General features: G+C 37.2%; 1 protein-coding gene and 1 pseudogene across 7 annotated transcripts; one reads left to right on the forward strand and one right to left on the reverse strand.

Moving 5' to 3' along the window:
• Positions 1-624: 624 nt before the first annotated feature.
• Positions 625-742, reverse strand: LOC125084115 (uncharacterized; annotated as a pseudogene).
• A 51067-nt stretch (positions 743-51809) lies between these two features.
• Positions 51810-109700, forward strand: SMC2 (structural maintenance of chromosomes 2). Of its 7 annotated transcripts, none has more exons than XM_047700240.1 (25): positions 51810-51833; positions 52836-53061; positions 53686-53835; positions 56283-56405; positions 57432-57470; positions 60604-60714; positions 60882-60926; positions 61414-61647; positions 61852-62001; positions 64029-64262; positions 65828-65987; positions 70565-70682; positions 71786-71924; positions 72288-72407; positions 74304-74508; positions 82526-82661; positions 85044-85168; positions 88831-89024; positions 90033-90176; positions 93527-93721; positions 95964-96164; positions 98389-98505; positions 101529-101689; positions 105736-105883; positions 106920-109700. In XM_047700240.1, exons 2-25 carry the CDS (start codon positions 52894-52896, stop codon positions 107076-107078), a joined length of 3576 nt encoding a protein of 1191 aa, XP_047556196.1. In that variant the 5' UTR covers positions 51810-51833; positions 52836-52893; the 3' UTR covers positions 107079-109700. The 7 variants fall into 7 exon arrangements, with proteins under 7 accessions (XP_047556196.1, XP_047556195.1, XP_047556193.1 ...); XM_047700239.1 differs by lacking the exon at positions 51810-51833 and adding an exon at positions 51844-52025; XM_047700237.1 differs by lacking the exon at positions 51810-51833 and adding an exon at positions 51844-52008.
• The last annotated feature ends 34479 nt before the right edge of the window (positions 109701-144179 follow it).

A 144179-nucleotide genomic window follows, 5' to 3' on the forward strand; every position in this document is an offset into this window, starting at 1 on the left:
AGTAAGATGTGGAAATAGACTCTCAGTTGTAGGACTCTTGTTCCAGAGATTGGGAAGAAGATGGCACCATTTAAAGGAAAAGAAAAAAAGAACTACTGAGCATAACAAATTTATGGTTAATCCAGGATTATTTGACTACATCAGGACTTTTCAATACATTGGCCCTACCATTTTTTTTCATTATTCGTTCCCCCAATCCATGTCCTCACTTCGTTTTTTGGGGGTTTTTTAAAGATTTTATTCATTTATTTGAAAATGAGAGAGCAGGAGAGAGTTCGAAAAGGTCAAAGGGAGAAGCAGACTCCCTGTGGAGCTGGGAGCCCAATGCGGGACTAGATCCTATTACTCCAGGACCATGACCTGAGCCAATGGCAGTTGCTTAACCAACTGAGCCACCCAGGCGTCCCATCACTTTGTTTTTACCCAACTCAGACTCCATGCCTAGCATTAAAGTAAGCCTCTTACATATCCCCACATTCCCCCCTCACCGACCAAAGAACTTACATGGTAAAATTCCTTCTCCTAGTACTCACAACCTTCTACCAACTTCTTCTCTGTATTGGAGAAGTTAAATGTATTGAGAGAAAAAGCATAATCATGCTTATTTGTCATGCTATTTGTTAAAGCCTAAGCACCCGGTATTCCCAGGTAGTCTCCCATCCAAGTACTAACCAGGCCAGATCCTGCTTAGTTTCCTAGATCAGACAAGATTGGGTACATTCAAGGTGGTATGGCCATAGACTCATCTGTCAAATCACAAACTCATAGCAGCTTTTTACCATTGCTGGACAGCGCTACAGTATATCCCTAATTTATGTACTTCCCTACTCTCCCATTTCACATTTTTCCCTCCTCTCTGCTCAAAATTCCAAAGCCCTTTTGCCTTCCCATTTTTAGGTGATGCCCTTACTTCTCACTTCATTGATAACCAACATGTATGGCAAAAACTGCATAGAGTCGAGTTAGCCTGGAAAATTTCATGGCAAGTTTCACATTAGAGACTGACAAATCCTCTCTTAGGAAGTCTAATATGTTTTGGCCCCAGTTTTTCTCCCGTATTGAAACTTTCCTTAGATTAGTATCAGCTATGGTATATAGACTGCATTCATAGTCCATATTTTCCCAGTGTCTTTAGACATTATAATCCTACTTTCTACACCTAGGCGCTCACGCTGTGAGAGCTGTATGAGAAGTGATGTCAGCTGGGAAAGGAACATATTCACGTCTCCCACCTCACTCTCACTCTGGGGCATAGGTGGTCATAGAATGAAATGGAAGGAAAATGTTTATATAGCTTTATATTCCTATAGCTTTTTAATCTCTCATTTTTTGGAGAGTGGAAGCTGATGAGTGTGAAATGTTAATTCACATTATATTCACAGGTGTATGATGTGACCCTGCTGGAAAGTAGGATGCATTTTCTGCTTCTTGTTAACTATAGTCATCTATTTAAAATGCTTAGCACAGTGCCTGGCATATAGTAATCAATAAGTGTAAGCAAGTAGTAATAGTAGCTTTTTTATTTTGTTTTGTTTTTAAAGATTCTATTTATTTATTTGACAAAGAGAGACCACAAGTAGACAAAGCAGCAGGCAGTGAGAAAGAGGGAAGCAGGCTCCCCACTGAGCAGAGACCCCCCCCCCTTGCAGGGTTCGATCCCAGGACCCTGAGATCATGACCAGAGCTGAAGGCAGAGGCTCCAAACTACTACTGAGCCACCCCGGTGCCCCAGTGGTAGTAGTTTTAATATTCAAGAGTCTAGTGGGGCACCTGGGTGGCTTAGTCTGTTAAGCATCTGCCTTCAGCTCAGGTCATAATCCCAGGGTCCTGGGATTGAGTCCCACATTGGGCTCCTTGCTCAGTGGGGAGTGCTGCTTCTCCCTCTGCCTATAGCTCCCTCTGCTTGTGCTCTCTTTCTCTCTCTCAAATAAATAAATAAAATCTTTTTTTTTAAAGAGTCTAAAGAATCTATTTTACAGCTAAATGGAGAGGACATATGAATAGAAAGATAAATGGTAGCACAAGAGAAATACTAAGTAACTATTGTAGGTGCGTTAGAGCAGAGAGAAATCACCATCAGATAAATCCTCAATGATTAGATTTACCATGGTATGTACAAAAATGCATGAGATTGTAACAAGAAGAAAACTAGCAGCTGTGAACCAACAGTTCATATCAGATGCAGGACAACACTGGAGATCATTTCCAGACCATTTCCAGAAAAAAAAGAGCCACATAATCAAAGTTTGCACACATATGCTTTATGGGTTTCAAGAAATGTTTGCCTTCGTTATCTGTCTCATTTAATCCTCGTGGAACGTAGTCGATGGAAGGGAAGGTATTCCTATCCTCATTTTACTAATGAAGAAACTATCCCTTGGAGCTCTGTGACTTGCCTCGCCGCCCTCTACTCAGTGGCAGAGCCAGCGCAACAGCTGCACTGGGTTCTCTGACCCTAAATCCAGCACCTTCTCTATCATATTCCTCCTGTTCTGCCTGCAATGATAATTCAAAGAAAAGAGCATGTGCTCTGGTAAGTGCCAGGTTTAATATATTGCTGAAAGTACTTCAGGGTATTGACAAAGTCCATTTAAAAAGAAAAAGAAAAACTTTAAAAGTTGTGCAACCATCAATACTGTTATTCCATTAACTAGACATGCTGGTATCATCTTAATTTAAATATTTGTAAGCAGAAAAGAGATGCTCATTTTTATTCACAATGCCTTTCCTATCCCATCTGGCAGAAGCAATTTCCTTTTGTGTGTCTTTAAACTGTGTTATAAAGAAATTAATTTTACCCTGAGGGCTTTCACTATGAATCTCACAACTTTCATTCTGGTTATTTCTCAGTTTCATCATCAGTAACAAATTTTTCTTGTGGAGGGAATTGTGCCTGTCATTTTTTTCTAGTTTAGCCCATCTAGTTTTTCATTAGGTGTTGCCACTAACAAATGCCTTTGTTTTCTTTCCAAAGTTGTTGGCTGCTATTATAATTATTTTATCAGAAAAACACAATTTATATTGATATATATTTATTAATTGGAAAATTACCTTTCAAATTAGTTTATGATGATAGTGATTATGTTTACTATCACTTAGACAAGTGGTAAATAAAAGAGTCAATTCAAATAAAGTATGTGATTAATAATTAAAAATACAAATGTGTGTCTTATAAATGTTTCCCTGTACTTCCTGCCAAGTTTGTTCCAATGATTTCAGTAGGTGACTAGAAAAATCCACTGATGAATAACCTTAGCTTCCTAAAGGTCAGTGGCCTTTGGGAGATGAAAGACAAAAGATAGAAAAATGCTATTACTTTTTTAAAAATACTTACTTTATTTGAGAGAGAGAGAGCACAGTGGAGAGGGGAGAGAGTCCTAAGCAGACTCCCTACTGAGCATGAAGCCTGATATGGGAGCTGATCTCATGACCCTGAGATCACGACCTGAGCTAAAACCATGAGTCAGATGTTTAACCAACTGCACTATCCAAACACCACCAAAAAATGCTATTACTTTCTTAAATTCTTTCTTGATTCACCTCTCTAAGTTGGACTTGGCTTTGTCATCAGGGCCATAAAGATAGACATGGCATAACCCCTGGCATCAAAGAGGTCTAAAAATATCACAATATCAACAGCTATCAATTACCCAACATTTTCTACATGATCAGCAGAAGTCCAGGTTTTTTCGCAAGGTACCTAAATATTTATCCTTTAAATCTCATATTAACCTTGGAAGGAAAACACACTGTAAGGAATGTGAAATTCACAGAATTTACTTCCTAAAGGCTATCGACCTAGACAATAGCAGGAGGATTCAGGCTATGAACTTCAGTCTCTTCTCTGTCTCTGTCTCTGTCTCTTTCTTGAACTACCATGAAGTAAGAGCCATAGTAGTGGTAGAACCACCAGGCTATGAAAAGTTTCTGCCTTACTTTTCTGGGCCCCTGCTCCTCAGAAAGACCTAACCCTAAATGTTAGTCAAAGAAAACCCCATACACATTAAGCTCACCATTTTTCCAACGTGTGGTCATTAGAATATCCTGGAGGCAATGTCTCTGTCCACAGCACCCCTCTCCACCAATTACTAGGCATTTCTGAGGCTTTTGGTTAGAGCTTCCAGATGTCATCATGTTCTCTAATCCTAGAGCCATGATCACTCAAACTCCCACTGAGGTTATCATATCCCATCCTAACTAGATAAACAGATATTTCTGAGCCTGAAATGTGTGTCAGTAAATGAACTAGGAGATAGAGACAAATGAAAGATTAACACAGGATGTCTGCCCTCAGAAATTCTAAGGGAGGACCCACTATGAGTTCATTTTGATGAGGATGAACAGCACAGTCAAAATTTATTTAGATATAAGTAGCAAAAAAAATTTTTTTTTCTTACTGGAAATGTCCAAAGACTAAACATGCTCAGATATATAAGAATGTTCTTCCTTGGGAGCACCTGGCTGGCTCAGTCAGTAGAGCATGAGACTATCGATCTCAGGGTTGTGAGTTCAAGCCCTATGTTGGGTGTAGAGATTACGTAAAGTCTTAAAAAAGAAAAAAAGAATGTTCTGCCTTGGTTGGCAATGGTGGGGGAAGGATCTAAATAAAGAATGTTTAAACATTTAAAACAGTTCCTAAAAATATTTATCAAAAATCAAATTTAAGAGGTATTAAAAGTATAGACTGAGGTGGACAGATTAGATATACAGCCTAGTTTACTACTTCTCTTAGACACAGTTTCCTCATCTGAAAAAATGTTGGTAATGACATCTATGTTTTTTGGTTTTATATATGATTCTAGGTTGAGGTCAGGTGTGTCAGTGCTTAGCACAGAATCTAACACTTATTATTGAAAGAGTATGTGCACCTATAACAGAGAATTAGTATTTAAATATTCAGGACACATGTAATTTACCCAGAGATTCTGGCTTATGTAGAATATAGGATATCAGACTGTTTTGACAATTTTAAATGAGTATATCCAATATTTATGTGTAAGGATGGGAGGAGAACATTAGAAATGCTAGCTCGTGTAATCCTATGACTGATGAAATATCAGATAATACTGCTTTTTTTTTTTTTAATCATAGGGTTGTTATGAATGCTTTAAGCTGGGAGACTTCACATACTCAATGTAAGCCTGTACTTACGCATCCTAGACCAGCATGTTCTTACACGCTGACATGAGTGGCTCATAGTTACTATGCATTACTGTAATGTGGGTTTCTCACAGCAAGCACTGTGACTTCTGTCCTTGAATCTTTAGTGCCTGACATGTAGCAGGTGCTTAATAAGTGCCGTTGAAGGGAAACGAATAACTTCTAACCATTTAAACGTTATAAATTTCATTTTTTATGATAGGTACATATAAGACATAATTTTGGTTTCTAATCACAACATAATAGAATTATTGAGAAAATCACACAACTGGGGAAATTGATGTAATTTGTGTCACTTCAAATTCATGAACACCGTGATCACCAGCCTTTAATAGATATTCACTTATGCCATGCAATGTTACTCTGTTTCTCCAAGAAGCTTATTTTTCTATTCTTGACTCAGATCATTACTTTTTATTACTCTGCACACCACCCCACACCATTTTATTATGCTGACCTTGTCTTATAATTCACAGATAAAACAGAAGCCATGGAATGGGAGGAACCCCCTCTTCCTGTCACTAAATCAGCAAACCCACGTGACCTGCTCTTGCTTTTGCAACCTTTCAGATGTAATGGAGACGCTTCCCACACCAGCTGAGATCATTCCTTCCCTCCGTGTCCCTTTGCCACTCACCTTTCAAGGGTTTTGCTTCCTGATTATTCCCACTGTCTGCTGCATCACCAGTCTCTCCTTCGGTGATAAATTATTCCTGCTGGTATTTAAGATTGCCCACCATCACACATATTTAAACAATATTTCCTTATGTCCTCTTTACCTGTTTCCCATTTTTCCACTCCATTTCACAGCCAAACTTCTTACAAGAGTTGTCAACACAAAGTCTTTACACGTCTTCTCTCAGATGTTCACTCTTCAATTCCCTACTGTTTAGCTTCCGCCCCCACCATTTCTCTAAAATTATTTTTGTCACGGTCTCCAGTGACCCTTACGCTTTCCACTCTCACTGGACCTCCAACCATGAACCGACTATCCGCTCACAAATTGGTCTTCTTTCTTAGAATCTGCGATACTACTTTGCTCTAACTTTTCCACTCCTTCTGCATATTCCTCAGTCTCCTTGATCGTCCTCCACTCTACGACCTTCTTTTCTCTCTACTCTCTTTCACTGGGTGATCTCACTCATTCCTATGACTTTAAATATCATATATGTGCAAACTCCCCAGGTCCAAACCTTTCTTCTCACCTCCAACCCCTTGAAGCTAAATCCATGTAACATATAAACAATAAAATACATGTTTTTCCTTTTAAGATTTGTATTTTTCCCTCTAGTTTTCCTATTTCAGTAGATGTCATGACAACCTATACAAGCACCCAAGCCATAAATCTAAACATCATGTTTAATGCCACCTTTTTGGTTATCTTTTATATTCTGTCTATCAACAAATAATTTATATACTTGAAAATGTATCCCTTCCTTTCCTTCTTTCTTACTACCATCTGACACCATGTCACCATCATCTTACTTCCACCCAAGCAACAGTAACACTTCTGCTATGGGGACATTACACTTTCCTATTTTTCCCATTATTCCCAATACATTCTTTATACATTGGACAGTCATTTTTGTAAAAACCCAATCAGATTATGAGACTCCTCTGCTTAGAACCCTTCTACATAATTCCACATTATTTATAATTAATATAAATTGCTTTTGGTAGCCTACAAGGAACACCAGAATCTTGTTTCCATCTCCAGCTCACCTCTGGCCATTTCCTGCCTTACCCCCATACTTGATGTACATAGGCCTTCTCTCAGTTCATGAAACTATGGAGGTCATTCCTGCTATAGGGCCTTTCTCTCCCTGACATATTCTCCTTCTTGTTCTTTATGTTGTTAAGTGCTTCACATCCTTAATACTGCTTCCTCAGAAGGAAACTTTAATCTAATCCATCAGCAAATCTTTTTGATTCCATCTTCAAAATATATTCTGAATCTGACTACTCCTCACCATCTTCTCTGCAGTCTTCCTACTTTAAAACTCTGTAATTTCTTGTCAAAATTTTTGCAATAGCTTCCTAACCAGTATTCCTGCTTACCCCTTGCCTGACAACAATTTATTCTCTGCTCATTAGCATTAAAAATCTTAAGGCTTTCTGCCTCAGTGCAAAATTCAAAGGGATCACCAGGACCCATAAGGCCCTATGAACCTGGCCTCTGGCTGTCTGTGTGACCTTGTTATCTTCTGCTGCCTTCCTCATTCTCTAGGCTCCGACACACCGGTCCTACTGGTATGTTCAAGTTCTAAGAACCCTTCAATAAAAACCTTTACATCTGCTGTCCTCTCAGACTAGAATATTTATTGCCTGGATATCTGCAGGGCTCATTTCCTTCAGCTCTTTACTCAAATGTCACTTTGTCATTTTCTCTACTCAAATGTCACAAGAAAAGACTTGCATGATCACCCCCCAATACTTTTATTTTTCTTTTATAACCTGTGTCAAAATATGTCACAATACTACATTTATGTGCTTATCATGATTCCCTCCATTAGAATATAAGCTCCAAGACGTCAAAGATTTTATGTCTTGTTAATTGCTGATTCCGCAACTTTTAGAAATGTGCCTGGAACTTAGTAATTATTTACTAGGTAAATGATGAATTAAATTTTTTTCCCTACTTGTTTATTTTTGCAGAGCTATATATGCTTTGGCTCCATGAGAGCCCACCAAAAAAAAAAAAAAAATTCTATTTCTAATTGAGTTATCACAGAAGCTGTTGTGATAACCCTAACATATCTCCTTATACTTCCACCTAATTTTCCCAACAGAACTAAACTCAACATGTCGAAACCAAACTTAGCATTTTACTCATTGAAACAAGTCTTTCTGGCCTTACCATTTCCATTAGAACAATATATTCTCTCAGTAATGTGAATTTAAATATTTAAAGCCTTTCACCTTTTATTCTACTTCGTTACTGTTATTTCTTACATCAACAGATGCCAAATTTTAAATTATTACTTCTGTAAGGATTCTTTGCCTCTTTCTTTCCATTCCCTTTGCCACCACACTAGTTCAGACCTTTTTGTGTAAATTGTTTTAGTCATCTTCTAACCAGTCTCTTGGTCTTTATCTGTGAATGTCTTTTTTGTTTGTTTGTTTAATCACATTATTCACTAATAATCACTCTAAATTGTAGCTCTCACACTCAAATCTTTAAATGTCTAACAGTGACCATATAATTTATTGTCCAAACAGGAACACTTTCAAGAGTGAAATAATGTATTATTAATTATATTGGGACAGCAGGTGTGGACCAGAACTCAACAGGCACACCAGAGTATATGGTCACCATAACTTCCACAGGGACTGTTGCTTGCCTACTCAACAATCATGTTTTTCTTCTTCTTTTTAAGATATTTATTTATTTATTTATTTATCTAAGAGAGAGAGCAAAAGCAAGAGAGATCGCAGAGGGCGAGGGAAAAGCAGACTGGCCACTGAGCAGAGAGCCTGACATGGGACTTGACCCCAGCTCCCTGGTATCTTGACCTGAGCTGAAGGCAGCCACTTAACCAACTGAGATACCCAGCTGCCCCTTTTCTTCTTCTGGAAGAAAAAAAAATTTTTTTTTATGGTGTCCACTCCATCAACATGATTCAGTGATATAAATTGAATCATCTTAGCCAATGTGAACATCCCATTCTTTTTGTCAGTAATTGCTTTAGGAAGGAGCTTGTGATCTAATTTTAGCCTATGAAACATGAGAGATAGCTGCTTCAGGGAAAACAATTTCTGGGGGCACCTGGGTGGCTCAGTGGGTTAAGTGCCTTTGGCTCAGGTCATGATATCAGGGTCCTGGGATTGAGCCCCGCATCAGGCTCTTTGCTCATTGGGGAGCCTGCTTCTCTCTCTCTCTGCCTGTCTCTGTGCCTACTTGTGATCTCTCTCTGTCAAATGAATAAATAAAATCTTTTTTAAAAAAAAAGATTTCTGAAAGAAGTTTCTATACACATATAAAGACAGTTCTTATCCTTCTGCTGACTGATGTCTTGTCTGTGTTTGGTGCCTGGAACCACAGTGGGTAACATTGTCATGAGGTGGCTGATGGCAGACAAAGCTGATGTCCTAGCTTCAGCAGAGAGAAAGATGAAAAGAACTTGATTCTTGATTATGTCTTTGAGACATTGAATCAATCAAACCTGGGGTACCGTGTGTCCAGAAACAGGGTACTCTTCTGCTTATGTGAGATAATAAATTTTTCTTATTGTTTAAGTGAATTAAGGCAGAATTTTCAGTTACTTGTATTCTCATTTGATGGAAGTATCTCTCTCTCTTCCTCTCTCTCTCTTTTGTTTTCATGACCTTTCAAACCTTTTGGCCTCCCTCCCCTCTCCCACCCCTGCTTACTATAACCTATTTCAATACTCTTCACTTTTGAACCAAATGGAAAGACAAAAATCTCTTTTTGAAAATATTTTTTATTTCTCATGACCATGTCTTTCTATAGACTGCCCCACATTTCAGAAATACTCTCTGTTCCATTTCTGCATGCTAAAATCCTTAGGACCCATTTGTCTTAGATATTATCTCTTCTTGAAGGTTTCCTGATGTCTGAAATAGTCTTGTCCTTCTCTTTTGGATCTATGTTGCAGTGATTTCATATGTCTTTCATCACCCAAATTTGACACCATCCTATAGTCCTACATACCATTCTAAATCTTCCCCTTATACTTGATCTTCTCTGTAAACTTTCATAAAGCACCTGACAGGGATTTTGCATATGCAGGAAATAGTTCTTAAATTGAAATTCAAAAAATGTTTCACAATCTGTAGTTATTAGTGAGTTAAGTAATATTTTCTTATAATTTATAAGGTACCATTCTTAGAATAGTTGGGTCTCTGTCCTCAAATCACTATCTCAAAATATAGAATAGGAAAAAAAATGAGTATCTACCAATTAACACATTTTTTTTAATTGGCTAACCCTTGCTACAAATAATATAGTACTTCTTTTGCACACCCCTGCTCTAGGTAACTAGTTGACAAAAGTGACTATTTTATTGACAATAGATTTCCACAATATATGTCAGATACTTTATTTCTTTTTAAGATTTTATTTATTTATTTGACACAGAGAGAGAGACCACAAGCAGGAAGAGAGAGAGAAGGGGAAGCAAGCTCCCCGCTGAGCAGAGAGCCCGATGCAAGGGCTCGATCCCATGACCCTGAGATCATGACCTGAGCCAAAGATAGAGGCCCAACCCAATGAGCCACCCAGGCGCCCCGATGTCAGATACTTTAAAGAAAACGGAGCCTTGCCCTATATGACACCAACTTCTTTATTGAATTAAAAGGGATGGAGAAAAATATAGAAACATGTATCAGTTTATGGTTCTACATCTTACTCAGATGAAACGCCTCTAATCTAGCATGTTAATATTTTAAAGAGCCTTGAAATTCCACTATATCTATTTCAGTTCCTTCATTTGTTTGTTTGTTTGTTTACAATTAATGCATTATATTTAGCATTTCATATGCTTATGTCAGAAATCAGCTTTATGGAGAAAAATATAGAAACATGTATCAGTTTATGGTTCTACATCTTACTCAGATGAAACGCCTCTAATCTAGCATGTTAATATTTTAAAGAGCCTTGAAATTCCACTATATCTATTTCAGTTCCTTCATTTGTTTATTTGTTTGTTTACAATTAATGCATTATATTTAGCATTTCATATGCTTAGGTCAGAAATCAGCTTTACAAGACACCAATTCCTTTATTTTAAAATATTGAATTTAGCAAGAGAGATTGAAAGGCAGGGGGCAGGAAAGGACTCAAGTGAATGAGTGCCTAGTAGGTGCCAGGCCCTATGTGAGGACCTTTGTGTACATTTTCTTATTTTATCCTCAGAATAATCCCCAACCCCATGAGTTAGGTATTTTCACTTTCAATTCACTAATGAGAAATTGGAGGCACAAAATAGTGTCCACAAATCCAGTTGTTAAATGACAGAGCCAGGATTCGAACCCAGGTTAATTGGTTAACTAAACCCAGGTCAACTTCACCAAATATATAGGCAGCTTAATATTTTGGATTAAAAGTCAAAAGCTCTGTATAGCAATATTGAATTTTTAAGAATATAAGTTGAGGAACTCATAAGTTAGTAAAAGAGGCAAATGTTCATAAATAATATACTATAAAGAAAAATCCAGTAAAACCATAGGATTTCAACATTGAAGCGCTAAGGTGTCTGAATTTAGATTCCCCTGAAGGATTTGGGTTGGATATGTTATTTTTAAGGTGAGTACAGAAAGCACAAGTGAAAGAAGGCAAAGAGGGAGACAGGAGAGGGCAAAGCATCTGTAAATGGTGCATTAATAAACAGATACTATGAGCAACTGATGCTTAATCCCACTGGGAACGTCTGAGGAATTGTGTGGAACACACTTCAAAATTACTCTACTAGCAGATGCGGAGGCCGGAGTAGTCACCTCCCCACTCTCTTCCCTCCTTGTTTGAGGATTATCCCTGGGAGGGTGTCAAACTCCCCAATACTTCTGGGCTTCCTTACATTCTAAGCACTAACACTGGAAAATACCCTAAGGCAGAGAGAATCAGAGATGCAACCACTTGAGGCAGGAAACAGACTGCATAGATGCCCTCTGGAACAATACATCCATGTGTGGGAATGTAAAGGGGACAATGTTTAAGGAATACTGAGGGAATCAGGGAGACATCACAGAGGAGATGCCTTCTGAACAGGGCATTGAAGGATGGGTAGAAATTCACTCAGCTACATATGGTGAGGAAGAGAAGCAGGAAGTACAGTTCAGTCTGGGTCAATTTCAGTGGACTCTGACCACCCAGTTTAAAATTGCAACCCATCCTCCCACCATTCCTTACCAAAATCCTGACTGCCGCCCCGCCCCCACCGTTTCTACTTGTTTTCCACAGTAATTGTTAACACACTATAGAAATTACTCATTTGTTATATTTATTGTTTACTGTCTGTACTACTCACCTTCACTGGCATATAAATTCCAGGCAGGCAGGAATGTTTGTCTATATTGTTCACTAATGTATCCTAAGGGCTTAGAACAGTGCCTAGCACTTCAGAGTTATTTAATAAATATTTGTTGAATGAAAGAATGAACCTGATCATTCAACTTTTGAGCTCCTGGATGGCTATCTCTAACTTTAATGACAGTGGAGATTCTGAAAAGAGAAGGAAGCATCAGAAAAAAATTAATGTGTTAAGTGTGGGACCCACTTGAATCCAAGGTACCCATGAGACATCCCAATCATGTTTTCCTACCTTGAGAAAGGGCAAAGGACAGGAATCAAGGCTGACATACCACTCTGTGACTTTGCTGTTTAACTTGATATTCAGTATCATACATTTGGTACATTTTCAAGGACTTTTTCCTCAGGAAATTATCTATATTTATAGTATTAATATACTCTGGTAGGCACAATAATCTCACATTTTTCTGGCTTCATCTATCCTCAAGGGTCTCTAGGCTTCCATGCTAAAAAGTTATTTCTCTTATGGTTTTGCATTTACTTTTTTAAACTGAAAGCATCTGTCACAGAAGTTGATCCTATTTGGCAGCTCCTACTGGCACAGTAGTACCCTTTATATCACTACTAAACTCGGGATCCTGGCCTTCCCTGGGGGCTCACTCTTCTGTCCTAGTATGTCACAGGATTCTCCTCTGACTCTAGGTAGAACTATGAGATACAAGAGCTTTAGAAGTGGACACTGTGTTTTGATTGTGTGTCATGTGCAGTCTTGAAAGCAAGATTATCTTCCAGCTAGAACTGATAGATATGCTAGTTCTTGGTTGATCAGACAGACATACTAGAGGTTCAGCGATAGCCCATGTCCGTTTCTGGCATCAAGCTGATACCTGCCTCACCCCAGCAAAATGAAATTCACTTATATAGCTCACCATAATTTGGAAATTTTCTTAATTAAGTTGCTGTTTACCTTTGTGCTAATGATGAAGAAATGGTTTATTAAGCAAATTAATAGAGGAAAACCATTGAGAATGGAATGCTTAAAGTTTAGAACTAATTCGAAGAAGAAATTACTTTCAGGCAACCTCAAGTACTTTAGAAGCATCATTTACATGTAAATACCTGGAATAATAGGCTAATTACGATTGTTTTTATTTATTTGTTGTAACTATTTTCCTAAAGCATGCTCTTAAACTACATTTTCATATTCTATCCTCTGGTTTCCTTTAAAGTAAAACAAGTGTGTTTTCTTTAATATTCAATAATTTAAATTTGTCACTATTTATGCTTCCACCCAATTAATGAGGTTTGCCAACAGTAGATTCACCTGTGATGAAACCACATCATCAGATGAAAATGTCAAAAGCTCAATGGTAAATCTCAACACCAAGCAATTCCAGGTTTTATAGAGTTGTTTGAAAAGAAGGAAGAAGGAGCAAGTGGATTTTATTTAAGTCAACTGCTACAGGGCCCCCTTGTGGACTTCAGCCTGGCAGCAGGACCCAGAGCCACGGAAAGCTATCCTTTGATGGAAGCCTGTGCCTTTAGTCGGAGAAGGAGCAAACACGTAAAAAGTTACCACCTTTTGATGACCTTTTACAAGTGCCTTCTTGTCTGACCACTGATATTTCCATTGCCTATTTCACACCACAAATTCCAATATCTTTTATCTTAAAAATTACAAGTACTAAAAAGCATCTCTTGGAATATTGGGTGGCTGTGTTCCTCTCTTCAATTATGGTTCTGCCTCTACTGCAACCAGAAGTCCTCCCTATTTATCTACTTCACATGAAATTGTTTGAAAAAAGAATTTGAAAAACATGTCTTTAGTGTTTTTCCAAGTAATCTGTGATGCTTTTAGTTTTTGTGTTTAACTCTATGATATGACTGTATGTAACACTACCCTTTGGTATAGAGATTCAAGGAATGTGTTTTCCTATGAATAGTTTTTCACACCAATTTTTCTTTTCTCACAATTTTTTTTTTCTAAAAGGAAATTTACAAAGCAAAGACAGGTGGGAAACAGATATACTGAGGACAATTACTGACTGGGACAGTGGAGAAATTAGAGGAGTGTGAATGGGCCTGGCTTACACAGGGCTGATCAGTTGTGTCTGTGCCCAAATTAGCCCTAGTATCTACTAAACAACTGAACAAGGCAATTTAGTTATTTATGCTTGGCTCAAACTCTTCTCTGTTGTTAGACCTCTACACTGACCTGGAGACTTCCTGGTTCTGTTTCTTCAGGAACAGGATTTTCTTTTCTCTGCAGGGTGTGGAGGAAGCAGTAACTGCTCTTCATCTACATTTTCAAACCAGTTTCTCATTTTCATTTACCCCATCCCCTTTATCCCTCCTGACCTTTTTGGTAAGTGGTGCTTCTAATTCTTCAGGCATTTCCAGAATGCTATGGCGAAAATAATCATCTTGTTCTCATAGTATCTTTCTCTGTCAGCTCTTAGATTTGACATTTTTCCTTCTATTAAGTGAGATGCTGTTCCACATCCATTTCCATGATCATATGTTTTAGCTTAGAGTTACAGACATTATTTAGAATATGTGTTTAGGATATGTGTTTCTGTGTCTTACTCTCCTTGTTGCCTGTGGGTGATTTCCCACAAGGAAAGGGAATTGAAACTCAAGTTGAGCATTCTTTCTTAGACACACCTGAAGTTAAGTGAAACAGGAGTGAGGGGAATGGGATTCCAGGAAAAGGGAAGAATATAGTTTCCAAAGCTACTGTAAGGTGTATGTGTGGTAGGTAGAATACTGTCATCCCCATTTTATTTATTTATTTATTTATTTATAAATTTCTCAACTTATTTTTTTCTTTTAATTCCAGTTAACTAACATACAGTGTTATATTAATTTCAGGTGTACAATGTATAATTCAAAACTTCCATACATCACCCTGTGCTCATCACTAACAAGTGCACTCCCTAATTCCCATCCTCTATTTAACCCATCCTCCCCTCAATCATCAGTTTGTTCCCTATAATTAGAAGTCTGTTTCTTGCTATGTCTCTTCCCCTCTCTCTTTGATTATTTTCCCTTTGCTTGTCTGTTTGTTTATTTCTTAAATTCCACATATGAGTGAAATAATATAGTTATTTGTCTTTCTCTGACTGACTTACTCACTTAGCATTATATACTGTAGATCCATGTAGTTGCAAACAACAAGAGTTCATTCTTTTTTATGGCTGAATAATATTCCATTGTGTATATGTACCACATATTCTTTATCCATTCATTAATTGATGGGTACTTGAGCTGCTTCCATATCTTGGCTATTATAAATAATGCTGCTATAAACATAGGGGTGCATGTGTCTCTTTTAATTAGTGTTTTTGCATTCTTTGAGTAAACACCTGGTAGTGCAATTCCTGGATCATAAGGTAGTTCTCTTTTTAACTTTTTGAGGAACCTCCATATTGTTTTCCACAATGGCTGCACCAGTTTGCATTCCCACCAACAGTGCGATAGGGTTCCATTTTCTCCACATCCTTGCCAACACTTGCTATTTCTTGAGGTTTTTTTTATTTTAGCCATTCTGACGGGCATGAGGTAATATCTCATTGTAGTTTTGATTTGTATTTCCTGATGAGAAGTGGTGATGAGCATCTTCTCATGTGCCTGCTGACTGTCATTCCCATATCTTAATCCCCAAAATATGATACCTTACATAGCAAAAAGGACTTTGAAGATATGATTAAGTTAAGGATCTTCAGATGAGGAGATTATCCTAGGTTAGTTAGGTAGGTCTAATCTAATCAGGAGATGGTTAAAAGGTAAAGAAGGGAGAAGGAAGGGGAAGATCAGAGAAGATGACCAGAAGCAGAGATAATCAGGATTTGAAGAAAACATACTGCTGGCTTTGAAGATGGAGGAATGGGCCATAAACCTGGTCTCTAGAAGTTAGAAAAGTCAAAGAAATGGATTCACCCTTGAGCGTCTAGAAGAAATGTGCCCTGCTGACCCATTTTGAACTTCTGATCTTCAGAAATTGTAAGATGATAAATCTGTGTTATTTTAAGCCATTAAATATGTAGTAATTCTTCATGGCAGCACTGGAAAACCAACTATATATACTTACTTATCGAAAAAATATAAATATATAAATGTCAATTTATATACAATTTATATAAATATATATATAGTTTTCCCATATATATATCTATTTTTCCATATGGAAAAAGAAGGAGGAAAGGTGAGTATGCAGTGAGGCAGTGAAGTGTCTGGTATATCAAGCTAAGAAATTTAAATTTTATCCTGAATGACAGTAATGATCAAAGATTTGAAACAGAGACAGTAATGATCAGAGATTTGAAACAAAGAGATTTCACAATTAGCTTTGCACTTTAAGTTTTCCAGTAGAACAAAAATTGAGATTGAGGACAAATTGGAAGGGCCAAAACTAGAAGTAAGTTGATTTGGAGACTGTCTCCATAATCCAGTCAATAAATGCTGTGTTTATTAGCTAAAATAGTCAATGAAATGGAGAAAAGGCAGTAAGCTGAAGATATACTAAAGAAGTAGAACAACTTATTAAATACAGAATACTAAATAAAAAGCAAAATTCTAAGTGACTTGCAAATTCTGTGACTGGGAGGATTCTGTTATTTTTCTTGAACATAAAAAGTAGAAAAGAGAGTTTAGATTTGGCAAAGGTACAAGCTTGATTATAGATATTCTGTTTTTGAGGTGCCTTTAAGGTTTATGAGTGGAAAGATACTCAATAGCGGTTGGGTATATGAGAAATGGATTAGGTTTTTCAAAACACAAAGATAGAAAATAAATAATAAGCAGAAAGGAATTATAATGAAGACTAATTTAAAGAAGCTTCCCATTTCTTTTAACCTTATTTATATCCACGACTTTTTCTAACCTTATATACCAACAATTCTAAATTTATAGCTTTAGCTCTAGTCCTTATAATCTAATCTGAGATACCTACTTCACAGTTTTCCAGATAGCACTACCTTGACATTTAAAGGCCTATTAAATCTTGTATTTTATCTTCCCGGTTAAGAGAACTACCACTCCTTGGTTTCCAAGCCAGAAACCTCATGTCCTCTTCAACAACTCCTGTTCTGTCACTCATATCAGATCCATCACGAATTCCTGTCTGTTTTACTTCTCTATTATCTCTGGGACCTATTCCATCTACTCTGTCATCACTGCCATTACTTTATTCCTTTTATTCATTAATGCACCTTCTTTCCTCTAATCCTTCCACTGCACTAGCACAGAAGAGACATACTAATATCATTGCTTCAACATGGCTCCTAGCATCAGATTCCTGCAAAACCCCTTTAAGGTAGGAAAGAGACACCTTGCCTTCTCTCCTTTTATCAGGGTGCAAATTCCCTTGTAGGAGCCCTACCCTTCCAAGCCCTTTATTGGCCAGAACCAGGTCACATGTTCAATCCTTCGCCACTCACTAACATAGGGAAATGTTTAGCGCCGACCACTGATGCTTAAGTTTATGAACCAAGCATGTGACCTACCAAGTAAAATCGGGCTTCTTTAAAGGAGAAAAATGTGTATAGCTAAGGATCATGGTTTATAGACAACCAATATCTGTTGCACCCAGAAATCAAGAAACAGCAAGACAGTAGCTTTCTTCCAGATTTAAAAATAACTAAATGAAAGAAAAAGAAACACTTAAATACATTGGTTAAACAGTGACATGCATCTCTTTATTTTTAGGAAGGTTTTTTCAACACTCATTCTGAAAAGTTTTTTACACCACTGAAAAACATGTGTATTGAATTCTCAGTAATTATATGTATATATATTTATAGAGGTAGAGGGAAGGAACAAGATAGGAATACATGTTTTATGTTTAAACATGGGAAAGCACAGGTGCACACAAAGGGGTTGGATCTAAGCTCATCAGAATAGATACCACACAGTTCATCTCATGTCATTCATCCAAAGGTCATACAAATAATTATTTGATCTCCATACAGCTAGTACTCTTTTCTTACTCATTTTAGAAGCTTCGCCTAACACATTCTGATCTGTGCCTGTGAATAATGCTAACCTTTGCACCTGTAAGGGCAGCACAGCAATTGTAAAACAATGGTCAGTGGTGTCCAAATAAAGGATAGATGGGGCCAAATGAAGAGAAGAGACTCTCACAGCCTTTTAAAACTGCAGGTTTCAAAATGCATTGTCTGTATGACACATTCTGAATGTCAGTAGACTCTGTATTATGGTTTCTTTACTTGGCCCTAAGCTGGAGCCCAATTTCTGGGTAATATATTGTCTTGTTAATTATTTTACTTTCATGTAAAGCATTGATCATGTTAGATATCCGTGCACATATGTTGTAAATAACGATAAACAACTATTATGCCAAAAGGCTTAAGTTTCTTATAGCAAGTTAACCATACAATCAACCAAATGTCCATTACCTACAGTCATTTTTCTTCATGTACATTTCTCTTGGGTCTGTCTATTCCAGAATTCATGCTGATAATGAGCTTCTGAATACTGATTCTATATGACACAAGGTCATATTTGAAAGCTTTTTATCAAAATAACTGAAGATGTAATCTTAAATACATCCCATCAATACAGCTGTCTTTAATCTCTGGGGATAAATAGTGACAAATGAGGCTTAGTTTTTGACTTGTTTAGCTGCTGCTGAAACAGAGTGGCTGTTTTAATGGAGCTTTTTAGTGGATAATAGGCATGCCGTAAGCATTCTGAGGTATGATAATGAGCTCTATGTATGGATGCAGGACTATATTTTTCACTGTGTTTCTGCACAAGAAAGTATTTGCAATTTATAAAAGAATCAGAAGTCTATTTACATGGCCACTGGGATGTGTGCTAAATATCCTTATGCATTTAAATATCCCTATTTTCACACCCACTACAACCATTATTTAGTTTGCAGATTCATTAAACTGTATAATGTGTTCTATTAACTGCCAAAGAAATCATGTCAAATTAGGTGTGGATTTTTATTACTTAAAAAAACAGCACACAATAATGCAACATGCCTGAAATGTTTGAATGACAAAATGGGTATGAAGAGAAAAAACTTTGGATAAAAATCTTTCATCCTAGCCTTCAAATTAATGTGTTTAATGCTATTGGACTCCAATTATGGGAAAGTACTAGCTGTGATTTCAGGATTGGTTCAATGAAAACAAATCTAGATTCTCTAATTGCTGAACATATAAATGATTACAACCAGAATACAGGAGCCATGGAATCCTGGACATGGACAAAGAAGTAGGAACTCTTGCTCTTGCAGATATAAATATGGCTGGTATAAAAGAAAGAGTAAGCAGAGGTAAAAGTAAAAGCTATGGTTGAGTGCTCAGACAATAAAATATTGTAATTTCCTAATAAAGTTAACAATTGGTTTCCTGCAAATAAAATCATGTGAAAACACACACAAGAATGAAAAATTTTATAAGGCCTCATATTTCCCTTTATATGTACCCTATAAAGATGGGAGTATGGTTTTTGGAAACAGCATGGACTTTGGTGCAGACAACTCTAGATAGAACACTTCTAGCTATGTGGTTGTGAGCAAATTACATATCATCTTTATTCTGTTTTCTTCTTATTAAAATATAGCAGAGTGTGTACTTCTGACTCAATTGATCAGGTGACTTCTATTTATAGCCCTTGAAGTCAAGATATTCTGATGGGCCTTCTAAATACTAAAGAAATATGTATTGTATATATGTATGTATTTACATGCTTTTTAAAACATTACTGGATTATAAGAAATAAAAAATTTTTAATAGCCAGACCTAAATTTTTTAAATGGAAAGCCAAAAGGTTGATTGCCCCACTACACATTCCACTATCAGAGCTGCTATCAAATGACTATTCTTTTAGACCAGCTACAAAACATGAGCATATCTAACAATATGTGAAATATCCATAAAATATATAAAATGATAAGACATTTTGTGCAATTAAATGTGCAATTAATAGACTAAATAAGAAAATTTATATGATTATCTCAGTAGATGTAGAAAAAAGCATTTGCCGAACTTTAGCATTTAATGAAAAAGCTAGGAATAGAAAGGAATTCCTTTAACAGAATAAACAACATCAAAATATAAACCTATAGCTACCATCATACTTAATGGTGAGAGACTGAATGCTTTTCCTCTAAGATTGAGAAGGCAAGGATGTCCTCCCTTACTACCCCTAATCAACATGGAACTATAAGTACTAATAAGTAAAAAAAAAAAAAAAAAAAGAAATAGAAGTAATCGACTGGTAGACTGGATAGAAAAAGTGTATTCATAGAAGGCATATTTGTTTATTTAGAAAATTCCAAAGAATCTACAAAAGTATCTCCAATAACTGACTGAACTTACCAAGGTCATAGGATACTAAATCTATATGTAGAAGTCAATTATATTTCAAAATACCAGCAATGATGGGGCAGGTATAGGATAGATATTCCCATTCCAGAAGAAAAAAGGGGAAGAAAGAAAGGAATGATAGATTTCAAGTTAGTCCCAAACACAGCAAGGCAAACTCCATTCAACCTTAAGGCTCAAAAACAATCCTCTTTGGTTTGAAGATCTGCACTCCACAGACTCAGTGGCAGTAAGAATTTGGTTGGAAGACATCTGGCCTGGTAAGGTGGTCACCCAGATGATCTCTGAATATTCTTGGGGTCCTTCTCTTTTCTTGAAGGGCAGCACAAGTTCACAGCCAAACAGCTTTATATTCCAGACCTGTAGGGCCTAAGAAGTCCAGCAACTTTCTTTCATTTCATCCCACTTTCTCTATCCTCTTAAATTCAAGCCTGTCGTGTCTTCTGGTGTCATTGCATCCTATTCTTGACTTCTGTTGAGATGACTGATAAGATCGGTGGCTCATGCCCAAACTTAATCTCCTTACAAAAAAGAAAAACCTTTGGTGTTCTCATTTTTTGTGATATGGACAGGCTGAGAATTTTCCAAAGCTCCAAGTTCTGATTTCTTTTTGCTAAATAATTCCATCATCAGTTTATCTCTCTCCTGTCATATTTTAACGTAAGTAATCAGGAGAAGCCAAGCTGCTCCTTCAATATTTTGCTTAGAAATCTCAGCTAATGGGGCTCCTAGGTGACTCAGTGGGTTAAAGCCTTTGCCTTCAGTTCAGGTCATGATCTCAGGGTCTGGGATCAAGCCCCGCATCATATTGGGCTTTTGGTTCAGCGGGGAGCCTGCTTCCTCCTTTCTTTCTCTGCCTGCCTCTCTGCCTACTTGTTATCTGTCAAATAAATAAATAAAATCTTTAAAAAAAAGAAATCTCAGCTAAAAATCCATTCTTTTCTTTTAATGTGTCTTCTTTTTTTAAATTTATTAAATTTTTTCTACTTTTTTATAAACATATAATGTATTTTTATCCCCAGGGATACAGGTCTGTGAATCGCCAGGTTTACACACTTCACAGCACTCACCATAGCACATACCCTCCCCAATGTCCATAACCCCACCCCCCTCTCCCTCCCCCCCTCCCCCCAGCAACCCTCAGTTTGTTTTGTGAGATTAAGAGTCACTTATGGTTTGTCTCCCTCCTGATCTCATCTTGTTTCATTTATTCTTTTCCTACCCCCAGCACCCCCCATGTTGCATCTCCTCTCCCTCATATCAGGGAGATCATATGATAGTTGTCTTTCTCTGACTGACTTATAAAAATCCATTCTTATGGCTTGCAAGTTCTATCTTCCAGAAAACACTAGGACACAAACATAATTCAATCAAGTTTTTGCAACTTTATAATGGAGATTGCCTTTTCTCCATTACTGGACTATGTTCCTTATCTCTGAGACCTCATCAGAATGGCCTTTACCATCTGTATTTCTACCAGTATTCTGTACATGATTATTTTTTTTAAAGATTTTATTTATTTATTTGTCAGAGAGAGAGAGGGAGAGAGAGCAAGCACAGGCAGACAGAATGGCAGGCAAAGGCAGAGGGAGAAGCAGGCTCCCTGATGAGCAAGGAGCCCGATGTGGGACTCGATCCCAGGATGCTGGGATCATGACCTGAGCCGAAGGCAGCTGCTTAACCAACTGAGCCACCCAGGCGTCCCTCTGTACATGATTATTAATGTATTTTTTAAGATGGAAGGTTTCTCTATAGCTGTCCTCTTTCCATTCTGAGTCCTCAACAAAGTTGCCTTTAAAAATCCTTTTATAGCAATATTGGATTTTGCTAGCATTTACCTCAAAACTCTACTAGCCACTGCCAGTTATCCACCTCCAAAGCCACTTGCATACTTTTAGGTATTAGTTTCAGTGGAACCCCCCTTTTCAGTACCAATTTCCATCTTAGTTTTAGCTCCCAACATGGGGTATTTACTCCTATGACCTGATGCACACCTAATGACTTCCTAAAGGACCCACCTCTAAATCCCATCATATTGGTGATTAGGAAGTCAACATGAATTTTGACAGCACAAAAATATTCAATCCATAACACTGCCATAGTACTCTACCATAAAATGTATCAAACTGTACTATTATTGCCTGTTCACTTCTCTGCCTTACCTGTTGGACTGTGGAATTAGATCTTTGCCATTTTCATGGTTGTATTCCATGCATCTAACACAGTGACTGTAGGCCCCAAATAAATATTTATTGATTGACTGTGGAATTATTGTGTAAAAAAAAAAAAGAAATTTTTTTCTTTTTGTAATAGAGCGTTTTCAATATTTATTAATACCGCTCTAAGGGGTAGCATAGATAATTTTATTATTTTATATTTTTCCAGTGAATTCACAGTTCTTTTCATTAATTTATAGTTTGTTATAACTTATCCTAAGAGGCAGAGGAAAGAGAAATTACTATCAGCTTATAAATAAGATCATCGAAGCTCAAAGAGGTAATATCTCTTTCAGAAGTTAGTGCTAGCTTTCAGATCGAAATCTCCTAAAAACCAGCATTCAGCACACAAAAATGATTCTTTCAAATGTTCAATATTATGATGGTCTTTCTGTGATGTGGATAGAAAAAGAAGGAGTTCTGTCTTTCTTATAAAGAATTGTATAACAATGTGGAATATGAATGACGTAATTAGCTAAAACTCATACAGCTATTATTACTGGGGGAAAAAAGGGTTCTCATTTTTCCAAAACATAACACACAGACATTAAAAATACCATTTTCAAAAATTCATTGTTTTCTTCTCCCCAGTTCCAAGATGTAGTGAAATATTGAGGAACTGGTGAGTAATTGTTTTATCATTTATTCTAAACTCTATACAGTGGAGTCTACATAAATTCCAGGCTAGTATTCTTATAGCATTTATTTCAGGTTGATGTCAATTTATAGCTACAAGAACATTTAATTGAATCTATTGAAGAAAGGACTTGAAACATTTCTGGAAATAGGAAATTACACCAATATTAGTAAACTGCAAAGAATCAACCTGCAAGTGACTTCAAGATCCGACATACAAATAATTAGTTCCATATTATTAATTTCTAATTCTGTCTTCTGTTTGTAGCTCTAGAAACATTAGACCAATAATGAAAGAAAGAAAGAAAAAGAAAAATCTCTTACAATCCCACCTCACTAGCAAATCCTTTGTTTTCACATTTTGTGTTCTCTTGATCGGAGGAAAACAATTTTATATGTTTGGAAATATAATGTACACTTTTTCTTTTCACTTGACACTATGTCATAAACATTTTTATATGTTGCTGTTCTTCACAATAATACTTTTTAATGCTGGTTTCTAGTTTACAAATTGATATTTTATCATTTACTGAACCATTTCTCAGTTTTTAGACATTAAACTGCTTTCAAGTTCTCACTGTTATAAATAAGTTAGCAATGAGTACTTTTGCATATGATTTTTACTTTTTCCTTAAAATAATACAAAGTATCAACAATAGCAACAGCAGGTCAAAAAACTTGGCAATTTTCAAAGTTTTTGCTACTTTGTTTTCAAAAGATGACTACAATTTATACTCTCAGAAGTATGAACTAGTGCCCTAGTTTCAACACAAACTCACTTGCACATATTTGTTAATAGTTAGAAAAAGATACAGCATTGGATTTTACGTCTTTAATAGTCACACTAGTTTCGTTTCATATGGACTGTTGGTGTGTGGATTCATTATCCCCTTCTAGATTGCCTCTCCCTAATAGAACTCTTAAAACAATGGCAAGTTTATAAGAACAGTTGATAAACCCCTGAGGGGAAAATGATCCCACCCCTAACTAACCCCTTTCCAATTTGCTGGTTCATTCTTCAACTGTGTTTGAGAGAAATTCATTTTACACTTTATCCTTACCACAAAATCACTAACTCAATATTTTCTGGTGCTGGAACATGATATATTTCATTCTGCATTTCATCTTGTGGCGGGAGTAGGGAGTAAGATGAGTTTTTGCAGGTTCCATAATTGCAGAATAGCATAACTATTTCTATTTGACATACAATCTAAGAAATCATGGAAGTAGAATATGAAGAATCATTGCACTGGAAAACACCACTGAATTTATTCATGGTTGTATCCATCTTCAAGGTCACTAGTGAAACTTTGACTCTAAGGGGGTTTTTAAAAGTGTATTAGATGTTGATTTTGTAAAAATAGCTACTATTTACCAAATGCCTACTATGTGATGGACATTTCTATATACCTTATATCTAATTTTCCAAGCAATCCTATGAAATAGGTATTCATTGTCTCCATTCTGCAAGTTAGGAAACTAGGACTTGGAGATGTTAAGGATCTTGGCCATGTCCAGGCAGTAAATGCCCAAGCTGAATTTCATATCCAGTGTTGTCTCTCTAACATCTCTGACCTTTCAGTTATATCAAGTCGTTTAAAAGGGTAAATATATTTTCTTCTTGAAACACCAACTTTTTATTATAAATTACACTTTGACATTTGTATATTTTAATTTAAAACATGATGAAATTATAATCCAAGTAATCAAAACACTCAACCAATGACTACTTCTGCTTATGAACTAATAACAATTTCTTCCCATATAAATTTTCATCTGAATTAAAAAAAAAACTAGTATGAATAAAAACCACTCTTGGGGCCTTATCTCCTAATGCTCTTTTCTGCCAAATGTACTTTGTGGGTAACAGCCTCATTGACCATTCTTTGAACATGAATTTCACCTTCTTGCTTTTGTACCTTAGCTCGTTTTTCAACTACAAGCCTCCTCTCTAGCTATTAAGGGCACAATCCAAAGAAAATCTTCCTTATAATAGCTTTCTTAATCATGTCAATCAAAGTTACACCTATGTCTTTGGAATAGCTTTACTTCTTTGGTCTATACACTTTTTTTTTTTTTAAGGTGCCCCTGGTCTATACACTTCTACATTATTTATATCCCATGCAAGTATGGAAAGAACATGAGCTTTGAAATTATACAGGTGTGATTCAGTAGTCACCTCTAATCTAAATTATGTCACTTTTTTGAGATCAGTGTATCACTTAACTATTGCTTTGTAACAAATCAATCCAAAATTCAGTGGCATTAAATAAGCATTATTTAAACAATAAGCATTTCTGGGGTACCTGGGTGGCTCAGTCCATTAAGCATCTGCCTTGGAGTCAGGTCATAACCTCAGGGTTCTAGGATCAAGCCCAGCATTGGACTCCATGCTCTGTAGAGAGTCTGCTTCTCCTTCTTTCTCACTTTCCCCCACCTCCTGCCCCATGTTCTCTTTCTCTCTCTCCCAAATAAATGGATAAAATTTTTAGGAAAAAAATAAGCATTTCTGAAATTTTTAAGGAAATGAGAACTTTTAAGATTTACTCTTAGCGACTTTCAAATATACAATACAATATTATAAATTATAGTCTTGCTATTGGCTTAGAATCCTATTGCTCTTAAGTCTATGAGTAAGCTAGGTGGTTCTTCTAGGCTTAGCTGGGCTTCCTTACACATCTGCAATGAGACTTGTATCAAGGGTGCAGCTTTACTGATCTTGGCTGGGTTCCTTCTCGTGTTTGGTAGTTGAATGGCAGTAAGATGATGTAGGATAGCCTCAGTTAGTACAATCGGCTCTTAGGACAACTGGTTCTTTCCACATAATTTCTCATCCTCCAGTAAGCTAGCCTAAGCTAGAAAACCTCACATGGTAGTGAGAATGCTGAGAGAGAGCAAGTAGAAGATTTCTTAGAGACTGAGCTCAGAAATGACAGTCAATTCTGCTGCATTCTGTTGACCAAAAATTAGTTCAGATTCAAGTCATGGGAAATAGACTCTACTTGATGGGAGGAGCTGCCAAAACCAGCGTAATGGGAATATCTGCATTTCAGAGCTATTGCAAAATAAGATATGATTAAGAAGTACTTGACAGGGGCACTTGGGTGGCTCAGTGGGTTAAGCCTCTGCCTTCGGCTCAGGTCATGATCCCAGGGTCCTGGGATGGAGCCCCACATCAGCGTCCTGGGTTGGAGCCCCACATCAGGCTCCCTGCTCAGCGGGAAGCCTGTATCCCACTTTCTCTCTGCCTGCCTCTCTGCCTACTTGTGATCTCTGTCAAATAAATAAATAAAATCTTAAAAAAAAAAAGAAGTATTTGACAAATGCTTTGAATATATAAATTCAATACATGCTAAATTATGTGTTCCTTATACATCTTGGTCCCCCATATCCTGCACATGGTAAATCTTACAAGAAGTACCAAATGAGTGGATTATAGAAATGTATAATTTAGAAGACTTTCTGAAAATTTTAAAAAATATTTTAATAAAAATATGCAATTAAATAGACACATTATTGCCTCAAAATTATATTTAATTCCAGTTATGTAAAATATATAGCAAAATAAAAACTGATGCTAAAAGCCATGACAATTTAAACCATTTTTCTCCAAACTCTACTTTCCTAATTTATATTTTTATGTCATATAAAAAGTGGGAATTTTAAAAGGAGGTATTTGATCATTTTCAATATATAATTTGTGCAGGACCATTATTTTTGGCAATAGATTTTCTTTTATGGAAGAAAAATAGAGTATATAAATTCTGCATCGCATGCTGGGAGAAAATCAGTATGGCTACACACTTCTCATGCTTCAAGGATTTTTACTATAATAGAAATCTACAGGAACATAACACCTTCGAACTTCACTGCCTCAATGTGTCTTAGACAGACATGGTGAGGATGCATTCCTGTGAGTTTTACTTGCTGAAATAAAGCACACATAGGGTTTAGTAGCCAAACAAATGTGCTGACTTTACTTACGATTTTAGAAGCTACCTTTTCTTGCCAAAGAGCCTGGAAACAATAATCTGGAAAAAAACAGTATGTCAATTTTAGAAATGGATAAATTACAGAAAATTGAAATACCTGTGCTTATTTATGTGGTAAAACTCAGAGCCGGAATATGAGTCATACGAATGGATAAAATTTCTCTCATTCAATAAGAGGATAAAATCCTCTACAATAACAAAACCCATAATTTCCCTAATTTATCTCCTCTTATAGGTTCATATGTTTTTACAGAATCCAGAGGTGATAATTCAATATTTCTAACATTTGGTTGGCATCTTATCTTTTATACATGTCAAAGACAATTTTTATACCCATTAAAAAATACACAAACTTGAATATGCTGTATATAATGTTTAAGCTTTTCAAATTAGTGTTTCAAGACAAGTAGTTCAAAAAACTCAGGCAACAATACTGAATACCATAATAAAAACCATGTACTCAGCATCTAGTTTTATCACACTTTCACATTATTCCATATTTGCTTTTGTTACTGTTGGGGTTTCTCTAAAATCCTTGGTATGTCCACGACCTTTGCTTCTTCTCAGAGGTAGTCTCATTAATTTGATGTTTATCATTTATAGTTAGGTATTCTATTATTTCTACACTTGTATTTCTCTCTAAAAAAAACTTATAATTTTGCAGAATTTTAAACTTTACCTAAATAGCATGAATTATAGGTATTATTTTGCAAAGTACTTTGTTGTATTTAACATTATGTTTGTGACTCATCCATATTACTATATGTGTTGCTCTGGTTTGTTTATTTTGACTGCTTTATATTTGTATCATTCTATTTCATGACTAAATCACACAATTTGTTTTTTCTTCTGTTGATGGACGCTTTGTTTCTAATTCTTTCCCCTTTCAACCAATGCTGCCATAAAATCTTAAACATTTCTCTTTTTATACACATGGCAGAACTTCTCCTAGAAAAGAAGCTGCTGAATTGTAGGGAATATACACACCTTCAACATCACTAGATATTACCAATTAACAATTCATTCACTGTGGGTGAGAGTTCCCTTTATCCACAGTTGTTTGTTTGTTTGTTTGTTTAAACACCTAAAGTAAGTTACATGCTTTCTTGTTATCATGTAATGCACTGTGATCCCTTTTTCCTCTTTGACCTCAGGGTGTACTCAACTATGTAACTGTCAGACTCTTTCTTCATCAAGATCATAGATCATCATTACGCAGTAGAGAGGAACCATATCAGTTCCTCCACCATGGTTTGCAGCAAGGAAGAGGTTTCATTCTGTGGGAGGAAGAAATCAGGAATGTTGAGTAGGGGCACCTCTCTCCGCTCCCATATGGAGGGAATGTTTGGTTAAAGCCTGACTATCTCCAAGTGAGTCCTCTGCAAAGAAGCATACAAATCTCACAGAACAAGACTTCTGGTATTATGTAGCCTAGGCATCACTGAACATCCTTATCCTCCTACCTTCATATTCTCCTAGAAAGCCTTATATTGGAAATCTCATTTTGTTTTTTGGAATGAGGCATCTTTGGTATGTGTTGTGTTACTGTCCAAGAGTCAGCAAGGTTTGCCTTCTTCCCTCTATACCCCAGAAAGTGATAAACCTACTTTGCTTACTGCTCTGATTCTGATGTTCCATGTAGCATCAAGTGTGCCTGATAGTATATTAAGACATTAACTTCTTCAATTCCTAATTGCCTCATTTATGGCAGGAAGGCAATTGGGAATCAGAGGGAAAGTATTTTCGCAACACAGCCAGAAAGTAGCAAACCCTGAAATGTAACTTGGTCTTGCTTCTCAGAAAAGTGCTTTTCTACTGTACATTTCTTCCAAAATGATTCCCCTTGCTTTTGTTTTTCTCTGAGGTTTTTTTGTTTATTTGTTTGTTTGTTTGTTTTTGTTTTTGTATTTTCTAGAGAAAATTGTTTCATAATGTATTTCTAGAAATAATATTATATAAACATGAACTTTAGTCTCACCATTACATAGGTCCTCTGCATGCAATATTCTGTCATCTGTCAAGTCTTACAAGCCACAGAATTTCAGAGCAAGAAGGGATCCTCGAGAGCCTGGGTGGCTCACTGGGTTAAGCCTCTGCCTTTGGCTCAGGTCATGATCTCATGGTCCTGGGATCTACGGCATTGGGCTCTCCGCTCAGCAGGGAGCCTGCTCCCCCCTGCCCCCTCCTGCCTCTCTGCCTACTTGTGATCTCTCTCTGTCAAAAAAAATAAATAAAATTAAAAAAAAAAAAAGAAAATCAAATGTCTTTAAAAAAAAAAAAAAAAGAAGGGATCCTCAAAAAGTTCTCTCAACACTCTCAATTTCCAGATATGACAAAGATGAAAAATTAAATATAAAGAGGGTATTTGCCCAGTGTTGTCCTGCTAAGACCAGGCAAAGCCACAGTCATAGTAATTTTTCCTTATTGTAACAGTAAAGAATAAAACTAAACTACAAAATCCTACCAAATATAGGTAACAACTATTAAAATATCATTGTTTCTCCAATCAAAGTATCCATTAACAGGAGAATAGATAACTTGGGTATTTATTTAATATTACAATAATTACTGTAATCCACTTGGGTTTAATTTCAGTATAGGCACTTATTAGATGTGTGACCTTGAGCAAATTACTTAATCTCCCCGAGCCTCAGTTTCCCCATCTGTAAATACAGGGAAATAGTTTTGAGGATTAGATGTAATACATGAGAAAACTGAGTACAATATCGGCCAATTTTCAGTACTTGATAAAGCATAACTATTATTCTGAGTGAAAATATAGACTGTGTGCTTCATTATAATAGGAAAAATATTTTCATATTTCATGTGTATTCTATTTGGCTATATATGCATAGTTTCTACATAGGATACTCTATATTCTTTAAATGTGTGTGTTTCTCTCTCTCTCTCTCTTTTTTTTTTTTAAGAGTAGCCTCCATACCCAGTATGGGACCCAACATGGGACTTGAACTCATGACCCTGAGATCAGGAGTCGGAAGTTTACTGGCTGAGCCACCCAGGTGCCCCCTCTCTCCTTTTTTATAAAGGGATCTATCAGATCAATCAGAAATGTGAACTATGTTGACCATGATTGTATATTAGGAGTGGCATCCTACTGGGCCACACCCAAAAATTAATTATGTCCTGGAACAGACAAGCAGTTCAGTGGAAGCATTTGCATCATACACCCAACCGTCCCTTCCCCTGGAGCAGTTAGATTTATATGTGCATTACAGATCAGAAAAAAAGTGACAATGTCTAAAATATGACCTTAGCTTTATATTAAAAAATTGTATATTAAAATTAGAATATGTACCTAATACACAAACATATATTTAAATTAGGAGAAAATATGCCAGGATGTTATCATGTACTTTTCTGAATTCCCAGGATGAATTGTGGTACTTTTATAATAAGAAAATTCATAAAAGAAAAATGAAGGGATGTCTTCTCCCCTTTGTGAATTGTATATATCTGAAACCCAATACATTTTTTTTTGTTTTTTTTTTAATTAATTTTATTTTTTATAAACATATAATATATTTTTATCCCTAGGGGTACAGGTCTGTGAATCACCAGGTTTACACACTTCACAGCACTCACCATAGCACATACCTTCCCCAGTGTCCATAATCCCACCCCCTCCCAACCCCCCTCCCCCCATCAACCCTCAGTTTGTTTTGTGAGATTAAGAGTCACTTATGGTTTGTCTCCCTCCCAATTCCACCTTGTTTCATTTACTTTTCTCCTACCCCCTTAACCCCCCATGTTGCATCTCCTATCCCTCATATCAGGGAGATCATATGATAGTTGTCTTTCTCCGATTGACTTATTTCACTAAGCATGATACCCTCTAGTTCCATCCACGTCGTCGCAAATGGCAAGATTTCATTTCTTTTGATGGCTGCATAGTATTCCATTGTGTATATATACCACATCTTCTTTATCCATTCGTCTGTGGATGGACATCTAGGTTCTTTCCATAGTTTGGCTATTGTAGACATTGCTGCTATAAACATTCAGGTGCACGTGCCCCTTCGGATCACTACGTTTGTATCTTTAGGGTAAATACCCAGCAGTGCAATTGCTGGGTCATAGGGTAGTTCTATTTTCAACCTTTTGAGGAACCTCCATGCTGTTTTCCAGAGTGGTTGCACCAGCTTGCATTCCCACCAACAGTGTAGGAGGGTTCCCCTTTCTCCGCATCCTCGCCAGCATCTGTCATTTCCTGACTTGTTAATTTTAGCCATTCTGACTGGTGTGAGGTGATATCTCATTGTGGTTTTGATTTGTATTTCCCTGATGCCAAGTGATGTGGAGCACTTTTTCATGTGTCTGTTGGCCATCTGGATGTCTTCTTTGCAGAAATGTCTGTTCATGTCTTCTGCCCATTTCTTGATTGGATTATTTGTTCTTTGGGTGTTGAGTTTGCTAAGTTCTTTATAGATTTTGGACACTAGCCCTTTACCTGATATGTCATTTGCAAATATCTTCTCCCATTCTGTCAGTTGTCTTTTGGTTTTGTTAACTGTTTCCTTTGCTGTGCAAAAGCTTTTGATCTTGATAAAATCCCAAAAGTTCATTTTTGCCCTTGCTTCCCTTGCTTTTGGTGATGTTCCTAGGAAGATGTTGCTGCGGCTGAGGTCGAAGAGGTTGTTGCCTGTGTTCTCCACAAGGATTTTGAAGGATTCCTTTCTCACATTGAGATCCTTCATCCATTTTGAGTCTATTTTCGTGTGTGGTGTAAGGAAATGATCCAATTTCATTTTTCTGCATGTGGCTGTCCAATTTTCCCAACACCATTTATTGAAGAGGCTGTCTTTTTTCCATTGGACATTCTTTCCTGCTTTGTCGAAGATGAGTTGACCATAGAGTTGAGGGTCTATTTCTGGGCTCTCTATTCTGTTCCATTGATCTATGTGTCTGTTTTTGTGCCAGTACCATGCTGTCTTGATGATGACAGCTTTGTAATAGAGCTTGAAGTCCGGAATTGTGATGCCACCAACTTTGGCTTTCTTTTTCAATATTCCTTTGGCTATTCGAGGTCTTTTCTGGTTCCATATAAATTTTAGGATTATTTGTTCCATTTCTTTGAAAAAAATGGATGGTACTTTCATAGGAATTGCATTAAATGTGTAGATTGCTTTAGGTAGCATAGACATTTTCACAATATTTATTCTTCCAATCCAGGAGCATGGAACATTTTTCCATTTCTTTGTGTCTTCCTCAATTTCTTTCATGAGTACTTTATAGTTTTCTGTGTATAGATTCTTAGTCTCTTTGGTTAGGTTTATTCCTAGGTATCTTATAGTTTTGGGTGCAATTGTAAATGGGATGGACTCCTTAATTTCTCTTTCTTCTGTCTTGTTGTTGGTGTAGAGAAATGCAACTGATTTCTGTGCATTGATTTTATATCCTGACACTGTACTGAATTCCTGTACAAGTTCTAGCAGTTTTGGAGTGGAGTCTTTTGGGTTTTCCACATAGAGTATCATATCATCTGCGAAGAGTGATAGTTTGACTTCTTCTTTGCCGATTTGGATGCCTTTAATTTCCTTTTGTTGTCTGATTGCTGAGGCTAGGACTTCTAGTACTATGTTGAATAGCAGTGGTGATAACGGACATCCCTGCCGTGTTCCTGACCTTAGCGGAAAAGCTTTCAGTTTTTCTCCATTGAGAATGATATTTGCGGTGGGTTTTTCATAGATGGCTTGGATAATATTGAGGTATGTGCCGTCTATCCCTACACTTTGAAGAGTTTTGATCAGGAAGGGATGCTGTACTTTGTCAAATGCTTTTTCAGCATCTATGGAGAGTATCATATGGTTCTTGTTCTTTCTTTTATTAATGTGTTGTATCACATTGATTGATTTGCAGATGTTGAACCAGCCTTGCAGCCCTGGAATAAATCCCACTTGGTCGTGGTGAATAATCCTTTTAATGTACTGTTGAATCCTATTGGCTAGTATTTTGGCGAGAATTTTTGCATCTGTGTTCATCAAGGATATTGGTCTGTAGTTCTCTTTTTTGATGGGATCCTTGTCTGGTTTTGGGATCAAGGTGATGCTGGCCTCATAGAATGAGTTTGGAAGTTTTCCTTCTATTTCTATTTTTTGGAACAGTTTCAGGAGAATAGGAATTAGTTCTTCTTTAAATGTTTGGTAGAATTCCCCCGGGAAGCCATCTGGCCCTGGGCTTTTGTTTCTTTGGAGATTTTTGATGACTGTTTCAATCTCCTTACTGGTTATGGGTCTGTTCAGGCTTTCCATTTCTTCCTGGTTCAGTTGTGGTAGTTTATATGTCTCTAGGAATGCATCCATTTCTTCCAGATTGTCAAATTTGTTGGCGTAGAGTTGCTCATAGTATGTTCTTATAATTGTCTGTATTTCTTTGGTGTTCGTTGTGATCTCTCCTCTTTCATTCATGATTTTATTTATTTAGGTCCTCTCTCTTTTCTTTTTGATAAGTCTGGCCAGGGGTTTATCAATCTTATTAATTCTTTCAAAGAACCAGCTCCTAGTTTCGTTGATTTGTTCTATTGTTTTTTTGGTTTCTATTTCATTGATTTCTGCTCTGATCTTTATTATTTCTCTTCTCCTGCTGGGTTTAGGGTTTCTTTCTTGTTCTTTCTCCAGCTCCTTTAGGTGTAAGGTTAGGTTGTGTACCTGAGACCTTTCTTGTTTCTTGAGAAAGGCTTGTACCGCTATATATTTTCCTCTCAGGACTGCCTTTGTTGTGTCCCACAGATTTTGAACCGTTGTGTTTTCATTATCATTTGTTTCCATGAATTTTTTCAATTCTTCTTTAATTTCCTGGTTGACCCATTCATTCTTTAGAAGGATGCTGTTTAGTCTCCATGTATTTGGGTTCTTTCCAAATTTCCTCTTGTGATTGAGTTCTAGCTTCAGAGCATTGTGGTCTGAAAATATGCAGGGAATGATTCCAATCTTTTGATACCGGTTGAGACCTGATTTAGGACCAAGAATGTGATCTATTCTGGAGAATGTTCCATGTGCACTAGAGAAGAATGTGTATTCTGTTGCTTTGGGATGAAATGTTCTGAATATATCCGTGATGTCCATCTGGTCCAATGTGTCATTTAAGGTCTTTATTTCCTTGTTGATCTTTTGCTTGGGTGATCTGTCCATTTCAGTGAGGGGAGTGTTAAAGTCCCCTACTATTATTGTATTATTGTCAATATGTTTCTTTGATTTTGTTATTAATTGGTTTATATAGTTGGCTGCTCCCACGTTAGGGGCATAGATATTTAAAATTGTTAGATCTTCTTGTTGGATAGTTCCTTTGAGTATGATATAGTGTCCTTCCTCATCTCTTATTGTAGTCTTTGGCTTAAAATCTAATTGATCTGATATAAGGACTGCCACTCCTGCTTTCTTCTGATGTCCATTAGCATGGTAAATTCTTTTCCACCCCCTCACTTTAAATCTGGAGGTGTCTTCAGCTTTAAGATGAGTTTCTTGTAGGCAACATATAGATGGGTTTTGTTTTTTTATCCATTCTGATACCCTGTGTCTTTTGATTGGGGCATTTAGCCCATTAACATTCAGGGTAAGTATTGAGAGATATGAATTTAGTGCCATTGTATTGCCTGTAAGGTGACTGTTATTGTATATTGTCTCTGTTTCTTTCTGATCTACTACTTTGAGGGTCTCTCTTTGCTTAGAGGACCCCTTTCAATATTTCCTGTAGAGCTGGTTTGGTATTTGCAAATTCTTTCAGTTTTTGTTTGTCCTGGAAGCTTTTAATCTCTCCTTCTATTTTCAATGATAGCCTAGCTGGATATAGTATTCTTGGCTGCATGTTTTTCTCATTTAGTACTCTGAATATATCATGCCAGCTCTTTCTGGCCTGCCAGGTTTCTGTGGATAAGTCTGCTGCCAATCTAATATTTTTACCATTGTACGTTACAGACTTCTTTTCCCTGGCTGCTTTCAGGATCTTCTCTTTGTCACGAAGACTTGTCAATTTTACGATTAGGTGACGGGGTGTGGACCTATTCTTATTGATCTTGAGGGGGGTTCTCTGAACCTCCTGGATTTTGATGCTTGTTCCCTTTGCCATATTGGGGAAATTCTCTCCAATAATTCTCTCCAATATACCTTCTGCTCCCCTCTCTGTTTCCTCTTCTTCTGGAATCCCAATTATTCTAATGTTGTTTCGTCTTATGGTGTCTTTTAGTTCTCAAATTCTCCCCTCATGATCCAGTAGCTGTTTGTCCCTCTTTTGCTCAGCTTCTTTATTCTCTGTCATTTGGTCCTCTATATCGCTAATTCTTTTTCTGCCTCATTTATCCTAGCCGTCAGAGCCTCCATTTTTGTTTGCACCTCATTAATCGCTTTTTTTATTTCAACTTGGTTAGATTTTAGTTCTTTTATTTCTCCAGAAAGGGCTTTTATGTCTCCCGAAAGGGTTTCTCTAATATCTTCCATGCCTTTTTCGAGCCCGGCTAGAACCTTGAGAATCGTCATTCTGAACTCTGGATCTGACATATTGCCAATGTCTGTATTGATTAGGTCCCTAGCCTTTGGTACTGCCTCTTGTTCTTTTTTTTGTGGTGAATTTTTCCGCCTTGTCATTTTGTCCAGATAAGAGTATATGAAGGAGCAAGTAAAATACTAAAAGGGTGGCAACAACCCCAGGAAAATATGCTTTAGCCAAATCAGAAGAGATCCCAAATCGTGGTGGGGGGGAGAAAGGGGATAAAAAGAGGTTCAGAAAGAAAGAAAAAAAAATTAAAAAAAGAAAAGCAATAAAGAAAAAGTAAAAAAAGGAAATATATATATATATATATATTAGATAAACTAGTTTAAAAATGTTAAAAAAGAAAAGGGTAAAAGTTAAAAAAATTTAGCAGAAGAAGAAAAAAAAATTGAAAAAGAAAAGAAAAAAAAATTAATTTAACTGCAAGGCTAAAGAATCATGGGGAGAAAGCCATGTGTTCCGTGCTTTGCTTTCTTCTCCTCTGGAATTCCGCCGCTCTCCTTGGTATTGAAACTGCACTCCTTGGTAGGTGAACTTGGTCCTGGCTGGGTTTCTTGCTGATCTTCTGGGGGAGGGGCCTGTTGTAGTGATTCTCAAGCGTCTTTGCCCCAGGCGGAGTTGCACCGCCCTTACCCGGGCCGGGCTGAGTAATCCGCTCGGGTTTGCTTTGGGGGCTTTTGTTCCCTGAGCACTTTCCGTAGAGTTCTGGAGGGCGGGAATGAAGATGGCGGCCTCCCAGTCTCCGGCCCGGAGGAACCGAGAGCCCGGGGCCCCAGTCCTCAGGGCGCCCCCAGAGAACAACGCCCAATGACTCCCGCCACCCTGGCCTCCGGCCGCGCTCCAAGCTGACCGAGCCTGCGACCTGTTCAAGGTAACCCTGAGCTGAGAGTCACTCCTCGGCTCTGTCTCTGTAGCCGGCTTCCCCGTTCTAATACCTGTGAGCTCTGCGACACTCAGACACCCCCGATCCTTCTGTGACCCTGCGAGACCTGAGGCCACGCTGACCCCGCGTGGGCTTCACCCTGGTTAAGCCTCTGGTGCGATGTCCCTCAGCGGAACAGACTTTTAAAAGTCCCAATTTTGTGCTCCGTTGCTCCGCCGGGAGCCGGGAGCCGGCCCCTCCCCCCACGGTCTATCTTCCCGTCGCTTTGGATTCACTTCTCCGCCAGTCCTACCCTGCAGAAAGTGGTTGATTTTCTGTTTCTAGAATTGCTGTTCTTCTTCTCTTCGATCTCCCGTTGGATTTGTAGGTGTTTGTAATCTTTAGATAAGCTATCTAGCTGATCTCCCGCTACCTGAAGTAGTCTCAGCCTGCAACTTCTCTGCCATCTTGACTCCTCCCCCACATATCTGAAACCCAATACATTTTTTTAATTGAAGACAAATCTCCAGATGTCCAACTTAGATTGATTTAATACTTTATGTCATGAGTTAGGCTGCTTCTTCATGGTTTTACCTGTGCTCTTCCAGCTGCCTGTATCCCTTTTTCTCCTTTTGCCTCCAATACTCCATTATCACCCTAAAGAAGAAAACTTAACCACGTCTTTGGATACAACCTGTTTCTCCTCCTGAATTAAGATCTTACAAATAATTGGCCTCGCCTATCTTTGGCTTGAGCATTTATATATTTGTCATGAGTGCTCGCTTCGGCAGCACATATACTAAAAATATATATTTGTCATGAACCTGAAATAATTTTTTTGCGCCTTTCCAAAGATATGTCTGTACCTTGGGATTACAGACTAATTTATCTTTGTTTCCCCAGTATTTAACAGAATGGGTGCTTTGTGAATATTTGTTAAAGATTAGCAGGAAGGAGAAAGAGGGAGAAGGATGGAAGGAAAGACGAATTGTGTTAAATTGGAAACAGACTATTGTAATGGACAATAGGACTTCTGCCAAGAGAATTCTCTTTAAGAATGGCAGGAATTAGGGGTGCATGGGTGGCCGCCCAGGTGCCCCAATATCTATAAGGTTCTAAGTGTCTGCCTTCAGCTCAGGTCATGGCCTCAGGGTCCTGGGATTAAGCCCCGAATTGGGCCCCCTGCTAGGCGGGAGGCCTGCTTCTCCCTCTCCCACTCCCCCTGCTTGTGTTCCCTCTCTCACTGTGTCTCTCACTGTCAAATGAATAAATAAAATCTTTAAAAAAAAAAAAAGAATGGCAGGAATTAGTCTGAAAAGAAACTGGACCCTTTCAGTGTTAAGTTTTTATTTGTATCCATCCTAACCCAGCTATGATTGTGTCCAGGTCCAGGGAGAATAAAAGAGGCTGTGTATCAATTGAAAGGTCTGTTTCACAAGACTCAGGAATAATTTGGGACTCAAATATTTCTGCTGTGGAATACTTCTTTTTACAACTGAACATAACATACTTCACAAATGCAGTGGTATTAGCATAGCGACCGCAGTAATGCTGGCTTATGCCATCATAGGCCACTGGACATGGTGCCATTAAAGAAGGACAAAACAATTTCAGAGGGCACCACCTGGGAAGTCCCCATCATATTAGTGATCCTGGTAGTGACATCAGCAAATCTTGAGAGTGGCTGGTATTCTGTAAATAGTGGTGGTAGAGATGGCCTGATTCTAAGCCCACTAAGAGCAATCTCTGCTTAGGGTGGATGTATCTTCTTGGGGCAGCATCTCAGTAGAACAGTTGAGGCATATTTATCTAGTGCTTACTCTATGTAAATCATAGTCCCAAGTTGGTTTTTTTTTTTTTTTTAAGATTTTATTTATTTTTTTGAGAGAGAGAAAATGAGAGAGAGAGAGAGAGAACATGAGAGGGGGGTGGGTCAGAGGAAGAAGCAGACTCCCTGCTGAGCAGGGAGCCCAATGTGGGACACGATCCTTCCAGGATCATGACCTGAGGTGAAGGCAGTCGTTTAACCAACTGAACCACCCAGGCGCCCTTAGACCCAAGTTTTTGCAGGTGCTAGGCACACACTAGGGAATGGAACAAATGAATATTCTATTTTCATGAAGCTGAAATTGGAGGAGAAAAGAGAAAATAAGTAGATGAACAAGTAAATAATATAATTTTGGGTATTTATACCTGGAATGCAAAAGAAAGGAATCAAGGATGACTTCTGGGTTTTGAAGCATGGTTACGACATTTACTGAAATATAGAAGCATAGGGGTTTCCGTGGGCAAAATCAGGTGTTTGGTTTTGGACAAGTAAATTTTGAGATTCTGACTTAATAATAATGGAAATGTTGATTAAGCAGTTGGGTAAAGGAGTCTCTGGATCTTGATGGATAGCTTGGATCACAGCAATGACTTTCCACGGCAGCAAGCCAGGAATTAGGGATAGGAGCACTGGTAGGGCAGCCTGGAGCAGTAAATCAAGGCTGACAACCATTGGCCCCCTGGACAGATTTATAGTCCATATATCCCATCTAGAGGCATTCCCATACATATCCAAGGATGGTTACTCTGAAAGGAAAGGAGCTGGAATTGTTGGAGGAGTATGTGGGAGCTTGAAGCAAGCAAGATTTTATGTGATCTCATGGATACCCTCAAATTAGTAAGGTATGGCATGTTCTGGTAATAGATGTACATGCAAAGAGCTGTATAATTGCTAAAGTGTCCCAATGTGATTATATACTTTCACTGTATAGTTAATTCACAATTAACATTTATTAATGTCTACAGATTAGTAATGTTATATTAGTGGAGACAGTATGGTACAATAGGAGGGTACAGGATTTGGAGCCAAAGTGAGTAATTCTCCTTTAATGAAGAACTTGCTGCCTCAGCTGCTGGGAGTCCTGTTGGCAGATGGTCTTCAGCTGTCACCACCTTCAGGGATTGCTTCAGCCGCAGAGAACCAGGTTTGCCAAGTTCATACCCCTTCCTGGGGTGGCCCATGTCTAAAGTGGAAAGACTGTGGGCAGACCACAGAGAGAGCTAGGCTTTAGAAGCCCCATCCATTCTCATGTTTGAATGAGATGTTTGAATCTTCCCCGCCCAGGCATCAGACAATGAATGAACCTTTGAGGTAACCTCAGCCCCAGCCATCAGGTAAATTGCATGATCCCAAGTGAGGACTGACTAGCTGAGGCCCAGTCAGCCCTCAGATGAGCAAAATAAATGAGTGCCATTATTTTACACCACCATTTTAAGGTGGTTTGTTCACAGCTATAAGTAACTGCAATTGTAATTAAGTCATTTTATTTCTTTCAGCCTCAACTTCTCTATCTCTGATATGGGAATAATTTTATTAAAAGTTCCCAAACCTATCTCATGAGCATGTTGTGGAAATAACTTTAATAGTATATGTAAACTTGCTTTATAAGCTGTAAGAGGCATTAGAGTTGCGATTTATTATAATTATCACCATAAATCATCATTAACTTGGAAGAGAGTGTACAGAATACCAAAAAAGCATGGCTCCTGATTTCAAGGAGCAATGGTATTAGCTTTCAGTTCATTATAATTTATCCTAAGAGCATGAAGAGTTGTGGTGCTATATATGGAAAAATAATTTAAATGTAAATAGAAGGGTCGTAAATGGGAGGGGGAAATGAAAATCAAGAAGTGGGTTTATTTTATTTATTTTTTTAAAGATTTTATTTATTTATTTGACAGAGAGATCACAAGTAGACGGAGAGGCAGGCAGAGAGAGAGAGAGAGAGGGAAGCAGGCTTCTTGCTGAGCAGAGAGCCCGATGCGGCACTCAATCCCAGGACCCTGAGATCATGACCTGAGCCGAAGGCAGCAGCTTAACCCACTGAGCCACCCAGGCGCCCAAGAAGTGGGTTTAAAAACAATAGTATAACATTCACTTTTCCCTATCTGGCTCTTCTATATAACTCAAATCAGAAGAGTATTTTCTTTTCTTTCTTTTCTTTTTTTTTTTTTAAAAGATTTTATATATTTATTTGTCAGTGAGAGGAAGAGAACACAAGCAGGGGGAGTGGCAGACAGAGGGAGAGGGAGAAGTATGCTCTCCGTTTAACAGGGTACCTGATGTGGGACTTTATCCTAGAACCCTGGGGTCATGACCTGAGCCCAAGGCAGACGCTTAACTGGCTGAGCCACCCAGGCACCCGAGAAGAGTATTTTCAAGTATACTTGTAGAGGTTACAGTTTTGTCCTGTCCAGCCTCCAACATAAAACTTGGCACTTAACAATTTCCTCCTTTGCACTCACTTAACATTGCCTCTATCCTGTCTTTGTTCTCTTCTCCTGTATATTTCAAATGACTATGTCTTCAATTAGATACAAATGTATTTAAAGAAACATTCCAGAAATATTTCATAGTTATGCTCCAAGACTATCAATCAGAGCACTTTTTAAATAGAAGGTACCTAACACATGTTTATAAAATAAATGTAAATCTAAACAGTACAGATATGATTTGAAAGATAATGAAGGATCAATGATTATTTACTACCAACCTTTTTAAAAACTTCATTGCAGGGGCGCCTGGGTGGCTCAGTGGGTTAAGCCGCTGCCTTCGGCTCGGGTCATGATCCCAGGTCCTGGGTTCGAGCCCCACATCGGGCTTTCTGCTCAGCGGGAGCCTGCTTCCTCCTCTCTCTCTGCCTGCCTCTCTGCTTACTTGTGATTTCTCTCTGTCAAATAAATAAATAAAATCTTTAAAAAAAAAAAAACTTCATTGCAAATTGAGAATTCAACTACCACTTTAACCAGATTTTTATTTTTTCTTATTTTCTAGGTTCCAAGATTTTCCCCCAAGTCTTCATTAATGCAGCCTGCCAATTTTTTTTTTTAGATTTTTTTTTTTTTTTTTTTTGACAGACAGAGATCACAAGTGGGCAGAGAGGCAGGCAGAGATGGTGTGGGGGTGGATGGTGAGGGCGGAAGGCAGGCTCCCCGCCGAACAGAGAGCCCGATGTGGGGCTCAATCCCAGGACCCCAGGATCATGACCCGAGCCCAAGGCAGAGCCTTTAACCCACTGAGCCACCCCTGCAGCCTACCAATTATTCCAGTCTCTGCTCCTTTCTGGTAAATTGTGAGTATAAGTAATGTTATTTTGGGTAGAGCATGTTAAATTCTAGTTCTAGACCATTCCAGAACTCATGTTCCCTCTAGAAGGGATCTTTAAGTTTCTTTTTCTTTCTTTCTTTCTTTCTTTCTTTCTTTCTTTCTTTCTTTCTTTTTTTTTTTTTTAAGATTTCATTATTTATTTTAGACGGGGGTGGGAGGTGGTCGGGGGGTGGAGAGTGAGTAAAGGAGAGGAGCAGAGAGAAAATCTCCAGCAGACTCTGCACTGATAGAGCCTGACATAGGGCTCCATCTCACAGCCATGAGATCGTGACCTGAGCTGAAACCAAGAATCGGATGCTTAACTGACTGAGCCACCCACGTGCCCCGACATCTATAAGGTTCTAAGGGAGGGATTTGACTACTTCATTAGACTATCTCCCATAGTGATTATAAGCAGCAATATCTCTTCCCCCTTCTGACCTATAGTGGATATACAGCATGAATAAGAAAAGAAATAAACCACTGTTGCTTTTTAAGCCTTTGATAATTTTTGTGTGGTTTTGGTTTCGTTTTGTTTCCCCACAGCATAACTTCCTGATACAATCTTACTGAGAGAGCCCCTAACACTTAATGACCAGAACTGATTGATGGCCTTGGCAAAGCTTGAGGACAGCCCGATCACAGCTCAAATACAATTTCTCTCCTTTCCAGTTCTTTGTCAGTGGGATATAAATTGGTTTAGTAATTCGGCACTTAATTTTCAATGCCAACTTGTTACCACAGGGACCACAAGCCAGCACTTCTAGTCATATATACTATTTAGGCTTTCCCAATTCTGCCTTAAATGTTATTAAAATAGCCTATTGTGTTTAAAATTATATCTGGAGTTTTCTTAGGGGGTTCCCCAGAGAATACAGTGAGACCAGAGACTGCTATGCAGAAAGTCAATCCTAGAGGGCTGTCCAGATCAACAACTCCTGTGACCAAGTGCAGAAAACAGAACTGGCCCCAGGGAGTTGCTGAACTGTGATGAAATCACAGCGCCCCTGATGACAGTACAGGAAAATGTTTAGATGACCCCTTATATCTGTTCTGGTTGAAGCAAAGGGTTTTTGTGTCAAAGGGTTTTTGTATCAACCAGCCATTGGATGTGCTGAATCACAGAAGAGGAGGTGTATGTCAACTAGGCAGCCTCCTTTAGAGGAGAGCAGTGCCTGGGAAGGGGCTCGGCTCTGCGCTCTTCGCAGCCATAGCTCCTGGCAGCTGAAGGAACTTCTGCCTCTGTCCTGAAGGGTGTTGTGTGTGAGGCAACACATTATCCATGACAAGAGTAATATAAATTCTAATAAAATCACTGGAGCCTGTACCTGGTTATCACCTATGGAAACTGTCACCTCTTAATTTTTGTCCACAATGATCTGTCCACTTGGGACTGTTGTTTCCTGATCTCCAACTGTCAAAAGCATATTTACCTTTAAGGATTCACCTCAAAAGCCATCTAGGGAAACCATATCAGGAAATGATGCTGTGTTCAGTCCTTTTTTTTTTTTTTTTCCTCTTTTGGACTCTTTTGGCATTCTACACCAGTCCTGTGTTATGTTTGCTTTGAATGGGGAAAAGGTCCTGTAAGTCAATGACTATGAAACTGCTCCTTAAAGCTGAGGCATAGAGAAACTAAGACAGAAGATGGTGGGGAGGGGGATAACATGAGAAATTGATAGAACATTCTAGTGCCATTTGTTTCTCTGGGGACTTGCACAGAAGACCCTAAGTCTGGGAGTCCCAGAGTATCTGCTTTCCCCTGTCATGATTTGTAAGCCTGGTTTTTCTCTCTTTCACCATTTTCTATGGACTGTTTCCCCATTATTCTAAATCTCCAGTAGAAGACTGTTTAAATGTTGCATTCTTGACCTGGCTTTGTTTCAGAGACTTAAAGGGAGAGCAGTTCATCTCAAGGCTTTCTGTACCCATTCCTTACTCCTGATGCCATCCCATTCATGGCTGAATCCTGAATGGTGGTTGTGGTTAAGTATTGAGGAATTTTGCGGAGGGTGAGGGAAATGTCAGAGAGTAAGAATCTGAGCTGTCAGGTCTAACTGTCCTTTTCCAAGCACAATGCCTTCCTATAGAGTGAACCTCTGATTATCTGTTTTAATTTTTATTTTGTAGGGAAGTAATTTCTTTATACTTTGAATCAAAATTATTCGTATGCATGTTTTATTTCTTCATTAGATCTTAATTTACTTGAGATAAAGAGCAAATTTAGGAAAATCACTAGAAGACTTAATTTTCCCATTGGCAAAATGAGCAGCCGTAATTCTTCAAGGGCTCTTCCATCTGCAGAATTTACTAATTTTGTGTGAGTCAGCCTAAAATGATAGGATGTCACAATTCTAGAAAGGTTGAGAATACTTTATCTCTGGTTTCTATGTTAGTTTGCTGGCAGATATGCTGCCTACATCTTTTTGTTACTGTCAAGTGAAATAACTGCTCCGGAACAGAGGGTGAGAATAACACAAAGAAAGTAAAATAAAGAAATTTCACAACAGCCAACATCAGGAACTCAGGGGCAATTTGACTTAAAACAGCTTGAAATTTTTAAAGAAAAACAGAAAATGCAATCTTTTCTCATTTGTTTTCTGTTTCTTCTTTAAACAAGCACACTCTACCTCCCCAAAGATTTTTTCCTAAAAACACATTGCACAGCTTGACCTGTAATTTAAATGACAATTAAGCTTCCAGTTAGAATGTATCTTCATCATAAATCTGCTGTAAATCCCCTAGTGTTCCCTTAAATTCCCTTACCCTCTTAAACAGCATGACCCCAGTTTTATTTTTGCTAAACATAAAATGTTGAATTATAGCTTATTTATGAGTTTCATGAATAAGACTAATCCGATTGCCATTTGCAGAGAAATTCTTACCAGGTTATTATATTAAACTCCTAGATCCCATTAACTAATAAAAAATATTCAAAATAAAAAATGACTCCAAATTAGTCTAAGCAGAATTGTTGGCAACACTTCTTTGTATAAAAAGATGCCACTGACCAGCATGATGAACATTTCTTCCTATTGTCCCTGCTCAGCGCTTCTACCTATGCTAAATCCAATCTGCTTTTTATAAACATTTACAAATCTACCATTCTAGCCTGTCATTTATTCTTAGTGGGATATTACTTCTTCACTAAGAATCCACTCCCTGGATTCTTGGTTAAAGTTGTTCAGATTTTATGTTTTTGACCTAACCTTGGGTACCCACTCTAAATCCAAACTTGACTGAGAATGTCCAGCATCTGGTGAAACAGGGTCACCTGGAGTTTCAATGACTTGAGGGCTTCGGTAGTCACATGGAAAGGAAAATTACTGGATGCATCAAGACTGCTGTCTATTTCTGGAGCAGTATAAGATTATTGCAAAAAGTTATTCTTTGATTCTATAAAATAAGAAGATATCCACTAACCTAAGCTCCATAAGGCAGAAATTATTGTTGTATTATTCACTGACATTGTAAGTACGTGAGCATTTATTGAATGGTTGGACTTTAGTCTTAGCTTTTCTCTGTGATCAAAGTCTAGCTCTGTGATCCTGCTTTTTCATCTATAAAATGGAGATAATAAAAGAATTCTTGGGGCGCCTAGGTGGCTCAGTCAGTTAAGTGTCGGACTCTTCATCTCAGCTCACATCTTGATCTCAGGGTTGTGAGTTCAAGCCCCACCTTGGGCTCCACACTGGGCATGGGTGTACTTAAGAAAAAATAAATAAATAAATAAATAATTGTTGAGTTACATAAAGTAATTTAGGAAAAGTGTTTGGAACTTGACACAGCACAAGTATACAACCATATTTTAAGCAATAAAATTACGTAATAATAATAAGATGACGCAAGGTAAGTCTGAAATAAGATTGTTTTAAATCCTTGAAGAGCAGTGATGGGCAAAACTGTTGTTTGAAAGTTGCAAGCCCTGTTTTTTCCCCTAAAATGTGAAGGATTAAACTTTTGGGGATAAAATGCCTTTGTTTTTGGAGAATCATCTGAATGGATACTCAGGTTTATACAAATGTAGAGCAATGGTTCTCTGCTAGAATAAAGATTTTAGTATATAACACCAAAAAAATAAACAGCTTTGCTTAATATTGTAACATATTTTTAATACTGTAGGTAAAATCTATTTCTCTTAAAAACATTTTATTATGTATGGATCTAGATTATTCTATGCTGTACGTTATTGCTTGTCCTTATAGAAGTCAAAAAGCAATTTCTTTTTTCCAAGCAGTGACCCATAGAAATTGGAAGAGGAGAACCGGAAATGGTAGAAAAGACTGAGACAGGATTTTCATTGCCCACGGACAGGTTTATAAGGAGAATTAGATCTTGATTGCTGAAGCCCCACATGAGCTCTGGCGTGAACGTCCCACAAATTCTACATTTTGAAGGAAAAAAATCCTCCAACTCTTAGAAATGTATTGCTGTTACATTATCCTCGTCTGAAGTCCCTTGGAAAACAAAGGGCAAGAGCCCACCCTTATATGTAGGAGTGAGATTTGGGGAGAATGGAGTAGAGGGAGAGTGGAGACTAAAAGGGAAAGCCAAAGATACCGTATTTTTGATATAGAAACGTGAATATTTTGTAGAACTTTAGAGAGGGCAGAGACTGGTACTAATACATATTTGTTGAAGTCGTAATTTAAGTCAGAATTCAAATAAGAAATACTTGTGACTATAGAGGACTGAAGAATGATGTAGAGGACTATAGAGAAAATGTTAATTAAAGATGCAGAGTTTGTGAAATAAAAATCCAAGAGTGAAGAATCTGTTTGGATCTAATAAGAACTAACTTAGTAATAAAAGGGAACCAATTGGAGGAAGGTCAAGCAGATGTGTATGGATTTGAAATAAAAAGTAAGATACCATCATGACAAAGAGAACAATGAAATAACAATTTGAGAACAATGAATTATATTTGAGAAAGGGGAGCCAGTAATCATCTCCATAAAGGAAGGGGTGTGGCAAAAGAGAAGAAGGGAGATGAGTAACTTTGGCCGTAACCCAGCATGGAAGTGATAAAAGCCAAGGAGAGCTGAAAAACTGAAATTACAAATATGAAACAAGATTTTGGGTTTTATGAGTACTGTGTGAAATACTTTCTTAAGATCTAGTTGGTACCAGACTTCCTTCTGTTTTTTAGGAAAAGCTACTTTCTTTGTGGAATGTAAGAATCTGAAAGCAATGCTTGGCAGGTGCAAAACAGAGATCCCTGATGTTCTTCAAGAAATAAGTGAGAATGATGAATGAGAATGATGAGGGAACTGAAGACAAAGCACCAGCTGACATCCTGCAAACCCCCCACCCCCACTCCCAGGTGGGATCTACATGACATTCCTTAGGCACTCCCAGCAGCCCTCAAACTAAAGAAAGGGTAAATAAACAAAAAACCCAAAAAACCAAAAGCAACAAAAACAAATGGTTAACTAATAGAGATCACAGTCCCACAAGACAAAAGCTTCTATTGTTTACAAATGTCTTAGTGATTTACAAGAAAAAAGAATTCTTATTAATAGCCTAACTTCCAGAGATCCAAAGACTCAATTTCCCGGAGCCCTAACATCACCTACTCATCCACAGCAGTGTGGAAAACAAAGGTAGAAGGGAATGTAAATAAAATAAAATTTCCTTATAACCAACAGCCCTTGGACAAGGACTTGTGATAGGCAGAATATAACATTGCTTCAGGAAACTCCCAGCCATCTTTTTTTTTTTTAATATATTTTTATTTATTTATTTATTTGACAGAGATCACAAGCAGGTAGGCAGGCAGAGAGAGAGAGAGAGAGAGAGAGGAGGAAGCAGGCTCCCTGCAGAGCAGAGAGCCCAATGTGGGGCTCAATCCCAGGACTCTGGGCCGAAGCCGAGAAGCAGAGGCTTCAACCCACCGAGCCACCCAGGCGCCCCCTCCCAGCCATCTTAATGCTAATGCTTTGCTAGAGGGAATAAACCACCTTAACTTGGCAATGGAAAGGTCTCAGTATCTTGTAGGTCCTCTCGAGCATACAAAAGTTCTTTTGAAAACCTCCCTTCTGCCTTAACCTCCCCCTAACTCCCAAGTATATTATCAGACATTCCTCACAACCCCAGTGCAGCAACTCCTTCGGCCCACAGGTCCTGTCCCTGTGCCTTAATAAAACCACCTTTTCGCAGCAAAGAGATCTTAAGAATTCTTTCTTGGTTGCCAGCTCCAAACTTCACCCCACCAACACACCTACATTCAGAAATTATATCAAGAAGATCTCCTCTAATAAGGTTGACTGAACTTCTCTTTATATAGTAATACTGTATAAAATACAATAATTATTATATAAACCATATGCCAAGCTCAATGACAACAACAACAAAGACAGAAAATTCTCAGTGCCAGAAACAAACTGGAAAATTGCAGCCCTCCCCCATTTTACCCTTGGCTATATGGCTCAGGAGCCAGTGGCTGCGTTTCCATGCACAAGTATAAAGACCTGGAGCCTCAGGAGAAGGAACTAAGCCCTTAGGTAAAACCTGGAGCCCTAAATAACTGCCAGTCACTGGGACTGGAAGAATTCCCCCTATGAGTCTGGGGAAAAAAAGAAGTTTGTTCTTTGCTTGGGGCTTTGGATAGGGGTTAAAAACAAAAGGTACCTGTGAGAAATAAAAACCCCAGGCCTGCAAGATAAAAATTTACAATATCTGCATAATTCAGGAGCCACAAACTGAGAAATAATCATTCACAAATGCCCTGGGATATTTAAGAGCCAAAAAACCCTGGCAGAAACAAATACATAACTGTTCTGAGGGGACTCTTTCACAACTCAGGGCATAAGAGACTCCCATAAACAAAACAACCCCATCCCAGAACAGTACCACAGGAGGATATAAATCACTATGAGTAAAACAGCAAATGTTGTAAACAGTAGAGTTAGGAATTCAAAAGCTGGAAGTTCCTGGAAGAGAATATAAAGATATTTGATTAAAAAGGCAAAATAATAGAAGTTATGATGAATGAATATAGGCAGCTTTCACAACCAAACAGAACATGTAGTACTGAAAAGTTTTGTCACTGAAATGAAAATGAATGGGTCTAACCAGATCCCATAGGTGAATGAATAGTCACCTCCTTTTCTATGCCTTAAATTATGCTCAGCTTTATTTCTTGTCAAACAGGTTATACTTGGTGTAGTCAAAGTGTGCTGCTATGCAATACAGTTATACAATAGGAACTTCCCATCATTATCAATATTCATTCCTTTGAACCCCAAATTAATCTCTCAACAAAAAGAACCAACCTTTCCTTATGTATGCAGGGAGGGTAAAGTCCTTTCATTATTTCTTCTGTCCTAAGTTGCAGGGAGAGATGATTCATCTCGGTCCCCAAAAGAGCTACTTTAGAATTTAAAATTAGAAATGTATGCCCAGGGAAAAACCGTGCTTCCCAGTGCTCTGGAAGAGTGGACCAAATCTTTTTCCTAGGTCCCCCTTCTGGTTTTATCAGTGCCTTTGTTGGTGCTGCTGCCTTGTACATAAGGACTAAAACCCCACAAGCCTGCCAATCTTGAACCTTCCAAAAGATTTTGATCCATGGTGATGAAACAAGAACAGTACTTTATTTTTACTACTTTTACCCTATAGTTTATCTTTACTTCCAATCTTTCCCTCTCTAAATTAGGGAGTATGAGTGGCTTTGTGCCTTGATCTTCTCCATTTCCTTGTGATCTCAGGAGGCAGTTGTAAGTCAGGCATTACTTATTTCTTCAAGTTCATCCATACTAATGGAAATTCCTTAAGGCATTAGTTATTCCCTCAAGTTCATCCATACTAATGGAAATTCCTTACTGTTCCTGGCATGCTGGAAGACTAAAACTGACACAGATCTCTCCTTTAATAAGTAATTTTCATTTTAGTAAATACTTTCAGTGGAAGTAGATATGTATATTCTTATAACAACTCAGAAGTGCTCATCCAGCAAAAAGTGCAGCTGCATCTGTTTTAATCCATTTCACATAAATATATAAGCTAATTATTAATCTATTAAATAAGTGGAAAGGCTAATAGCATCTATTTTCACCCCCAAAGAAACGTGTATTTCACAACTTGGTAAAACCCACTTTAGGGTTTGTTGGCAAATTAAAATATTTACTCACAAAGTGATGAAGGGGACATTGTTGAAAATGTATATTAAAACTGAATAGACCATTTGCAATGACATGGGTGGAGCTAGAGAATTATGCTAAGTCAGAGAAAGATAAATACCACATGCTTTCATTCATATATGTAATTTAAGAGACAAAACAAGCAAATATAAAAAGAGACAAACCAAGAAACAAACTCTTAACTAGGGAAAAAAATGGATGTTTACCAGAAGAGAGGTGGGTGGGGAGATGGGTTAAATAGATGATGGGGATTCAGGAATGCACTTGTAAGCACTGGGGGCTGTATGGAAGTATTTAATCATTATATTGTACACGTGAAACTAATAAACGTTGTATGTTAATGATACTGTAATTCAAATAAAAAATTTAACTAAAGAATTAAATAGAACCAATACATACGAGTTATAGAATGCAGCAGAAGCAGGAATCGAAGTAGACAAAGATAAATACTTAACTAAAAGATGTTAGGCCGGTAACCACTGACAGTACAGAAGGGGGTGGGATATGAGAGTAAATAATTCTTTAGTACACAAATCAAAACCACCCCAAACTTATTTTATGCTATTAAGTAGAGAAAGAATTTAAAAACATAGGCCCATTCTTGGTAATTCTCAGTAGTCTGACCCCTGCCCAATGCTGCAAAGCCATTGGGGGAGGAGGGAGAAAATTTTAAATAAATGGTTTAAAGTAATATACGGGCTGCAACATCTTTTCCTACATTACCTAGGGATAGCACCACAGCGCACTGTGAAGCGGTTCTTCCTAAATTACTATTACCAGTATGCTCAACCGTGAGTAAATTGGTCAGTTTTGCTTGTTAAGAACAATACACAGTAATAAATGCAGAATCTGTTATTAGTGGTCCTGGATTCTGAACATGAAGAGGAAAGGTATACAGCAATTCAAGAGTACGCGCTTTGGAGCTAAACTGCTTGAAAACAAATCCCAGCTTCTCCACTTACTACTCCAATTAAGTTCGCTCATCTTTAAAATGAGAACAGTGTAACGGATTTCAGAGTTGCTGCGGATTTTAAAGCCCTTGGAACCCAGCCTGGCACACAAAGCTCAATAATTAGCTGTCGGGTTTCCAGAAATTCTCTTAAAATGTTAGTTCTGCCACTGTTTTATCAAAGTGCGGGGAGCGGAACACCTATTTGTCCATCTCCTGCTGCCCGCCCCACGCAATTCCCCCCTCTGGGATCAGCACAGCTACCGGCGGCTGCCCAGATAACTAACGTCCCTCCCAATCCGGAAATTTGAGATGAAAAAGCCCGCCAGGGTCCGGAGCCGGGAGGGGCGGGGTCAGAACGCGCCCCACTGTCCTCCCAAGTTCCGCGCCTCTCCAGCCCGGACAAAGCGCAGCCTCCTTTTCTTGATAAATGTGAGCCAAATCGGGTAAATTCTGAGGCTTCTGGAGTACAACGAAGACACCGTCAACAAGTCTTCCACCTCTCTACCTCCACGACTCTTAAAACTACAAGCAGTCCGGACCAGCGAGCCCCTCAAAGCCCGCGAGACTCTGCACGGGGCGGGGCCTCCGGGAGAGCCCGAGGCCCAAGGATGGGGCGGGGCCGGCGAAGCGCGAGGCCCTGAGGCCGCGGTCCGTGGCTGCCCAAGGAGTGCCGGACGCGGAGCTCACCATACGCCACTTGCTTCTTTAGTCCTCAGGCCCCAGCCGTCGCATTCCTGGAGCTGCCCCTGTCGTGACGCTCTTTCCTATCTCCCTGTCACTTTGATTGTACGATGGGAGGGGAAAATGGAGCCTTTAAGTCAGGCATCTCCTAGGCACCGGCCAATGAAATAGGCCGTGGTGGTGGGGTCCTTTGCTCGCGCCGAAATTCAAAGGTATAAATATTTCCGGCCTGGTTGCCGATCGTGGGACGAATGTTGCAGCCGCTGTGCTAGAGTCTTTTTGGTAGCTCCCGAAACCCGGCAAAGTGGCCCGGCTTTCTGCTCTTGTAACCGAGAGTAGCTTCTAAGGCGCCTCAAGCCCGGACGGCCTTTCGCAGCGGTGAGGCTGGTGCGTGCTCGCGGCAGGTTGGGCCTAGTCTGGCATTCCTTGGCTAGAGAGGAATGTTTGTGTGTTCCTGGGGAGAGCGGGTTTAGCAAGAAGGGACCTCAAACTAAAATCACTCCTAATGGTTTTTCTGACAGCATGGCTACTTCCTATAGAAGCCTTGGAGAAGGGCAAACAAGTGTTGATAGAAAATCCTGGTAGGGGGAGGGAACAGGCCGAGTGACAACAATCTGGAGAGTATATGGGATTCATCTGTTTAGTGAATACTGATGACACTCCCCTTTCCCGGCGTCCTGGAGTCAAGCACTATTCGGGCATGAGCGGTGCACGCAGGCAAAGATTCTACAGGAACTTGTATTACGACAGTCTGGATAGACGAATAAATAAATACTGTTTAGTGTCATCTTTAAGTACGGTGAAGGAAAAAGTGAGGGGGCGGGGACAGGTGCATTTTTAAATAGGGAAGTCAGGAAAGACCCCATTAAGGTGACGTTTCAACAAAGACTTGATTGTAGTAAGGAGAGCGAGTCAAGTCAGTTTTGGGGAGCAGGACAGTATGAGCAAAAGGGGTGGGTTATGTAATAATCAGTTTCTGTTAGAGTATGATAAAGATGGAAGGTAAGCCTAGAAAAATAAGTCGTTGACTTCTAGGTTGAATTAATGGTTTAATTAACTTCCAGTTAAGTTGGAAAAGGTGTCTTTACATCAGAGGAAGTAGCTGGGCAAGTGGCTGTTTTATTTCTATTAAGCTGTCATTCTTATGTTTTAGTCATTTACCGATATTATGATTACAGATTTCTGTCCCACTTGTATATTTCTGTTTTGTACAGAGCTCCTTTGTGGACTGTTCGATTCCTAGCAGTTTACCTGTCCAAGTCCCTAGTGAAAATGCATGTTAAGTCAATCATCCTTGAAGGATTTAAGTCCTATGCTCAGAGGACTGAAGTCAATGGTTTTGACCCCCTCTTCAACGCTATCACTGGTTTAAATGGTAGTGGGAAATCCAACATATTGGACTCCATCTGCTTTTTGCTGGGCATCTCCAACCTGTCTCAGGTAAACTTTCTGATTTATGTGAATTAAAAGTTTGGGAGCCTCAAGGGACTCCATATTGAATTTAGAGACTATTGCCAGTATTCTCTTCATTTGCAGTTTTGTTTATGTAAATTATCTTAGACCACAGTCCTTTAGAGGTAGATATTATTACTCCATTTTTCAAATGAAAAAAGCAGAAACTTGGGATTGCATAAGGTTTATCCCTTTAAGATGTTGGGAGCAATACTCAAAGTCAGGTGTTCTTTAAGGCAGTCTTCTTCCATAATCTGTATTCCTACCCACTCACCCTGCATTATAATGCCTTTTCAGGATCAAAAGGAATTGTATGAACACGAAATTCTTAGATGCTGTCTTCCTAAGTCTTTCAAATGAACTTCAGTTAAGAACTGAGTAGAAAACAATTTGCAGGGGTGGAAAAGTCCTGTGGAGAAAAGCACTCATTTTAGGTGGTTTCCTGTTTTCCTTGCTTTTCTTGCATTTTTCCTTGCTTCTGAATGCAACTGTCTGTCATTGGCTACTTAATGGACACTACAAGGGTAGTTTTCCAATAGCAAGAAACGCATTTTTAGTGCCATTTTGTGCAGTAGCGGGTTTTGTAATTGATAAACTTTTCTTTTGTTTTAGGTTCGGGCTTCTAATTTACAAGATTTAGTTTACAAAAATGGGCAGGCGGGTATTACCAAAGCCTCAGTGTCAATCACATTTGATAATTCTGACAAAAAGCAAAGCCCTTTAGGATTTGAGGTTCATGATGAAATTACAGTAACGAGGCAGGTGAGTGGCTTTAAAATATTTGGATATCTAAGAACTTAAGTCCAAGGTGTATTTTGGCAATACATCTTTCGTGGAGAGAGAGTTTATGAGCAGAATTGATCAAATACTGACTAGATTTCTTAACAGTATCTTCCTTATGTTAAAAATTTGATCATGCAAATTCTACCATTTACCAAGAGGATTGAAAGGGATCTGAAAAGCCATCAATCAGTATAGGCACTCAACCACGCTTAAATCTTAATACTTGAATCTTCTCTGTGCTGGAATACCTATACTTGGGATCTAGTTATCTTCTGAGGCCATCTATTCTGTTACTGGACAGGTCTAATTAAAAAGTTATTCCTGTAAAATGAGTCAAAATATTGTCATCAACTTTTACACATTAAATCTGGTTCTTAGAGAGCATTGAGGAGGAAATCTAATGTATTCCATGTTTTAATATTTAGGTTTAATATTTAGGTGTTAAATATTTAATATTTAAGCTAAATCTCTCTAGGTCTTTCAACTGATAATTTCTATTTCCGTCACTTGTCTGATCACACTGAATACAAATTTGCTCTAGTATTTTATGCCTTTATTATTATTATTATTATTTTTTAAAGATTTTATTTATTCGACAGAGAGAGATCACAAGTAGGCAGAGAGGCAGGCAGAGAGAGAGGAGGAAGCAGGCTCCCCACTAAGTGAGAGCCCGATATGGGTCTCGATCCCAGGACCCTGGGACCATGACCTGAGCCAAAGGCAGAGGCTTTAACTCTCTGAGCCACCCAGGCGCCCCGTATGCCTTTATTATTTTTAATGCATGGCACCTTAAATTGGATTTACCAGAATTAATCTCCTTAGGACAGGATTAAGCAGAACTGTCATTTCTCTCATTTTAAGTGCTCTTCTCTTTTCACCTATATGACATTGGCAAGTTCATAATGCATTATGAATTCATATCCGATTTACTTAAAATCACTCTAATTTTTTAAATGTGTGTTATTAGCTGTTATTGCTGTTTCTGTATGTAAGCAGTTTAAAAAAAATTTTTTTTTAAAAGATTTTATTTATTTGACAGAGAGGTCACAAGTAGACAGACAGAGACTGAGAGGGGAAGCAGGCTCCCTGCTGAGTAGAGAGCCTGATGCGGGCCTCGATCCCAGGACCCTGAGATCATGACCTGAGCCGAAGGCAGAGGCTTAAGCCACTGAGCCACCCAGGGGCCCAACACTCTGTATTTTATTAAATGTTTGCTGTGTGCTGGGCATTCTTGAAGGCACTGGGAAATACAGAGAGAAGAATGAGAAACATTTTTTAAGGACCTCAGAATACATGGGTGAGATGATTATGCCCATTAGGTGACAATATAAGTTCTATAGTAAAGTATTAACAAGCTGGTATCTCATTGAAGCTCAATGATTAACTCTTTTTCTTTCTCGAAGTCACAAGTCATGTCTTTTTTAACCCCTTTTAGAATCTTGTCAAGGATTGTTATCAAACTGCTTGTCTTTGGGACACCTGGGTGACTCAGTTTGTTAAGCCTCTGACTTGATTTTGGCTCAGGTCATGATCTCCTGAGTCTCCATGCTGGGCATGAAACCTGCTTAAGATTCTCTCTCTTCCTTTCCCTCTTAAAAAAAAATGAAAAAAAAAAACAAAACTGCTTGTCTTTAGTTTTTAGTATCTGACTTCTGTTCTTTGGAAATTAAAAAGTGGAGGAAAGGGGCCAACCTATGAGAGTGGAAAAATTTCAGGAAGAGTGATGAGGGATCTAATATGTTTTACACATACTTGGAAACAAAGTCAAAAGTGACCTAGAGATCTAGTCCAATGCAGGGGAGGTTAGGAGGATTGTGCATGGTTATATGACTAGTTAGCAAAAGTCGTTGGATTAAGTCACGACAGTTGACTAATAATTGATATTGTTGTTGACCATCTCATACTTCCTCCATTATTTATTTACTCAGAATTGGTTTTATTTACCATTAGTTGGACAGAACAAACAAGTGAAACATATTTGGGAATTTATCATCTTAGTTCAAAATATATATGTTCATTTATATATGTGTATGTATGTGTAGATAGATATATATATATATATTTTTTTTAATTATGTTAGTCACCATACAGTACATCATTAATTGTTGATGTAGTGTTCCATGATTTATTGTTTGCGTATAACAACCAGTGCTCCATGCAATCCCTACCCTCTTTAATATCGATCACCAAGCTTACCCATCCCCCCACCCTCCTCCTCTCTAAAAGGCTCTGTTTCCCAGAGCCGATAGTCTCTCATGGTTCGTCTTCCACTCTGATTTCTCCCCCTTCATTTTTCCTTTTTCCTAATATCCTCTATGCTATTCCTTATGTTCCACAAATAAGTGAAAACGTATGATAATTGACTTTGTCTATTTGGCTTATTTCACTTAGCATAATCTCTATTTTTTAAAATACTTCTTTTTTAGGTGGTTATTGGTGGTAGAAATAAATATTTAATCAATGGAGTAAATGCAAACAATACCAGAGTACAAGATCTCTTCTGTTCTGTTGGCCTTAATGTTAACAACCCTCACTTTCTCATCATGCAGGTATTTTGTTTATGGTCTCTATATAAATGATTTTGACATCGTTTATTTTTAAGTTATTATAATAGGAGAAGTGCTTATTTTTGGGTTTTCCATTTTTTGTTTTCTATTATACTGGTATTTGGGTACCTGTTAAGAGTTTAGGTTGGTTATATGTACTGGTATGTTCTAACGTACACATTTGAAGTTTGAAGAATGTGTAGAAGTAATTTTCCTTGACTTATTTTGTTATTATAAGAATAATACATGGTCACTAAAAATTTTTAAGACTATATTGTCATAGTGTATCCTTTTAAAGTACTGGATTCAAACATTTTATTATTTCAAATATATGTTAAATTTTAAGTTATTTCTTCCTTAGACACTTATTCAAATGAAAAATAAGTGCTAATATTGTCTTGTTCTTATGTTATCTCACTTGACTCATCCATCTGTCCTCTTAGAAAGTCACAGCAAGGCCAATGGCAGGATCCTGAAGCAACCAAAATAACATTGTTTTTAACCACATCCCAGCCTCAAAGCTGAAAATTTATTTCAAATGAATCTAAATCCTAAGCAATATGATGCCCTGAGGGTTGGGTAGTGGGGTTTGGTTTTGTTTTTTGATAGTGATATTCTGGCATTGAAATAAAAGATGTTACTGTTTTATTTGAGGCCCAGAAGTGTGCAGTATATTTCTAGAAATTATCTTGGAGCACAGCCATTAAAAAAAAAAAAATCAAGAAGTGTTCAATAATTATGCCAACATTTATATATTTATATACTTGTTGGAGAGTTTTGTATCATTGTCTCAGAAATATGGTCTGAGTTAACTTGGTATTATTTAATAACTGTATATCACTGGTAAGTGAAAAGGTAAATAGCAAAATTCTGGAATTATAAGGTACCTTTGTTCTCAAATGCAATGGAGGTAAAATAAAGAACTAAAAGACTGGTATATTAGGATAGAACAACTTCAGTGCAGATAAACATGTATACCTTTAGGTGACTCTAATTTATCATTATAGTAACTGCCATTTTATTTTTCAGGGTCGAATTACAAAAGTATTGAATATGAAACCTCCAGAGGTAAGAATACTCTTTATGGACAGTAAAAATTATAATTATAGATATTGACTTTTTTTTTTAAGTCAATTTCTTAAACATAATCTCTTCCATTTAAATTCTTGGGAACATTACTAAGAGTAATTAGTCAAGAACGTCATGTTTTGCTTTTTCTTTTTTTTTTTTTTTCCACTGTTTGGCACTATGTCACCCCACCTTTTTAAAGCTATGTAACATAACACTTCTGAGCCTTTGTTTCCCCATGGGTAAATTAGAGTCAAAAGTCCTTACCTCAGGTATTTTGAGGATTAAATGAGAAAGTTTAAGAAAAGGCATGGGACATTGTTGAGCATATTTTTTGTTAATCGAGTTGTAAGTGACATATTAGTTTCAGGTATGTAGCATAGTGATTAAATATATGTAGTCATTGCAAAATGATGGATGTTAAAAAGTCATTTGTCATCCATCACCACAGTTAACAATTTTTTCTTATGATATCTTCAAGAGTTATTCTCTTAGTAACTTTCAAATATACAATGCGGTATTATTAACTACAGTCACCATACTGTACCTTGTATCGCCAGGACTTCTGTAACTGGAAGGTTGTACCTTTGATCACCTGTACCCATTTTGCTCACCTAGTAACCGCTATCTCTGGTAACCACTGATATGTTCTCTGTGAGCTCAGTTTTGTTTTGTTTTATTTTTTTCTTTTTAGATTCCACTTACAAGTAAGATTATATGGTATTTGTCTTTCTCTAACTTATTTCACTTAGTTTAATGCCCTCAAGTTCCATCCATGTTGTCACAAATGGCAAGATTGTGTTTTTTAATAGCTGAATAATATTCCATTGTACATGTATATATTTTTATATCATTTTTTTTATCCATTCATCTACCAGTGGACACTTTGTTTCCATGTCTTGATATTAATAAATGAAGGTGCAGATACCTTTTCATGTTAGTGTCTTTGTATTCTTTGGATAAATAACCTAGAAGTGAAGTTGTTGGATTATATATGGTAGTTCTATTTTTAATTTTTTAAGGAACCTTCATAGTTTTCCATACTGACTGCTCCCAATTTATATTCCTACCAACAATATATAATGTTTCCCTTTTCTCCACAGCATCACCAATACTTGTTATTTCTTGTCTCTCTCTTTTTTTTTTTTTTTAAGATTTTATTTATTTATTAGAGAATGAGAGCAGGAACCCAAGCAGGGGTGGGTGAGGGAGAAGTAGGCCTCCCGTGGAGCAGGGAGCCAGATGCCAGGCTCGATCTCAGGACCCTGGGATCATGACCTGAGCCAAAGGCAGATGCTTGAAGACTGGACCACCTAGGCACCCCTCTTGTCTTTGTGATAATAGCCATTCTAACAGAACTAGTAGCTCATGGTTTTAATTTGCATTTCCCAGATGGTTAGTGATGTTGAGTACCTTTCATATACATATTGGCCATCTGTGTGTCTTTTGTGAAAAATGTTTTTTCCCATACACACGTTCCTTATGTATTTGGGTATTAACTCCTTAGCAGATTGATGACTTAAAACTGTTTTCTTCCCATTCTGTAAGTACCCTTTTCATTTTGTTTGTGGTTTTCTTTGCTTTGCAGTTTTTCAGATTGATATAATCCCACTTGTTTAATTTTGCCTTTGTTGTCTTTGCTTTTGGTGTTAAATCCAAAAAAATCCTCACTATGAGTAATGTGAAGGAGCTTAACCTGTGTTTTCTTTTAAGAGTTTTGTGTGTCCAATATTAAAAGAAATTTGGCTATATCAAGCAGCCTTTCTCAACCAGTGTTCCATCTCAGAGTTAAACCCTACAGAAAAAGAGTTGAGTGAAACTGATTCATTGCATGCAGTGAATTGCTTTAGGGTATGGAATATTAAGACTTAATTTTAATTTTTTTCTTGGAGCCCCCTTGAAAAGAGTTGATATAAAGGAATGAATAATTTGTACAGGAACAAAGGCTTTGTAGTTACTCTTTTCTATTGAGAAGAACTAAGAAAACTGATAATTGGTATCAGCAGTCTGGTTTGAACAGAGGTCATGCATATCTTCTTTGGATAACATCTTAAGGGAAACTTCTAATTTGAAACCTGCCGAATACATAGAAATCAGTGGTTTCGAGAGAAATAATTCTGTTGAAATAAGGATTGATGGTGAGTAGAAGCTTCTGAAAAAGGAGTGCTGGCAAAATTCTTCTACTTTTAAATCGTAATTGATTAGTGTTTGCCTTTTTCAGGGTGCTTTTCACATGAATTACTTTGTGTAATTCTCAAGTGTTGTGAGATATTAAGTACCCTGTGGATGAAGAAACTGGCACAAAAAATTAAGTTACTTGCTGAAGTTCTTAAAGCATGTGCCATGGTAGGAATGCATGCATGTGTTATATCATGCTTCATCCTGGCAAAAAATGACTGAAATCTCTTGGAACAATTTTAATTAGAAACTTCTAAAGTGACAACTGAGTATTGTTAGTCCTTACTTTTTTAATACTTATTATTATTATTTTTTAAAGATTTTATTTATTTGACACAGAAAGACACAGTGAGAGAGGGAACACAAGCAAGGGGAGTGTGAGAGGGAGAAGCAGGCTTCCCGCCGAGCAGGGAACCTGATGCAGGGCTCGATCCCAGCACCCTGGGACCACAACCCGAGCCAAAGGCAGATGCTTAACAGCTGAGTCACCCAGACACCCCTATACTTGAAGGTAAAAGAGGAGGGAGGAGTACTGGCTTCAATTTTTTTATTTTTAAATTTTTAGTTTTAGGTAATTTATATACCTAACATGGGGCTCAAACCCACAACCCCAAGAATCAAGAGTCACATGCTCAGCCGACAGAGCCAGCCAGACACCCCTGGCTTCAATTTTAAAAGAGATTTACTCTGGGAAAAAAAAAAAAAAAAAAGATTTACTCTGCAACCTCAGTGTAGCATTAAGTTTGATTTCAGGATTGGAGTAAAGGCGAGAAATATTGAATGTTAGGGCTGTGGGTAATACATGTATTTTCTATGTACTTAACTTCCCTAATCCATTTGGGACATAATTTGCTTAGTGAAGTTAAGACCTTAAATTATATACTTTTTGTAAACTCCAATGAAGTTCTTCATCTTGGATTCTTAAAACATTTATATAATGTTTCTGTCTTTCCAGATTTTGTCCATGATAGAAGAAGCAGCTGGAACCAGGATGTATGAATACAAAAAAATAGCTGCCCAGAAAACTATAGAAAAAAAAGAAGCTAAGCTGAAAGAAATTAAGACGGTAATTAAATTTACATAAAATATTTTTAAAGACGAGAGTAATTGTAGGGTTTCTCTGCTGTAAAAAGGAAATTCCACCTCCCCAGTTTTCCTAGACTTCATGTTTCTTTTCAGTTTTTTTAATGGTACTTTACATATTGAAAAATTTGGTTTTCCTTTATTTTCCAGATACTTGAAGAAGAGATTACTCCAACAATTCAAAAGCTAAAAGAGGTATATACTAGAGAATAGCCAGCTAGAACATCTCTCAAAAATGGTGATGTATTCAGTATCATACAAATAGAGTTGAAATGTACACACGTCACAGGAATTTTTCTGTGGGATAGATAGGAGTTAAGAGTTGGTACTTAATCATCAGCTTTCTGCTCATAGAGGACATGTTCTTATCTATTAATCATAATGACTTTGAAGACTGCTCTTCATAGTTTCAGAAAATGATATGTCAGATTGTAATATGTTGTTGAAGAGAAGTCTAGATTTTCCTGAATAATTAGAATTGAGTGGAACATTTTCTTGAGGATATCACATACCTAGTAAGTAACCCTGTTGGTAGAGTGAATAACTTCTAATATAATAGGGACTATCACTGCAATTACTGCTATCAAGACCAGTGGTAAGTGAAGGGTACTGAAACAGCTGTCCAGATTTTTTCTATTTCTATGAAGTTTGAGTTATACTTTACTGGTGATTTCTTTTCCAGGAAAGATCTTCCTACTTGGAGTACCAAAAAGTAATGAGGGAAATAGAACATTTGAGTCGTTTATATATTGCCTATCAGTTTTTGCTGGCTGAAGATACAAAAGAACGCTCAGCTGAGGAATTAAAAGAAATGCAAGATAAAGTTGTAAAGCTTCAAGAAAAATTGTCTGAGAATGACAAAAAAATAAAAGCACTTAGTCGTGAAATAGAAGAGTTGGAAAAAGGAAAAGATAAGGTCAGGCATATACATAAGAATAAATAATATACTGTGAAGAAATTTTAAACAATATTCACTGGGCATAGTCTTCCATATTGATTTGTTAATTTTAATGCATGATAACAAAATAGCTCATAAAAAGTAAGTCTTCTAGAAGTCATATAAGAAAATAATGACATGAGTAAATTGTAAGTACTTTGAATTGGGTGCATTTGATTATAGGAAATTGGAGGTAGACTTCGATCTTTAGAAGATGCGCTTGCAGAAGCTCAGCGAGTTAACACTAAATCTCAAAGTGCCTTTGATCTCAAGAAAAAAAATCTGGCAAGTGAAGAAAACAAACGCAAAGAACTAGAAAAAAATATGATTGAGGTGGGTAAATATTTGTCCATTACATTCATATTTATTGAGTGTGTGCTCTGGACCTAGTATAGTTGTTTTAGCTAGGAATATAGCAGTGGATTTTTGTCTTTGACAATTGGAAATATTGTTGCTATTAGCTTAGTAGAGAATAGAAACAAGTACAATGTGAACATAATAGGTTTGAGGTGCCTGTTAGACATCTAAGTAGAGATTAGGTAGTTGAATATGGGAATACTGAATACAGTCTAGACAGACAAATCAATACATGAAATGTTGGCATGCCCCAGGGCTAGTGCTCAGACTTCTTTTATATGCACTCATTTCATAGGTAATCCCACCCAGCCTGGTAGCCCTTAAATACCATTTGCAGGGTGATGTTCAGATCTATACTTAACCTTGACTCCTTCCCTTATTTGTCCAGCTATTGGATTGACATTTTTACGTAGATGATTAACAAAAAGTCTAAAATTTAATGTATACAAAATAGAACTCTTAACATTTCCCTACCTACCCAAACCTCTTTGAGTTGCTAAATTTTCCCCATGTTAGAAAATGGCACTGCTATTAAACTTGCTATTAATTGTTCAGTCCAGAAATCCTTGAGTCCTCCTGCATTCCACCATTTTTCTCAAACTCCATATCTAATCCATCAGCAAATTCTCTTGACTTTAAAAGTACATTCTGAATACAGCCTCTTTTCATCACCTCATCACTGCTAATCTGCAGGCCATCACTGCCCATGAGGGATGCTGTAATAGTGTCCTTATTAGTTGCCCTGCTTTTACTCTTGCTGCTCTACGGTCTGCTCTTTACAGAAGCTAAAATATAAATTGGATCACATCACTCTTGAGCTTAAAATCCTTTAATGGTTTCAAAGTCACATGTGTAATTAAATTCAGCCTTTACCATGATCTACAAGACCCTACCTGATAGGATTCCTGGCTCCTTTCCACTTGCTCACTGTGCTCCAACCACAGTTCCTCAAATACCGAAGCATATTCTGCAGAGTTTGCCTAGTATGTGTCCTCCTAGTATCAGCCTGATCATTCCTTTTATTTCATGTAGGTTTCTGCTCAAAATGTCATAAAAAAGGCCTTCCCTTATTGTCCTTAAAATAGTAGTTCCCATCACTTTCTATCCCTTTACCTTGCTTTATTTTTTACTGTTTTCCACTATAGAGTATAGGGTCCCTGAGGAGCCTGTCTATAATGTGTAGAACAATGCCTGGTATGTGGTAAACATCTAATAAATATTTAGTGAATCATGAGGTAAACAGGTAGGCCAAAATTTCTGGTCACTTTCGTGTAAATAATATAGCTCGATTTTTTTTTCCCCCTGTGCTGGTATCTCAGTGTATAATGGTGTTCTAGTGCATATAACTTTAAAGATGTTAAGTATTAGTAATGCTGTCCCCACAAGTATTTAATATTTAAATTTTATGGCCTTTGATAGTTTATAAATTTTCATGTACATGCTCTTAATCCTATAACTTCTACTTTGAAGCTTAGAGTAGAATGGTTATTACTTCAATTTTAAAGCTCTAGAAAGTGATTTTTAGTTTCTTCAAATGGTTAGTTTGCACTATAATTTAGCTAATTTCTAGATTAGACTATAACATATGGAATGAAAGTATTTCTGGTAGCATAAGGGGACATTTATCTTAAAAACAAGGTAATTCAAAATGGAAATAAAGTATTTAAAGTTACGATGGTTAGGGGTGCCTGGGTGGCTCAGTGGGTTAAAGCCTTGGTCTTTGGCTCAGGGTCCTGGGATTGAGCCCCGCATCGGGCTTTCTGCTCAGCGAGGAGCCTGCTTCCCCCCTCTCTCTGCCTGCCTCTCTGCCTACTTGTGATCTCTGTCAAATAAATAAATAAAATCTTAAAAAGATAAAGTTATGATCATTAAATTATTTTCCTTTTAACCATGCCTACTTCAAAATGCTATGAAATTTGTTGACAAAGGTATAGGCCCGTAAGAAAAAAAATGTGAGTCTTTCCTAACAAATGATATATTCCTATCTGAAACTCTTCCTGAAGGATTCTAGAACTTTAGCAGCAAAGGAAAAAGAGGTTAAAAAGATAACAGATGGGCTGAACGCACTTCAAGAAGCAAGTAATAAAGATGCTGAAGCTTTGGCCGCCGCACAGCAGCACTTCAATGCTGTGTCCGCTGGACTGTCGAGTAATGAAGACGGAGCAGAAGCAACTTTGGCTGGTCAAATGATGGCTTGTAAAAATGACATAAGTAAAGCTCAGACAGAAGCCAAACAGGTAAATACAAACATTAACTATTTGACTGTTTTCTTTTTTTTTTTTTTTTTTTGAGAAGCTGCTTCACATTATACTTTGGCAGTTGTTATAAAACGTTGACAATAATCAGATCACTGAGAAGGAATTTGTTATTCTGCCACTCTATAGCACCTAATAAATACACTGAAATTCAAATATGTTAGCTGCTAAATATTGATGACAGTAATTTAATATGCTATAAAACACTAAATAACTTCATAAGTTAACTGAAATTGTAAATGCAATAAATGCTTTATTTGTAGTATTGTATGCACTATTTGAGGTTAATTTTTTTTTTTTTATTGGCAACATAAAGTTGCAATCTTAAGCCTTAACAGGAAAGTGAATATCCTGTCCATTTCTTTGCCCACCACACTTAGTCCTTACCTTTAGTCCTTGGAAGTACCTCTCCCTTCCTCTTAACCCCCATTCTAGTCTTCCATTTCCATACACGATTTGATAATCTTCAAGACTTGTCAGTCAGGGCTTTCAAATTTGTTTAGATAGTGTGCAGCTTTTAAAGTCCTATGGACGCAAAAGTTTTGAGAGCAGAAAGAAAAATATATATATATATTTCCACCCATTTTAAAATATTTTAAAAAGAGAACTCCTTTAAAAATATATACAGATGGTTGTGTCTGTGTTGGTATTAATCCTGTTCAGCATTATCTCTTACATGTTTACCACTTCATTCAAAGATGATGGTCACGAAAAAATCTGTAAGAAATCAATAGCAGGAAAACTTTCAGGTCCTCTCAGTTTTTCCTGTTACCTTATTATATATTAGGAAAAATCCACCATTATTCAGTTTTAGATGGAAGTGATACCCAGCTAGATCTCAGCAAGCATACTGGTTCATGCTTTTAAGAAACAGTGTACTCAGTTATATAAATTAGCAGTTGAATATCCAACTCCTAGCATTGAAATTTCCCATGTCAGTTTATAATTTCCCATTCCAGTGTAATTTTCTTAGTGCTCAGTACAGTTTCTCTACTGTTAATTGAACACTGAAAAATAAAAATATAAATAAATATAAATATATTTATAAATTTAATAAACATAAATACAAAATATATAATGTAAATATAAAATATAAATAGAAATAAAATATTAAATTTAGCAAGTATAAATATATATATAAATATATATGTATAAATATTTATATATGTATAAATACACATACCTAAATGGAAAGGAAGAGAAACTAGAGTTCTGATTACTAGCTTCCTATTGTGTTTTTAATTTAACCATCTAATGACGGTTATTCTTTGATACAATTTTTGAACTCAGTAATATCATCTTTTATAAGTATTTCAAATATGGACTTAAATTACAAATTACTTGATTTATGTTAAGCATATATTTGTTTAGACTCTGAATAGTTTTCTGAGAAAATACTGGGAAATGATTCATCTCTTGAGATATTAATGCAAGTGACCTAACAGTTACATTTTCAAGGCTGATGTTTCTTAAACCAATCTGCATCTATGGCCACTTAATCATTAGCACTGTCTGCCTCACATAGTCTATTAAATTTTCAATAACAGGCTCAGATGAAGTTGAAACATGCCCAACAAGAATTAAAGACTAAACAGGCTGAAGTTAAGAAGATGGATAGTGGCTACAGGAAGGATCAAGAAGCTTTAGAGGCCGTGAAGAAACTTAAAGAAAAACTTGAAGCTGAAATGAAAAAGCTAAATTATGAAGGTTTGCGTTTAAACACTTGATAGAAACTAAATTAAGGAAATAGCAAATAGGACATTTTTTTTTTTTAGTCAGTTAATGGGTGTTTGTGTAAGAAATCTTTATAAGTACAGTTGACCGCTAAATGTAAGCTTGAACAGCTTATGGGTCTACTTACTTGAGGCTCTTTTTGTTTTGATAAAAACAATTTAGTACTATAAATATATTTCCCTCACAATTTTCTTTAGCTTACTTAATTGTAAGAACACAATGAATAATACATAAAACATACAAAATATGAAATATGTGTTAACCATTTATCTTCTCCGTAAAGCTTCTTGTCAACATTTGGCTATTAAGTTTGAGGGTCAAAAGTTAAACACAGATTTAGGGGTGTCTGGTTCAGTGGGTAGAGCATAAAACTCTTGATCTCAGGGTCTTGAGTTCAGACCCTATATTGGGCATGGAGGTTACTTAAAAACAAACAAACAAAAAACAAATGTTAATCATGGATTTAGAACTGTGGGGCATGAGTGTCAGTGCCCCAACCTCACCCCATCCGCTCCCACCACCCACTCCATTGTTTAAGGGTCAACTAAGTATAAAACAGCTATTGTTTTTTTGTTTTTGTTTTAATCCCAATATAGTTAAGACACAGTGTTATTTTAGTTTCAGATGTACAGTATAGTGATTCAGCAATTGTATACATTATGCTGTGCTCATCATGATAAGTGTACTTTTAATCTACTTTACCTGTTTCATTTTACCCATCCCCTTACCACCTTGCCCATCAGTTTGTTAACTATAGTTTAAGAGTGGTTTTTCGGTTTAACTCTTTTTTTACTTATTTGCTTTTGCTTCGTAAATTCCACATGACTGAAATCATGTGATAATTGTCTTTTTCTGACTGACTTATTTCACTTTGTGTTATACTCACTAGATCCATCTATGTTGCAGAGGCAAGATTTCATTCTTTTTTGTGGCTGAGTAATATTCCTTGTATATCTATACCACATCTTTTTCCATTCATCTATTGATAGATACATGGGCTGCTTCCATAATTTGGCTATTGCAAATAATACTGCAATAAACATAGGGGTGTGTATTTTTTGAAATCAGTGTTCTCATTTTTTGTATAAATACCCAGTATTGGAATTACTGGATTATGTGGTAATCATATTTTTAATTTTTTAAGGAACCTCCATACTGTTCTCCATGGTAGCTACCCCAGTTTGCCTTCCCACCAACAGTGCACAAGGGTTCCTTTTTCTCCACACCCTTGCCAACACTGTTGTCTCTTGTGTTTTTGATTATAGCTCTTCTGACAGGTGTGAAGTAATATCTCACTGTGGTCTGGATTTGCATTTCCCTAGTGATTAGTGATGTTGAGCATCTTTTCATGTGTCTGTTGGCCATCTCTATGTTTTTGCAGAAATGTCTGTTCACGTCTTATGCCCATTTTTAATTGGAGGGACTATGAGAGGGAAAGCAGGCTTCCTGCTGAGCAGGGAGCCTGATGTGGGACTCATCCCAGGACCCTCAGGACCATGACCTAAGCCGAAGGCAGATGCTTAATGACTGAGCCACCCAGGTGCCCCAGTAGCATTTTTTTTAAACACTAACATATAATGCATTATTTGTTTCAGGAGTATAGGTCTGTGAATTATCAGTCTTACAAAATTCACAGCATTCACCATAGCATATACCCTCCCCAATGTCCATCCTTCATCTGTTTATGCTCTTTGCAGACTTTTTTTTTGTGGCTGATTTCAAGTTTCTTAATATTGTGGTTAGAAAAGACATATGGTATGAATTTGTTGAGACTTCTTTTGTGGCCCAATATGTGAACTATTCTTTAAAATGTTCCATATGCCCTTGAAAAGAATGATGACCTTGCTGGATAGAATACTCTTGGCTATAGGTTTTTTTCTTTCAGCACTTGAATATAGCATGCCATACAGGTTTTTGTTTTTGTTTTTGTTTTCCCCCTCCCTTCTGGCTTGCAAGGTTTGCACTGAAAAATCAAATGATATTGTAACTGTTTTCTCTTGATGCTTTTAAAATTCTCCTTATCAGTACTTTTTGCTGTTTTAATTACTATATGTTTTGGTTTGGACCCCCTTGTGTTGATTTTGTTGGGGCTCTCTTTCCCTTCTGGATTGAGATTTGTTTCCTTCCCTAGAATCAAGACGTTTTCAGCTATTATTTCTTCTAATTTTCTGCCCCCTTTTCTTTTTCTTCTTCTGGAATCTCTGTAATGGGAAAGTTGAAACTATTGCTGAGTTCCCTAAGTCTTTTCTCATTTTTTGTTATTTTTTCTATCACCTGTTCAGCTCGATTGCCTTCTGTTACTGTCTGCCGGGTTGGGGATCTATTCTTCTACTTCTTCTAGTCTACTATTTGTTCCATTTTGTGTATTTTTAGTTTCAGTTATTGAGTTCTTCATCTCTGATTGGTTCTTTATGTTTTCTGTCTCTTTGTTAAGGGTCTTACTGAAGTTCACTTTTTTCCAAGTCCAGTGAGTATCTTTATGATCATTACTTTTAAATTTTTTATCAGGCCTATTACTGCTCTCTGTTTCATTTAGCTCTCTTGCTATGGTTTTTCCTCTTTCCTTTGGGATATATCCCTGTGTCTCCTCATTTTGTCTCTTTGTGTCTGTTTCTGTGTGTTAAAGAACATTAGCTGCGTCTCCTGCTCTTCAAAGTAATGATCTTATTGAAGAAGAGATCCTGTAGTGCCCTGCAGTGCAATGTCCCCTGTTCACCAGAACCTGATGCTTTTGTGATATCTCCTATGTGATGCATGTTCCTTACTGTTATGGCTAAGCCGCTTTTGCCTTCAGTCTAGTCGTCTGGAATGTCTCTCTTTGCTGGTCATGGACAGGGTTTGGACCCTGTATTGTTAGTGGGCCAGTCTGGGGCTGCCTTGGGCTCGAGTTGAATCAGACCAGGTGTTTGCCAGAGCTATGGTAGCACAGAACTATTTTTTTCCCCTGAGAAACTCCTTGGTGGGTGAGGCTTACAGTCAGACCAGAGACCTGACCCCAGCCTCCTGCTGAGGCCACAATGGGACTGGTATATATAGTTATCTTCCCCTCTCTGCAGTGCAGGGAGTTTATTTTAGAGTGGTGCTGGTCCCTGTCGGGGCTGCTTGTGCCATGCCTGGCTGGTGGTACTGCTTTGGATGGGCTCTGACTCAGGGCGTATTGGAGGGGGCAGGTCCACAGGAGAAGGCAGAGTGGGGCAGCGGTTTTATCAAGGTTTGTACAGGTCGGTTGTGGGAAGGGCATGTCTGCAGAACTTGGGTGAGATACACTGTTAGCAGGCTAGGTGGAGAGCTCTGCTGGTTCCTGCAATTGTCTGTGTGTCTAGGATGGGGACAGAGGATAGAAATAGTCCCTGCCAGCTCTTTAGTTCCCAGAGAAGGCTCCCAAGGATCCCTGCCCCTCCAGCACATGCTCTGAAATTGGTAAACAAATCTCCCACCAGAATACTCCAGGCAGTTTTTCAAATTGCTGCTTTTATGCTGTGTCTCTGTGGGGCTGTTTGTCATGCTATCTCTTTAAGGACTGGGAGTCTGTCTGCTCTCACTCTCTTGGCTCTCTTAGACCTGAACCTGCTGAGTTTTAAAGTTCCAGGTTTTAGGCCCTGCAGATCATGAGAATGTGCAAAATTATGCCCCACTGGTTTTCTTTTCTTTTTTTTTCTTTTTTTTTTTTTTTTTTTTGCCCCTCTGGTTTTCTAAGGCAAAATTTTTTTTGGTTTGTTTTTTAAGATATGACTTATTTATTTGAGAGCAAGAGCATGTGCAAGAGAGAGCACAAGAAGGCAGAGGGAGAAGCAAACTCTCCACTGAGCTGCTAGCCCACTGTGGGGCTCAATCCCAGGACCCTGGGATCATGACCTGAGCCAAAGCAGACACTTAACCGACTGAGAGCCACACAGGTGCTCCTCAATGGGGATTTGTCTTCCCCTTGCGGTTTGCTGTGTTTGTAGTGCTTGGTGTGACTACAGTCCATTTCTCTCTCCTATCTATGTCCTTGGTGTCCCTCCCTCCCATTCACAATCCCACAGGTCTGCTTGGCTCGTGACTATATCTCTGTCCTTCCTACCCTCATTGATGTGGTCTCTTCTCTATATTAAGCTGTGGAGAGTGTTCTGCCAATCTTTGGGCCATTTTCAGGGTTACTTACACTGATGTAGGTGTTATCTAGTTGAATCCATGGGACATGGTGAGGTTAAGATTCTCCTCCTTTCCCATGTCCCAGCTCTTTGAATTTTTGAAAACTCACTATTAACAGTTTCCTGCTTCGGTCACCAAAGTGCCACTTGAAAACTCCCAAAATGTCCTTTGTATATTTATTTCCACATTCATCATTACTCAATTCATATGTTGTTTTCGGAATGGAAATTTGTTATTTGTTGGTAATAGTGTCTACTTGATCTTTCATGTTTAAGTTTGCTTTTTATTTAATGCCAGAAATTTGTGTTTTGCTTCTAGGAATGCTTTGGAAATAGAAGTTACTGATAGCTTCTTTAAAACTATAATATTTGCATTTTTAAAACTCTGTTTCAATTTACCTGTGATTTACTATCCAGAAAACAAGGAGGAAGGACTTCTGGAAAAGCGCAGGCAGCTATCTCGTGATATCAGTAGATTGAAAGAAACATATGAAGCTCTCTTAGCCAGATTTCCTAATATTCAATTTGCCTACAGGTAAGAGATTTAAACCTTAAATTTTAACATGGTAATAGCCAAGATAACATTCTTATTTAAGCTGGAAGACAGTCTGAAAATTTCATTAACATCAAGATTTCTGTATGAAAAGTATTGTAAGCTACTTTCCTTAATTGGTATTTTTTTCCCCTGAACACTTACTGAAATGTTAACCAGGATACATTTTCATTTAAGCTGGAAGACAATCTGAAAATTTTGTTAACATTAAGATTTTTGTATGAAAAATATTGTCAGCTGCTTTTCCTTAATTGGCATTTTTTTTCCTTAAATGTTTATTGAAATGTTTCAAGTGTTGGCACTGGGAATTCTTAAGACCAAAATGAGGGAAATTAAATCTCAGTCCAAAGTTTCTTTAAATATCTACATTAACATTTTACAGTTTTCAGATTTACATGTTTTTTTTCATGGAATACTTAGAGTAATATATGTATTAAAGATTATAGCCTCAGGGGTATCTGGGTGGCTCAGTTGGTTGAGGGTCTGACTCTTGGTTTCAGCTCAGGTCATGATCTTGGGCTTCTGAGATTGAGCTCTGTGTGGTGCTCGCGAGTCTCCTTCCCTTCTACTTCTCTCTCCCTGATTCTTACCCTGTTACCCTGTTTGTGTTCCCTTTCCTTCTCTCTGAAATAAATCTTTTTAAAAAAATTATATCAAAGTTATTTTTGTTTCACTGAATATATACTGAAAGATCTTTTGATTGACTTAAAACAATAGTTGGGTAGTCATCTGAACATTAAATTTTTGTTTTTCTTGGGCGCCTGGGTGGCTCAGTGGGTTAAGCCACTGCCTTTGGCTCAGGTCATGATCTCAGGGTCCTGGGATCGAGTCCCACATCGGGCTCTCTGCTCAGCAGGAAGCCTGCTTCCCTCTCTCTCTCTCTCTGCCTGCCTCTCCATCTACTTGTGATATCTCTCTGTCAAATAAATAAATAAAATCTTAAAAAAAAAAAAAAATTTTTGTTTTTCTTAAAAGTGTATATGTTTCTCTTTTAATGCGTTGTTAGGAAGAGCTCTGGACTAGTAAAATACAACTTTTTCTGTTTTATTTTTTCAGATTAATTTTTGTCAACTGTTCTATTTTAGGGATCCAGAGAAGAACTGGAATAGAAATTGCGTGAAAGGACTTGTGGCTTCTCTGATTAGTGTGAAAGATACTTCTGCAACCACAGCTTTAGAATTGGTGGCCGGGGAACGGCTCTACAATGTTGTTGTGGACACAGAGGTAAATTAATTCTAATTAAAGTTTATAATTCCTCCTTAGCTGGAAAAACCATGAGCTGCTAGAATTGACTACTTTCTTGATGTTTTAAGCTATTCCTAAAGTTGCTTATCTTTACAGGTATAGCTCTTCAGTTAATGACTTTTTATTATATTATTGATTATATCATATTTGATTAACTGTATTCCCAAAGAAGTCTCATGCTAACTCAGGAATCCAGAACATATATCATCAAGTTTTAGACTTTCCATTGTTCAGGATACTAGGTACTAAACAGTTGTGGATTCCTAAAGTTGTACTCTTTACCTCTGATTGTTTTCTGTCATTAATATTATATTTACTTATTTCAAACGCACAATTTTTTAGGTTACTGGAAAAAAGTTACTAGAAAAGGGGGAATTGAAACGTCGATACACTATAATTCCACTCAATAAAATTTCAGCCAGATGTATTGCTCCAGAAACTCTGAGGGTCGCTCAGAATCTTGTAAGTTGTCTTTATATGATTTATCTACACCTTACTTTTCTTTTTTGTTTTGCTTTGTTTTAGTTAGAGGACATTAACTTGGGGGACATAATCATATGTAGAACCACAAAATTTTGTTGTTACACATTTAAGCTACCAAAAAAAAAAAGTTGGCTTTTATGAAACAGATGGAAGGAGAATAAAAATGGTGCAAAACTAAAACTACCGGGGCACCTGGGTGGCTCAGTAGGTTAAGCCTCTGCCTTTGGCTCAGGTCATGGTCTCAGGGTCCTGGGATCGAGCCCCACATCGGGCTCTCTGCTCGGCAGTAAGCCTGCTTCACCCTCTCTCTGCCTGCCTCTCTGCCTACTTGTGATCTCTCTCTCTCTCTGTCAAATAAATAAATAAAATCTTTAAAAAAAAAAACAAAACTAAAACTACCTTTGGTATTTCAAAGTTACAGTATTAAAATGTCTTTAAACCTTCAGTCAGGTCATATGATTATCATATGCTAGTAGGAAATTTCCAATCTCTGAATTACTAGGATTACAGAGCTTATAAATACCAGATTTCTTTAGGTTTTTTTTTCATGCTAGACGCTGTTAAACTGCCCATAGCGACAACTGTCATGGGAGTTATCTATCAGTCTTAAAGAGATGCTTCTCTATTAGAGTTTCTCTAGGTTGCCTTCCAACCTCTGAACATGAAAAGCAGGGGACCCCGATACCCATTCAGCTGCTGAGGTGGATCTAAAGTGATATAGCTATTAGTAAAAAAATAAAAAATAAAAACAAACCCCAAAGGAATACAAGGCAGTACATTTAAAAGGCAATTATAGTTGTGTAACATTGGATAATAGCATGAAGCCAGCCCTAATGTTCAGCAGTATTACCAGTTTGTTATTGAGCAGGCATTCCAAGTGCATCAGTTGAAAGGACAGTTCTGTGAAACCTGGAAATGCATGTATAATTAAGCTACAAAATGGATACTCAGTGTTCTTGCTGATATTGAGAAGTCTTTAATGAATTATTTCGAAATGCAGTTGTATTGACCTGTACACTCTCAGCAGAAGGAAAATGAGTGCGGAGTAATTGAAAGGTGGTGTTTCTGGTTAGTGCTTTGTTTACTTTGAAAAATCACCATTGGGTCTGGAAGGTTTTGGAAGTTACTTCAGCTTTTAGACAAGTCCCAGTGTAAGAAGTAAATTGTGGTTTCAGGTAGCAGCAAAAATACTTCTACCCAGGTCCCTAGCCAAACCTTTTTAATGGCTGCTGCTGTCTCAGAGGGCAATGCTGAACATGTGTTATACAGAGCTGCTTTCATTTTGATTTCTCTTGCTGCTACTAAGCTCCTTAAAGTATGCTTATTTGTTTTAAAAAGATGAGCAGAAGTACACATCAGCAAAGGTTGAGAAGAGGCAGTTGGATCAAAATAAAACACTGAGGGATTTAAAATTTTTTTTGCCCTTAAAATTGTTAGTTGTGTTTTTCTATAACTGACAGGTGGCATGTTTAATTTGAGTGAAAAAGTATTTACTATAGAGTAAATAAATTAATACTTGAAATAAAACATTTTATATAATTGTGTTGATCTAGAAATTGCTGTATTTTAACTAAGAGAATGTGTCCAAATAGTCCATTTTGGATTTAGAAACTTGGTAGTGGCTCTTGCTTGATAGACACTGTCATAATGACTGGTGCTTTAAATATTTTACTTAGCCATAGAAGTTTCAATGTTTAAACTTCAATTTTTTCCTAAAACTCTTGAGTTTTCCATAGTATTTTAGAAAGTTCAGAAGGAGCTGTAGTGCTAGGTGAGCAGTACTTAAATTTCTAGTATACTGGTTCTGTTTTGTAAAATAATATTTGAAAGGAAAGGGGTGGTATGTACTGTGACATATCTGTTGTTTTCCCACAGGTTGGTCCTAACAATGTTCATGTGGCTCTTTCCCTGGTTGAATACAAGCCAGAACTTCAGAAAGCAATGGAATTTGTCTTTGGAACAACGTTTGTTTGTAATAATATGGATAATGCAAAAAAAGTGGCCTTTGATAAAAGGATAATGACTAGAACTGTAACTCTTGGAGGTGAAATATTTGATCCTCATGGGACATTGAGTGGAGGTAGTTTGCTTTTTTATTTATTTATAAAGAATAAAAATTGGTAATGTTTAATTCATTCTATGTCAGGTGCTATACATATTTGCTTTTTTTTAACTTGTTCATTCCTTACAACTCTTCCATAAAGGTAGTTTTATTACTTTTCCCATTCTTTTAGGGAATGAAATTGAAATTAGAAGAAATTTAGTAATTCATTTAATAGCAAACAGTGTTAGAACTAGTATTTTAACTCAGAGTTGGACTTCAGAGCTAATGTTGAACCACTACTAAATATTCTTTCCACTGTATGTTTATCGAGAACTTAGGATATGCCAGGAACCATACCATTAGTTTATTGAATGGTTCAGTAGTTCTAGGAGATAGATACGATTGTAAAAAGGAGAATCAGAAAACAGTTCTTAAGCATATCAGTTTACTAGTGATTTAAATATCTCTAGTAAACTGATATGCTTAAGAACTGTTTTCTGGAAAGATTTATGGAGTTGACTTTTTATTTATTTTTAGGGCTGGTTGTGGTTTTTTTGGGCTTAAACCTAAATGATGAAAAAAGGTAAAAATAAATAACTAGAAAGATACACAAGATATGAGACAAACAACAACAAAAGGAAAAGCCTAGAAGATAAGATTAATACTCTAATGTACTGCATGTATTAAAAGTAAAGGGAACTGGAACTTTCTTGTACCATACACTAAAATAAACTCTAAATGGTTGAAATACCTAAATGTGAGACAGGAATCCATCAAAATCCTAGAGGAAAACACAGGCAGCAACCTCTTTGACCTCGGCCACAGCAACAACTTCCAAAACACATCTCCAAAGGCAAGGGAAACAAAAGCAAAAATGAACTATTGGGACTTCATCAAGGTAAAAAGCCTTTACACAGCAAAGGAAACAGTCAACAAAATTAAAAGGCAACGTACAGAATGGGAGAAGATATTTGCAAATGTCTTATTAGATAAAGGGCTAGTATCCAAAAATCTATAAAGAACTTGTTAAACTCAACACCGAAAAAAACCCAAAAAATCCAGTCAAGAAGCAGGCAGAAGAAATGAACAGACATTTCTCCAAAGAGGACATACAAATGGACAAGAGACACATGAAAGAAAAAATTCTCTACACCACTTGGCATCAGGGCAATAAAATCAAAACTAAATAAGAGACCACCTCACACTGGTCAGAATGGCTACTCTCCTTAATCCCTATAATGCATTTCACCGGTCACCTTACCAACCATCTATCTGGTAACATCAGTTTGTTCGCTATAGTTTAGAGCCTTTCTCAGCTTATCTCTCTTTCTCTCCTTTGTTTCTTAAATTCCACATACGGGCGAAAGCATATGGTATTTCTCTAACTGACTTATTTCACTTAGCTTTCTATTTCCTAGTTCTATCCATGTCTTTGCAAATGGCAAGATTTCCTTCTTTCTTATAGCTGAATAATATTCCATTATAGCTGAATAATATTCCATTCCACATACACTGTGTTGTATGTGTGTATATGTATGCACACATACATACACCACCTCTTCTTTAGCCATTCTTCAGTTAATGGAGAAATGGGCTGGTTCCATAATTTGGATATTGTAAATAATGCTACAGTAGACATAAGGGTGCATGTATCCCTTTGAATTAGTGTTTTTGTATTTTTTGTGTAAATATCCAATGGTGTGATTGATAGATCATAGGGTGGTTCCATTTTTAACCTTTTGAGGAACCTCCACACTGCTTTCCACAGGGGTTGCACTAGTCTGCATTCCCACCAACACTGCAAAAAGAGTTCCTGTTTCTTTACATCCTCTGCCACACTTGTCTCTTATGTTTTTCATTTTAGCCATTCTGACAGATATGAGGTTGATACCTCGTAGTTTCGATTTGCCTTTCCCTGCGGAGTATGCTACGCATCTTTTCATTTGTCTATTGGTCTTCTGTATTTCTTATTTGGAAAATGTCTCTTCATGTCTTCTGCTCATTTTTAATTGGATTTTTTGGGTTTGGGGTGTTGAGTTTTATTAGTTTTTTATATATTTTGGATACTAATCCTTTATCAGATATGTCAGGTGCAAATATCTTCTCCCATTCTGTAGGCTTTTAGTGTTGTTGATTGTTTATTTGCTGTATGGAAGCTTTTTGTTTTCATGTATTCCCAAATGTTTATTTTTGCTTCTATTTCCCTTGCCTTTAGAGATGTGTCTAGAAAAATGTTGCTATGACCTGTATCAGTGACATTACTATCTGTACTGTCTTCCAGGAATTTTATGGTTTCAGGTCTTACATGTCCGTCTTAATAACCTTTACTCTTAGAACTGCTTTTGCTCTATCCTAAAAGTTTTGGACTGTTGTGTTTTCATTTTCATTTGCTTCTATGTATCTTTGAATTTCTTTGATTTTTCTGGCTGACCCATTCGTTATTTATTTATTTATTTTTTATTTATTTATTTGACAGAGAGAGATCACAAGTAGGCAGAGAGGCAGGCAGAGAGAGAGAGAGGGAAGCAGACTCCCCGCCGAGCAGAGAGCCCGATGCGGGGCTCGATCCCAGGACCCTGAGATCATGACCTGAGCCGAAGGCAGCGGCTTAACCCACTGAGCCACTCAGGCGCCCCCCATTCATTATTTAGTAGCATGTTTTTATCCTCCATGTATTTGTCCTCTTTGTGGACCTTTTTTCTTGTGCTTGATTTCTAGTTTCATAGTGTTGTGGTCCGAAAAGATGCATAGTAAAACTTCAGTCTTTTTGAATTTGTTGAGACTTCTTTTGTGGCCTAATATGTCATCTGTTCTGGAGAATTTTCCCTGTGTACCTGAATAGAATGGTATTCTGCTATTTAGGATGAAATGTTCTGAATACATTTGTTAAATCCATTTGTTCCAGTGTATCCTTCAAAGCCACTGTTTCCTTATAGATTTTCTGACCAATCTTTCCACTGATGTAAGTGGGGTATTAAAGTCCCCTACTATTATTGTATGACTGTTGATTAGTTCATTTATGCTATTAACTGTTTTATATATTTGGTACTCCCATGTTGAGTGTGTAAATATTTACAGTTGTTCTGTTCTTTTGTTGGATAGTCCCCTTTATTATTATATAGTGTCTTTGTCTCTTATTATAGTCTTTGTTTTAAAATCTGTTTTGTCTGATATACGTTGTCTATTCCAGCTTTCTTTTGACATCCACTTGTATGATAAATGTTTCTTCATCCCCTTACTTTCAACTTCAGGTGACTTTAGGTCTGAAATGTCTCTTATAGGCAGCATACAGATGGGTCCTTCTTTTTTTTTTTTTTCTTTTTAATGCATTCTGTTATCCTATTTCTTTTGATTGGGTGTTTAGTCCATTGGCATTCAGAATAATTATTGATAGGTATGTATTTATTGCCATTTTACTTGTTTCTGAAGTTTTTCTCATCCTTGCTCCTCTTTCTTTCATGTATGCTGGTTTTCTGTAATGATACTATTTGCATTCCTTTTTCTTCCTTTCATTTCTTTTAGTGGTTTTAAATTTTTGGCTATCTTTAGGTTTGCATATAATATCTTTTGCATGTAACAGTCTATATTAGGAAACAATTTGCTTAAGTTTGAGCCCAATTTTACTGTTCCCCTCCCCACATTTAGGTATTTGGATATTTTACATCCTTGTGTTTTGGGAATTCCTTGTTTTTTGTTTTTTGTTTTTTTTTTTAAGAAATATTTTTATTACTTCTGTGTTCCCCACTTTGTTGCTGTCACTTTGGTCTTTCCTTGCTAGTCAGTCTCTTGCAGGTCTGGTGTAGTGGCCATGAACTGCTTTAATTTTTGTTTTTCTGTTTCTTTCTCCTTTTATCCTGAATGATAGCCTCGCTGGATAGAATATTCTTGGCAGCATCTTTTTCTCACTCACTTTCAGTATTTCATGCCACTCCCTTCTGGCCTTCAAAGATTTTGCTGAAAAATCTGCTGATAGCCTTGTGTGGTTTCCCTGATAGGTTGCTGTCTTCTTTTGTCTTGATCCTTTTAAAATTTAGACATCTTAATTATAATATGTCTTCATGTGGATCTGCTTTTGTGGATTTTTTTTGGGGGGGTTCTTTATCTCCTGGGTCTGGTTATCTGTTTCCTTCCCCAGATTAGGGAAGTTTTTAGGTATTATTTCTTCAAACTTTCTACCCCTCTTTCTCTCTCTTATTCTTCTGGGATCCCTACCATATGAATGTTACTACACTTAATGGAAATCACTGAGTTCCCTAAGTCTATTTTCTTTTTGCATAATTCTTTTTTCTCTTTTAAGGTTATTTTCCATCCCTCTTCTAGGTCATTAATTTGCTTTTCTGCTTCTTCCAGCCTATTGTCTGTTGCATCACGGGTGTTTGTAAACTCATTTATTGCACTTTTCATCTCTGATTGGTTCTTTTTTTTTTTATTTCTGTTAAGCGTCTCATTGATGTCTTCTACTTTTTTTTCAAGTGCAATACGTTTATGATCATTACTTTAAATTCTCTTTCAGGGCACCTGGGTGGCTCAGCTGGTTAAGCATCTGTCTACAGCTCAGGTCATGATCCCAAGATCCTGGGATCAAGCCCTGCATTGGGCTCACTGGGGAGTCTGCTTCTCCCTATGCCCCTCCCCTCTATTTGTGCACTCATGCACTTGCTCTTTTTCTCAAAAATAAATAAAATCTTTAAAATTAAATAAATTCTCTTTCACTCATGTTACTTGTATTTGTTTTGCTTGGATCTGTGGCTGTGGCCTAGTTCTGTTCTTTAGGACAGATTTCTCTGTCTTCTCATTTTGTTGATGTTTGTTCCTATTTCTCTGTGTGAGGAAAGTTCTCTCCTATTCTTGATGCTAATGGCTTGATGGAGAGGAGGTCCCTCTTGTGCCCAGCAGTATAGTGTCCCCTATTCTCCAAGACCCAGCGTTTCCGGGAGTGTCTGCATTGTGTTCCGGCCTCTTTATCCTTCAAGTCTGTTGTCTGCAGAGGCTCTCTTTGCCTATTTTGGGCAGTATTTAGTTCCTGGCCTGAATGTGGAACATTTTTAACTAGGTGTGCTCTGGTCTTTTTGTGAAATGAGACCTGTTGCCAGTGGAACTGAGGCCCTATAAATTCCCACGTTGGGAGACACGGTGTTGCCAGGGCTTTGGACCATTCTTTTGGGGGTGGGAACCTCCTATTCTGGGCCTGAGGCAAGAGTGATTGGGAAGGCGGAATCCACCTGAGCATGGGAGTTGGAGTTTTGGTGTAAGAATGTTAGGTAGCAAGTGTCTGCTGGGTTGATTCCCACAAGTGTCCCTGTGTTTATACTGAGAGGTGGGAGAGGGAAATAATGCCTGCTCATTCCTTTGTTCTAGGAGGGGGTCTGTCTGTGAATGCTGTGTCTCTGGGACATGCTTCTAGATGAGGTCAAAACCTCCCCACCATGTCCCCTGGTACTCCTCAGAAAGCTGTTACCGTGCTGTTTGTTGGTGGGCTGTTTTCCCCACTCTGCCCAAAGAGCAATACCCTTGGGGCTCTCCCAGAGCCAAGCATGCTGACCTTTAAAACTGTAGGTTTAAAGCTCTGCTGGTTGCCATTAACTCATGAAATTTGGACCCTCTCACTTCTGAAGCCAGTTGTTATGGGGATTTGTCTTCCCTGTGTGGCCTCCCCTCTGTGCTAGTCCAGTTCTGACCACAGCTCCTTACTCCACCACGGCTGCTGTTTCTCTCCCAAATCACACCTCCATACTTCCTACCTTCTTTGGTGTGGTCTCTTTTCTGCCAGTCTTCAGGTCAATTTCTGGGGCATTTTGGATGATTTCATAGTTATCTAGTTGTATTCATGGTATGAGGTCAGCCTAGGGTCCTTCTATTCTGCTTCCGTCTTCCATGCAAATCTTGGAGGTAGGTTTTATATCATTGTTTTCTCAAAACTTTGGTAAATAGGATGGACTTTTTTGTTTTGTTTTTTAAAAACGGAAATTGTGGGTTCAGAATGACTTGATCCAGAGTTTTATTTCTAATTTAAGAATTGGGTTTTCTTTTGAATACCTGCCGTGTCACAGCTATTTAATTAAATATGGAGAAATTAGGGGCACCTGGCTGGCTCAGTTGGTTAAGTGACTGCTTTGGCTCAGGTCCTGGTCCTGGAGCCCAGAATTGAGTCCTGCATTGGGTTCCCAGCTATGCAGGGAGTCTGCTGCTTCTCCCTCTGACCTTCTCCCCTCTCATACTCTCTCTCACTCTCTCTCTCAAATAAATAAATAAAATCTTTTAAAATAAATATGGAGAAATTATAAAATGTCTCAGCCCTCAAGGAGCTCATACTGTAATAATGAGTCCTGTTGTCCTGTTTTTAACTTTTTCTCAAGTCTCTAAGTCTAAGTTTTTTTCTTTTTTCTTTTTTTTTCCTCTTGCATTTTGTCCTATTAGGATAGTCTAGCCACTGGAAAATTTTTTTTAATTCAATACATTTTTACCCTTGTTCAGGAAATGTTAAGTTCTAATTTGGGTGTATGCCACTACATCTGTGAAAAGTAAATCAAAAAAATTAAATCTGTCCTTGAGAATAAGATAATGATCATTTTCTTCTTATTCTAACATTTGCCACATTGAGTTTCCAGATCTATGTTGAGTGATTAAGTAACAAACCCTAAATAGTACTTCCTATGTAACAGGCAACATTGTGAGACTCTGCCATCCAGTACAGTAACCATATGTGGCTCTTACACTTAATTACGATAATTACAGTTAAATGAAAATAATTTCCTCGATTGTCTAGTCACATTTCAAGGACTCTGTGACCACAGATAGTTAATGGGTAACTGGGCAATGCAGATACACAACATTTCTATTACTTTATGAAGACGTATTCTCAGAGCTTTAAATAATGAACTCCTTTCATTCTTACAGCAGCTCTGTGGTAGGTATATTCTATCATCTGCAGTATACAGTTGTGGAAACTAATGTACAGAGTGGTTAAATAACTGTGGGTAACTGGCAAAGCCCAGGATTTGAATTCACGTTATCTGTTTTCACTGTTTATGCTTTTAACCAAATCAAGAGACTGTATAATGCCTGTGACTTAATTTCTTTCCAAGCCAAGGAAACAGTAGCTGTGAAATGAGTTCCAGTATATACAATAAGAGGATTAGTATCTATAATTGGAGGATAAAGAGAGATGATATATTTTTAAATATGTAAAATATAAGAAACATTTTAGATTTCATTGATTTGGATGTTCTTGAAGTTCCTATTTTAGGGATGGCAAAAATTTCCCTGTATCGTCTTACCAAAGTGATCATATAGTATTGCTAATTGACCTTTGCATTGTCCCATCAAACCTAGAGTTTTCTTGCCAACATAACTCAACCTATTATTGTCAGACAATTATAGTTGCTTGTAAAGTGAAACCAATTTCCTCCGCTTCTTCTGCTATATCAAAGCTTAGGCCAGGTTAGAATGTGGTAAAAAATAGCCCCCAAATCTCAGTCACTTATAATGAGTACCATAATTATGCTACTTTACCTGTAGGTCATTTATCTCTTTGTTCATTGTTATTCTCTTTCTGGAACCCAGGCTGAGGGAAAAATAGTCCCTACTTTGAACATGCTTTTCTCAGGGGAGAGGGAAAACAAATGGTGAATTATGTGCTGTCTTTTAAAGCTTACTTTGAAAAGAGGCACATTTTCTATTTCATTGGTCAGAGCAAACCACATGGCTCAGCCGATACTGGAGAGGAAAATGGCCCTGAGAGGAATGGGCCCAGTAGGAAGGGGCAGTGATTATTTTGAATAAACAATCTATCACATCTGCTTACAAGTATTTTCTTATCAAGTATGTATGTCCCAAGATTCTAATGATAAAATCAATTCTGTATCAACTCTGCTTAGAAGTATCTTCTTATCAAGTATGTATGCCCTGAGATTCTAATGATAAAATGAGTTCTGTATCTTTACTATAAAAGATTGACTATTGAATCTTTTCAAGTATAATTCTTAGAAAGTTTTTGTCTACTAAATATGCAGTAACTTAATGTCTAAGGCCTGTTACAATTTATTTCTATCAGGTGCTCGATCCCAGGCAGCTTCTATTTTAACCAAGTTTCAAGAACTCAAAGATGTTCAAGATGAACTGAGAATCAAGGAGAATAAGCTACAGGCTCTAGATGAGGAATTAGCAGGTCTTAAAAATACAGCTGAAAAGTAAGACTTGTCAGATTAAGTTATATTTCTGTGTTCTTTTTGGTCAAAGACTCCCATGGTAGAAAATGAAATAATTTTATCTAAAGGAATACAACTTCTGCCTTTTTTCATAATATCCTTGCTTTTATTTGAATAAATTATGAGTTGATAACTTGATATTAGTTTTTTACTTTTTCTGATAAAAATAATGTCTTTCTTGTAAGGAAATAGGGAAAGCTAATTAAACAAAAGGAAGAAAAAAAACCAGCCATATATTTTTCTTTCCCTGTTGAGATATACTGTTTACATTTTACTGGGATTGGTGGGAAAGTCCAAAGATACTCTGGAGATTGATACCAGAGGATAATGGAGTCCTTGGTTTAAATTATGAACAGTATAGCATCATTTCGGATGCCAACATTAAATTTAGCAGCTTGTGGCAGTCCTATAGATAATAAAGATTGCTGGGTTGCCTACTGAGGAAGTAAATAAGTTCATGTCAGAAAGACACTGTTAAAATTAAAGTATTTCCTTACAGTGTTTCTTCTGTATGGTGCGGATATGGGTATGCATGTGTGCTTCTCAACATTACTTCCGTTTGTGTATGATATGGGTAGATACATATTTTTATTTTTTTGCAATTGGGATCATGCTATTTAATGTAACTTTTTTTTTTTGGTCAGTTAATGTTTTTTACTACTGAGTGCCTCCTGTTTGCCAAGTACTCTTCTAAGAGTGGGAATGTAGCAGTAAACCAAACAGATAAATCTCTTCCTTCTTGTTTTCATATATATAGCTGGGAAAATAATAAAAAGAGTTAAATTGGTAAAACATTAGATAATGCTAACTCCAAAGAGAGGAAAAATGCCACAAACTTAAAAAGTACATTATTTGAATGTTTCTAAGTTTTTCTAGTCTCTCTGAAGATGACAAATGGGAACAGTTAAAACCAAAGATTTTATTCAGAATTCACAATACTGAATAAAGGTTAAAATATATATGCTAACAAACTAGAAATATATATATATGTATATATATTTGTACATTTTAAGCATTCATCTTCTGAATTACCAAAGCTTGGAATAGTGCCAAAACTTTTTTGGACTACTAAACATATGGAAGAGATGTTCATAATCATTCTAAGATAGAAATTTTATCAAAATGCCCACTTTCAAACAAGTCTGCTTTTACCTTCATTAACATAAATTACCAAGAAGTGAATGAACTTTTCTCTGTGAAAAAGATGGGAAGAAGATTACTGAGATCTGTGGAAGCTTTGGCAAAGCAGTGAGTTTGTAGTTATATTTTGCTTGGGACTGTTAAATGATCCAATACTGGTGGATAAAGTTATTTTGCAGAATTGTCTTTTGGACTGATTGTGGCATTGAGGTCAAGGAAAGGAAATAGATTCTTAAAAATAATGAGAGTGGGAGACGCCTGGGTGCCTGAGTCAGTTAAGCATCTGATTTGATTTCAGCTCAGGTCTTGATCTAAAGATTTTGAGTTCAAGCCCTGCGTTAGGCTCCATGCAGAGTGTGGAGCCTACTTTTAAAATATGAAAGTGGAAAGGTCTTAAAGCCATTCTTTCATGGACCATATTAGGAAAATAGCTTCTAACTTCTTTCAAATTTCTGCACTCCACGTTTTTAAAATGAATTGAGAAATGGCTTTTGAAAATTATGGCTTTAATTGCTGTCAAGCATTCTCAGGCAAGAATACTTTAGGGAGTATTTATGTTTTATAAGTTGCTTCCTTCCATTTTCCTCAGACCTCATGAATTTCTAGTGCCAAACTTCTTTGTGAATTTATTACAGCTTGAAATTTCAGTGCAGCTGAATTAGCTAAATACCTTCCAAAGAAAGAATTTTCAGCAGCTAGAAATAGGCTAGAATTTTAGGATTTGCAAGAAGAGCGCACTGTAATGTTTAAGTACTGTACCTTTTTGAACTATTGGTCTCATTACAAAATTTAGGGGAACTATGTGTAATAATTGAAAATGGGAATTGATAACCAGATTTTTCAAATTTTGTGTGGTGGTTACATTTTAATGTGTTTTTTTGGTGGGGAGCTAGGGTGGAGTTTCTCTTGGTAAGGATCAGTAGGAGAGACCATTTTTAAGGGAACCTATTTATTCCAAGGTTATTTTTAGTGTTTTCTAAAATTAAGAGTATTTCTGTAAATAGTTATTATCAATATCGGTCAGAGTGCTTTACCTTCAGTGACCAAATCAGACTTGAATTTGATGCCTCAAAAACATGAGTCATCAAAGCTATTCTTGTAACCAGTGGTATCTTATATTGTTTATATTGTGAGCTTATTTTAGGTAGGCGCCTGTAGTTTAAATGCATATCTCAAATATCAGAAAAGTTGTGATCATTTATTGTAAATTTCTCTGTTTCTAAGGTATCGCCAACTAAAACAGCAGTGGGAGCTGAAAACTGAGGAGGCAGATTTATTACAAACCAAGCTCCAGCAAAGCTCGTATCATCAGCAACAAGAAGAATTAGATGCTCTTAAAAAAATCATTGGTAAGATAAAAACATTCTGTGCTTAACCTTACTTTAGATATTTTAGATCTCTTTATTATATATGTATTTGAATTAATCACTCTAAATACTTTTATTATTAGATATTACTACTATATTGCCAAGTTCTGCCCATTTGCAGCAGTGTTCATTTCCACCAGTGGCCTATGAAAGTTCTCATTTCTCCAAATCCTTTCTTTTCTCAAAAGACTAAAATATCTCCAATCTGATTGTTCTGAAGAGATAGCTCATTAGTATTTTAACTTGCAGATCCTTGATTCGCTGGTGAAGCTTGGGATCTGTGTATGTTCCTTGGACCTTGGACCTTGGACCTTTTGGTTTCTACTTCTCTGAATTTTCTTTCTTTTCCCCATTTTTCTTTTGAGTTGTTATGGTTTGTTTCTATTATGCTTATATTTAAGAGTTCTGATTTCCTGTAGATTATCTGTATTACGAAAATCTTTTGGTTTATGTGCTTGTCTTTTAACTTTACTTATAGTATTTTTGTTAAACGGAAATTTTAAATGTTTGACGTAATTCACTTTATAGCCGTCTCTACCCCTAATTTTAAGAACTTGTCTTATACTTAATTAGAACTTAATTGTATATGGTAGTTTTAGTTTTTCTCATTCTTTAGGTCAATATTCCCACTAATAGATTTCTTCCCTTTTTATAAAAGTAAAAATTAGCCCATTTTGTCCCACCCCCCCCAACCTCTGCCAGCCTTTTCATCTATTCTCTGTATGCGTTAGCTAGGCTTTTTAAAAAATTGGTTAAGATTCCATATGTAAGTGATTTTGTACTTCTCTTTTTTTCACTTAGCATAATGCCTTCAAGGTCCATATTGTTGCAGATGGCAAGGTTTTCTTTTTTATGGCTGAATAATATTCTATTGTATATTACATGCATACATTATCTTGATCCGTTCATCCATGGGTGGATGCTTAGGTTGTTTCCATATCTTGGCTGTTATAAATAATGCTGCAGTGACCACCGGGGTGCATATATATATTTTTTTGAGTTAGTGTTTTGTTTTCTTCAAATACCCAGAAGTGGAACTTTTATTTAGATCATACCGATTTTTTAATTATTTGAGGAACCTCCATACTGTTTTCCGTTGTTGCCGCGCCAATTTGCATTCCCACTAGCAGTGCGTGTGTTCCTTTTTCTCTATGTCCTCTCCAACGCTTGTTATTTGTGTGTTTTTTTTTTTAAGATTTTATTTATTTATTTGACAGAGAAAGAGAGATCACGAGTAGGCAGAGAGGCAGGCAGAGAGGGGGAGCAGAGCAGAGAGCCCGATGTGGGGCTTGCTCCCAGGACCCTGAGATCATGACCTGAGCTGAAGGCAGAGCCTTAACCCACTGAGCCACCCAGGCAGCCCTATTCTTGTTTTTGGATAATAGCCCTTCTAATAGGTACGAGATGGTATCTCATTATAGTTAGGATTTTTATTTCCCTGATGCTTAGTGATGTTAGTATCTTTTCATGCAACTATTGACTAGGTCTTCTGTAGAAAAGTGTGTATTCAGATACTGTACCCATTTTTTAATCAGACTTTGACTTTTTCTTTTGAGTTGTATGGGTTCTTTATGTATTTGGGATATTAACCCCTTATTGATAAGTGATGTGCACATATTTTCTCTCCTTCATTAGGTTGCCTTTTATTGATGGGTTTTTTTACTCTTACTTTTTAATTTGATATTGTCCACTTATCTTTGCTTCTGTTGTGTTTGCTTTTAGCGTGAAATCCAAAGAAAATCACTGCTAAGACCAATGCCAGGGAGCTTATCACTTACATTTTCTTCTAGGAGTTTTATGGTTTCAGGTCTTATATTCAAGTCTTTAATCTATTTTGAGTAAAATTTTATGTGTAATATAAGGAAGTGGTCCAAGTTCATTCTTTTGCATGTGGCTGTCCAGTTTTCCTAGCACCATTTATTGAAGAAAGTGCCCCTTCTTCATTGTATATTCTTGGCTCCTTTGTCATAAATTAATTGACCATACATGCATGGGTTTATTCCTGGGCTCTGTTTTGTTCATTGACTGATGTGTCTGTTTTTAATGCTAATTCCATACTGTTTTGATTACTATAGCTTTGTATTATAGTTTAAATCAGGAAGTATGATGTCTCCACCCTTGTTTTTTCTCAAGATAGCTTTGGCTACTCAGAATCTTTTATGATTCCATACAGATTTTAGGATTGTTTGAAAAAATGCCATTAAAATTTTCATAGGGATTTCAACAAATCTGCGGATTACTTTAGGTAATAACAGACATTTTAACAGTATCCTCCCAATCCATGAGCACAGCATATCTTTCCATTTATTTGTGTCTTCTTCAATTTCTTTTATCAGTGAGTTACAGTTTTCTGTGTATGTGTCTTTCTACCTCCTAGGTTAAATTTATTCCTAGGTACTTTTTTCTTTTTGATGTAATTATAAGTAGGATTGTTCTCTTAATTTCTCTGACAGTTCATTATTAGTACATAGAAACAGATTTTTGTAAATTGATTTTTGTATCCTACAACTTTTTTGAATATGTCTATTCTGACAGTTTTTTATTGGAGTCTAGGATTTTCTGTATATAATATGTCATCTGCAAATAGAGATAGTTTAACTCCTTTCTAATATGGATGCCTTTGTTTGTTTCTTTCACCTTATTGCTCTGAGTAAGTCTTCTAGTACTATGTTGATGAAAAATGGCAAGAGTCCTTCTTGTCTTGTTTCTGATCTTAGAAGGAAAACTTTCAGCTTCTCAGTATTGAGTACAATGTTAGCTGTGGGCTTGTCTTGATGGCTTTTTTTATGATGAGATACATTTCATTTATAACCACTTTGTTGAGTTTTGTCATAAATGGATGTTGAAATTGGTCTAATGCTTTTTCTGCATCTGTTGAAAACATGCTCTTTATCCTTCATTTGGTTAATATGGTGTAGCATATTTTTTTTTTTTTAAAGATTTTATTTATTTATTTGACAGAGAGAAATCACAAGTAGGCAGAGAGGCAGGCAGAGAGAGAGAGGAGGAAGCAGGCTCCCTGCTGAGCAGAAAGCCCGATGTGGGGCTCGAACCCAGGACCTGGGATCATGACCTGAGCCGAAGGCAGCGGCTTAACCCACTGAGCCACCCAGGCGCCCCTGGTGTAGCATATTGACTGCAAATGTTAAACCAGCCTTGCATCCTTGGGATATATTCCAGTTCATCATGGTGTATTATCCTTTTAATGTATCGTTTAATTCAGTTTGCTAATATTTGCTGAAGGTTTTTGTGTCTGGGTTCATCACGGTTTATTAGGCTGTAATTCCCCACCACAGTATTCTTGTCTGGTTTTGATATCAGGGTAATAGTGGCCTTATGAGTTTCGAAGTGTGCCCTCCTCTTCTGTTTTTTCAAAGACTTCAAGGGTAGGTATTAAATCTTTGAGTGTTTGGTAGAATTCACCAGTAAAGCCATCTGATCCTGGACCAGATAGGATCTGTATTTCAACATAACATTTCTAGAATAAGGTTGGAACAGTTTATTTTTAAAAATTTTAACCTCCAGTTTTTCAGGCCATTTCTCCTATTAAAAGGTGAATTTATAAGGCTTTTATAAACCATTATCTATAACTTCTAATAGTTGAAGGACCTCATTTAGCCACATTTGCCTACTTTATGATGCAGAGGAAAGTGAGGAGACCTTAAAAAACACCAAAGAAATCCAGAAAAAAGCAGAAGAAAAATATGAAGTATTGGAGAATAAAATGAAAAATGCAGAGGCTGAAAGAGAGCGAGAACTGAAGGATGCTCAGGAAAAACTGGATTTTGCCAAAACGAAAGCAGATGCTTCTAGTAAGAAAATGAAAGAAAAACAACAGGTAATAACCTTTCTTGAAGTGGAACCAATCTTTTATTGTTAATATAGACCTGAAGGTGGTAGAGCTTCTTTGCTGGCCTTACTCATCAGTATTCACCACATCATCTAAAAGCACACTGTGCTTCTTTGGGAAATAAATTATTCATCTTCTAAGTCAAAAGACATTTTGCTGAAAGCCTTGTAATGTAGGGTCCTAATTGTAAGGATGGGTTGTATTGTCTTGCTAATTTTAGAGAAAGAGCAAACTTGCCTTTTTGTAAATGCTTCACTTAAGAGTGGACCAAAAGCTTGTATTCTGTAGTAGAGCTAAGTCATGTTGGCTTGAGTGGTGACCTTTCTAATTTGGTGATCATCTCTGAATGGATACTGTGAAAGATGGATACAATACAAAGCATGTTACATTTACAAAGTGCCATTCAGTTGTAGATGGGGGTGATAACTGCTTTTATCTTTTGGATAGTGCCAAAGCTGGAACTTGAACCTAGCTTTTTCTATCTCCAAAGGCTGTGCTCTGAATCACTTTTCTAGACACTTTTATTTAAATCTACTTTTCCTCCTATTCTGTCACAAATACCTGTCCTAAATACCTGCACAGAGTATCTTCTAACAAACTAAAGGGTATAATGGAAAAGAAGAAAATTGAGAAACTTTTTTTTTTCCGACATTGAGTAATTATGTTTTAAAAAAGGCTTTTCCTCTGCTAATTTATCTCTTATGTAGAATTCTGTATTTATCTCTGTAGGACTAAAAGGATAAAGGAAATAGTTTATGCTAAGTTCTTTGACCCTGTAAAAACTACATACATTTGTCTTTTTTTTTTTTTTTAATGTAGGACAATAAATTCCCTTTCTCCTTCCTTCTTCAGGGGAAACGGTTTACATGTGTTTTGATAGTTGAATAACTAAGCTGTGGGTCTTACCTGCATGAGAATCTTACTGATTTTATTGACATGTATATATTCATTTTTCAGTAATAGCCTGTTGAATGTGTAGGTAATGGTTTCTTACAGGAAGTTGAAGCTATCACCCTGGAGCTGGAAGAGCTCAAGAGAGAGCATGCATCCTATAAGCAACAACTTGAAGCTGTAAATGAAGCTATCAAATCCTATGAAGTACAGATTGAAGTAATGGCAGCTGAGGTGGCTAAAAACAAGGTAAAGTTTACTTACCATATTGGAGAAATAGAAAGACAAAAACTACGTGTAATTCAAATAGGCAAAGTGTAAATTAAAAAATGACTACCATAGGAGTTTGGAATGGTGTGGGATTGATCACTAAAGAGTAGGGAGAATGCTAAGTGATCATAGAAACAGCAGATATGGGGAATAGCCATTACCACCCAAAGGGCTGAGCAAGTGCATCCTTGGAAGGAACAAATTTGGCAAAGAGCCTCATTGTATCTGTAGGGCTGAAAACCAGGTCTAGTTAGAGAAGACAAAACTGTGGCCCCCTGGTGGTGAAGTTTGCTGACACGGTGAAGCCATCCATAGGGAAATGCCACATGGGATGTCAGGGGAAGTTGGCCATGTGAACATGCTGCAGAGCCCTGCTCCCCTTTTCCCCTCTGCTGGTTGTCAGGGCAGCCATGGGAGCTGCTGGCCCTGGCACTGACAAACTTAACTTTGAGAAAAGCATGCCAGAACTGGGATGTAAAGCCTCTTTCTACAGTTTCCCTACAGTATCCTTTACTGGAGGGGCTTACTACAGTTGATGCTGGTGGGGGAGAAATGTTCTGATATCAGAAGCGGGGAAGTAAAGGATGGATTTAGGGCTGAGGGGATTTCACATGATATTCTGTCACCCGCAAATTCATAGTGGGTAGGTCTTTATTAGTGATTGTCCGTCATGAATATTGGCTACTGTCTTGTCCCCCGTTCTTTGATTTTGACTTTGAATTGTTTTGTTTCATATTGAGGTATAATTGATAGGTATTAGTTTCAAGGATACAGCCTAATGATTTATTTGTATATATTGCAAAATGGCCACCCCAGTGAGTCTAGTTGACATCCACCACCACACAGTTAGGATTTTTTTCCCCTTCTGATGAGAACTTTTACGATCTACTCTCTCAGCAACTTTTAAATGTACAGTACAGTATCACGGACAGTAGTCACCATGTTGCTGGATTTTTCAATTATGTTGCTGTTGATACTGTTGGTAAATGATATCCTTGATTTTCATGTTAACTGAGTGTAGGTAGTTTTCAAAAAGGGAGTTTCATTCAGTTGATCTTCACTGTTGGGTTATTGCCTGCCTTGTGTCTACCTCTCTATTTTCTTGTATGTTTTTCCTTTGAAATGATTGTTTTAATTGCAGCATATGGTGTTTTGGAAAGTAGGCCTTTCCTCTTCATTCTCTTCATGACTAAATTCAAATTTTTGTTTTTTGTTTTTAACACCTTGACAAATCAATAGAATAACAGTTTTTATTCTTTTTTGAAATTAAGAGATCAAAATGCTTCTCAGCTTTGTGTTTTTGTGTTGCTTATTAAATTTTCTAGTTTCTCTTCAGTTGCTATTTTGCCTCCAAAGTAAATTTTAGTTTTTAAAAGTATCTAGTTTTTTTCTGATTTGTCTTAATCTCATATTTTTCATTTTATCCCTCCATATTTTCTGCTGTCTTTCATGGACATCATGTTATAGAATTTTTTTTAAAAATTAGATACATGTTTCTAAAGATAAATGTGAAAATAAATTAGCTACTCCATTCTCAGTCTAAATAAAGTCAGTCAGAACATGTACCTATTTCCATTTCTCTTTATGGAAAAGTATAAAATGGTGGTTCTTTCAGGCTCTGCATTCTAAATTGTTTCCTTTCATTGATAAGAGTATCAAAGGACACTCCCAGGAGGCTATGTAAAGAAATTGCCTGCTAACTAATTAGACAAAACGAAAATTTCATTTCTGTTCAACCTTAGAGACAGATTTCTTATAAAAAAAGACTAAACTAGTAAAAACTGCAATGCAATTTTTTTTTAAGATTTATCATTTGAGAGAGAGCAAGCATAAGCAGGGGTAGCTGCAGAGGAGAGGGAAAAGCAGGGCTCCCCACGGCTCCCCATTGAGTGGGAAGTCCAATGCAGGTCTTGATCCCAGGACCCTGGGATCAAGACCTGAGCTGAAGGCAGACGCTTAACCTATTTAGCCACTCAGATACCCCTGCAATGCAATTTTTAACCTGTAGGCATGAGAGAATCTTCACAAACATGTTTTTTTAGATATGGTGTTAGTTAATAAACCCGTGTCTATTATTTTTCCCTTTGGTTAATATCACCAGTGTATTTTTCACTTTCTTTTGTTGTTCTTCAAAGGTTTCAAAAAGCTAAAATACCTTTAGGTTTTTATATGAATGCCATGATTTATTTTCCTTCCTCAAAAGACCTCTAATGACACAGATTAAACATTATAAGGAAATTAAAGCACTTTGAGCACATTCAATAACCTAAGTATAATATTATTTTTGTTGCTCAAAAAGATCATTTCCTAATGAGCATGATTAAAAAGTCACTAAATTTTTTGTTTTTTTTTTTTTAAAGATTTTACTTATTTATTTGACAGAGAGAGATCACAAGTAGGCAGAGAGGCAGGCAGAGAAAGAGGGGAAAGCAGGCTCCCTGCTGAGCAGAGAACCCCCGATGTGGGGCTTGATCCCAGGACCCAGAGATCATGATCTGAGCCGAAGGCAGAGGGCCAACCCCCTGAGCCATTCAGGTGCCCTTATTTGTGCATTTCATCTTGAATAACCATTCTTCCTTAGAGGCATGTAGCAGATTGTCCTACTTAGGTTTTTACCTATATATGAGTTGAACTAGGTGTTTTTGGTTTAGACATTTCTGAGAGTTCTTTTAAGATCTAGAATGAAGCAAAGGGGTTTCTGGGGGGAGGGTTTGGTGACAGACTGAATTGCAGTTAAAATTACCACTTTGGAGATAGAATAGCTTCAACCTTGGAAAGTAGGGGGATAATAAAAGTCAAAGCAAAAAAGTTTTTCTTTGTGCGAAAAAGTTTCTCTTTTATTTTTCTCTTTTGACCCCTGTGCTAGAACCAAACATTATTACCTTCAATTGTCACTGGTAAATATGGCTTATATCTGTTGAAGGGAAAAGTAGAAAGCCCCAGCTAACATTCTCCCCCTCCTGGTAAATGATGTATGGGGATCTGTCATATCTTCTTGTTAACTACCAAAAAATGCCACTTTTCTGAGACTTCAAAAGTTAGATTCCTATAGTCCCTCCTCCCCCCTGCAAGTTGATCCCAACTAAGCTGTATCTAGTAGAAACTTTTTTGCTTCCAGAATGAACACTGCATCACACCTTATTACTACTGGTGGAACAAGTTTTCTCCCGTATGTAGATTAGTCATTTTAACACGGATATAAAGGGTTAGGTGGCCATCTGCCTGTAATCACAATCCCAATTACCTAAAAGTTTGTTAGATGATCTTTTAATAAACTAAAAATACATCCATATTACTTTGCTATATGTTGTCTTCAAATTATGTTTCAGGAGTCTGTAAATAAAGCTCAAGAAGAGGTGACCAAGCAAAAAGAAGTGATAACAGCCCAAGACAATGTAATTAAAGCTAAATATGCTGAAGTAGCAACACATAAGGAACAAAACAATGATTCTCAGCTTAAAATTAAGGAACTGGACCACAACATCAGCAAACATAAACGGGAAGCTGAAGATGCTGCTGCAAAGGCATGTTGTATTGTTTATTTTTACCCATAATCAGATTTTTGCTTCTGAGTTGTTGAAATAGTCTGGTAAACTGCTCAATGAAGAATTCAGTGTAAATGGCAGAACTGCTCTGTAACAGAATTTTGATGCTTACAGCTATTTAAACAGCTTCTCAGCAACGTTCATTTTCACCAAATGGCATAAATATTTTGTTTCTAAATTTCAGGTACTTATCCCTACCTGCAAGATGTTTTTACCAAATAGTGGTCTCCCATGGAACTGACTGTTTTTTAATCCCCAAATATTCATAGAACTATTACTATATTAGTAGTGATAATATATATTATTTACCTTATTTCAAAACGAATTAAAAACTCACCAAAATATATATACAGGCAACTTCTAAAATGAGGACTTAATTGGCTTCCGGATGTCCTTGTGAGGATCAGTATTGTCAGTTTTGCAGCCTCATCTGAAATCTGATGTTTTGCTAAGCAGCTATCTTTTTAAGGTTATCTCCATTTTTTTGGTCACTCTTTAAAAGCTTCTTCCTTCTATGTAACACAGTGTCTTAAATACTTTAAAGAGAATACATGCTTTTGCAGAAACTCATTACTTGATTAAGAGGCTGCACCCATGAAATCTTAGTAATTCACCTTGCATGTTTTCTGATGAATGTTGAACAGTTTGTTGCCTTTTAAATCTTCTTTAGCACCTTAAAAGTAGAAGAGATTTAACTTCAAAAAAGTCAGAACATACAGAACAGTCACCCCACCCTCTGAAAAAGCCATGTGTGCCTAGTCAGGTTCATGACTTAGTATATTTTTTAAATTTTTACTAAAGATTTTATGTATATGGCAGAAAGGGATACAGCAAGAGAGGGAACACAAGCAGGGGAGCAGGAGAGGGAGAAACAGGCTCCCCACTGAGCAGGCAGCCCAATGTGAGGCTCGATCCCAGGACCCTCAGATCAAAACCTGAGCTGAAGGCAGACACTTAACGATTGTGCCATCCAGCCACCCCTCATGACTTAATTTAAAAAATATGTATTTTTTCATAGTCACATCATTAATATCCTAATATTTTGTTATTACTGATTTCCATTAGCCTGGTAGCCTGGTATTAGTGGATTCACTGAAATATTACCGATGTTAATATTACTGTTAATAATTTTTTATAATTGAAAATGCCAGTAGTGGTGATTGTTGGGGGATTTTATTTATATAGTTAAGGAAGTGAAAAGGAGATTCACAAGTGGAACTGCTAAAAAGTTAAGGAATTTTTGAAGTATGTAGTTTACCAAGTATTTATTGCATACCAATTAGTATCAGATAGTAGGCCAGGCACTAAAGATAAGGATAAGCAACATGTACCCAGAATGCCTTCATAGAGCTTACGGATCAGCAGGGAAGGCAGATTGGAAGTGATCATCTTTGGAGCCTGGAGGTGAGACTGTACCCATGGAATTAGTAAGGATAAATAAATTGACAAGGATTAGATTCTACCAACCAACCTTAAATAATTTTAGTAGAAGAAAGTCTTCCTTAAGCACTATAATTTAAAATTTTTAACTATTTATAGTATATAAAGTACATTTCTATGCCTTGTTAAAAGAGAGTGGCTAAGGGAATAGAGTCAATGTTTAGGGCGGTTTTTTATTTAATAATTCTCAGAATTGTCAGTCAGAATTAGGCTTTCGCAAATTTACCAAATCTAAGGCTTAAGTATTTCTATAAGAATTTTAACTTTCACAAGTTGTTTTTGAAGCAATTGACTGAGTTTAGTAAAATCTGAAGGAGTCTTATCTGGGTTATATTTCATTGTAATGGAGGTATTTTACATATGCTTTTTATAAATATGTGGGAGCTGCTGGCTTTTCTTCTGAGGCTTAAGTAATAGGAAGATTTTTTTTTTTTTTTTAGCCTATCCTCCAGGTAAAAAATTTCATACTTAGTATAGGTTTACTGTTAACAGTAAATCTCAGTTTTATAAATGAGTCATTAATTTAAAATTACTAAGTACTTAAGTTTTTTTTAAAGATTTATGTGAGAGCATGAGCACAGGGAGGGGTGAGGGAGAGGGAGAGAATCCTCAAGCCGACTCTCTGCCGAGTTTGGAGCCCAAGACCCTGAGATCATGACCTGAGTCAAAACCAAGAGTCAGAGGCTCAATCAACTGCGCCAGCCAGGCATTCCCAAGAAACTGGTTTTTAAATATCTATTTGTAAACAATGATAGATGCTTCTATTAACCTCTGTGGCTAGGTCTCTAAAATGCTGAAAGACTATGACTGGATTAATACAGAGAAACACCTCTTTGGGCAACCTAATAGTGCCTATGATTTCAAAACCAACAACCCCAAAGAAGCTGGTCAGAGACTTCAGAAGTTGCAAGAAATGAAGGAGAAACTGGGGAGAAATGTCAACATGAGAGCTATGAATGTTCTGACAGAAGCTGAAGAGCGGGTAAGGCCTTTTCCTTTGACTGTCTGGCCATCTGAGTAGCTTTGATGGCTCTCTCTGACCCCAGCAGTAGTTACTGGAGGAACTCTTTTTCTTGATGCCCTTCATACTAAATTAATTTCTGTTTTCCCCTTTTCATTTCTTTTCTTATTTCATTGTTTTGCATCATCAATTATTTATATATTCTGTTGTATATAACTTTTCTATTGGTTTTGCCATGAACATATTCTACCCTTTTCTTATTCTTGGTGTAAATAAAAACTATACTTTCTGTTCTGGTTAACTTCTTACTTTCTAACCTTTCTTTCACTTGCCTTGAAAGGGCTTTGAAAAATAAGGTGTACTCTGCTATCTGCCTCCTTACCAGTCATTCCATAGCTGTTGTCTTCCTTTTGACTCTAGGGCATAATAGAATCATTACATAAGTAATGACTAATAGTGTTATATGCATAAGCACTCCTCTACTAATCTGTATGTCCAGCAGCATCTTCTCTTTTTAATGCTCACTTACTTGATAATGTTATCCATGTCCCCACCCCTGACAAAACCTCTCTAGTCTGCCATGTTAAAAGAAAAATCCACCGGGGAAAGCTGCCTGTATTCTTAGCAGCTCTATAGGAAAGCCCTCTGAGTAATTTTATATTATGCCCTATACCTTCTTTAATTTTGCAAAATTCTGTTTGAGTTTGTATCACAGAGTTATGAGAGGTCTCTAAAAGTGGTAATGCTTATGAACTCAATTACTTTTAAGAAGTTTTGCCATAATGGGGTTTTTTTGGTAATTGTTATTGACATTAGTATCTACAAAGAATCTATATTGTGTTAGATACCAAATAGGCTAATAATGCTCATGTTGTGATCTATCTATAAAATGTTCCAGCTGATTTTTATTTCTCCATTAAAGCTTTGCAATATATGCCATATTTGTGGGAGAAAATCTTCGGTCTGAATTTGAACTGCCTGTCATCATGAAACTTATTCACTTGTTAGCTTTTATTAGATAAGGATAACTGGTCTAATATTTTTTAAAAGAATTCTCCAACTGCCATTTTCTTACCAGAGGAAAAGCTTTATTGTTAAGTAAGATGGCCTTTTTTGTTGTATTTTGTGTCTGTCCAAATAAGAAACTACATGGAATTATGCAAGGAATAAGAGAAAATTGTAGAGAGGTTTTAGGAGCTTGGGCATAAAGCCGAGAGGAAGCAAGGGAGCGAGCAGGACTGACTGGAATTTTTAAGGAAGAATTTGGAGCCTCCTTTTAGGCTCTGAGGAGAAATGAGTTAAGACAACTTTTAGAAAGTTCTGCTGCTACTCAAGGTGTAATTATCCCTCTGCAGCCTCCCTCAATTTTTTTTTTTTTCAGTGAGTTACTACATTAACCAGGAAAAGACCACTCTGAAGATGTGATGTTTGAGCTGAAATTTGAGGCACCAATTATGTCAGATACAGAGAAAGAGCATTCTGGGGAGAGAGAACAATGCATGGGCTAGAAGGCTGTAATGAGCTTATTATGTTCAAGGAACTGAAAAAAAGACCAGGATCAGGGCTGGATCAGGGCGAGGAGTAGGATTCCAAAAAGTCAGAGATAAGGGCTGAATTATGTAGGACTCATATATCATGATGAGGAATTGAACTTACGTGTCACTGCTTAGACTGACCTTAAGAGGAAAGCATGCCAGGGCTACTTTTGAGTTTATACATATGACACACTTCCTTTTTTACCTTGGCTGCTAGAAAGATCTGGTGGAAGTATTAGAGGAATCAAAATATTTAGCTTGTCCTATAAATTCTCAATAATAGCAACTAAATTTTACCTATAGGTGATATATTTATTACTTTCTTCATGATTTGGTTTACATTATGACTCTTTTTTTTTTTTTTTTAAGATTTTATTTATTTGACAGAGAGAGATCACAAGTAGACGGAGAGGCAGGCAGAGAGAGAGAGAGAGAGAGAGAGAGAGAGGGAAGCAGGCTTCCTGCTGAGCAGAGAGCCCGATGTGGGACTCGATCCCAGGACCCTGAGATCATGACCTGAGCCGAAGGCAGCGGCTTAACCCACTGAGGCACCCAGGCGCCCCTACATTATGACTCTTAATACAGTTTATTTTTCTGGTAAACAGGAGTATATATTAATATATAAAAATTAAACCTCTTTTCCTGACTGAATTCTAGAATGTAAAGAAAATTTTATATTTTTCCTTTAAGTATGCTTTTTATCTTACTAGTATAATGACTTGATGAAGAAGAAGAGAATTGTAGAAAATGACAAATCCAAAATCCTTGCAACTATAGAAGACCTTGACCAGAAGAAAAACCAAGCCCTGAATATTGCTTGGCAAAAGGTATTTATTTGAACCAAAAATATTATCATTTATTTTATATGAGGCAAGGATGAAGAATATTGTCAGGTTTATGCACAGAGATGAATTTAAAATGGCTGATTTATGTTTGAATGAGGTACACACTCATGCCTTTGTTAAAACCTTCTAGACTTTTAAGTCCATCTGTCCTTTTGGACTTGACTGGTACCGATTTGCAAAGGTAAGTTTGTGTCCCTCCATCATACTCTTACTCTGACAGTGTACTTCAGAGTAGACTGGCTCCTAGGTTAAATTTCTAGCTTTCTAGATTTCTTTATTTTTCATTTTTAACCTTGTTTCTATGTCTATGTTACTGTCAAAGGAGATACCATTTGTCTGAAACCTTAGATTCTGTCCAATATCTGCCATACCCCACTGCTTGAAGCTGGAAGCAGTTTCAGTTTTGCACTGGGGAAGCTCTAATTGTTGGAAAGCACCTCCCAAGGATGGCCCCCTTTGGTTCTAACTTCCTTGGTTTCTCTTGCCCAGGATGACAGAGGTCAAATACTCCTTCTCAGAACATTTCTCTAACAAGATTGGCATATTTACCAATTAAAAGTTATTAATTACATTTCAGAATTTGTAATTATGCATTCTATACATTTTTAGCAAAGCATTTTGTATGTTAATAATCCTGTAACTGATAGTTAACCATCCATGTTTTACAGATGAAAAAAATCAAAGCTTAGGAAGTTGAAATAGCCTAAGATCATATAGCCCAAGGTGGAAAAACTGGAATTCTCTTTTCCTAAAATAGAATCGAAGTTAAAATTGCCTTTAGTTTCTAACTGCTGTCGCCCTTGTTGCCCTTAAAAAAATTGGGCAGTAAGCAAGGAAGTTTAGAATTCTTTCACTGGACTGTCATTCAGCAAAATCCCAAGTACCTTTTTTATTTCGTATTATGACAACTTTGGCAGATTTCAAGATTCTAGACCATTATTTCTGCTTCCCTGGCTGCATGTATTTGTCTCCTTTAGGATAATTCCTTAGCCTCTTACGTGGAAGTTTTCCTGTATCTATCGTAGCAAAAGACTCAGCCAAGAGATTCCAAACATAGTTTCTGTGCTGTTTGGTACTTTAACAATTCTCTGCCTCTACGATTTAATTGGGCATCTTGCTTTTTTGCTTTTTTAATTCTGTAATTATCAGAATTCGGAAAACTTCATTTTCAGTAATGGCAGCACAATTATCCTTTTCAGTCACCTTGTTGTTACTACTTTATAACTTAATTTTCCGTGTCCCATCTCCCTTTGGTGGTTGCTTTTTTTAAATGCATGCAAAAAGTTGGTCCCATTATTCTTGTATAAATGTGGATTTAACACCGGATCTGAAAGGTTGTGTCTCTTGTTTTTTCCCCCATGGTTCCTGGATTTAGTACAAATACTAATTTACCCTTTAAGTTGATGTTCCCCCAATTTCCAAGGTTCTGTCAAAGCAGGTAAATTTATTGAGTGCTTATTATATGTCAGGTACTATTCTCATATTTTCTCATTTAATCCTCATAATAACCTATTGAGGTAAGTAGTGTTATTATCAGCATTTTATATTTCCTTCTGGCTTCTAGCACACTGGATTCAGAAAGCCAGAGTAGTTACAGCATTGGCTGTGTTTATTTTTCTGTTTCCTTCTTAACCATATTGGATTTTCAGAATTTGATTACATTTCACCTTTATATCTGTCAATGAATGTAGTGCATTTTTTGTCTTGTATAGGGCTGTATTAATCTCTGCCTATTAACTGATGTTTCTCTTACCCTTTGGAGGAATTTGCCCATGGGATCCATAGTCATGTTCAGGGTTTGGTACTAGTCCACTGTTTGAATCCTCTGTTTAGTGCTTTTCTATTGCCTGGTCAAAAAATTAAAGAAAAAGAACCAAAGGTATTCATAAATACTTTGCTGTCTTTATCATCCCAAAAAAGACAGTGGTCCTCTCCATTGTGATGAACCTCACCTAACTTTAGAAATCTACCCCAGATAAAACTACAACCTGTTAACTTGGTGTAGGATGTTACTCAGCATGTATGCAATTGCTCTTAAAACTATATTCCTTAATAAATCTGTATATTCTGATTTTATGTATCTAGATCTCTTCATTAGCACAAATATTCATGCACTTGAATTTGGAGATTTCTCTAGAGAACATGGCGGTCAGATCCTCATGGGTTTGTGCCTGCGTATGCACACATTCAAATTTGCTGAATTCTAAGATTATCAGTTGTATATTCAAAGACAAATGACCAAATTCTTAAGTCATTGATCAAATGTGTATGCACAAAAATTACCCAGTTACAATTAAATATTGACCCTAAATCTCTAGGTAATCTACTGTGGCTTGATGGAGATAAGTCAAACAGCTTCTTTAGCCTTTTTCTATTGGGGTCCAGTCCTGTTCCTGTCTTTTGACAACTTCTTTGCTGAGAAGAAGCCTACAGAAAAGGACCATTTGACACCTTGACCATATCTGGTGGTTTGATTTCATGCCTCTTTTTTTCCTAGACTTCGCCTTGATCTTAGGCTTTTTAAGGTTAACTGAAACAGGTTTTATAAGAGAAATTGTTAATGCCAAAAAGAATTTATTTCTGCCTCTCCCAACTGCAGCTTGAGTCTCCTGTCATATAGTTGTGTGTCTCTGAAGATTCCTATAATACAGCTTACAAAAGTCAGAATTTCAGGGTAGAGTTAGAAGTATAGCCTTTAGTTGCCATTGAAAGTTAGAGCAGAGTTTAGTAAATTTTTTCTGTAAAGGGGCAGGTAATAAATATTTCTGGCTTTGTGAGCTGTATAGTCTCTGCTGTAATTACTAGACTACTATTTTAGTGCTAACAGCCATAGACAATGTATAAATGAATGGGCATGGCCAGATTTGTCATATGGGCTATAATATGTCAAAACCTGAGTTAGTAACAGATACAGATTGAAGATCCACTTACCAACATTTGATTAAAATATTATAGAAGGCTTTCCAAGAATAATCTTTTTTTTTTTTTTTTTTTTTTTAATCAAGGTGAACAAGGACTTTGGGTCTATTTTTTCTACTCTTTTGCCTGGTGCTAATGCTATGCTTGCACCACCAGAGGGGCAAACTGTATTGGATGGTCTGGAGTTCAAGGTTGCTTTAGGAAATACTTGGAAAGAAAACCTAACTGAACTTAGTGGTGGTCAGAGGTGAGTAATCCCTTTGCAGTATTACAATTTCTCATTCCTCTTACTTTATTATAATCTATCCGCTCAGAGTTAAGCTAAACAAAATTGAAAATTGGTAGGTAATCTTTACATGTAGGACTTAAGAGCTTAATTTGTAAAAATGCACGTTTTTTGTTTGTTTGCTTATTTGTTTTTAAGAACTTTTATTTATTTATTTTATTTATTTATTTGACAGAGAGAGAGAGAGAGATCACAAGTAGGCAGAGAGGCAGGCAGAGAGAGGAGGAAGCAGGCTCACCGCTGAGCAGAGAGCCCGATGTGGGGCTCGATCCCAGGACCCCGAGATCATGACCTGAGCCGAAGGCAGAGGCCTAACCCACTGAGCCACCCAGGTGCCCCAAGAACTTTTGATTAATATAGTAGGCAACGGGGCACCTGGTTGGCTCAGTTAGTTGAGCATCCAACTCTTGATTTCGGCTCAGGTCACGATCTCGGGGTCATGGGATTGAGCCTCGAGTTGGGCTCCATGCTCAGTGGAAAGTCAGCTTGAGATTCTCTCCCTCTTCCCCTGGTTGTGTGCATGTGCATGCTCTCTCTGACACAAATAAACCTTTAAGATAGTAGGCAACAAAGGAGTAATAAGGATAAGTGATTAGAAAACTAGATAAAATATATGAAAAACAGTTGTTTTTAGACTTTGGGAAATGAATATGATACCTGAGTGCAGTGAAACAAAAGTGCTGAGCTCAGTGTTCATCCCAGCTTTCTCTATAGGAGAAGTTTCGGTTTGCAAGTGCACTGAAGGGAATCCACACAAAACCTCACTAAAGTGGTCTCACTAAATTAAAGAAACAGAATTTGGGGAGGCCCCAACTTAGCATTCAGTTTGTTCTGTCCCTGAGGTGAAAGGAACACTGCACACAGCAGAGTGCATCACGTACCTTGAAGAGAGCAAGCTGATCCTCATGTACCTTGAGACTAACATAACACAGTATCTGGCATCTGATAAAAAAGTACTGGACAGAAATCAAGAAAATGTGGTTCATAGCCTAAAGAAAAAGTATTCGATGGAAAGAGACCTAGAAATGACAGGTGATAAAAATAGAAGACAAGGAAGTTACAGAATTATGTTAATTATTTCCAAGAATTAACAGGGAAAAAAGAACCTATTAGAATTTCTGGAGATAAAAAATATGTCCAGAAGTCAAAGTTCACCACATGACATTAACAGATTAGACAGTGTAAAAGAAACCTAAATGACTTTGAAGACACAGAAAATAGAAACATTAAAGCCAAAGTGAGAAACAGAAAACTCTAAAAATAGAGCTTCACTGACCATCAAGCCAACTAACATACATGTATTTGGAGGTCCAAAAACAGAGGAAGAGGCGAAACAGAAAAATACTTGGGGGCGCCTGGGTGGCTCAGTGGGTTAAGCCGCTGCTTTCCGCTCAGGTCATGATCTCAGGGTCCTGGGATCGAGTCCCACGTCGGGCTCTCTGCTCAGCGGGGAACCTGCTTCCTCCTCTCTCTCTGTCTGCCTCTCTGCCTGCTTGTGATCTCTGTCTGTCAAATAAATAAATAAAATTTAAAAAAAAAAAAAAAAGAAAAATACTTGAAATAGTTACCCCAGATTTTCCCAATTTGATGAGTTCTATAAACCCACAGTCTTCGTTTCTGTGAATCCTTAGTAGGATAAACACATCCCCTGCCCTTCCCCTCCTCCACAAACATACAATAATATAGCAGAGTATATTATATGAAATTGTGGTTTTTATATGCCAGTGATTAGAAAAATCTTAAAACAGCCAGAGGCAAAAAGACATATTACATGGCAAGGAACAAAGATAAAAATAACTTCAGGCTTATTGTCAAAAATTATGCAAGCCAGAAATCTGGAACAACATCTAGAAAATGCTAAAAGAGAAACATGTCAACCAAGAATTCTGTCTGATCAAAATATTCTTTAAATTGAAGTCAGTATATTTTTTTCTGAAAAACAAAAGCTGGAGGAGTTTGATCCCAGCAGAACTGTGCAAGTTTAAGTTTTCAGGTGAAAGGAAAAGGATACCAGAAGAAAACTTGGATCTACATAAAGGAATGAATAGTGTTGAAAATAGCATGTTCTAGGCTTCAGGGAAGTTTTTCCAAGCCTTGCACAGTGATTCAGAAACGTAGGTCATGTGGCCTAACTCCTCACCTGCTGCACAGAGCAAATAATTAAAACTTCCTGAGAGAGAAAGTGTGGGTATTCACATAATTAAAGATGGTTAGTTACTTTGTATTTTTCCCCTTGAGGATGTGCAATTCTAGTCCTTAAATTATTCTCACGTGCCCTATGATGCCATCATGTAACTCTTTATGTAGAAAATACTAAGACCTGTTCATTTTTCTTATGAAAACCTTTGTCATTTTTATGATTAGAATAGTGGTCCCTTGATTTATTTCATTATGATTAAGATTCCTAAATATTTTAACAGCATAAAACACCTTCTGGTGACTGTTAAAATTGAATTCCGTAGTTCTGATCCCAGTATCTAACTTTCTTTTTTTGCTGAAGTCCTAGAAAATGTTTAGAGGAACACCTAAAATATATGCTTATTTTATTGGGACCTGAAAATTATTTCCATAATTATGATGATATGAAATTATTTCTACATATATACCATTATTTTAGATGTATATCCAGCACAGTAGTTTAACTCTTGTGAGTTTTTTTTTTTTTTTTTTTTTTTTTTCCTGAAAGATAAGTTTGAAAGGAAACAGCATCTTAAGCATTTGGCACAGAGAAAGCCAAGGAAAAATAATTTTAGGTTGGTTGAATGACCTCAGCTCCCCTCTATGGTGGTAGATGTCAGTCTCACTATTTTTTATTGCACTGTTTCATTCATTGCCTTTGCTAGAAATTTTGGTTTCACCTTAAACATTGAAAAAAACTTTAAAAAATACAAGAATTATGATTCTTTGTGCCAGATTAGAACAAAACCAGGTGCAGTTACAGGGGATGGTTAGCTAGAAGAGAATTGAAGAGGACCTATAGAATCTGACTAACTACAAATTTTAAGTAAGGTGTATTATTAGGGTTCTCCGGAGAAACAGAACCAGTAGGGTGTGTATGTGTATGAAGAGATTCTTTTTTAATAAGGAATTGGCTCATCTTACTGTGGAGGCTGAAAAGTCCCACAATTTGTCTGCAAGCTGGAAACCCAGGAGGGCCAGTGGTGTAATTCAGTCTGGGTGTGAAGGCCTGAGAACCAGGAACACGGAGTCTGAATATCCATGTCCCAGCTCAAGTAATGAGGCAGGAAAGAACTAATTCTTTCCTCTGCCTTTCTTACTATTGAGTCCTTTGGCAGGGAGTGTGGTGTCCACCCACATTGGAGAGGGTAAACTGCTTTACTGTGTACTCCAGTTCACATGCAGATTTCACTGAGAAATACCCTCGCAGACAAACCGAGAAATAAAGTTTAGTCAAATATTTGAGTACTTCGTGATCCAGCTAAGTTGACATACAAAATTAAGCATCACATAGTAATTGTTTGAACTTCTCACACTGGGAAATAATGGGCCATAATCTATACAACTTACTCTTAAATGGTGCCAATAGAAAATGGATATTGGTGTGTGCGTGTGTGTATATGTATACTCCTAACTGCTTGCATAGTGAAAGTTTGAAAGAGGCATCTACACCCGTTACAGTTTCACCAAGACAATAGCTGTTGTCTTAACCAGTAAGTATATAGCCCTCACTCCCCTGCTACCTAGGCATCTAACAGCAATTGGGGAAGGAAAGAAAATACTTACCATCTTTCCTTAAGAAGAAGTGCCATTTATCCCGATTCTTTGATTGGAAAGAATATAAACCTGTTCAAAATAAAACTCTTTGAAGAGAAGAAAGGAAAAGCTAAAATAAAAGAACCAGTTTAAAAAACTTAAGTGTGGACATTTGAAACTTCAGTTAAGCCTGCACTATTCAATAATAAGAGGAGAGCAAATTTGCTTCAGTGTTTTGGTAAAGAGTGGTAAAGTCACGTTTTGAGAACTTCTCTTTTGGTCTTTTTTTGCAGGTCGTTAGTAGCTTTGTCATTAATATTGTCCATGCTCCTCTTCAAACCTGCTCCAATTTATATCCTGGATGAGGTGGATGCAGCCTTGGATCTCTCTCACACCCAGAATATTGGACAGATGCTGCGTACTCATTTCACACATTCCCAGGTAAGAACCAGAAAAAATGTCTGTCACAGTTCTAGTATTTGTTCTTCTAAAACTGTTCTTTAGCAATGGCCAACACTAAGATATTTAGGGTTGAGAAATATTAAAGCATTGTGTATCTCTTTAAATATATACTGAATATTTACATATACTTCCATTCAAGTGGATATTGAAGGAAAAAAAGGTTTGGTTTCCTATTCAAGAGGGAGCCAGGCATTACCATTGTTGACTGTACCATGAAGGAGAATCTAAGTTTTTCATAATTTGGAATTAATTTATGGTTAAAATTATTTTCTCTAGCTAACTGTCCTAGGATACACAATCAAAGCAAGACTGTTTTAGGAAATCAGAAAATCCTGTGGTACCCGATGGGAGTACTCATCATTTTTCCTGATGAAATAGAAGAAAAGAAATAGAGAAAATCCCCTTTAGGAATAGTTTGTTTTTATGGAACTGTTGCTGCCGGCACTGGGGCTGCCACATACGGTTATACAGATAATGCAACGTACGACTCGGGGGGTGCTTCACTTATCATAGTTACCGCAGACTGTAGTATTATGGTAGTCTTTTTAGCAGGTAACAGTGAATGGTACCTTTTCTTAATTTTGTAAATGTTCCATTTGAGCTAGTGGTAGTGCTTGTAGGAACTTGTAGCCTTCTTTGATATTCTTAAAATATCACAGAGAAAGATGTTTCACCAGGGCATTTAGAGTTAGCAACAAAACAGTGATGCCAGCTGCGGAGGACAGCAGTCACCAGTAGGAAGTAGTAAACCTGGGTAATGAAGCACTCAAAGTCAAATTAAGAGACTCTTAAAACCCAGATATAGAAAGCTAGAATTCATCTAGGTGCCCAGGATTAGAACTACTTTTCACTTGCAGTTGAGGATGGGTGCATTTGCTTCGAGCTAAGCTTTGAAAGAAATAACAAAATCAGAATATCTCCAGAAAGTTCTTAACCCCAGAATAAAAATAAGAGTGCATTTCTTCACATTACAAAAAGTGTCTTATATGCTTTTTTTTTCCCTTTTTCCCTTAAGTTCATTGTGGTGTCACTAAAGGAGGGTATGTTCAACAATGCAAATGTCCTTTTCAAAACCAAGTTTGTGGATGGTGTTTCTACAGTAACCAGATTTACTCAATGCCAAAATGGAAAGATTCCGAAGGAAACCACATCCAAGGCAAAAGGACCCAAATGACCACATCTGGAAGTTAAAAGAACAAATTTACTCCTTCACCTTGACCTATATTTTAAACATAAAGAACTTGGGCTTTACTTATTTGTGTAAAAATGTAATGTTGTTACTTAACCCATATCTTCTCTTCCTTTATGTAATCACTTATAAATACGTAGATTCCTCTCAATTAGTTTAACTGTCGTCCAATTACTGGTGATTTTGATTTTATGCATGTCCTCAAATGCTTTTTTATTACAGAATTCTTTTATATATATATATATATATATATATATGGGGGAGCCTGAGATAACCTGGTTGGTGGTAAATTCTGTTTGCAAAATCAAAAATACAAAGCAACAGATGAAATTAGAAGATAAATATAGCTGATAGTCAGCTTTTAATTAGTTAATTCCTACGGTAATATTAGTGTGTTTTCTGTTGTTAAGAAAGTAATTTAGGTGAGGAAGACTTATAAAAGCAAGTATCTGGACCAACAGAGGGAACATAAAAGAAGCTATTAGGCATGCACGAGCTGTTTGTGGCTCTTTGAAGGTACAATGCCAGAGCCCTGATTTAGACTTGGTGATTTAGACTTAGCGATGTTTGGTTATCATGTTTCTGTATGCTTAGTAACTGGTGTGTGCAATCTTAAGTTTTTAAAGTCTTTACCACTTTTTAATAGAAGCCTGGGAGAAGGTCTTTTGCATGCTGCCCTCCACCTTTATCTGAAGTCTCCTCATGTTTTCAAAGTCCAATCAGTAACAATCTATTGGTGAATGAGAATGTATTTATTTTTCCTTCATTCTGATACATTTATAAATAGATCCATCTGTTTTACCAAAAGAACTCAAAATTTGTTGATTATGTCTTAGTGTCTTCTGCTTTTTAATTCAAAAGGTTGAATTTCCTTTAAGAACTCAAAAGAAGCACTACCAATCACCGTAAGATTACTGTACATAGTTCCTGTTATCTCTAGGTACATCACCAGAATAGTGTCTCTAAACTTTGAGTCTTGAAAGCTCTCACATGATCTAGTCTGATCTTGAGTATGTTATTTTGCCTCATATCCTTCTTGATACTTGAGTCTTAGTTCCTCTAGTTATCCTTCACCTATATATGCTTTTAGTTCTTGGCCTTGGCTTTAACATTTCTCATCCTTCCTTCTCATGTCAGATAACATCCAGGTAACCGATATAATGGGAAACATAGGAAAGGAATGAATCTGGAATTAGTTCTTGTCCACTGTGGGAGGAGAGGGAGACAAAGCTATAAATGCTGAATTATAGGAAGTCTAATACCACATGTAAGAGACAGGAGTTTTTTTAATTTACTCTCAAACGTATTGCAGACTGTCTGCCCAGACATTTCTCTCAGTTCACACTTTCAGCAAGGTCACGTACCTGTTGACCACAGCCTAATCAGCACTAGCTATTAGTTTCAGTATTTCTGATTTGCTAGTTACAAAATGGTACTTCATTGCTGTTTGAACTAGGACTTTATAAATAACTTGTGGGGTTGAATATTTTGCCATATGAACTAATTTCCTTTACTACAAAGTTTGTTTGCTTGCTTCCCTAATTTTTGTCATATGTAATCTTGCTCTTGGATGAAATTCCTCAAACATTGAATTTTTGTGTCATGTTGTTCATATTCTTTGATTAGAAGAAGACATGAAGGGGAATCGGAGACATTTATTTCTCACATCCGCAATAATAGGAGTAACTAACATTTACGGAGCTCTTTTATACATCAGATGCTATTCTCATTTGCACATGTTTTCACATTTTAGGTAGGTACTGTTGATCAGCATTATATAATTGAGGAAATTGAATTGAGCAGAGAAATTAAGAAACTTGTCCACAGTGACAGTACAGTTACTTCAAAGCAGAGCCAAGATACCAATCTTGGTAGCTGGTCTCCAGAATATACAGTATTTACCCTTCTGACAGTTTGAACATTTGTGTTTATCGTACATAATAAATTTAAGACCTATCTGGATGAGCAGTATGCACGATGTGAGAAAATTATTTTAGGAAGAATGTCAGACATTTAAAAAGAATTCCTTTGGTTTGGTTTGTTTGGGCATTTCAGGTACACTAACAACAGCAAAAGCAAAAAGTCGAGATTCCCTCTTCTGATACGGTGAAGTAATCAAATAGTCCATCTGCTTCCACAATCATGTCACCTGCAATTTGGGGCGAGTTTTCTTCCTTTTTGATTTGTGTGCGTTTTATTTACTTTTCTTAACTGCGCTGTCTTGAAGTTCCAGCCTCATGTTGTTTAAGAGTAATAATGAGAGCCGGCATATTTGCCTTTTCTGTAGAATTCGGAGGAAAGCATTCGGTCTTTCACTACCTAAGTAAAATGTTAGCTATAGGCTTTTGGTTTATATTCTTTATCAAGGTAAAGACTTTTCCATCTATTCCTAGTTTGATCAGTTTTGTCATGGATGGGTTATTGCATTTTCATTGCTTTTTTTTGCATTGATGATACGATCATGTAACTATGTGTTATGAATTATATTACTTGATTTTTTAATATTACACCTATTTAATCTGGTATTCCTAGATTAAACCCTGTTTGGCCATGGTCTATAATTTTTTATGTACAGGTATACCTTGTTTTTTGATTTATGGGAAACTGCGTGGTTTGTGTTTGTTTTTTTATACAAATTGAAGGTTTGTGGCACCCATGCTGCAACTAAGTCTCCCAGCACCATTTTTCCAATAGCATTTGTTCCGTGTGAGTCTGTCAGTTTGGTAATTCCGCGATAATTTCAAATTTTTTCATTATTATATTTGTTATGGTGATCCATGATCAGTGATTACAACTCACTGAAAGCTCAGATGATGGTTAGCATTTTTTAGCAATAAAGTATTTAAGGTATGTACTTTTAGACATGCTGTCGCACACTTAATAGACAATTATAAATTTTATGTGCACTGGGAAACCCAAAATTTTACTTTGTGATAACATGCTTTATTATGGCCATATGGAACAGAACCCAAAATATCTCTAGGGTATGCCTTTATTATAGGATTCTGTTTGCTAAGAGTTTGGTCATGATTTTTGTGTATGTTCATGAAGGTTTTTGGAAATTTTATTTGTTTTCCTACTGGCTTTGTTCGGTTTTAGGGTAATACTACTTTTATAAAATGAATTGGGAGGGGCACCTGGGTGGCTCAGTGGGTTAAAGCCTCTGCCTTCAGCTCAGGTGATGATCCCAGGGTCCTAGGATCAAGCCCCGCATCAGGCTCTCTGTTCATTGGGGAGCCTGCTTTCCCCTCTTTCTCTCTGCCTCCCTCTGTGCCTACTTGTGATCTGTCAAATAAATAAAATATTAAAAAAATAAATAAATAAAATGAATTGGGAAATGTCCCTCCTTCCATTTTCCTGTAGAACTATATAGAATTTGTCTCAATTCTTTAAATATTAGGATTTTCCTGTGAAACTAGGCCTAGAGAATGGGGGGTGGGATGAGGAGAATATAAAGTTAGTACAATTGCTTTAATAGTTATGGGTCTACTTACCTATTTTATAATGGGAGACTTGTGATACTTTGTGTTTTTTGTTGAATTGTTGCATCTAAATTGTCAGATTTGTAATTTGTGTGGAGAGGTCATGGTATTTCCTCATGATCCTTTTGATGTCTTCAAACTCTGAAGTGGTAATTTGTGCTTTTTTTCCTCTTTATCAGTCTTCCTGAAGTTTGTTGATCTTATTGTCTTTCAGTTTTCAATTCTTTGATTTCTGCTCTCTTTTTTTTGGCTTACTTTGCTCTTTTCTAATTTTATGGTAGAAGTTTAGATTATTGATTTGAGACCTTTTTTTTTCTAGCAAGCAATACCATTTAGCTTCATCTCACAGATTTTGATATGTTGCATTTTCATGTTGTTGTTTAAGTTTTTTTTTTTTTAATTTATTTGACAAAGAGGAACATAAGTAGGGGGAGCGGGAGAGGGAGAAGCAGGCTTCCCGCAGAGCAAGGAGCCAAATGCGGGGCTCCATCCCAGGACCCTGGGATCATGACCTGAGGTAAAGGCAGGTGCTTAACAACTGAGCCATCCAGGGGCCCCGCCTTTTCATCTTTCGGTTTAAAATATATTCTAATTTGCTTTGACATTTCTTCTTTTTGTTGGATTCTTTTGGAATGTATTTAATTTCCAGATAGTTGGAGATATTCCAGGTAGTATTTTCTTACTGATTTCTAGTTTATTCTGTATGGTCAGGAAACCTTTTTTTTTAATTGTTTTTTTTTTTTTAATGATTTAGAAAAAGTGCAAATTCAATGGTCTAAGGTTCTATCTTAATCTGTACTCTAGGTAAATAAGAACAAAGTAAACCCAGATTAAATAGAAAGGTGGAGAAGTCAGCATATATAGGACTGATAAACAGTGGAGAAAAAAATTAGTGAAACTGATAATTGGTTCTCAAAAGAACAATAAAATCATTCTATCTATAATTAGACCAATCAAGTAAACCAGAGAAATTCCAAGTCACTAATATCAGGAAGGAAAGAAGAGTTACTACTATGGCTCTTAACTAAATTAAAAGGATACCTAAAGTTACGATTTTTATGCCATAAGTGCAGCAACTTAAGACAAGATGGAAAATTGGAAACATAAAACTTGACCAAAATTGACAAGAATAGACAATACCAGAATAGCCTCACATCTATTAATGCAATTCAAATGATTAAATATCCTCCCACAAGGAACACTTTAGTTCCATGTGGTTTTACTTGTAAATTTCACCATTCAAGGAAGAAGTAATACCAGTCTTAACATTTTTTTTTTAAGATTTTATTTATTTATTTGACAGAGAGAAATCACAAGTAGGCAGAGAGGCAGGCAGAGAGAGAGGAGGAAGCAGGCTCCCCGCTGAGCAGAAAGCCCGATGTGGGGCTTGAACCCAGGACCTGGGATCATGACCTGAGCCGAAGGCAGCGGCTTAACCCACTGAGCCACCCAGGCACCCCCAGTCTTAACATTCTTACAGAAAACAGAGGGGGATGGGAACACTTACAACTTGTTTTATGAGACCAGGGTTTAAAACTTGACAAAGACCTTACAAAACAAAATTACAGTATGGTAGTCCTCATGAACATAGGAGCAGAAAATATTAGCAGACTGAATCTAATGACATCCATAAAAGATAATAAACCATTTTCATGTTTACCAGATGGTACTGACAGCTAGATATTTATACAGAAAACGCTACCCTTTACAACATAAACAAAAAGTAACTAAAGATGAGTCCTAGACCTAAAAGCAGTAGTTTTAACACTTCTAGAAGAAAGAAAATCTTTGTGACCTTAGATAAGCAAAGATTTCCTAGAATGCAAAAAAACATATATATATATAAAATTAAATTTAAAATATCTTCAAAGGCTCTTAAGAAAATGGAAAGACAAAGTACAGAATAGGAGAAATATATTTACAATGTAGAGAGCTGACAGAATTATGTGCAGAATGTGTAAAGAACTTGGAACTCCCATGTCAACATTTGCATAAAGGGTGGGTAAAACTGGTTACCTTAGCATAAAACAAGGTGGGGCAGTGCACGGTATTCACAATACCGACTGCAATTTTCACTGCCACACATTTGAATGTTTTAATGGCAGGCTCTTTGGCTCTGGTCATGATCCCAGGGTCCTGGGATTGAGCCCCGTGTCAGGCTCTCTGCTCAACGGGGGGCCTGCTTCCCTTCCTCTCTGCCTGCCTCTCTGCCTACTTGTGATCTCTGTCAAATAAATAAATAAAATCTTAAAAAAAAAAAAGGCAGGCTCACTTAAGGGTATCGTTGATGAAGCTGTAAAAATTATTTTTTTTATCCCCTCCTCCCTCTTTTGTAATCTGAGTAATAAAAATGGCAAGTAGGTAAAAAGCACTTCTGCATACCAAAACATAGTTTTGCAGAAATGCAGTTATTCAGTTGGAGTGTGAAGTAACTGCTTTTTTTCTGGAATACCATTTAGATGGAATACCATTAGATGACTAAGACAAACTATGGTTAAGTCTGTGGTATTTGGTAGACATTTCTTAAAAATGAAAAAAAAAAAACGAGCCTGGTCCTATTAACCTGAAATTTGTTGCAAATAATAAAATTGTAGCTTTCAAACGAAAATTAGAATTTTGCCAAACTTGTATTTGTCATTGTGAGCTGGACATCTTCTCAATGAAGACTTTTCTGATAATGTTGATGGTTATATAAACAAGCAGGATTTTTTTTATGTCATATTATGAAATGTGTTAACATTTTAAAGACTTGCATAACTCAATAAGTGGTATTTTCCCATGACGAATGTGTGAGGCTACAAAATCCTACATGGGTACAAAACCGATTACAATGTTACAGAGTACAATAACTTTATTGATAGGGTTTCAGATGCCACATGGCAACTATTAAGAAGTGATTACTTGTTGCATTGTGTTGTTAATGTTAAGAAAGACTATCTACATCATCTAATATACCTCACTTTCCAGCTACATACTTATTCTCAACTCTAGGTATGAAATTTGAATAACTTGTCCAGTGTTACACAGCTAGAAAGTGAGGGGTGGGAGAAGGGAGCCAGGATTTAAACTCAGTATCCAGCTAAAGACCCTATCCATACTCTCTGCCATTATAATATAACAATCGAGTTAGGTATACTCCTATGTTTGTGCCTAAAGCTGAAATAACACTCCCATTCTGCCTTGCATAGATAAGATTCTCTTGTTACTTGCCTTGCATGGGTGGGAGCAAATAGAGATACATTTACATCCATTGTAGAGAACAAGGATTACATTTTAATACTAAAGCTCATGCCACTAATCATTTTATAGCAATCTAGTGAGATAATGTGACTGCCCCTTTTCTTGCTACTGGTTAAGGACCACAGTTTTCTTTGATGGGTTAAGGCTTTACGTATTACCCAAGACAACTTTTCTTAGGTGGTTTGTAAGATGGGCTCTGTTACTCGATGATCTAAGTATCTTCTAAAGTTGACCTCAAGGCTCATTGCTCCTTTCTGCATGTTGTTCCTTGTGTACATTACTAACCTGTTTACAAGTTTGCATTCTACGCCTCTAACCGCCCACTTTATGGAGTTCCAGCCTATCCTCACTGCCGTTATGAACCCCACATGGCACGCAGGCTGCAACAGCTGCCACTCCTGGACACGGATTACTGCTTTGTTTTGGCTCATGCTTTTGTCAGTGTGGAACAGTCATTCTATACCATTCCTGTCAACAGCATACCCACCTTTAAAGGTTCTACTCCGAAAACACCACCTCTGTGGATCATTCTCTGTGCCCATCTTCCTTTCATAAGGCATCAAAAATACTGCCCAATAATAGTAACTGAACACACCTTAGTTCTAGTAGATCGTAAACTGCTAAGTGCAATTCTTTGGAGTCCATAACCTATTCAATGACTTGATCTCAAAGATGATTAACTTAATGAAAGAGTATAAGAACTCATAAAAGTTAAAGGCGAAATAGACCATAGTATTTAGCTTATGTACCACACTATGGATTAGCAAACACTGATCCATATTCATTATGAAAAATTACTGTTAGGGGTATGACATACAATCGTACGTCTAATGAAGTCTCACAATAAAACTTTATGAGAAGATTTCATGCTAGAGACTTTTCCTCCAAGGAATTCAAAGAATCTATAGTATCAGTCCTTTTATATGTTGTATCTATAACTTCCTACTCTATTTTTCATAGGTGTGGGAAGTATATATAAATTGTCTAAACTCTTGTGTTCCAAAGTTGAAAGGTTTTTATTTCACATCTGTCTGCTTTCATGAAAACCTGAAGATGACACACAAATGGAAGTATGTTTCATGCTTATGGATTGGAAGAATTTTGTTAAAATGTCCATACGACCCAAAGGAATCTATAGATTCAGTGCAATCCCTATCATACCAACAGCATTTCTCAAATAACTAGAACAAATGTACTAAAATTTGTATGGAGCCACCAAAGTCATTTTAAAGAACAAAGCTGGAAGTATCACAGTCCCCAGCATCAAGAGACACCACAAAGCTATAGTAATGAGAATAGTATGGTACGGACATAAAAGTCAACCCATAGACCAATGGAAAAGGATAAAGTGCTCAGAAATAAAACTACTTATTTGGTCATTAGTCTGCCACAAAGGAGACAAGAGTATACAAAACTTTAAAATGCTTAGTAATTTAGATCTCGAAGTTTGCTTTTGTGCTAATTAGGATTAACAATGCAGGGCATGTTAATTTGAAGAAGAGGGGGGAAAAATACCTAACAAAATGTTTCTCCTGAGATTGCTTCCAGCTCAGCATAAGGAAGCAGGTATTAAACACATCCTGATTACCTCTGCTTGGGGAGACCAGAAAGAACATCAGTTAATTTACTTTTATAAATAATTCTAATACTTTAAGCCATATTTTCTACTCCCTCTCATAATTTCTATCACAGCTAAATGGACCAGAAATGCACTGTGCCGCTAATCTATGGCCCATGCTATTCCTGGTTGGGGCTGAAAAAATTTTAGATGGCAAAATATAGATTTAGGATAAAGAGAAAAGAAAATAAGCATACAGTGCACCCAGTTTCATCTATGACCTTATTTTAGCAGCTCAACAAAGTTGCTGTTATTCTCACAGATGAGAAAACAGGCTCAGAGAAGTTACTTTCCTCACTCAGTTAAGGTGCAGCCAATCAGAATTTGATTTCATCTCTTTAATTCCAAAGTTCATGCTCTTTCAACTACACAATTGTTTCCAACACATTATTTAGTAATGTAAAAACTATTTAAAGGAAAAACTTTTCAAGGGAGATTTAAATATGTATGAGCATAAACTTTGAAATGAACTCCTTTTGCCTCCAGTCTCATAAAACTAAAATAACAGATAAATACAAAATACAAACCATCACAGAAACAAAAGTTTAGCTCAGCATTTATCTAATTACATAGATAAAGGTGAAATAAATTGGTGCTTAGCGTGAGCCTATGCTATCTGCTACAGAGCAAATTCTTTTAATTTTCACATATTAATGTGAACCATGACTAATTTTTCCCACCACTGCCCTCACTTTGCACTACAGTAAAACCTTGCACAGTGTGCATTTGGTCATCACCTACTAGGAATACACCATATACAGATTAAGAATAACTCTACTCTCTCCTTAGGCTAGGGAAACAAAAGCAAAAATAAGACAACACAAAAATAAAAAGCATTTGCATAGCAAATGGAACCATCAGCAAAACCAAAAGGCAATCTACTGAATGGGAAAAGATATCTGCCAATGACATATCCAATAAGGAGTTAATATCCAAAAATATATAAAGAAATTAAGCAATCCAACACACACACACACACACACACACACACACACACACACACCCCAAAAATAACAAAAATGGGCAAAGGACTTGAATAGACATTTCTTCAAAGAAGACCTACAGATGGCAAACAGACACATGAAAAGATGCTCAACATCTTTCATCATCAGGGAAATACCAACCAAAACAATGACATCACCTTACTCTTGTCAAAATGGTTTAAATAAAAAAGATAAAAGTGTTTGTGAGAGGCGCCTGTATGGCTCAGTAGTTAAGCATCTGCCTTCAGCTCAGGTCGTGATCCCAGGGTCCTGGAATCAGGTCCCGTATTGGGGTCCTGCATCAGGCTCCCTGCTCTGGGAGAAGCCTGCTTCTACCTCTCCCACTCACCCTGCTTTGTTCCCTGTCTTGGTGTGTCTCTGTCAAACAAATAAATCTTAAAAAAAAAAAAAAAAAAAAAAAAAAAGATCGTGCGGCTATGGAGAAAAAGGAACCCTCGTGCACTATTTGGGAATGTAGATTAGTGCAGCCACTGTGGAAATATAGCATGGAGGTTCCTCAAGGAATTAAAAATAGAATTAGTATATGATCCAGCATTCCACTACCAGGCATTTACTCAAAGAAGACAAAAACACTAATTTGAAAAGATAGATGTGTCACTATTATTAAGGAATTTTTTTGATGCCTTATGAAAGGGGGATGGGAATAGAAAAAGGATCCACAGATGCAGTGTCTTAAATAGCACGTTGAAGAATGGGTATGCTGTTGATACGAATGTCACAGAGTAACTGCTCTAGAGGAGCATGAGCAAAAACAGACTGAAAACAAAAGGCGAGAGGGAAGAACATGCATGCCTAAGTCGTGACAACATGACACTGAATGTTCGGGAAATGAATTTTTTTTCTATATGCATGGATTGTAGACTATATAAATGGAATCAAGAAATGAAGCTGAAGGATAAGAAGAAAGGAACCCTTGGCTTTGTTGGTGGGAACGTTGATTGGTGTGGGAACTACAGAAAATAGTTTGGAAGTTCCTCAAAAAATTAAAAGTAGAACTGCCATATGATCCAGCAATTCTACTTGTGTGTATTTATCTGACAAAAACAAAAACACAAACTTGAAAAGATACCCCTATGTTCACTCCAGAGTTATTTACAATAGCCAAAATATGAAAACAGCCTATGTATCCATCAATGGAAGGATAAAATGTGGTATGTATAAATTTAGTGGAATATTATCCAGCCATAAAAAAGAGAAGGGAATCTTGCCATATTTGACAGTATTGATGGAGTTTCAGGGCATTCTGCAAAGTGAAGTAAGTCAGAAAGACACATTGCAGTACAGGTGGAATATAAAATAAACCAACAAACTCCCCAAGCTCATAGATACAGAAAACACATTGGTGGTTGCCAGAAGCAGGGGGTGTGCAGATGAGTGAAGGGGGTCAAAGGTACAAACATCAAAAGGTACAAACATCTAGTGATGGGGATGTACAGCATGGGGACCATAGTTAATAATACTGTATTGTATATTTGAAAGTTCTTAAAGGTATCTTAAAAGTTCCCATCACAAGAAAAGAATTTGTAACAACTTATGGTGACAGATATTAACTAGACTTACTGTGGTGATTATTTTGCACTATATACAAATATTGAATCATGTATACCAGAAACTAATATGTTACAGGTCAGTAGAAGAAAATGAAGCTGGAAAACAGCCAAGGACTGGACTGAGAAAACTGACTTTAAACTGCCCTCTTAACAAGTCTGATGTGAATGGAAAACTGGTGTTAGAAACTCTAATCAGAAATCATAATAAAAATGGAACTCCCTCCTAAAATATAAAAAAAGGAAAATGATCAAGGGTACCTGTGTGGCTCAGTTGGTTAAGCATATATCTCTTGGTTTCAGCTCAGGTCATGGTGTCAAGGTCCTGGGATGGAGGCCCAAATTGGGCTCTGCATTCAGCACAGATTCTGCTGGAGATTGTCTCCTTCTCCTGCCCCCACTCCCACTCCCTCTGCTCCTCTTCTGCTCACCCTCTAAAATAGATAAAATCTTTAAAAAAAAAATTAAAAATTAAAAAGGAAAATGGTCAAACAGAAGAAAAACAATATGACAAAAGTCAATAATATGTGGATATGGCCCCAAGATCCAACCTTGAAAATTTAATGCAATTCTATCAAAAGCAGTAACCAGAGCCGTGATTAAAATCTTCTCAATGGGAAAAAAAAACACTGCAGAGGCAGGTAAAAGATATTCATGTATTTTCTGGCAAAATCAATGGAAAAGAAGGGGAGAGGCAAGATGGCAGAGGAGTAGCACACTGAAACGACATCAGATCCCAGGAATTCAGCTAGCTAGGTATCAAACCATTGTGAACACCTACAAACCCAATAGGAGATAGAAGAGCAGCAATTCTAGGAACAGAAAATTGACCACTTTCTGAAAGGTGGTACGTGCGGAGAAGGGAATCTGAAGTGACAGAAAGATAGACTGCGGTAGGTGGGGGGCAGCTCCCAGCAAGTGGTGGAGCAGTGGAGCACAAAATCAGAACTTTTAGAAGTCTACTCCACTGAGGGACATCACTCCAGAGGCTAAGCAGGGGTGGCGCCCTCACAGGGACAGTGTGGTCTCAGGACCCATGGGGTCACAGAAAGACCGGGGGTGTCTGAGTGTGGCAGAGCTGCCAGGTATTGAAGCGGGAAAGCTGGCTACAGAGGTGGAGCCGAGGAGTGAGCTCTTAGCTTGGGCCTTACCTTAAAAGGTGATCTGAGGCACAGTTAGGGTACTGCTTTTCAAGCAGGGACCCCACAAGTGGCAGATCTGGGGAGACAGCCCACTTCCTCCTCCAGAAGAAGCAGCACAGGCAGGAATCTCCTGGGTTTGGAGACTCCAAATGGGGCCATGTGCCAGATAGAAACGCTCTGTCACAGGTCTGGTGAGCTCGGAGCAGGGCTGGAGACCAGGGAGACGGGAGTGTTGGACTGCTTTTCTCCGAGGACACACTGAGGAGTAGGGCCCTGAGCGCTCAGTTCCTCTGGGCTAGGGATTGGGAAGCTGCCGTTTTCATTCCTGGCCTCCAAAGTGGTACAGGAAGTGTTCAGGGAACAAAAGCTACCGAGAGGGAACCCGAGCAGATTACTTAGCCCAGTCCCTGGCAAGGGTGGTGCAATTCCTCCTCGGGCAAAGACATTTGAGAATCATTGCAACAGGCCCTTCCCCCCAGAAGATCAGCAAGAACAGCCAGCCAGGACCAAGCTCACAGATCAAGGAGAACAGCAGAACTCCAAAGCTAGGGAAAAGCAACATATAGAATTCATGGCTTTTTCCCCATGATCATTTAGTTTTGCAAAGTTAAATTTTTTTTTCCTTATTTTGCTTTTCCCTTTCCTCTTTTAACATTTTTAAACAATTTTTTTAACAATACCTTTCTAAAAAAATATTTTAAATCTTCATTGTTATATTTTATCCCTTTATTGTATTTAACCTTATTTTAATATACATATAGGTTGTTTTTTTTCCTAAAAAATTTTGGGATACAATTTCTTCCAATAGGTCAAAATATACCCTAATCTAGCACATGGCTTTGTTCTACTCTCCAGCCTGAGCACATTCCCTCCTCTTTTTTTTTTTTTCCAACCAACTTATCAATTCCTTTTTTAGAATTTTTAAAAAAATTTTCATCTTTACAGCCATATGCCATGCCTTTATTGTGTTTACCCTTGTTTTTGTGTATATATATATAAGTTTTTCTTTCATTAAAATTTTGGGAGGTAGTTTCCTCTAAGAGGCCAAAATACATCCAAAATCAACTGGGTGGCTCTGGTCTATTCACCAGTCAAATATATAAATATAAATAAATATAAATATAAATGTGTGTGTATATATATATGTATACACACACACATATATATATATACACTTTATAATTTTTATCTATTTTTTTCCCCTTTCTTATGCCCCCAGTTTTGGATCTCTTCTGATTTGGCTAGTGTCCATTTTTCTGGGGTCTTTGCCACCCTTTTAGTATTTTAATTCTCTCATTCATATATTCTTATCTGGATTAAATGGCAAAGTGGAAAAACTCACCACAAAAAAATGAACAAGAGGCAGTACCAATGGCTAGGGACCTAATCAATATGGACATTGGTAATATGTCAGAAGTAGAGTTCAGAACGATGATTCTCAAGGTGCTAGCTGGGCTTGAAAAAACCATGGAAGATATTAGAGAATCCCTTTCTGGAGAAATAAAAGAACTAAAATCTAACCAAGTTGAAATCGGAGAAGCTACTACTGAGGTGAAATTTAAAAATGCAGGCTCTTACTGCGAGGGTAAATGAGGCAGAAGAGAGAATTAGTGATATAGAGAGAATTAGTGATATAGAAGACAAAATGACAGAGAATAAAGAAGCTGAGCAAAAGAGAAAAACAAATACTGGACCACAAGGAGAGAATTCGAGAGATAAGTGATACCATAAGATGAAATGATATTAGAATAATTGGGATTCCAGAAGAAGAACAGAGGGGCAGAAGGTATATTGGAGCAAATTACAGTAGAGAATTTCCCTAATATGGCAAAGGGAAGAATCCAGGAGGCACAGAAAAAAACCCTCAAAAATCAACAAAAATAAGTCCACATCCTGTCATCTAATAGTAAAACTTACAAGTCTTAGTGATAAAAAGAAAATCCTGAAAGCAACTCCGGACATGTAGTCTAACATACAATGGTAGAAATACTGGATTGGCAAGAGACTTATCCACAGAGAACGGCAGACCAGAAAGAACTGGTATAATATATTCAGAGCACTAAATGAGAAAAATACGCAGCCAAGAATACTATATCCAGCTAGGCTACTGTTGAAAATAGAAGGAGAGATAAAAAGCTTCCAGGACAAACAAAAATTAAAAGAATTTGCAAACACCAAACCAGCCCTACAGGAAATATCAAAAGGGGTCCTCTAAGCAAAGAGAGAGCCTAGGAATAGTAGATCAGAAAGGAACAGAGACAATCTACAGTAACAGTCACTGCATAGGCAATAAAATGGCACTAAAGTCATATCTTTCAATAGTTATCCTGAATGTAAATGGGCTAAATGCTGCAATCAAAAGACACAGGATATCAGAATGGATAAAAAAAAAAAAAAACCACAAAATGCATCAATGTGCTATCTACAGGAAACTCATTTTAGACCCAAAGTCACCTCCAGATTTAAAGTGAGGGGGTGGAAAACAATTTTCCATGCTAATGGATATCAAAAGAAATCTGGAGTGGCAATCCTTATATCAGACAACTAGATTTTAAGCCAAAGATACAATAAGAGATGAGGAAGAACACTATATCATACTTAAAGAGTCCGTCCAACAAGAAGATCTAAGAATTTTAAATATCTATGCCCCTAACGTGGGAGCAGCCAATTATATAAACCAATTAATAACAAAATCAAAGGCACACATTGATAATAAAATAATAATTGTACGGGACTTTAACAGCCCGCCTTACTGAAATGGATAGATCATCCAAGCAAAAGATCAGCAAGGAAATAAAGGCCTTAAATGACACACTGGACCAAATGGACATCACAGATACATTCAGAACATTCCATCCCAAAGCAACGGAACACATTTTTCTCTAGTGCACATGGAAGAGTCTCCAGAACAGATCACATCCTGGGTCACAAATCAGGTCTCAACTGGTACCAAAAGATTGGGATCATTCCCTGTGTATTTTCAGACCACAGTGCTCTGAAGCTAGAACTCAGTCACAAGAGGGAAGTTGGAAAGAACTCAAATACATGGAAACTAAAGAGTAACCTACTAAAGAATGAATGGGTCAATCAGGAAATTAAAGAATAATTGAAAAAAATCACAGAAATAAATGAAAATGAAAATATCAAAATCTTTCTTCAAAATTTTTTGTTCAACATCTTTGGGACATAGCAAAGGCAGTCCTGAGAGGAAAGTATATAGCAATACAAGCCTTTCTCAAGAAACAAGAAAGGTCTCAAGTATACAGCCTAACCCTACATATAAAGGAGCTGGAGAAAGAACAGCAAAGAAAGCCTAAACCCAGCAGAAGAGAAATCATAGAGATCAAAGCAAAAATCAACGAAATAGAAACCAAAAGAGCAATCAAGGAAACTAGGAGCTGGCTCTTTGAAAGAATTAATAAGATTAATAAACCCCTGGCCAGAATAATCAAAAAGAAAAGAGAAAAGACCTAAGTAAAGAAAATCATGAATGAAAGAGGTGAGATTACAACCAACGCCAAAGAAATACAAACAATTATAAGAACATATTATGAGCAACTATATGCCAGCAAATTTGACAATCTGGAAGAAATAGATACATTCCTAGAGATGTATAAACTACCAAAACTGAACCAGGAAGAAATAGAAATCCTGAAGAGACCCATAAGTAAGGAGATTGAAGCAGTCACCAACAATCTCCCAAAAAACAAGAGCCCAGGGCCAGATGGCTTCCCAGGGGAATTCTACCAAACATTTAAAGAGGAATTAATACCTATTCTTCTGAAACTGTTCCAAAAACTAGAAATGGAAGGAAAAATTCCAAACTCATTTTATGAGACCAGCATTACTTTGATCCCCAAACCAGACAAAGACCTCATCAAAAGGAGAATTACAGACCAATATCTCTGATGAACATGGATGCAAAGCAAGATTGGTTTAACATTACAAATCAATCAACGTGATACAATACATTAATAAAAGGAAGAACAAGAACCATATAATTCTCTCAATAGATGCTGAAAAAGCATTTGACAGAGTACAGCTTCCTTTCCTGATCAAAACTCTTCAAAATGTAGGGATAGAGGAAACATACCTCAATACCATAGAAGCCATCTATGAAAAACCCATGGTGAATATCAATCTCAATGGGGAAAAACTGCTACTTTTCCCCCAAGGTCAAGAACATGGCAAGTCTGTCCACTATCACCATTGCTATTCAACATAGTACTAGAAGTCCTAGCCTCAGCAATCAGAGAACAAAAAGAAATAAAAGCCATCTAAATCAGCAAAGAAGTCAAACTATCACTCTTTGCAGATTATATGATACTTTATATGAAAACCCCTAAAGACTCCACTTCAAAACTCTAGAACTTATTCAGTAATTCAGTAAGGGGTCAGGATATAAAATCAATGCACAGAAGTCAGTTGCATTTCTATACACCAACAGCAGTACAGAAGAAAGAGAAATTAAGGAGTCGATCCCATTTACAATTGTACCCAAAATCATAAGATACTTAGGAATAAGCCTAACCAAAGGGGCAAAGGATCTGTACTCAGAAAACTATAAAGTGCTCATGAAAGAAATTGAGTTAGGCACGAAATGGAAAAACGTTCCATGCTCATGGATTAGAACAACAAATATTGTGAAAATGTCTATTCTACCTAAAGCAATCTACACATTTAATGCAATCTCTATCAAAATACCATCATTTTTTTTTCAAGGAAATGAAACAAATAATCCTAAAATTTATGTGGAACCAGAAAAGACGCTGAGTAGCCAGAGGAGTGTCGAAAAAGAAAGCGAAAGTTGGTGGCATCACATTTCCAGACTTCAAGCCTCTATTACAAAGCTGTTATCATCAAGACAGTATGGTACTGGCACAAAAACAGACACATAGATCAATGGAACAGAATAGAGAGCACAGAAATAGACCCTCAACTCTATAGTCAACTAATCTTCGACAAAGCAGGAAAGAATGTCCAATGGAAAAAAGTCTCTTCAACAAATGGTGTCGGGAGAATTGGACAGCCACATGCAGAAGAATTAAAGTGGACCATTTCCTTACACCACACACAATAATAGACTCAAAATGGATGGAAGACATCAATGTGAGACAGGAATCCATCAAAATCCTTGAGGAGAATACATGAAGCAACCTTTTCAACCTCAGCCACAGCAACTTCTTCCTAGAAACATCACCAAAGGCAAGGGAAGCAAGGGCAAAAATGAACTATTGGGACTTCTTCAAGATCAAAAGCTTTTGCCCAGCAAAGCAAACAGTCAACAAAACCAAAAGACAACTGACAGAATGGGAGAAGATATTTGCAAATGACATATCAGATAAAGGGCTAGTATCCAAAATCTATAAAGAACTTATCAACCTAAACACCCAAAGAACAAATAATCCAATCACAAAATGGGCAGAGGACATGAACGGACATTTCTGCAAAGAAGACCTCCAGATGGCCAACAGACACATGAAAAAGTGCTCCACATCACTCAGCACCAGGGAAATAGGAATCAAAACTACAGTGAGATACCACCTCACACCAGTCAGAATGGCTAAAATTAACAAGACAAGAAACAACAGATGTTGCAGAGGATACAGAGAAAGGGGAAGACTCTTACAGTGTTGGTGGGAACCCAAGCTGGTGCAGTCACTCTGGAGAACAGCACGGAGGTTCCTCAAAAAGTTGAAAATAGAGCTACCCTACAACCCAGCAATTGCACTGCTGGGTATTTACCCTAAAGATAAAAATGTAGTGATCCGAAGGGGTATGTGCACCCAAATGTTTATAGCAGCAATGTCCACAATAGCCAAACTGTGGAAAGAACCTAGATGTCCATCAACAGATGAATGGATAAAGAAGAGTGATGTATATATACAATGGAATACTATGCAGCCATGAAAAGAAATGAAATCTTCCCATTTGCAACAACATGAATGGAACTATAGGATATTATGCTGAGTGAAAAAAATCAGAGAAAGACAATTATAGGATCTCCCTTATATGAGGAAGTTGAGAGAAAAAGTGGGGGAGGTTGGGAGGTAGGGAAGGAGAAAATGAAACAAGATGGAATCAGGTGGGAGTCAAACCATAAGAGACTCTTTATCTCACAAAACAAACTGATGGTTGCTGGGGGAGGAGGGGTGTGGGGAGGGTGGTGGGGTTATGGACATTGGGGAAGGTATATGATATGGTGAGTGCTGTGAAGTGTGTAAGCCTGAAGTTTATAGACATGTACCCCTGGGGGAAATAATACATATGTTAATAAAAATAATTTTAAAAATTAGTGGAAAAGAAAACACACAAAACCTATCCACTTCTGATTTGCTTTTGCTTTTGTCACGAAAGCATCATCCATAACTAAATTGAAGTTTGATATATTCAAACTTGAATCCATGGTGTGTCAATTGTCAGTTCACTAACTCTTCAATTCCAGGCACACTATGAAAAACACTACATTTTTGCTGCCACTTGCTTTGTCTAAACTACAGACACAATGATAGACCTAACTTAGTAACAAGGATGTGAATCAGGTTTGACCAATATTAGGTGCTTAATCCTTAGAGTCTGCAAGACAGTATCAGAATCCAGTGTCTTTAACCCACCTCAGGCACCCCATCCCCTTCCTTTCTCCTTTACCTACCCAGTCAAGTCTTGCTGACAAACCTGATCTCATTTTCACACAACGTCCTTTCGGTCTTTAATCACTGACAAGCTCTTGTAGGTCCCATACAAGAATTTCTGCAGGACAATTTTCCCCTCAAACCAGTTTTTTCCCCAAAGCCCTGTTCCTACCAGAATCCCAGGTCCAGCCTTTGCTTCTAGAACAATAGCCCAGGCTAGGCTAAGCCTTGGATCCCCTGCTTGTCTGGAAAGGAAGTTTGGACCCTTGTAATATTTTTAGTTACAAATATATGAAAGAGCAATGTAAGCCATTACATTTTTTTCTTTCTCAAAAAGCACATCAAAAGTTTGAGAGTGGGGCACCTGGATGGCTCAGGCAGTTAAGCATCTGCTTTCAGCTCAGGTCATGATCCCCAGGGTCCTGGGATTGAGTCCCTCATTGGGCTCCCTGTTCAGCAGGGAGCTTGCTTCTTCCTCTCTCTGCTGCTCTCCCTGCTTGTCCTCTTTCTGTCAAATAAATTCTTAAAAAGAAAAAAATTTTGAGAGTAATGCCAACTAATCTAAGCAAACATATTTATGCAGAATCCCTTAAATCAATGATGTGCTCTAGCATACCACTGGGAACATTAGCAAATAATCCAGATAAAAAGTCTTGTTGCATGTTTATATATGTAGCAAGTGCTACAAATGGAACAATTTCTTAGCACTGTATCATTCAGAGTGGAAAACATCAGGTTAATGTGTTTGTACAAAAGCCTGTTTTAGGCATGTGCAGTTTGTTACAGATTCCTTTGAAACTGCAATTAGTAGTCTTTGTGTTTTTACATCTTTCCTGAGAACACATGCTCATAGCTTTTCAGTCCGAGTTTTTAACCTATCACCCAAATTGCCATTCTTAATTTGAATTCCTGTTTGCAGGAAGCACCATTTCAATTGGTATGTTCTTACAGCATGTATAGATTACTCAATGTTAAAAGGTTTCAGGATGGGGGCGCCTGGGTGGCTCAGTGGGTTAAGCCTCTGCCTTTGGCTCAGGTCATGATTTCAGGGTTCTGGGATCAAACCCTGCATCAGACTCTCTGCTCAGCGGGGAGCCTGCATCCCCCCCTCTCTCTGCCTGCATCTCTGTCTACTTGTGATCTCTGTCAAATAAATAAATAAAATATTTAAAAAAAAAGGTTTCAGGATGAGTTTTTTTTAATTTTTAAAACCTATATCTTTTTGATTAATGTTATTCAGGATATAAGATAAGTAGGCAGCAATTATTTTGAAAGAAAATATGGAGGCAAGCTATATGCTGAACACTCCTTTCTGACATTTCTTAAGAAAGCAAAACAGCCTCAAGCAACATACAATTTTTCTGTTCCCTATGCATATGGAACAAAATTAAAACATACTAATAGTAGCGCTAGGATTTTAGAATTATTCTGGGGTAGTCCTACTCTTTTCAAACTTTAAATTACATCATTAAAATCACTGGATTTTAAAACATTTATTATGAGTTATAAGAAAAATGTATGTACACAGCAAAAAAGTGCAAAATTGATGCCCGTAAACTAAAAACTAAATTATTTCTCCCCCTCTCCACCCATATTCCTATTTCCAGACTAACCCCTTTAGATTACTTCTGTTTCAGTCTTTCTTTTCTAATTAATATTCCCATCCGACTGATACTAACATGTGTCAGTATCACCAAGTTCCAAGGTTTTATTTGAGGAAGTTTCTCTTTTGATCTAGGAGATATAGAAGTGACCTTCCTATTTAATTGGCTTTGAGCAGAAATTCCATCATGTTCTTTAATCTTTTTAATCTTTAATCTTTAATTAAGATTAAAAAAATATATTTGACAGTGGGAGCACAAGCAGGGGGAGTGGCAAACAGAGGGAGAGGGAGGAGCAGGCTTCCCGCTGAGCAAGGAGTCATGTGTAGAGTTCAATCCCAGAACCCTGGGATCATGACTTGAGCTGAAGGCAGACGTTTAACCGACTGAGCCACCCAGGCGCCCATGTGTTCTACTTCTTATTTGCATTCTCAATTAAATATTGTCATCTGACTAGTCCTTGTTGGGTATTAGACTTCTCACAAGCTAGACATGGCAAATCAACTGTAGCCTAAGACCTAGATTTGAATGCTATAAAATTTGTTCATTCTTACTCTAACGTAGAACATGAGTCTGTCTCTGACCCCATTCAGTTATTTTTATAGAAGAATTCAAGATAATGTTTTGTGTCAGGTTTTCTGCTGGTCCTTGTGTATCTAGTTATTTATGCATCAACAGTGAATGTTATAATTTCTGTATAGTTTGAATTTTGTTTAGATAATGTTGAGTCATTTTACCATGGTTCACTGAACTTCCTCACTCCTCTCTGGGTAGAAAGAAAATTATATCCCAAGGGGGGAACAAACTCTCTAGGCCCCGGTGTCTTATAAAGGTTTTCTTGGTCCAAACAAGTATGAATTTTTCCTTATTTATTCCTAATTTTTTTCTTTTTTAATAAATGTGATTGCTTTTAGGGAAATACTTCATATTTTTACTTTTTTTTCCCTTATATCAAGTGGTAAAAGATTACATAAAAGGCTTAGAAGATGATATGCAAAAAATGAAATCACAGGATAATGTATGAATTCTTTATATTTGAATAATTCATCCATATGATTGTTATAGTAGTATACCTCCTGTTTTAAAAATGTTTTTCAGGATAACATTGTGGAAAAAGGCTAGGAATAACCATAGTTTATATCTGAGTTAGATGCTGGGACACAAAGGAAGTTAAAACAGATTTAGGGTAGAAGAAGCCTGGTGACTAATATGAAATTTCCCTGCTTGAACTATCCTTAACTCTATTTTGTTTCCAAAGAAGGCTAGTCTGAGCTGATCATACATATTTATAGCCATTGTCTTAGGAAGATTTTAACAGCAGTGAAAGTTGATAGAATATCTAAGAAATAACCACCTCTATATGAGGAAGCACTAGGCTGTCAGAAGCTTCTAGTAGTTAAACAAATTAACCAAAACAAAACAAAAATTTAAAAACCCACCTAGAATATTGCATATGATATGATTCTACAATATAAAGAATAAAGTATTCCCAGTACAGAGAAAATATGCCTTAAAACTTTTAAAACGGTATTAAAAAATTTGGGAATTAGGCACTTCCTTTCCCAATATTATGAAACAAGATAAAATATATAAGACAATACTTGATAAATGAAACAAGAGCCTGAAATAAAATAATGCGGAGAGGCAGACCAATGAAAAGAAACAGCATAAGATGAGAAAATTTACAGTGATATGAAAAAGCAAATAGAATTAAAATATACATTACCAACAGTTAAGATCAGTCTGAAAAATCAAATCAATATTACAGAAAAAATGTAGGGTATTCTCTCAGTTACAGAAGAATAACAGAAGAATTAAAGTAACAACCTAGAGTTTAGCCAAAAGACACAATACGCAGTAATTACTTCTTGAAGAAGAATCCAGAGCAAATGGACCAACAAAAATAAAGATATAAGAAAAGAATATTTTCCTAAGGTGAAGAAAGATTTCAGCTGACAAGGTCTGAGTGGGAAAAACTTGTAACAGATGAATTCTATATTCAGCCAATTTGTTAAATCAGGTGAGAAAGCAATAGAATAGCATCTCAGATATGCAAAGTTAGAAGAAAAAAAAAAGTATCACCTACTTAGTCTTCCTGGGAAAGCAAAACAAATCAACAACAAAAAAACTTCCAATAAATAGTCCAGCTACACAAGGGATGAATCAAAATACAGAATCAAATACGGAGGGTGCAATTTAAGATGTTTAATGGTAATCACTGAAATCGGCATTGTTGAAATGATTTTTTTAAGATAGATTTATTTATTTGTTTGTTTGTTTGTTTGTTTGTTTATTTGACAGAGCGAGAGAGATCACAAGTAGGCCGAGAGGCAGGCAGAGAGTGAGGGGAAAGCAGGTTTCCCTGCTGAGCAGAGAGCCCAATGTGGGGCTCTGAGATCATGCCCTGAGCCGAAGGCAGAGGCTTAACCCACTGAGCCACCCAGGCACCCCTGTTGAAATGATTTTTAAATATTATAAAATAATGCAAATGTGAACATAATTACTAAAAGAAAACCATCAACTGACCATGAGATGTACCTGGATAACAAATGGAGCGCTGTAGGCAGAATCAATCTTAGAAGTGTGCCAAAATATCACACACTTCCATTACAAATTAATCAGCAATGTCATTTGGATATTGCAAGGGAAAAGGCTTTAATCCTGCTTCCATAGATGTACACTAACAAGTACTGATGTTCCGTTTGTCCATTGGAAATGGGATAAAGTGGATAGAAAACAGTTGCTTTAGTTCATTTTGTGTAATATTTCTACTAGCTACTGGGTGCTATTTTTGCATGCTTAATTCTTACAACATGTTGAAAGGTAATGTCATCAAGTCTATGGTACAGAAGTGAACAGTAAGAATCAGGCTGTTTAATGTGCTCAAGGTTGTACGGATAATAAAGCAGAGAAATGAGGTTTAAATACAGGTCATGTCATTCCAAAGCCTGGGCATGCCCTGTCCAAATTGTACCATTCCCATCAATGTCCAATTAAATGGTTTCACCAATCACTTAAGGTTGAAACTTTATTTTCATCTCATCCTAGGCTAAGCTTAGCAGTTTTACATTGAGTGGCCTCCCTTTTTTCAATAGACAATGTGAACTGTATAAATTATTCTAAGATTACATAAGATTACAACTGTTTCACCAGTTTTAAAATCCATGATGATTTGTCTCACAAGTCATCACAGAATACCATAACCATATAAATCACCTTTTAAAACAGAAGAACCTCATGATAAACACGTCCTCTTTGTGAATTCACACAGCAAAATAATTCCAAAGCAAGGTTTCCATTTAAAATTTCATATAGTCTGCAATGTACAGATATAATGTATTCCCTATCAAAATACCAACAGCATTTTTCACAGAACTAGAACAAACAATCCTAAAATTTGTATGGAGCCTCAAAAGAGCCAAAATAGTCGAAGCAATCTTGAAAAATGAACAAAACTGGAGGTATCACAATCTCAGATTTCAACATATACTACAAAGCTGTAGTAGTCAAAACAGTATGGTACTAGCACAAAAACAGACACATTGATCAAGAGAATGGAACAAGGAGCCCAGAAATAGACCCACGATTATATGGTAAATTCATCTTTGATAAAGGAGGCAAGAATATGCAATAGGCAAAAGACAGTCAGTTCAACAGTGTTGAGAAAACTGGATAGCTACATGCAAAAGAATGAAACTGGGCCCCCTTTTTTTGATTGTTTTTTTGTTTGTTTGTTGTTGTAGTACACACAAAAATAAACTCAAAATGGGATAAGGACCTAAATGTGAAACCTGAAACTAAAAAAGTCCTAGACGAGAGCACAGACATTAATTTCTCTGGCATCAGCCATGGTAACACTTTCTAGATATGTTTCCTGAGGCAAGGGAGACAAAAGCAAAAATAAACTATTGGGACTACATCAAAAATTAATGCTTCTCCACAGCAAAGGAAACCGTTAACAAAACTAAGAGACAACCTACTGAATGGGAGAAGGTATTTGTAAATGACATATCCAGTAAAGGATTAGTATCCAAATTATATAAAGAACTTATACAACTCAACACCAAAAAAACCCCCCAAATAATCCAATTAAAAATGGGAAGACATGAATAGACATTTTTCCAAAGAAGACACACAGATGGCCAAAAGACACATGAAAAGATGCTCAACATAACTTATCACCAGGGAAATGCAAATCAAAACCACAATGAGATCACCTCACACTTGTCAGAAAGGTTAAAATCAAAAACACGAGAGACAGCAAGTGCTGATGATAATGCAAAGAAAAAGGAATCTTCATGCACCATTGGTGGGAATCCCAAGTTGGTATAGCTACTATGGAAAATAGTAAGGAGGCTCCTCAAATAATTAAAAAATAGTACTATAACATGATCCAGGATTTCCACTACTGGGTATTTACCCAAAGATTATGAAAACACTAATTTGAAAAAACATGCAACCCATCTTTATTGCAGCATTATTTATAATAATCAAATCATGGAAGCAGCCCAAGTATCCACTGATAGATGAAAGGATAAAGAACACACACACACACACACACACACACACACACACACACACACAAGAATATTACTCAGCTATAAAAAAGAATGAAATCTTGCTATTTGCAACAACATGGATGGGGCTAGAGAGTATAATGCTAAGTGAAATAAGTCTGAGAAAAACAATAACATACGTGTAATTTAAGACATGAACAGACAGAAAAAAAGACAAACCAAAAAACAGATTTTTTTGACTATAGGAAACAAACTGCTAGTCACCAGAAGCGAAGCAGATGGGGGGATGGGTGACTCAGGTGAAGGGGATTAAGAGTACACATATCATGATGAGGACAGAGTAATGTATAGAATTGTTGAATGGCTGTATTATACATCTGAAACTAATATAGCCCTGTATGTTAACTATACCAGAATTATTTTTTTAATTGCAAGTAGTCTTTATTATATCCCAGTGGTGCCCAACTTAAATGCTTTTCCTTTTGATTTTTAAATTTAACAAACTACCTGAACAGAATTCAAATAGGTTAGATTTACAATCTAACGGAGTTTCATAAAACAGAGAAGCTGTACAGCATAGTGATGTTTACCACATTTCCATTAGAAGTCTACATTCTAATTATTAAGTGGTCACAGATCTGTATTTCATGAAAATGAAAAATTTTTATAATCATAATATAATTATGCTGCCAATTTACTGGGACTTTAAATTTTATTAGAAGCATTAAAATGAAATTAGAAACAATTTAGCTCCCAATATACTGACATACTGTTAAAGAAAAAGTCAACCTCACAGGCCAAATTAACTCCATGTGTACGTTTAGACATTAATTAAGGGCATTTGGTTCAGATTTTGGTTCAGATTGGTGCCCATGGCTCTGGATTTAGGATGAATACTTCTATGCCATGAACTTGAAGGACGGTTATCATAGCCTGGTGTAAGCCACTCTGGTCTAAAGGTAACATTCAGAAATGCAGGAAAAGCATGACAGAACTAAGACTCAGATACTGATACTTAAATTCAAAAAATTTATAAGTAACCATCATGTGCAGTCACCAATTCAAACACAGGCAAACATATTCACCTTCTATCTTGCATACATAGGTCATAAAATAGATGGTACAAAATTTTATTAGCCTTTGCAACCTCATAAGAAGGACAAGTTTAGACTATTTTTTTTTAAAGATTTTATTTATTTATTTGTCAGAGAGAGAGAGGGAGAGAGAGCGAGCACAGGCAGACAGAATGGCAGGCAGAGGCAGAGGGAGAAGCAGGCTCCCTGATGAGCAAGGAGCCCGATGTGGGACTCGATCCCAGGACGCTGGGATCATGACCTGAGACGAAGGCAGCTGCTTAACCAACTGAGCCACCCAGGCGTCCCAAGTTTAGACTATTTTTAAACAAGTTTTTTCTCTTAACAAAAATATGTGGTTCACTATTGAAAACACATGAAAAACAACAGAAATCACTTGTAGTGTCATTACCTAGTTATGACCAGTCCAAATGGTCATGTTTTGGTACTTCTATTATATGTAAGGCATATACTTTCTTTTTTCTTTTTTTTTCTTTTAAAGGAACGTGTTTTTACAACGTAATTTTTTCTTTAACAACATATGAACAAAACTTGCATATCTTTAAAGATTCTTTTGCTACATAATTTTAAATGATATTATAATTAAACATATCCCATCAGTTATGGCATTTTTTATACACAACATTTTACTATACACATATATTACAGACCACATCTAGGCTGTAACTTTTGTAACAGCACTCAACTGGTCTTAAGGGTTAACTTGCTTCAAGTGCATGCACTCCTCGCTTATTGACCTAAGTCTCTTGATCTGTAGCAGAACTTAACTTTCTTTGAGATTTGCAGACCACTGGTCTTTGAGGAGTGGAGGAACAAACTTCTCCGGAAGATAAGTCCTGCCTCCATTCTCAAACACTGCCACAGATGTCAGCAAGTCTGTTCAGGGTCATGTCCACACTCGCCACTGGGTACCTGCTTGTCCTGCATGTAGTCCCTTCCCTTTTCCCCATGTCTTCCCCTTTAAAACCCTCTAGCTTTGCCTGGACAGGGAAGATGGCCTTTGAGACATAGTCCACCATCTTCTCAGGTTGCCAGTTTCCTGAATAAAGCAATCTTTTCTTTCCCACCATCACTTGTTTCTTGAGTATTGATTTTCAAGCAGCAAGCAGCTGAACTCGCGTTTGCTACAAATTCTCCATCTGGTAACACTATGATGGAATGCATTTATATTTAAATGACAAATAATTATGGAAATTGTTCGTATTTTGTTAAAAAAAAGTACAAAATCATGTCTTTTAAAAAAGAAATTGTATATATACATACTAATATAGTGTATATGTATAAAATAGGAAGATATTTTAGGCAATCTAATAATTGTGGGTCCTTTGAGTATTTGCAGATTATTTAGTTTAAATAACATCACAATGAACAGTGCTGTAATTAAATCTTTGCACACATCCTATATATCTGCTTTTTCAATGCTTGATACATGATAGGTATTTAACAAGTGTTTATTAAATGAATAATTTTCAAAGCCTTTACAGATGGTCTGCGCTGCCAGGCCAGCCACTACCACAGGACTCCTTGGCTCCTGCTCACCTAGCTCTGGGTGCAGCATGAGGCACATGCTCATTCTTGCCCCACACCTCAGGCAGCATTTCTTCCAGCTGAACCCTCATTCTTGAAAGCCCAATGTAAGCATGACGGTCTTGGCACCATGCATTTTTCCATGCACCTAGGCTTCCAAGAGGCTAGTTCTTCCATTAGAGCCCTCACGACTCTGAACTGTATCTGTTTATACTTCTATATCCTAAATGAGATCATCAGCTGCTTGAGTTCAAGAAGATTTTAACCTATGCTTCCCTAGCACCTTCATGACAATTAGTGAATAATCCATTTGCCCCAGTGTGAGTTCAGAATAAAGGGAGCAACTACAAGGCTTCACACTCTAATGATGATTTTTGGCACCTCACTTTCAGTAGTCAAAGTGACCAAATGCTGTTATACCTTGCAAAGCAGAGCTGGTTGTCTCAGGAACTTGGCATTTACACAGTCCATTTTTTGACAAAGAACAGACACTACAACTGACTTCCAGAGTTCGCCTACCTCTAGTTTCAAACAAAATGAATTTAAAATCTAACCTCTGTAATACGGTTTCATTTATTCTTTGCTCAAGCTCTGTATTCCTCTGTGTGACTAGGAGAGAAGTCTACAAACAAAACTCCACAATATTTAGAAAGTATAGTCTATAGCAACCTCAGAGTGTCCCAAAGGAAAAAGAATTAAAGTTTTATCCAGGGTAACATAGTTCAGGTAGTTTAGGGTTATTCAGTCTTGAAATAATATAACTTATCTGTAGACAATTTTTACTCTTGTCCTCTAGATTTATCACTTAGATGAGCTTTCCTGATTCATGGACACTAGTAACCTTTTTAAGCTCTGAATTTTCTCACCCCAGTCAACCAGGGAGCCAGGTCAAGATGAACTTTAAATAACGGTGCTGGATATGTTTCACAACCTGCCTCAACATTAGAGAACAGGAACATTTATACTATGTGTGAAAACATGTGATATCGCTATAAAAGGCTGTTGTGGGCATACTGGGGTCACTACAAGATGCACGTTCCAGAGGGCACAGGCAGTGGGTTGGGGCCTACAGAAATGGACCCTGAAATAGGTTGATGCTTGAGAAGGCACTGGGGTGGAAGAGTCCTTATTCTGTCACCTGGAGATGCCACTTAGGCAGTTAGGGACAAAGCAAGGAAAAGCCAGGAAGACCTGGAGTCACCAAGGAGCTCTGGAAACATCTCGGCAGAGAAGCAAGGGGTAGCCGGTTTACAAAAAGCATTGCTGGGTTTAACTAAAAGGCAAGACTCCTCAATCTTTGGGGGCTTTTCTAGCTGCTGGCCTTCCTTGCACACACATACTCCTCTCCATGCCAGAGATCACTTCATCCACCCACCTGGAGCGGCTTTTATGAGTCCCCTCAACCATGCAGACAGAATTTCTCTTCCCAAATCTTATTTCCTCTAAGATATATACCACTTTTTCCACATCCTTGGTGTTTTGTACTCAGCCCTTTTGTTTTCTGTTTGTATTTTTTACTTCAATACACATCTTGTTAAATACAACATGGTCCAGAAAAGTATACAATCACAAGAGTATGGCTTGATGAATTAGAATGAATGCATCTATCCAAGTGGCTGGGGACATGTTTCCAGAGTATCTGTGCAGGAGCAGTTAGGACTGGAAATATTATTGGAAAGGGAGGTAGTCCTGGGTTCAATTTATATAGTTGCATTCCCAGGAAAGCAGAACATGAATAGTAAATAAGAAACATAGTCCTACGATCTGGGCCAAGGGGGGAGTGAATAAAGTGTGTTAAATTTCAGCATCTAAGGGACACCAGGGTTTATCCCTGATGCACTAAGGTATTCTGGCTACCAGTGAAGCCTCAGAGAAGACCAGTGCTGGTAGTTGTTGGGAGGTGGGATGTGGAGGGGGGAATCAATGGTGGAAAAGGAGGTTCTGGAAAGTGGGGATTGAAGGAACAGAGGGACAAAGAGAAAAGGAAGTGCTCAAATGAATTACAAATGGTAAGTAACAAGCTTTTTCTGTTTCTACACTAGTCTTATTACCAGTCTCACAGGGAGAGAATAAAAAGATTAAAACAGTTTTAGTTTCCCAGGCTTACAGAGATATAACTGGCATCCAACATTGTATAATTTTAATGTATACAATGTGATCATTTGCTATATATTGCAAAATGATTACCACAGTACAGTTAGCATGTCCATCACGCCATCTGTGTGGGTGCGGTGAGCCATTTAAAATCGACTCTCTCAGTACATAATATAGTACCATTAAATGCAGTCACCATGCTATACATCAGATCCCCAGAACTACTCACCTGTAGCTATAAGTTTATATACATTGAACAACATCCTACTGCATTTGAGGCTATGATCTCCTCCAGCTTTTACAGGTTTGCTTAGATAGGGAAAGACCTTCTCTGGGATGCATCCTGTAGTTGGGTGGATCCACAGTCTGGGTTTGCTGAATGGGCAGGCAGCTTGGACATGCTGGACATGCATTTGGACATGCTTACTGCCTGGGCTCTCTATTCAGATGGGGCCTCTAGCCTATACCATGCAGTTCAGTGGGGATGGGAACTGTGCTTTATAATTGGGTGGGGTCAGTGGCTGGGCTCCCTGCCTGACAGAGGCCATGGGGTGGGCTTTGCATGTGGGCAGGGCCTTAGCCTGGACTGGCTGCTGGGGGGAGCTGTGGGCTGGGCTCTCCAAAGAGTGGGTGTCTGTAATATTGTGGTTATAGGACATCTGTAGTTGGCCTAGTCCTAGAGGTCAGCAGGGAGCCCCTAAAACTCCTAGAATTTGCTAAGTGATAAAAATGATCGGTTATGTTAATGATATACTATTGAACCACCCTCAGGTAACCTAAGTTTTGGGGCTGGTTGCTAGGGGGAGCCAACTGCCTGATTAGAGGGTTGGAACTTTCAGCCCTCACACCCCTCTCCCTCCCCAACCTCTTAAGAATGAAGAGAAGTTGGAGATTGAGTTCAGTTACCAATGGCCAATGATTTAATTAATCATGAAGCCTTGATAGAAGTCCAAAAGGCTGGGCTTGGGCAGGCTTACAGGTTGGTGAATTGTGGAGGTACTGGGATAGTGTCACAAGGGAGTGGGCATGGGCGCTCTGGGCCCCTTCCCCATACCTCGATCTATGGATCTCTCCATATGGCTATTCATTCATATCCTTTAATATCCTTTGTAATAAACCCATAATCTAATAAGTAAACTGGTTTCCTGAGTTTGGTGAGCTGCTTTGCAAATTAATGAAACCCAAGGAGAAACTTGTGGGATCTTTCTAGCCAGTGGTCAAAAACACAGGTAACAGTCTGGACCTGAAATTGATATCCAAAGTTCGGGCAGTCTTCTGGGACTGAGGCTTTAACCTATGGAATCTGACACCATCCCCAGGTAGATAGCATCAGAATGGAGTTTAATTTGTGGGACATGGGGTCAGTGTCTGCCGAGAATTGAGTTAATTGCTTGGTGGTGCTAGAAAAAAATACACATTGAAGTGTGGGCCTCACGGCTGCCTGGAGTCATTTTTCAGGCTCCCCTGGTCAGGTGGAGCTGGAGTCTATGCTGCACAGAGGGGCAGGGCTCCTGCCTTGGTTCATGCAGTAGTACCTAAGGGCTGTAGGGCAGACATGTCTGCCTGGGGTCTCTGACCAGGCTTCCTGGTCAGGCAGGGCTGTGCTGTGGCTGTGCTCAGCACTTTATAACACATTTAAATATGGAATATATTTTCATCAACATTCTTATTTCAAACTCAATTATTTCTCACTTATCCCCTTAGAAACAGGCTTAACTTGCTCTGACTCTATATTTGTTCCTATAGAGCACTTAGAGATGAGAATTCAGAGCTATACGGATTAAAATGAGGAATTGGAGAATAGATGTGCCTGGGATTTACAGTATCTCACTGAAACACACTTACAGAAGCAAGCCGAGAGGCTTAAGCAAATCCACCATAGAAGTGTGTCCTTCCCTGTGGTCCGTGAGACTGGAGGAGCTGCTAGGCCTGCCAGAGCTTTTAGGGCAGAGAGCATCCTCCATTCTTTTCTTATTCCATGGCTGGCCTCTGACTCTCACTATTTTAATAAAAATGTAACAATGAATAGAATTTGTGATTTCCTGCTCAGTGCAATGATAGTGCGTTGTTCTGGCAAGATTTTTACATAAGAGAGAACAGGAGGCACGGAGGAAGGAATACATCGCACAAACACCACTCAGAGAAGCGCAGCCCAGACAGATGAAGAAACTTGCTTAGAGTGCTTGTTAGTAAGAGGCGAACAGAAAAAAGTTTTTTTATTTTTTAATTTAAATGTCATGACCAAGTCTAAAATATTTATGGGAATTTGATAAGTTAGGCATTTTTAGGAGGCATGGCAATTATTAGAAGCTAAGTTGTTCCTTTTTATTATGAAAACTATTTAATTTAGTGTATCACCAAAGCATACTATTATGGTCAACATTCTTGCTAGTTATGCTGCATTTTAAAAAGTTTTAGTTGTGCAAAGAGCATGGAGATGTTATTATATAATTTATTGTGATGTAGATGTTAAAATCATTTTTGCAATAAAACAATTTATTCTGAAAAATGACTAAAATCCTTAACACTTAAGAAGTCATTTCTCTTAGGAAGAAAAACAGAAAAATTAAGAGATCTTTACTCTTTGTACTAGAAATGTCAAACAACTTCAGTCATCTATAACTAGGTCAAATGAGCCATTTGTTGAACAAACACTTAAAGTCCTTATTATGTCAAGGAGTGGTGAAATCATTTAATGCATGAGAAGAACTAAAGCTACAGGATAATTCAAAAACCAACCAACTAAGGAAAAATGGTCTAATCAGAAAATAACTACTGATTTTTCCTTACTGTTATTTTGTTTAGGTTTCTTAAATGTTAAGAGCCTAATTTATCAAAACAGTAACGACTAAGCAATGCTTAACATTCTTTTCTGAGATTCACAATATTTCTATACTTTTTAGACTGGCTTTTGGGGTTCAAATTCCAATTAGGATGGAGTAAATATACTCCATCCTACTTCTCCCATTTATTAAGACTTATTAAAAACTCCAGACCAAATACATGAAGACACTAACTGAGAACTCTGAAAAGTAAATAACAGCAAGCAGAATTCAGAGAGAAATTAAAACTCAAAGAATAACTAATAGAGCCTTGAGTCTTTTGTTTTTTGTTTTTCTCACATGACTCCTACCTTAGGTCTTAGGGTACCCCAAAACTGTGGGAATGGACACAAAAATCACAAAGAATTCTCTCTCCTTTTCTGGCCAAAGGTTGAGGAAAGGGAGTCCCATCATAGTTGTAAAGGAAATTCCATTAAAAAAAAAAAAAAAGTTCTCCCAGTCCAACCCTAAGCAAAGTTCCACCCATGAAGCTGCTCTTGCTTAGCAAGGGCAACAGTGATGACCAATCAGACACCTATAACTGTGAGATAAAAACCCTTCTTTCTGACCAAAAGAACCCACAAAATAAGTGCCCATGGTCCAAAGAGTGTGGGATTCAGGCTATTTTTCCTCCTTTTTCTCACACCATTTTGCCACTGAGGTAGACCCAATTCTAGGAAGTCTGTGATAGCACAAGACACTAAAACTTGGCCAGAGGATCAACAAGAAGATCTCCTGAAGACACAGTGTGTGTGCGGTGGGAGGAGGGGGAAACATGGAAATGATTTATAGTAGGAGATCTCTAAATCTGTGTATGATATCCAGATTCACCCTCTGATCTGCACAAGCAAAAAACTGACCTGAGGTGTAAACCAATGACAAGTTCCCATATTGGCACCCATAGCACTACATAAACTTTGAAAACTAAATTGATATCTAAACTACAGCCCACGAAATACAGGTTAAGACTTGCATCTCAACCTAATAGGATTGGTTGCTGCTAAAATAAAATATCAATATTTTCTGAAGAAATTAACAAGCTCACAACATAACATCTAAAAGTTCTGGATAAAGTTGAAAAGTACTTGATGCAAAGTACCAGTAAAATCTCAATAAGGCTCACAGATGCTAGAAAATTCACAGATGCTAATACTGAAATGACCCAGATGCTGGAATTACCAAACAACTTAGAGCAGAAATAACCATGTTTTATGAAATAAGGGTAAATATTCTCGAAATTAATAGGAAGATAGATGCTCTTGGCAAAGAAGTAGAAGCTTTATAGGAAAAAAAATGGACATTTTAGAATTGAAAAATACAATAATGGAATTTAAAAATATTGTCTAAATAGCTCACTTGCAAACTGGATATGACAGAGGAAAGTTGAACTTTGAACTTGCAGACAGACCAACTGAAATTTTCCAATCTGAAGAAAGAAAAAGACTGGGGAAAAAAAAATGAACAAAGCCTCAAGGACCTTGTGGGGCAATATTAAAAATATTAATAAATATTCATGTCTTTGGAGTCCCAGAAGGAGAAGGGAAAAAATCAATGCAGAGAATTTATTTTAAGAAACAATGATTTAAAATTTCCCAAATTTGGTGAAATGAGAAGATATGAGCAGATATGAGAAATTTGGTGACATCTAACCAGGATAAATGTAAAAATAAGATCACAAAAACAAACTATATCCCAATATATAACAAACTACTAAAAACTGAAAATGACAGGGACAAGTCTTGAAATCAGCCAAAGGAAAATAACATAGGATATACAGGCAAACATCAATTTGGACGACCTTAGATTTTTCTTATCAGAAACCTTGAGGAGCAGAAAACAGTGGAGAAGTATTTTTGAAGTCCTAAGATAAAAAATTATCTGTCCAGAATTCTCTATCCAGAGAAAACAGCCTTCAGAAATGAAGGAAAGGGGACCCAGGTGGTTTAGTCATTTAAGGGGCCGACTTCAGCTCAGGTCATGACCCCAGAATCCTGGGATTAAGCCCTGTCAGACTCCTCACTTGTTTGGGTGTCGGGGTACAGAAGTTTGCTTCTCCATCTCCCTCTGACCTCCCCTTGCTCATGCTTTCCTTCTCACTATCTCAAATAAACAAATAAAAATCTTTCACAAACAAACAAAGAAATAAAGGAAAAATAAGGACATTCCAGATGAAATAAAATGAAGAAAATTTGTCTTCAGCCAGTCTTCTCCAAAAGAAGGAAGTTGTGTATTGTAGGCAGAAGGATGATTCCAGAGGGAAACAGGGAACTTCAGAATTAAGGAAGAAACACAGAAACAATAAAAACAAACTTTTTCCTTTTGCAGTTCTTTAAAACTTTTTCCTTTTGCAGTTCTATAGGAAGCAAAAGTTTTTAAGTTTGTTTGACAGGGTTGTCAGTGGGTCTTTCTGACCTTAAATATACATATCTTCTCCAAAGTACCACCTCTGCCCCACCTTGCCAGCTTCCAAACTTTTCTTAGCCATCACCAAAATTATAAAAGAGGCATACTGACAAAGAAATAAGGAGCATGTTTAGTTGGGATATTGTTACATTTGATAGGAGGAATGAAAATAAGAATTTTTAATGTCATTCAAAATGTTAGTATTTTAAAAATAAGTTGAATTAGTCTTTTAATAGAATGTATAAATATCAAGAGTCTAGGTACTTTTTCACTGCTCCTTTTGCATCGTCTTTCTTCTTTAGTTCATTACTTTCTGATTCATGTCCTCTTCCTTCTTCCCTCTCTTTCTCTCCTCCTAGTATATATTATATATATGTATTATATGTATATATGCCTATATACATATAATATATAAAATCCCTATAGCCATCACTAAAAACCCTAAAGACATAAAAATCCAACAGCTATGTAGATAAATTAAAATGAAATCTAAAACATGCTCAAATAACCTATAACAAATCAGGCAAGAGAGAAAGAAAAATGAAAAACAGAAGGATGAAGGGAAAACAAATAAGAATGTGTTAGGCCAAAGTCCAAGTATATTAATAATTACACTAAATGAAAATGATGCAAACACATAAATTAAAGGGCAGATTTTCAGATTAAATTCACAAAGGTGACCCAGTTTTATGCTAGGATAATTGTGCCTTAGGGAAAAGTAAATATCCAAACACTTCATGGAATAATAAGTAAAAAATCGGAGTTGAACTGATACCAGGAGGCTTGGAGTTTCATCATGATCTGTTAGAGTGGGGGCATAAGGAGGCTAGATGATAAATGAAAACTGGCTCACGTGTGGACACTGAGAGCATGGACCAACCTAGTGGTGATTTTCCTTTCCAAATGTAGTCAGAATAGACATCATTGATAATGACACACCATCTACATTGAGTCCTTGGCCTGTGAGTTGAAAGCCATTCTAGTGTGAAATTCTATGTGAGCTTCTAACACTGCCAAACTCCTTTCCCAAAGAGCAAATCAAAAATGCCATATCCCATGAAACTGGTAGCAATTAGTGCCAGTCTTAATCTACAGGATGTAGAGTTGGTGGTCCAGCCCTTTCTCTACTTATTTAACTAGTCTGGCTCCAGCAAAAACCAGATGGATCCTAGACACTGGCATTAAACTACGGCAAACTCAACCAAAGAGTGGTCCTAACCACAGCCACCACACCAGGTGGAATATCTTTGCTTAAGCAGATTAAAATAGCCAGCAATGGTTACATGAAATGTAGCCATTGATTTATCAAATCACTGTCATATTAGGGGATCAGAACTGATTTGAGTTCAGATCATAGTCAAAAGTACATAATTTACCATTTAGTTCCAGGATTATTTTAAGTTTTCCTTCTGCAAACATGATATACTGTGAAGAGGTCTGGACCACCTACGTATCTTGCAAAATACATCAATCTACTGTATCAATGACATCACATGTATTATGCTAGAGGAGCAAGAAGGGCTAATGTATTAGGGAGACGTGTTATGATACATGTACTCCAGAGCATGGAAGATAAACTTGATGACTCCAGTATGCCACATTAGTAAAATTCTAGTGGTTTAGTGGACATAAGTATTCCAGGACATACAAAGTGAAAGATACAAAGATAAAAGTGAAAGATAAATTCATGCATCTCCACCTTCTAAGACAAAGAACAACAGTGATTAATAGGCCTCTTTCAGATTCTGAAGGCAGTATGTTCAACAACTAGGAATAGTTGTTGTGTTGACCCATATACCAAGTGATATAGAAGCTTTGAGTGGGGACCCAGACAGAAAAGCTCTTTAGTAAGGCCAGTCTATGATGGAAGCAGCTTTGCCACTTGGAACATATAACCAGGCAGACCCTGTATTACCAGCTATGAGACAAAATAGCATATTGGAACTCACACAAGCTCCAGTGAGATATTAACAAGACAGAGGGCAGGGCCAAGCCACCTGCAGCAGAAACTCCAATATCTTCTGAAAAACAACTCCTGGCATGCTACTGAACCCTTGTAGAGAGGGAGTACCGAGCCTGGGGTGCCAACTGACCATACAGACCCAAGTGCCCATCATTAGCTTGGTTTCGTCAGATCTACCAAATCATAAAGTCAGGTATGCTCAGCAACAGTCCATGTTAAGATAAAATTGCAACATCGAGAATCAAGCACAAGTCCCTTATCAGATAGCCCACAACCCCTACATAATTTACCACTGCTACACTCCTGTCCTTGTACACATCTAGTCAATCTCATCCTCACCCATTCAATATCAGGAGACCACATCAAAGTGATTTCCACACACCAAACTTCCCCTAACCCA

This window comes from Lutra lutra, chromosome 13 (genome assembly GCF_902655055.1).
Source record: "Lutra lutra chromosome 13, mLutLut1.2, whole genome shotgun sequence".
Lineage (NCBI taxonomy): Eukaryota > Metazoa > Chordata > Mammalia > Carnivora > Mustelidae > Lutra > Lutra lutra.

Excerpts from the sequence above, each read along its gene's own strand:
- SMC2 (XM_047700240.1), top strand. The coding sequence starts at position 52,894 with ATGCATGTTAAGTCAATCATCCTTGAAGGATTTAAGTCCTATGCTCAG. Across the intron at positions 53,836-56,282 it reads AAATTACAGTAACGAGGCAG|GTGGTTATTGGTGGTAGAAA; the intron begins GTGAGTGGCTTT and ends CTTCTTTTTTAG. Across the intron at positions 90,177-93,526 it reads CTGAGGTGGCTAAAAACAAG|GAGTCTGTAAATAAAGCTCA; the intron begins GTAAAGTTTACT and ends ATTATGTTTCAG.